At 32.6% G+C, this 144,179-nt stretch overlaps 3 protein-coding genes and 1 long non-coding RNA gene across 4 annotated transcripts; 2 read left to right on the top strand and 2 right to left on the bottom strand.

Annotated features, from left to right (window-relative positions):
- The first annotated feature begins 41,409 nt into the window (after window positions 1-41,409).
- Window positions 41,410-48,208, top strand: LOC127728723 (uncharacterized). The gene is made up of 3 exons (XM_052236374.1): window positions 41,410-41,513; window positions 46,095-46,349; window positions 46,891-48,208. Exons 1-3 carry the CDS (start codon window positions 41,481-41,483, stop codon window positions 47,098-47,100), a joined length of 498 nt encoding a protein of 165 aa, XP_052092334.1. The 5' UTR covers window positions 41,410-41,480; the 3' UTR covers window positions 47,101-48,208.
- Window positions 48,209-63,050: 14,842 nt separating this feature from the next.
- LOC127728747 (uncharacterized) lies at window positions 63,051-66,027 on the bottom strand. The gene is made up of 2 exons (XR_007994353.1): window positions 65,323-66,027; window positions 63,051-64,987 (listed from the first exon to the last, which is right to left on the bottom strand). It is a non-coding gene; the product is annotated as an uncharacterized LOC127728747 (long non-coding RNA).
- A 2,475-nt stretch (window positions 66,028-68,502) lies between these two features.
- Window positions 68,503-96,213, bottom strand: LOC127728719 (transmembrane protein 19-like). Its single transcript, XM_052236366.1, has 6 exons — window positions 96,082-96,213; window positions 84,520-84,633; window positions 82,749-82,886; window positions 80,619-80,876; window positions 80,049-80,264; window positions 68,503-69,531 (listed from the first exon to the last, which is right to left on the bottom strand). Exons 1-6 carry the CDS (start codon window positions 96,167-96,169, stop codon window positions 69,365-69,367), a joined length of 981 nt encoding a protein of 326 aa, XP_052092326.1. The 5' UTR covers window positions 96,170-96,213; the 3' UTR covers window positions 68,503-69,364.
- Window positions 96,213-104,238, top strand: LOC127728694 (uncharacterized). Its single transcript, XM_052236312.1, has 4 exons — window positions 96,213-96,302; window positions 98,899-99,508; window positions 100,662-100,874; window positions 102,703-104,238. The coding sequence occupies exons 2-4, from the start codon at window positions 98,914-98,916 to the stop codon at window positions 103,743-103,745; spliced, it is 1,851 nt and encodes a 616-aa protein (XP_052092272.1). The 5' UTR covers window positions 96,213-96,302; window positions 98,899-98,913; the 3' UTR covers window positions 103,746-104,238.
- Window positions 104,239-144,179: the final 39,941 nt, after the last annotated feature.

The following is a 144,179-nucleotide window of genomic DNA, read 5'->3' as shown; positions in this document are numbered from 1 at the left end:
CACACGGGCATAACGAACGAGTTGGGATATATAAACACCGTTTGATGGAGCCAAAGGAACATCGCCGTCTTAAAAGGGAAAATTAACAATAGGGAATGAAAAATCGTCTCTTTTGTCGTAAATTTTAGTATGGAGTTTCCCTTTAAAAATTGAAATGTCTCAATCTAGAAAAGAACAACTACTGCTGTTTATGTTAGATTTATTTAAAGTAAGTTCCTTTGGATAAATTTCGGTAGTATATTTAGAGAACTCCGGATTATTTAACGAAAAAATATCATCAAGATAACGGTAGTTATTGTTGAATGTATCAACCAAATGTAACAATGGCGTGTCTTTAATGAGTTTGGTCATAAACTGAGATTCATAGCAATAAAGGAATAAATCTACTATTAAAGGGGCGCAGTTAGTGCCCATAGGAATACCTACTACCTCTCGATACATTTTATCGCCGAGACGTACATATATGTTGTCCAGGAGAAAATTCAAAGCTTCAATCATATCTTCACATTTCAGACTAGATATTGTGAAACTACTATACATGGTAAGATGTGGTGTGTTATTTGTTTTGTTAGGTATATACGAAAATCCAAAAATTATTAAAAAGATGAAGAATTTATAAACCAAAACGGACAAAAAAGTATAGCCAAAATATTGATTTATTACTGTTTGGAAATAGATTATTTTCGTATGATACAAATACTGTTTTATTTAAATCTGTTCAGAAATACACCAGTGACACTCATAGTTTTGTTTGAAAATATCTTTTAATTTGTTTTTGTTTTCTTTTATTCCAACATTATTTCATTTATTCCACCCAGTATGCTTAGTGACTGTTCCGTCTTATCGGTTATATATATTAAAAAAGACTTAGAAATGGTGTTGATATATACTTGTCTCAAGGTACTTGGCTAAATGATAATTAATTACATACTTGAACATAATATACATTTTGTAATTAACACTGTAAATATGTTCTTGTTTGTGTGTGTAAGTAAGTGAGTACATTTTTTTTTGTAAGTAACATGCATTAATCTAATGTAATTCTACTATTTTAATTACAGTTGTTAATATATGATTTATATCTTGTACATGTAATTTGGAGAGATTTGCTCAATCTTTTTCATTTCCTAATGAATAAAATATGTTAAAAATTAATAAAAAAATATTTGTTCTTTTTAATTCATTTGCCTTTTACTACTCAAATAATGGCTACTATTTTATGTACATAAAATACAAATTAGAGCTGAATTATATGCATTTTTTTTTCTTTGTTGAAATAGTTATTTGTTTTTTATTGTAATTCAGATTATAACACAATGTTGACCGCTGTGCCCCAATTTTGACATTTTTACCTATTACATCTGTTTGTTTTGCTCACACATTGTTGTCTATATAATGAAATTCTATGCGACTGTCGTACAAGTGGGAGGTTTAGCTAGCTATAAAACCAGGTTTAATCCACCATTTTCTACATAAGGAAATGTCTGTACCAAGTCATGAATATGACAGTTGTTTTACATTCGTTTGATGTGTTTGAGCTTTTGATTTTGCCATTTGATAAAGGTCTTTCCGTTTTGAATTTTCCTTGGAGTTCAGTATTTTTGTTATTTTACTTTTTTAAGTAAAATAACCTGCTTAAGTTTTTATTACAATACAATGCAAATATAAATATTGATAGAAAATACAAGAATATATTTCTAGGCACCGATTTTTTTTAAAGTAGTAATTCTTATTACAACAGTTAACGTATTTGTATATTATTCATATAAAAATTTAAAAACCTCTAATTTCACAGAAAAAAGTGCATAATATAGAAATAGTCGGTGTCTAACAGTTACTAAATGCTTGTAGAAGTTCATTGCGGTTGTTTGAATGTAATTTGTCAATATACCTTTTTTTTTATTTATCAATATTTGTTTAAGATCTTCGATTGATAAGGCATGTGGTAGTGTAGTAAAAAAGTAAACTCGCATTCACAATAAATTTGAAAAATATTTTAATTCTTTTATTTAAGTTACCTGTCGGAACGCCTTAATAACAGGTTTGAGGTAGAAAATCGACATGCACTTTGCCATTGCTATTTATCAAACTAATGGTAGAAGTCGTTAATGAGATGCTTAAAGTAACTTCAAAGGATCAGAACGTTTGTTAACAAATATACATTCTTTCCTATGATTGTTTTGTACTGTTTATGTTTCATTTAGCGGAAATTTGCTAGTTTGTAATCCTTATGAAAATATGGCCTTATAATTTTACAAATTAGGTTTCAAAATGGAAGTCATTTATCAGTATGATAAATTTGTGGTGATTGTTCAGTGGTAATTGTTTTCTTCTTTAAACATCAAAAGTGAAAAATGAAGCACCTGAAACTCTCTGAAATGTCAATATTGAGCCAAGTCGTTTCTCTTTTGACAAATGGACCCAATGACAATTCACTCTTTCTTATACGGATGTCTGTGTACTTTCTTTTGAGAATTAAAATGCTCTTTTGTACCAGTGTCATTAAAACATAAAGTAAATTCTATAAATCAAAATAAACAAAAGCGATTTAAAATAATGCATTTACTTTGCTTTTGGGCATAGTTTTTGTCATCAATGCTGACAGTGGAGTACGGCCTGTCGAAATAACTGAAGGGTTTCAAATAAATTTGGCATGTTTTATAAATTGAAAAAAGTTTTATGGAATGTATAAAATCATTTTGGGGGAGTGTAGAATGTTTTCGTATCTGTTTCAAGGGTACCTTTTTACATGTTTGTTATTATTGTAAATTTAATGTTTAATATAAAGGATGTATAAAGGAAATCCTATTATCAAAATGCATGATTCAGACAACTATTTATAAATAAAGGCAACTATAGTATACCGCTGTTCAATAGTCACAATTCGATTAAGCAAACACAAATACGGGAAACAAACTAAAACCGAGGGAAACACATCAACTATAAGAGGAAAACAACGGAACAACAGAAACACCGAACTACAACAAAAGCAAACGCCAACATGCATAGAAACGGACTGTCTGATAACAACTGCCGAGACAATATGGTGGGTTGAACCTGGTTTTACTATGCCATACCTCCCGCTTAAATGGCAATGTTAAAAATACCGCTAAAATGACAACGCTACGTGACAGGAACAAACAAACGCAAGAACACTCAACACAGAGAAATACATAAATAAATAATATAATAGTACATTACAACATGTAAACCGCAGAATAACAACGGACACCTCCCATAAATTTACGACAGCACACCAGCACACCAGGACACCACAAACGAAATATACTGCGCGTCACATGAATGGACCAACGTCACAAAAAGCGACACATTTTCTGTGACGTCTATATCATCACAGGCAAACCTTTAGAAATAAAATAGATTTGTTTATTTATAGACACGTACAAGAATATTAAATTGGGATTGAGCCTGCAACGGTACCACTCTATGCACCTTCCAAACATGACAAAACACTCTGCCTGCAATGGTGTCACCACCTGCATCCTCCAACCATGTCGGTCTTTCTTCCAAATAAAAACTGTGTTTAAACAAAAAATCCTGTCCACACAGTTGCTTTAAACCCATAATCACACAAATGAAGCAGCCGACCTATTATCTTAACCTTTACATACATATAGAAAATAAAAATCAAATAACTGTAATATAAGGCAAGATCATGCAAGACCAAACAGTAAACACAGATAAAAAAAAAACAACATAAAACAAAAAACCTGTAGACGAACCACGAGTAACTCGACTATACTGACAAATAAGACATATGTAAAATGTACCGAAAATAAAGAATTCAAACCACAAACGAAAAAACTAGACAACAATTTAGCACAAAATGCCCCACCGGACACACACGTATGAGAAAGTAACAACAAAATGCCCGAAAGCGGGATATATAAATAGCGAATCACGCCATCTCCAACAGCAAACATAAGACATAACAAAATATCCAACCGGACTTATAAAAGAGACATCATAAGTAAATACATGAATGTTGAATATATAAATACTCAGACACGTCGTATAGCAATGCGAAATCACAATCGGCAAAATAGTCATATTCGCGAATAGGTCTAGTTTGGTACTAAGCAGACCAGAAGACGTAGATAATAAACCACAATCTAAAACGTGGTAAAAATGTCGTTAGTTCGTTTAGACACAGACACAGACACATCGTATAGATCAACTAATTCGTGATGGTGTCCATAAAATTTACGGAGTGTCTTTTTTAATCTTTCCGCCTCATAACACTGTTGGAGCAGTTTCTGCGGAAGGAGCACACTCCTGTATATGAAGTCCGTGTAGTGAGGACATGCACGAGCATAACGTGTCAATTGAGATATGTAAACACCATATGACGGGGCAGAGGGTATCAAAATGTTGATCCGTGGTCTACAGCTACTAGAAACACATTTACATAAGTGTCACCATGCAACCATCGGGGCAACGGCTGTGCGTTCACAAAATTTTGAAATAGTTCATGCAAATGGTGTGAAATATACATGATGATGAAATAATTATCCAGTGAGTTCTACACATCTACATTTTGTCAAACTTGTTATATAAACTTTCATGCATAGTATAAATACTTCCATATATTCACAATATGTCATCTATCTCGATAAGGTATACCTTTACTGACTGTGTGTTACTTTACCTATGAAATATCAATAATCGCCGATCATTTAAAGAAGTTTATCTCCTTAAAATGAATATTTATATTTTGTTTGAGATAAACCGAGTAAAGACTCATCAAAGATATCAGGATTGTAATTGGGTACACCAGACGCGAGTTTCGTCTACATAAGACTTACCAGTGGCGCTCAAATCAAAGCAGTTGCAAAGCTAAAATACGGCTACGGCAATATTATACCTTGGTGTAGAAAACCTTTAGCGTTTGAAATATTACAAATTTTATAAACTGTAGAAATACAGAAAATGAATATATATCAATGCATTTTATGTCAGCACAAAAGTGCTGGTGATACCCTCGGGGATGAATTGTACACCAACAGACGAATCGACCTAGTGGTTGTAAAAACTCATAAATGATACCAAGCTTATAATTTGGTACGTCAGACGCGCGTTTCGTTTTATTATCAGTGGCGTTCGATTCAAAATATTTTTAAAAAGTCAAACCAAGGGCATTAATATATAAAAAGTTGTGTCAAATACGGCTACGGCAATATATTATAGCTTGGTGTAGAAAACCATTAGCGTTTTACTTGTACTAGTGCTGTCTTTTTAGGGGACTGTTTGCAGTCCCGATATTTCATAGTTAAATCCTTTTTCCATTTGATTATCATTGGTCTTATTATTAGATAATGTATATAGAGACAAGGAGGGTACCGGAGAAAAGTATCCAGAATTACACACAAAGGCAATCTTTGATGATAAGTTTGGGAATTAGTTTTATATCATTTTATTATTAGTTACTACTTCATGTTTCCAAAATGCAATTTGCTGAAAAGAACTGGAACTATTTGGAACTGAATGACAAGTTGATTCTTTGGGTTCATATAAACATTTGTAAACCATTTAATGACAACTACATATATATCCTTTTTATAATGCAAACATTGTTATCATGGCATGCGCTCAACATCAGAACACTTGAGGTTTTATTACCCCATAAATTGGTAATGAGAATTCTTATATTTATTACCTCATTATTTGTTATTATTAGACTTCAAAGGGAAATATGTAATATCTCATCATATACTAATTGATCAATCACATAAATACACAAAAACTATGAAATTAATAATTTCATCTATCGTCTGCTAAGTGCAACCAATACTTTTCAAATTGTTTTCTCCTTTTGCTATCATTTAGGTAACTAAGTACGGTCAATGTTTCTTTTTGTTGACCTCTTGGTGTTTTTGTATCGTTTGCTTACTGCCTCATAGGAATATACACCAATTGTCCTTCACTTAAACAAACCCATTATATTCAAAACTGTTAAACTGTGAATGCTTTTGTTAAATAATTTTAGTAACCAGGTCAATTGTTGTTATTCACGAGAGAAATATCAGTGTTGCCAAGTGTCAAGTTGTGAATACTCTTACAAGTATTGAAAAAAATAAGAAAGCAACCTTAACTAAAGGACGTAACACCTTTCACAACAAAAAAAAGAAAAGCCCAGAAAATCCTCCAAGTAAACATACAAAACTGAAGAAGTAATACGAGTAATGTTCATGAAGAGGGAAACAGGTGCTGTCTTGTAAATAACACTCATATACTTAGTCGTCGTGAGCAAATCAAAAGTGTAAGAAAATAGTGACATCTTATTTTAGTTTATAATATTTCCCTGTAATACATTTCCCCGTGTATTTGAAATACAAAATAGAATCTAGATAAATCAAATGATTGTAAGGAGTTCAACACTTTGTAATTAGGGAGATAAGTTTTAGCTACAGGAATATTTCTGAATGTGTGAACTTTGTACTTTTTATGACGTTGCAGCAAGCATTTTTTCTTGGAAATACAGCAGCCGATATTTGGCATAGGATAGCATGATTTCGTATTAGCTGGTTTGTACTTTGAGCCGGCTTCAATTACTGCGATCATTCTTTTGCACGTTATGATTTTTTTTATATTACGGTGTATCTCATTTATAAGATTAACCAATTTAATGAAAGAGATTTGATTAATTTCTTTATTTTCCGTAAAGAGCTATTGCATCATTCGGATCCATATCTTGTTTCCGGCTAATTAACATCACGTGACTCTTCAGCCTTACATTGAACTTGCCTCTCTTGTAGATTAGTGAATTTTTTTGCTGCTGTTTTATTAATTTTTCAGGCTGACCAGAGAAAACCCGGATTTATAATTTTATTGGACTAAATAGAGAGGACAAACTAAGCTGATAGATTAGCTTGCTGAATCATACTTTCGAAGACTACATGTTATTGTTAATTTTAGTGAGTGATTTATACTTTAATCAGGATATTCAGACACCAGCAGATTGAATATGGAACTATCAATATGCGTAATATGCGCCAGGCCAGTGTGTATATTTTGCTGGTTGCGGGTTGCGGGCTGCGGGCTGCGGGCTGCGGGTTGCGGGCTGCGGGTTGCGATCTAATAAGTCAGTTGAACAATAAATAGGGAAGAAAAAAAAATCACCAAAAAACTGTATATACTTGTAAAAGGTTATATTTGTGAAATTTCAAAAAATTGTGTAAGAATGTGTATTATTATTAACAGACTTTTAATGATTTATTGCTGGTCATTTATTATACCAATATATCAGAAAATAAATAGAAAATATCAAAACCAAAAATATCACTTATTATAGAATTGATAAAAAGTAAAAATTGTTAACCAGCTAGGCCAGTGCTTTTATCACACAAAGCAATGACACTATTTAAAGTGTACGAAAAGTAACTTTTCAGGAAGAAATTACATAATTTTCTTAAAATTTCCCTGATTTAAGTGTGATAATGAAAATAATTATCATACTTGAACAGAATTTTTTTAATAATTCAAGTAATTTAAAAGTGTCCAAAGATTGCTAAGATTTTATCTTACTATGATTCTAGATCATCTCATATTTGTCATACATTTGGCATACAGACCTTAAACTATTTATGTGCAATAACACATTGCTCTGTGTTGTTATAGATTGTTATATTAAGGATATATTATCACTTTTCTTCCTATTTGTTTGTGTTTCTTCTTTTTCTCCTTTTCTTTAGATAAAACATGATTTTAATTGAAACCTATAGATAATTAGCCAGATTTACCAAATTTTTAAGGTCAGAAATTTATTGTGTGAATCGAACCATCTAATTTTAGGATGGATTTATTGGTTTTAGTGACAGATTCTTCAGACAAAATTTTATATAACTTGTTTGATATTGTTTCAATTGAGGGATTTATGTTCTTCTGTCCAAACTCATTAAATAAAAGTAAAGGAGATGTAATAGTTATGTGCAATTCAGCATCCCTTTGCATATATATAAAAAAGACCTTTCATCCTTAAAATAAAAATGAAATAATTTTATAAAGTACCAAAACTTAATGAAAGAGAAGCCATAGAACATACAGCAAGTGAATACAAAGTGTCTTTACAAGAAAGAAAAGAAAAGTTATCGCATAAGTCAATAGTTATATGTTTACAATTATATATATATATAAGTCTAAATTGAAAACTAAAGGGAGGTTATTTCAATAGATATAAACCAGTCACCAAAGTTTCATGAAAACTGCTCAAAACATTCTTGAGTTTTTGTCCAAAAACTGGTTTATATATATAATTATTATAATTTAATACCAAACAGAAAACAATAAACTTGCGGAAAAGATGGTATACCGCAAACATGAGGTGCAAAATTTGTACACCATATCCGGATTTCGGCAATTAATGTCTCTTCAGTGATGTTAGGAATCGAAACGGTATTTGGAATATACATATAATAAGTACGTCTGAAGCAGTGACGTGTTGTTCAGACGAATAATATATATATATTGTCAGATACAATTTGTTTAAGTTCAAAATTTACTATTTTAATGTTTCATTTCTATGGTCAGTCAATATGTCTTAATAAACTGGAGAAACAAATAAAGGTTTAAATCAAAATAAAATAATGTATATTTTTTTTCAAATTTGTGATACAGAAATACTTTATTTTTTTTTATTTTCATCATCTGGACTAAAGTCATCTTCTTTTAATATTCTTTCAATTATTTTTAACAAAATTTGATAGTTTTTTATTTCTTTCCCTTTTTCTTTAACCAATTTGCATGAAAGTTTGGCGAATTGTTTATATCTATAAGTTCCCTTACTATTTATATAAATTTTACATTTTACATTTCCGAGTGATGTGGTTTTATTCATTAAAAAAAGGGGGGTTCCAGTTTTCGGACAATAACTCAAGAATGTTTTGAGCAGTTTTCATGGAACTTTGGTGACTGGTTTATATCTATTGAAATAACCTCCCTTTAGTTTTTATAAATTTCTGATATGACATTGAGAAGTTATGGAACTTTATTCATCGAAAAAGCGACAGGCGTATCATGCGCTCATGCCACAGCTCTTCATTAACGTTAAACCTGTAAAGGAAAATTAGTATTTAGATTTTTATGTAACTTTGTAATTTAATGAAATAGAGCAGCCCGCAACCCACAACCCGCAGCCCGCAACCCGCAGCCCGCAAAATAGTGATACTGGCGCCAGGAATGCATTAAACTTTAATTTTTCTTTGTTCACGATCAGCATTTATGTTGAAGTTAATTTGTTCATTATATTGTAATAAAATGATTAGTCACAGTAAAAAATGTTTGGCGGGATTTGGTAAGATTAAGGGGTTATTATCCCTTCCTGTATTGTACGTCGGATCATATTAGGTCTTTACTTTCCTGCTCTGTTGAGACCATTTCATGTCTACCATGAGTGGCCGGTTCTGAATTGGTACCAGTTCGAGCTTAATTGTTTTATGATCTAGAAATTGTTAATCTTCACTCCCCTGGCAACCAGGGGGTGATGCGAATATGAGCCGACGTATTTGGGGATCATGGCCCCCGTTCTCTTTAGTATTTAACCTTGAGTAACTTGAGCATCCTTTGTCATCAATGGTGCACAGACTTGTCAATTAAATCAATTACGTCGGCATTCCGCTATCATGTCAGATATCGTAATTCGAAGTGAACTGTGGCCGCTTTTTCCACATAAATTACTTGTTTGTTATGCTTTGTCTTAAACTTGATTTTTTAATTAAATTTGTTTTGTGTTTTATTTCTTATATACCGTTGTTTTAGAGTTAATTACTATTCATCTACGGGTTTTTATTGTATTTTCTTTTACATGTTTATGTACTTTTTGTTCATCTACTGATCGAGATATAAAAAAGAGGGATGTTTGAGATCTCAAAAAACTACTTTAACCCAGCCTCATTTTAATGTGTCTGTCACAAATCGGAAACTTCGTCAATAGTTGCCGTATGTTGTCTTAATGTGTTCCGTTATTTGGAGAATTGGCTATTGATGGTTATTCTTTGATTAATTTATTACGTTTATACACAGCTATTATAAACTCGGTACAGTTAAGAGCTTAACATATTGTTTGGACATCTATCTATTGGTGAAGACTGTGTGTTGCCATTTATATGTCTTCTGTTATTGTGGTGATGTCTCATTGATGTATACCCACAGCACCTTTTATTCATATCTTGTTGATGCATATTTTTAATTATTTTGTACTTTAAAACTCTTTTCTAAACCATGCCCAATATTTTAAAGAATCCATATTTTCATGAATTTCCCACGTTCTGTACCTTTTCCACGTTTGTTAATATAGAATGCTGTTAAATAAAATAGTATAATGTTTTACTGAATAATGGAATTGAACTTCTTTTAAAAGTCTAATAGAGTTGTATTCATTGTTTTACGTGTGCATATATATATATATAAGTCTAAGAGATCCGTTTCTGCGTGTGATATTTCAAATATTTTTCAAATCATGTCTTAAAATTAGAAATTTGATCATACAAATATATACATGTAAATAAAATATTCTGCATTATACTTTTTTATCTGTTCTGTCAATCATATGAGTCATCGATTACAGATGACGTCAGAATGAAAACACGTAACGTCTAATAATCTAAATCTATAACATCGGAGTCTGTGTTGTACATCTGCATTCAGGCTACATGCTTCCATTCCCCCGAGAGAGTATCAAGACAGATGCACCAAGAAAGTTATTTTAGAAATTCGTTAATTAAGTATACTGCAAATAAACACGTAAAATAAATCAAATTAAATATGTTTTATGAAATATGATAAACGTAAAGTCAATGTTGACACCTGTTATTATTTATAACAAACTCCTTGTATATGATTCATGTTCTTATATACCCCGAATATGATATCTAGTAGAGGCGAGACAAGGTTGTCATTTTACAAAGACGATATTGACAATGCGTTTAGATTATTTCCTGTACAAGTCTAACACCTCAGTGACGATTAAAACGCGTAATTCATTAATTTTCTCAAAGTTTTATATTTCACAGTAGTATTTGGTTTACGAGGATAGAGCAATGTTATCGCTATCTTTCATTGGGGATCATGCAAGGTTAATAGACATTTATATTTTCAAATAGTGTGTGTATTCTAAAAATTGTATCTTATTCACTTTAGCTAATAAAAAATCCTCGTTTCATTAATTACATATTAGCTTTTCATTTCCATTATGGCAAGGGAATTAATAAATTCCTTTTCCACAACCATACAGATCCTCGATGTATAAGGTGCAGTTGCTATAATATTTCATACAGTCATTTCAAAATTATAAATCATAATAGTAAGATTTATCTTATTACTATTATCTACATAAAACTTCAAAGATATTTAATGTCATATAATATATCTGTAAAATTCTTTTGATCTATTAAAATGTTATGAAATTTTGTATTGTTACATGCAAACATCAAAGATAAAAACTTCCAAAATGTTATTTAGAATACCGGTATTAAAAATAATGATTTTTAACACGAAGTTTTCAAATAAATTAATATGATAACTTTACAATGTATGTTTGGTATTTTTAATAGATAATATTCATTTTAATAAAAACAGAAGTAATTTATCGATATTTTTGTTCTGTTAATTGAATTATTATGCCTTTTCTTTGAATAACATCTGACTGTAAAAAAGAAACGAATGGTTACATTTTATTTTGTTTACATTTGTGGACTGGTCTAACCAAACATATATATATAAATACGTTTATTAGAAAAATATTCCACAAGGGAAATGCAGTAATTTCAAGAATGTTTTGACAAAACTTTGCCACAAAAATCTTGAATGATTCCCGTTACTGTTTTTAAGTTAATATGAAACTATCACAAATAAGAGTGTCAACGCTCAACTATCTTGAAATCTAGTCCACCGTTCAATACACAGAATCCATCGCTCTTTTATTACTTCAAACATTGATAAATGTATAATCACATTTAGAAAGTCAATTCAAATTATTTAAAACGTCCAAAAATCTATCACCAATTAAATCCTAAGTCAACAAAATTAATACTTTAATTTATTTGTATATATGAATGTTTGTATAAAGTTTTGCAAGGGAACTTTGATGTTAATAATCTTCCAAAGACGGAAAGTCAAGTGATTTAAGATCAATGGTGTATTAGCATGTTATCAGTCTACACCACGCGGCGAGGATTGACATTGGAGTTTACAATAATATCTTTCGACCCATTACGGCTATTGGAAAACATTCCGAGACCTCCTCAAAGTCGACAAAAGAAATTATACTCAATGATCTATAATCATATTCACATTTTTGTTGCTAAGCTGTAATTTTGTTAGAATGGAATATCATTCTGGAAGCTGAAGAATTTAATAATCTGCATATTGGGCCTAAATACTGATAAACGACAAATTACAAACTACATTTCCAGCTGATTTTTCACACGATTTATGAAGGGCACGAGGATAATGGTTGACGAATGTTTTGGCTTGTTTAACCGTATGTGGTATTATTTCAAAGCAAGTAGTTGCTGTGTCGGTACTATATAACATTTAAACATTGGCTACAAAGTATACCAATGAAAAGACTTAGTTTTATTGTTGACAAAATTCGTACTGTTCTCTTTCTGTTTCAGAATGTTTTTTTTTTCATTTGGCTCTTTATTAAATGAAATCATTTTCGTATAAGAGATTTGACATTTTTTTTCTGATGCTTACCAAATCTTACTTCTGTTACCAATATCAGAAAAGTATTGGCATATTTTTTAGATATAGAAATATTCGGCGATTACCAGCATATTTTCTGTTCAGACCACTTGTCTTTATATCCGGCTTTGAAGTAGAAGGATACATTTAAATCGTGAAATATTTTTGTTATGAACATGCTGAAATTTAAAACCAATATCAAATATGATGTATCCACCTGCCAACATATTTATAATGCACAATTTTAATTATGTTTGTCCATAAACATCGGCAAAAATACCGAATTAATATTAAATAGACCATGTTTATGGACCAAATTACTATTAGGCGTATTTTAGCTTAATACTGTTAATCCTGATATCCTTCCCCTGCATTGTGCACAAAATTATTATATTTGGAAGGTGAGGCATATAAACCAAAAGCTGCTGCATAAAAAAATAAATCTGGTAAAAGAAACCCCTACAATTAATAATTGAAGGAAGAAGTGCATAGCCTGGAATGTCATTTAAACAACTTAACAATGATAGGTTGTTGCGTCATTTCTAATGGTAAAGATGAATGTTTGCAATCTGTTCTGAAAGGAATAAGATTGAAAGAGTATTTATTAGTTGCCAATAACAAATTCTAAAAACTGTGTTGGTGTTCAAAACAAATACGGACAAAACAGCTAGAAACGTAATACGTAAAAGTAATTAAAAGTGAACATCGTGTTAACATTGGTCTTGTTTTTCGATAAAGCGATGGCATTGTTTTGTGCTATCGATTGTTTATATTAGGGATGTATATATCGGTCAAGTATTGTCCTATGGGTTTCCATATAAAGATTGAGGAGTCATTGGTCATATATTGTCATATGGATTTTTTTTCATTAAATGGAAGGGGCATCGGTCATTTATTGTCCTATATTGTCCTATGAATTTTACCAAGCCCGCCAAACACAGGGATGAAACTAGGTGCTCTGGAAGGATAAGTTGTTCTTCTACTGCCCTTATGGCACTATGATGTTTATTTCATTTACAAATCCAGTGATGAGTGGCATTTGATTAGGAAAAAGGACGGGATTGTGGCTCCGACAAATGAATTTCAGTGCTCATAAGTGACGCAGATGTCAATTTTTGTATGTCAAGATGATAAGATTGCTTGTGTGTGTTTGTGGTTTCTTTATTTTAAGTTCTTCAATGGGATAGAAGAGTTCAACATAGTCACCAAAGTTTGATTTATTAAGTGAGAGGACGTCTTTAATATGGAACATTTTTAAGGATAATGCAATATAAGAATGAGAAGATGTGATATGATTGCCAATGAGACAAATATCCATCAGATACCATAACGTATCAAACTTTTGTTACCCTACGGCCTTCAACAATGATAACCTCTTTAGTAAAAAATATATTCAAGATACCCGGCTTATAATGTGGTACGCCGATGTGTATTTCGTGTACATAAACTCATTAGTGGTGCTCAAATCAAAATAGTTGGAAGACCTTTTAGCAAATCAAATACGAAGTTAAAGAACATAGAAAAAAAAATTTCAAAAGGGTGTTAGTGTTGAGGAGTATAAGTTGAGTTTACAAGAGAAGTATCAATACCTATATATTCCACATGACTCTGTTTGGGTAGTTGTTTTGTGTCAGGAGCACATCCTTATCAATACAGTCCGTAAAGTGTGAACATGCACGAGATTAACGTATTAATTGAGATATGTATTCCTCCTACTTAGGGGCAGAGGGAATTTTACTGCTGATACTTGCAGTCGTTTAAATTGCAATCCTGCAACACGTGCTCTTAAAGTTGAAAACTGTAGCCAGGAGGTATGGTATAGGTATTAAACATAATGGGAATAGGCGGATCTTTAAAGCAGGGAGCCATTTTAGATTAGACTAACTTATGATGCAGTGCCATGCTTAAATTACTGTGACTTGACTGTAAGTGTTGCTCTCCACCTTTTGCAGTTTATTAAAAATTCTGACAATTTCTATTTGTATTGTCGAAACTGTTCCACTGGTCAGAAATTTCAATAAACTGTTGTAGAAACCCACAGTCAAGTCGTGAAAGTGCAAGGTGACAAAATAAAGCATACTTAAAATCTTATTAGACTTTAAAAACAATTTTATATCAATTTTGTGTTATCATTTTTTAAAAGATATGTTTGAAACTGCTTTTAAAGGTCCCCTCTTACTTTGGCTGAGTAAATTGTTCAAATCAGTTAGGTGTATAAGTATGCCTGATTACAGAAAAAAATTATCAACAATAAACAATGAACGTAATAATTCATACAATTTCATCAACAAAAAATTGGGTTTGCTCATTGTTGAAGGACAAACACTAAACTATAGTTGCTAACTTCTACAACATTTGGTCTCTTGTGGAGAGGTGTCTCATTGGCAACTATACCAAATCTTCTTATTTTTATAAGGATAAACAAATGTTTACTCAATTTTTGTAAGAAACATGTTTATATCGGTACCCGCCTCACGTACATGTTTACATTTCATTAAGAATCTCAGTGATAGGCGTGGCTTTATACCCTATACGACCAGTCACTGTATATTACACAAATTTACACAATCAACGCATTTAGACTGCTCAAATAGAAGGATTTGTTGTATAACTTACAACCAACGTGCAAAATACATAAATAGTACAAACATTCAGATGCAGTCTGTTGAACATAACATCATAAATAAATTAACCTTTACTGTGACTTGACTGTAAGTGCTGCTCTCCACCTATTGCAGTTAATTAAAAGTTCTGACCAAATTGCAATTTGTTTTATCATATCAAACTGTTCAACTGATCAGAAAGTTTAACAAACTGCTGTAGAAATCCACTCATTTCGAGAAGATGCAAGGTGATAAAACAAAGCATACTTATAATCCTATTAGATTTTAATTCCACTTCATTTATATTATGAAAATTATTATAAGATTTTCTATACATACTTTTATAGTAATTGTCATTTGAAAGGTGATAGGTAGTACTTTTTAATTGCTATAAAAATTTCTAAACTAAGCTTCCATACAATTTTTCTTTAAAAAAAAATCTTCTAAATTCATAAGATTAAGACTTCAGTTTGATTAAAATTATGTTTTGTTTAGTAAAATATATGTGAAATTACTATACATTGTCTATAAGTTTCCATGGGAGATTAAAAAAGTTGAATAACAAAAATACCGAACTCCAAGGAAAATTCAAAACGAAAAGTCCTTTATCAAAAGGCAACATTAAAAGCTTAGACACATAAAACGAATGGAAAAACAACTGTCATATTCCTGACTTGGTACAGGCATTTCCTTATGTAGAAAATGGTGGATTAAACCTAAATTTATAGCTAGCTAAACCTCTCACTTGTATGACAGTCGCATAAAATTCCATTATATTGACAACAATGTGTGAACAAAACAAACAGACATAACAGGTAAAAATGTCAAAAATAGGGGTGCAGCAAGTCAACATTGTGTTATAATCTTAATCACTATAAAAACCAAAAAAAAATATGTCAACAAAGAAAAACAAAATGGCATATAGACAAAGCACATAAGCAAAAATGAAAGACAAGAATACAGAAAATGACCATAGCACAATAACACAATGGTGGGATGTATAAGTACGCCACGCCAAAAGGATATTACCAAAATGGACTAAACAGTAAAGGTTAATAATTACAAAGACAAATAAAAGAACACTGTAACACGTAATTAAGATGATAAACAACGTCATTACCTAGAATATACTTCAAGCCCATCATGTATTATTTGTGCAGTTGATACGGAATATTTATCAACAAGGTGTTGGTACCGATGAACTTTTTTTTAGAAAAGGACGAGACGTTCGTTGACATAACTCTGGTTCATCAACTTTCTGCTCAGACACTGGTGACGTTTTATAACGTCTGAGTAGAAGCTGCAAGCTCTTGAATACCGAATGAGTTGGGAAATGTTGATCTTATCTCCCTTTAAAACTTCAAGAGAACATATTTAAATTTGAAGTATGGTTCAAGAAGTATTTTAGAGATTTATAAAAATGATGCTTTGTAGCATGCATAGAAAACACCTTTTTACAAGAAATATTTCAAAAACTAAAATTGGACATTTGTATTTTAGCAATTCAAATATTACTCCCTATCACCTTTCAGATGACGATTACAATAAAAGTATGTATAGAAATTCTTATAAACATTTTCTTAATATCAATGAAGTGGAATTAAAATCTAATAGGATTGTAAGTATGCTTTATTTTATCACCTTGCACCGTTTTGGCTTGACTACGGGTTTCTACAGCAGTTTGTTAAAATTTCTGTCCAGTTCAACAGTTTGGTATGATAAAAGAAATTGCAATTTGGTCAGAATTTTTAATTAACTGCAATAAGTGGAGAGCAACACTTACAGTCAAGTCACAGTAAAGGTTAAAGTTATTTATGATGTTTTGTTCAACAGACTGCATCTGAATGTGTGTACTGTTTATTCATTTGCACGTTGGTTGTGTGTTATACAACAAATCCTTCTATTTGAGCAGTCAAAATACGTTGACTGTGTAGATTTATGTGACATACAGTGACTGGCCGTATAAGGCCTTAAGCCAAGTCAACCGCTGAGATTCGCAATGAAATGTAAACATGTACGTGAGGCGGGTACCGATATAAACATGTTTTTCTACAAAAATTGAGCAAAAATTTGTTTATCCTTATAAAAGGAAAAAGATTTGGTATAGTTGCCAATGAGACACCTCTCCACAAGAGACTAAATGGTGTAGAAGTTAGCAACTATAGGTTAGCGTATGACCTTCTATTTTTTGTTGATTAAAGTGTATAAATTATTAAGTTAATTGTTTATTGTTGATACTTTATTTCTGTGATCAGGCATACTCATTCACCTAACTGATTTGAACAATATACTCCACCAAAGTAAGAGGGGACCTTTAAAAACAGTTTCAAGCATATCTTTTAAAAAATGATAACACTTGATTGGTATAAAATTGTTTAAGAGCGCAATATAAAGACAACAACAGTGTACCAGATATAAAACGATATAAAGGATTCGGTACAAAGTTATTATGTCTAGTCAATACACATTTATTGTCTATGTATCTTTGATATTGTTGAAACGCTCACCAGATCTGAATCAGGCGCGGATGCAGGATTTGATGTCTTTAGGTGCTCCTAGGAATTGAGAGTTAAAGGTCAATATTTTGACAAAAAATGGCTGTAACTCTACCTTATAAATTTCATTAATTTTCTTTTTTAGGGACTTGCACCGGGTGCGCCTCGTTCGAATATGCGCTTGCAAATACATTTAGGAAATAAAATGTTCTATTCAATTCCATTTATACTGCTTGCTGACAAGAATGGATTACGTTATCCGCCAATGAACATGCGGAAATATCGTCACATCAACATGATGAATTACTTCAACATTGACTGATGATTCAAACTATCTCTTGTATAAAACTGGCAATTAAAGATAAAAATAGTATCTCATTGTTGACTGTACGCAAGGAAATCGTTGTAAAAATTCATATTTGACAGTTGTAATTTGAGTATTGTTGCTTATCATATAAAGTACTTTAAAAAATAATTTTTAAAATACCACCAAAGCATGTACTATATTTGAAACATTTTAGAGATTCCCTAAATGATACACCATACAGAAGAGCTTTTACAAACATACGTAGTTTTAACCAATCTCGTTTAAAATAAACTTTTGAATAACATTATCATTTCTTGACGCAGATGGACGACTTCAAACTAGAATCATTAACAAACGTGATGATTTCAACTTTTCAATTGTCAACTTCCCATTCTCAGTAGTAACGTGTCATCTGCCACATCGTATACCGTGTACATATCTCAATTAACAGGCTACGATTGTGCATGTGTACAGTCTTCACGTACTTCATCAAAAAGGATGTGCTCCTGACACAAAAACTGCTCCAACAGAGTTTTGAGGAGGAAAGATTAAAAATGACACTCCGTAAATTTTATGGACACCATCACGAATTGGTTGATCTATACGATGTGTCTGTATCTGTGTCTGTGTCTGTGTCTAAACTAACTAACGACATTTTTACCACGTCTTAGATTGTGGTTTATTATCTACGTCGTCTGGGCTCTCGGTCATAAAACTTTACTCAGTACTCGGAGTACAAAATTTGTGCTCGAAACACCAAATCCATGATTTTGATTGGTTGATTTCTGAGTCTGAGAACGAAAATCGTGCTCGAAAGTTTTATGACCGCAAGGCCTGGTCTGCTTAGTACCGAACGTGCCCTATTCCCGAATATGACTGTTTTGCCGAGTGTGAATTCGCATTGCTATACGACGTGTCTGGGTATTTATATATCCAACATTCATGTATTTATTTATGATGTTTCTTTGAAAGTCTGGTTTGATATTTTGTTATGTCTTATGTTTGCTGTTGGATGACGACGTGGTTCGGTATTTATATACCCCGCTTTCTGGTATTTTATTGTTACTTTCTTATACGTGTAGGTCCGGTGGGTATTTTTGTGCTGAGTTTTTGTCTAGTGTTTTCGTTTGTGGTTGAGGAAGATTGAATAAAATCAACACCACACCAGTTTTACGGTACCCATTACGAATTGGTTGACCAATACTATGTGTCCTTGTCTCAACTCACTATGGGTGTTTTAGATTTTTCAGATTTTTAGATATACCAGAATAGACGTCTGATCTGTAAATCTACCGAATTGTTCTTAGTGCTGATAGTGACATTATGACTGAGTGTGGTTCCGCATGGCGGGCGATGCGTTCACAACAGAAGACTCTCACCCTATCGACGCACCCGGTCTTGCTTCTTTTTACCTCGTGTGATTCATTTAGTTTTTTTCTTGGTTTTTTTTTTTTTACCGTAATTGGTACCTTTTTATGAATTTTGAGTTTGAACATAGGTAAACTACATCTGTCCCTCGCATAATTAAATTGTAGACTTTGCTTTTATAATATAAGCCTTCAAAGGTTAGAAAATGGTTTGCAATCTAAATATATCCCAAACAATAGCCACCGGGAAATAGCAAACTTTATTTGCTGAAAATTGCTGGTAAACATTATTTCGATAATTTTACTGCTTGATTTATTAAATCAAATCATGAAATTAAATTAATATACCACCGTGTTTAACCAATGAACGTTTAGCGCATATATTAGTTTGTATAACTATAGTTTGAGTTTAGATGTTGTTTTCTTTATTTTAGTTTTGTCATTGTTCTCGATCTAATTATGTTACTATATAATTATGTCTCAATATCATCTATGCATGACATATTTGCCACTAGGCGTTTAAGCAACTAAAAATCAGTCCGCTTCTGGTTGATAGATTAAGATTAGCAGAACAGGTTACATAACAGACACGAGCGCAGTCCTGATTTAAGGCAGTGTTCCTTTAATTGCATCGCTGAGTAGTGCTTGTTTAACAGATGCATGCATTGCATTTCTTTACAGTACCAGTATGACAAACTTGCAGTACATGTCTACAACTGACAAACAAATGTAGTTCCGTGTTAGATTAGGACAAATGACTCACTAATCTTAGGTTTGATCATATTAACACTGAATTGCCAATATGTAGGAAGAACAAAAGAAATTGTTTTGTCGGCTCCTTTGAAGTAAGATAATACTGAAGAGACGATTAATCCAATACACATTCAGGTAATGGCTTTCAATATCCGGCGGTTACTTCAAAGAGAACCAAAGAAGTGTTGGTCTGAAGTATCTGTAATTACCCAATCACTTAATCCTATTGTGATCTTATTGTTCATAACTAGGGACATAATAGAATATAGAGAAAAATGAAAGCAGATCCAATTTCCTCCTTGTTCATTTTACATTGTAATTAATTGTAAGGACAAAATTATTGAAATCCAATCAGACTACAGAAATATTATACTGACAAATGAATTATGTATTTTTAACATGTATCGGTCAACAAAGGGTTCAAATTTCGCTCCTGCAAAATTCCACAAATACTTGATTTTTCTGTCTATAAATCATTTAATGTTTGACAGTTGAACTTTGAACTGAACATAACGTGCACTCAGGTAGTTATAGGCTTTTACTGTGACGAATGAAATTATGAAACTATAATAACGATTAACATCTGTAATATAAATCTAAGTGTTGGCAATAAATTCATTATCACATTCAACAAATATTAATAAAATTTCTTAAACTTTGTAATAAGTATCTATAAATGACAGATATGTTAATATATCACACAATAAAATAAGTTTAACCCAATGACAGATTTTCTTATTCAAAGAAATCGCTGTATCTGTTTAATAACAATGTTGATTACAGTCACTAATAGTTTTACCTATGTTTTCCGTATGGATATACTAAGGTAAGTATTACCTGAGCATAGGTAATACTTGCTACTTTATTAATGATTTCGTGTTGTAGTTCTTCAATTTTCCGCACTTTGCTTTAACATATAAACATAACTGGCAGTTTACCAATAGTGATTAATGGATTGAAAACCCATCCAATTAGATCTACTAGATTTACTAGGGTCGTATTCTATTGGACAGAGATGTTGACCTTAAAGGTCACTTCTCAATTCGATTATTTTTTCTTTTGTCGAAAACTTTGATTTTTAAGCTCCGAGACACGAGATCATTATTCAAAGATTGTTACCCGCACAGATATCTGTAACGGAAAATAAATATTATCACACCTATTGGAATACGTTGTATACTCATTCATGAAAATGCTATGAAAGGAGACTTGACAATTATCTTGAATATTAACTCTCACAGGTCAATTGGAAATTAATGATAGATTTTCATATGGAAATTAAATCGGATAACTACATCTTCAGATTCACAAAGTCATATTGAAACAAATGCGCGAAAATACGAGTTACCTCTTTTTAATTTTTATTCGCTTTTTGAAATAATTAATTAATAAAATGAAAGAAGTGAAAACCCTATATTCGGTTTTTATTGGAATTTTAAATGTATATTCCGTAGTTTGTGTTGTTCCTTACATTACTGATAATAGTTCCGAAAATCTGAGACTCGATGATGGAAACTGGTCTGGACCTAGAGACGCGAGAGAAAGCGAATGGGTTAAAGGGGCTTTTAATTATGTTCAAAATTTAAAATGTGAAGATGTATTTTTTACTACAGAAAAAGAATGTCTGGCCTTATTGACAGTTACTCGGTCATCTTATGTTGTACATGTAGCACCATTTAGTGGTCATCGGACTTACGAAACAGTTTTGCCAGAAGAAGTGTTAACAAGAAAAGACAATAACCATCAGGGTGTTTTAGTACTAGACCCGTATCCCACAGCTAATTTTGGACATCTTGTGATAGTGTTTTTCATTGATTACAAAGACAAACGTACATGTGATTCTGAAAACGGAATATATCTAGGTAAGTATAGTATATAATGTATTACCGATGTCAAAATATCACAACATTAGATTAATGCATTACTATTTTTTGCTCTGTTGTGTTCTTTCATTTCTTGTATGCACCCTATACTCCAAGGACATCTGATTATCAAAATATGTTATTTGAATTGCACTAGATTTCAGAATTATAAATATAGCATCTTTTTTATAATCGTTTCCTCCCAAAGTATATGAAAGTTAGAGTGTTAGGAAAGAGGTTGTGCCTATTTTCCTTAAACTTATTTCACACCATTGCCATTTTCAAAAAGTCTTTCAATTTTCCCCCTTATTTTTTTAATTGTGTACTTTTAGGTTTTCAAACATTATGGCGTATTTTTTAACATGAACTTTACAACTGTAAATTTTAAACCTTTTGAGTTAAAATTTAATAAAAAGGAATAAGGATATTAAAAAAAAAATAGACGCTCCTTTAAAGCAATTACACACACACACACACAGTTACATTCTTAACCAAAACCAAAATTATAACTGAAGTAACGCAATGTATTATCTATCTTACTTCATGTTGGTAAACAATTTTCGATGCAAAAATTCATAGCATTGTGTATGAAATATGGAATGTTATTGTTGTGTGTCAAATTGTTGCGAATCAAGTAGTTATATGACAGCTGTTATTATTGGTCCAGTGATTGAAACAATCAAATAGGTCATACCTCTTTTGATTAAAAACAGACTAGGTTGTGTACCAATATTTCATACCTCTTTTGATTAAAAACAGACTAGGTTGTGTACCAATATTTCAAACCTCTTTTGATTAAAAACAGACTAGGTTGTGTACCATTATTTCGAGAAAGAAAAAAGTTTACCTCATATCTTCTTTGAGGTGAACTTTCTTTTCAGAGAACATTATGATTTTTAAGACTTAGATACGATATATATCAATTATATGTCTAGGAAGAACAAGTCAATATTGTTTTCATATTCACTAGAGATTTTGTAAAGATAAATACATTATTTAGTCTTATGACATTGCAAATGTACATTGATACGACATTGCCTTTCTTTTACACTAGAAGTACTCAATTCATGGTTATATCTGATAGTATTTCTGCTATTATTTACAAGGCGCTCTTTTTCATATCAGCCGACTGTCCTAATTGCGGAACCAAATGTATTGGGGCCTAATCAAAAATATAATTTTAACTCGCCGAACACAGAATTCGCACAAGAAAGGGGAAACAGTTTTTGTCATTATTCCACGCGTGAGATAATCAGTTTATTACATTTTACGTCATGTCAATACAGAGTTCATCTTTTTCAAAAATCAAATTCCTTGGAGAATGTTAACACCTCTGCATCGTAATCCAAATATATCTTTGCTTCGAACTGTGTCATTAACCTCATACAATACATGCATTTGTAGATCAAAAATAGAAAATCATATATATATATATATATATATTGAATGTTGCATATATATGATAAATAATTAAACGTTTGAACATCCCTGCTTTACAACATATATTTTTAAAAACACAGAACGACCTCTATAAAACTTTATATTAAATGTGCCCATTTGAGAAAAGAAATTAAAAAAAAAAGAAACCCATCAATGTAGCTTTCTTTGCACGTCTGCAAGGTAAACCACACATTCAGTACTATTTTAGGAAACATGGATAAATATTTAATAAACACACCATTGAAACAGTATTATTACAACATAGAAGAATGAAATGGAATGTTGTTAATTTTAGCTGCACTTCAATACAATTAGCTCTGTATAAACTTTACCACGCATCTTCTGATTTTACCATAACATGTCGATATTAAACTGATTTCGCACTATTAATAATTTAATAACAATGACTTACAAATTTTCCTTTATTTCAAAAAGATAAATAAGTGGACCAACTGTTGGAAAGCGTAACTGATGTTTCAAACCGCATTGAAACTTTTTCGCCTCCAGCAAATTCTCTCACATTTTTTTTATAAATTTCGATTTAAGCTTTTTGCAATACAAAATCTAATTTGACGCCATACTATATATTTGACTATAGAAAAGTAATGATAAACAATAGTATCAGGTGTTCCTTAAATCATAAATAGGATCCCGCTTCTAGAATACCTTAACGGGATTTATACGTAAGCCGGTATAAAATCAAAAGGTTTAACAAGCTTGTGTATGTAATGAGATTGTAACTTAGGAATTTATACAGGTGTTAAAGGTAAAACTCCTTTGACTAAACGTTTGATGTTCTTTAAACCGCCGATCATCAGTTTTACATAGCTATAAATTATACTGTAAAAATCGTTGGTTTTCTTAGACCGATATGTGCATGTATTTATATATATTGTCACTGTTGTTTTTTCTTCATTAAAATAATCATTGGTTCTTTTAAATACTTTTTCTCTCTTTTCCCGGCAAAACGGTTGAGCTTTGTAGATTTGTGCATCTGTGCGAAAACTTGCGCCTATGAAAAACAACAAAACTCTGAAAAAAACATTGCTTATGAGATATCTTAACGATTTTAAAAGTATAGAATGCGCAATTTTGTTACTGAAAAAAAAATGCTCCTAACTTAAAGAACAAACGGCCTCAACATCTATTTACTAATCTAAAGCAATGTTGTGGATAAGATCAGTAACTATATCATGTCGCTGAAGATAAAACATAGATTTTTCTGACGTTGATATCGGCGTCGTGATTTTCAGCATTATTTTCTTCTTTCTATTAAGATAGAAATTATAATATTTACAGTTATGGTGTGCTTGTTCATGTGAGAATTTCTAATATTAATACACCGTCAAAATTTCATGTTTGGTTAAATTTCTTCAAAATACTGGTCTGGTCATCTGTTTTGTATATTGCCCTTTCAAACTATTTTAAACTGCTAGGTTTTCTTGCATATATTTCGATGTGCCCCGTGCTGTTTATCATTTTTTTTTTTTTTAAGTTTTATATGTATTGTCTATCATTCGTTGTTTCGAAATTATTGGTCTTCTGTTGGGCAATGTATGACAAATATATGTTGAAAAACCTTGCCCGTAATTATAAATTATGTAATTCATTGACCGCTCCCGCGACATGTGTAACTTCAAGGCATATTTTAGCGGCGATCGATGTCTTTCAAAATTACTGCACTTTTCTTGTATCCCTGGTGCTTTCGACATCGCACAAGTTGGCACTCCGAGGCGGGTGGGGAGCAAGAAGGTGAACTGTGGTTTATTTTTATCAATAGTACCGCTTAAGTCGACGCTAGGGGCCGTTTTGACCTTGTTGTAGGGTATGAATGATTCGTTCATTGTTGAAGACCCTACATCAACTGTCAAGATGAAGAACAGGAATAAAAGCCCTGTTCATTGATAATTTTCTGTGTTTTCTATGTATTGTGTGCGATTTTGTCCCATGTACATTTACTCCATATCCTTTCATTTTCTATTGAGAACAAGTTCTATTAAATTAGATATACCATGGATATCAGTTGTATGTTATTACATCTCAATCAAGCAGAATTTAGAACCTAAACACCCAAATCAAGATTTAATCACATAATTCTTTACACAGTTCATATACATTTTTTATTTAGCTTATTCACGAATGACAATTTGATTCAGGAAACTTAATACAAATTTAGTCTGATATGAAGCATCTTTCCTTCAGCTGTCCATAGAGACTGGAATTTGCACGGTTTAAAAGCGTTTCTGATAGGTTTATTATGAATAAATACTAATGATTAGTGATATTTAAAATGTTGTTACATTAAGATCTCAATATCTCATCTGACTTGATAGTAATGCTTTATGTATTGAATTTGAAGTAATTATATTTATTTATGTTATGTTTTCAATTTTGTTGCTAAGCAGGTAATGCAAGCTACTTTATTAACAATTGATTTCAGACTAAACGTTAAATACGGTTTTCTAATAAAAAAAAATATACAGCACGTTTTGAGTATTGTTTTTAAATGATCTAGAAAGAAAGAATTAAATAATTTTTACATTTATTTTTCCCTGCATGACTAAAATTTTAGATTATAAAAAATCACACAAGAAGTTCGTAACAACTGTCTATTCAGATTGACAAAAGTCTGTATTCACGTTACGTTCACGCCGATTTTAAAAAGGTGGAGTGGCCTACTGTGACAAAAATTTGTAAGCTATTAATTGAGAAAAATGGAACATATACAACAGGCTAAAGGAATTCTAATTACTTCTAAAACATATTCAGGGTGGTCTGGAAAAGTTGTATTTTGTGTACAGATAGTTTAATCCTTTACATGGTTGTTTTGAAATATATCTGTTTAGATATTAATCTCATACATGCTTGTTGTCAAGTAATTTCTGTACAGAAATTTGAATCCTTTTTACGGTTGTTGTGGAATAAATAAGTGAAAGTAACTGATATTGCAATACAACTGACATACAGAGTCAGTATATTATATACATATATATATATATGATGGAAATACAAAATTCAGAATATGAAACTATTATTTTTAACGGTACATTATTGATTGACCAACTCAGAATTTTTTCAACAGTTGGAATGAATTCTTACTAAAATTATGAGTCTTTTAATAGCAGTTAGCTTGAAATAGATGATTTCTGCCTGTCTATTTTGAAATAAATGATTCCTGTCTGTCCATTTCGAAATTTTAAGTCGATCTTCAGTAGTCCGTTTGAAATTATTTTGTTAGTTGCGTTGCTGTGTCGTTATGTTGCCGTCTCATTGAACTATACAAAAAATCTTTTTTATTCAAATTTCAAAAATGATAATAGTACACATTTAATACTTGCTAATACTCATGTTTATTCATTTCTCGCGTGAAAAGCAGATTTCCGGTACTTCACATAATTGAATCTGAAGTGGAAACGCAATGTGAAAACAATAGTAGCTGTCTGGTGATGCTCAAAGCACCAAGTAACACAACATTGAAATATGGTTGTTCAGTACTTTCTTATGTTATATATTGCACCAAAGTATTGTTACCGAATTAACCTTCAACCTACAATTTAAACAATAAGGACGCACAATTGAAGAAACATATCATCATAAGCAGAAACATCTAAAACAGACATTTAACAACTGAAAAATGCAAAGATCGTCTAAAACAAAAATGAAATAAATAATGAAAAAAAAAACAACGAAAGAGTATGGTATCTTTATTATCAAGATAAATTTGAAATAATACAACCAGAGCACAAACAACGGAAAAACATAAAACAATTCACTACCACAAACAATAATACGATACAAAATACAAACACAATCACAATCACAACCACAAAACCAAGAATTTCTTCTAAAACACACAAACATAATGAAATGAACAACAAATACAGCTGATATAAGAAGTTAATAAAAAGTTCTGCACATAACTTAAACTTAAAACTATCACAAAAATATCGGAATGCAAATACCACTTGATATAGAATTTACCAAGAAACGATACCAAAAAAAAAAAAACAACCACACAACAATAAATAGAATCATTTAAAATATATGTTCGGAACAACTAAAACATGAACATAAAATCCGAAATAATTGAAACATACACCTGGACAGCAACAACTAAAAAATATAAATATCATGACGGTTCCTTGTGATGGTTTCGTGTTTGTTGTTACAATTAATTCTCATCACTACAATGAAATCAATGATGACTGACACTCACAAGCTCAATGGAAAAAAACTGTAGACCTCATTAAAGACCTCCCGATATTCATTCAGAAGAAGATCATTTTTTCAAGCTACTTCCAAGTACATGTTAAAACTATTGTCTTGTATACATAGATATAAGAAGATGTGGTATGAGTGCCAATGAGACAACTCTCCATCCATGTCAAAATTTATAAAAGTAAACCATTATAGGTCAAAGTACGGTCTTCAACACGGAGCCTTGGCTCACACCGAACAGCAAGCTATAAAGGGCCCCAAAAATTACTAGTGTAAAACCATTCAAACAGGAAAACCAACGGTCTAATCTATATAAAAAACGAGAAACGAGAAACACTTATGAACCACATCAACAAACGACAACTACTGAACATCAGATTCCTGACTTAGGACAGGTGCAAACAAATGCAGCGGGTTTAAACGTATTAATGGTACCAAACCTTCACCCTTTTTCCTGAAACAATAGTGTAACATCACGACATAGAAAGACACACTATAAAATATCAACTGAAATAGCTCTCCTTTTTCTTTTTACAAACCTAAACAGGAAAAGTTGAAACGTTTAGATATAACCAGACGTAACTAAAGCATATTAACCAATCACAAGTGAAAATACGTTTTGATTTATTTATCTTTTTGCACAGTTATACCCCAATGGGGTTGATGGCATACATGAAATTAACAAACTAGCACATTACATGTATAATACATCACAAAAATAATACAAAACATAATATACATGTTTTCATATCATGCAGTTGTTGAATCCACTCTCATCAGTGACCAGGACTTTTTATTAAATGGAGCAGCATACTGCATAACCGACGGACATGAAAGACATATTACCAATTATCAAAATTAAATTTGAATTGGTAGTTTTAATTTTCTGAAAAGTCTCAAGTTTTCCTTTTTTGTAAATTTAGATAAAAAATGTTCTTCATCATCTATTTTATTAAACAACAATGTTGACGTAAAAGAGAATCGAAAGATACCAAAGTGGTATAGTCAACGTTCTTCTCTTTTTATATTTTGTACACCCCCCCTTTCAATTCCCCAATGTGGTCGCTAACCCTTAATTTAGTAAAACTTTCCTGGTTTTAAAGTTCTTTCTTTAAGTAAATAAAACATAATACTACAACTATAAAGGAATGTTTGATTGAACTATAAAGGAATGTTTGATTGACATCACATTAGATATTCAGGGATGAAAAAGGAACCATTGAAGTCAAAACTTTCAACTTCACTTGACAATATTGTGTGACAAAGTGTAACTTGATCAAATGATAAACATTGTATATATATTTACTTTGTCCGTTTATTGCTAGATTGCATGTTACAGTTATTAAAAGCCTATTATTGGGAGGGGAACGTTAGTAGACAATTGATTTCTTCAACGATCAGTATAAGTAAAACATGTTTTGTTACTTCTCTTTTACTTTCTTTTGGTGTGAACTACTTGATTTGTTTTAGTTCATCGCGTACTCCTATATATTTCTGTCATGGAATGTCTGTCCTCTCAAAGCCTTGTCGACATTAAATCATTCAACACAACCTTAAAACAACAACAATAATCATAATCATTTTTATTCGGCTAGTTTTTGTATTTCACTGGGTACAGCTGTCAATCAAGTTTAAAATTTTAGGCGTGACATTGTTTTTAAATTATGTTTGATTGTTCAGAAAGTACAAAAATTAACAGTCAAGTTATACAAAAATAAACAGAATTAATGTGATAAAATCGTGTTTAACAATTTCAAGAAATCTTTCTATATAGTAATTATTTTTATATAATTATACGATTTTAGATTAATTTAACAGGGTGTGGGCATATACTTTTATTAGTATTTTTTAACATATTGAACTATGTAAAAGGGTGCGGCAATAATATGTATTTTTTTTAATCAATGACCAACATTAGTATTTGTAACTATAAGCGTAAATGTCAGTTTACAATCGGTTTACAAAACCTAACGTCAATCTATTCTCTCTCTCTCTCTCTCTCTCTCTCTCTCTCTCTCTCTCTCCAATTAAAGAATTTTTATGGTAATATGCACAAAATATTTGAATGGCAGACGCGAATAAAATACATGCATTGTATACACAACAATCACATTTAAATGTACGATGATGAAGACTGTTGACAAATTTTGTGAAATAAAATTCCTTACCTTTCAACCTTAAAGCGGAAACGTCTAGTTAATAAGCACCTATCCCTATATTTTATGCAATATAAAACAAGAAGATGTGGTATGATTGCCAATGAGACAACTCTCTACCATAGACCAAATGACGTAGAATTATAGGTCACCGTACGGCCTTCAGCAATGAGCAAAATCTATACCGCATAGCAAGCTATAAAAGGCCCCGAAATGACAAATATAAAACAATACAAAGGAGAAAACTAACGGCCCGATTTATATACAAAATAATAAACGAAAAACAATATGATATACCTCAACAAACGGCAACCACTTGGCTTAGGACAGGCACATACAGAATGTGGCGGGATTAAACATGTTTAAAACTTGTTGTTCAGTGGTTGTCGTTTGCTGGTGTGGTTCATAAGTGTTTCGTGTAGGGTGAAGGTTGGCGCCTATTAAAACGTTTAAACCCGCTGCATTTGTTTGCACCTGTCCTAAGTCAGGAACCTGATGTCCAGTGGTTGTCATTTGTTGATGTGGTTCATAAACGTTTCTCGTTTCTCGTTTTTTATATAGATTAGACCGTTGGTTTTCCTGTTTGAAAGTTTTACACTAGTCTTTTTGGGGCCCTTTATAACTTGCTGTTCGGTGTGAGCCAAGGCTCCGTGTTGAAGGCCATACTTTGACCTATAATGGTTTACTTTAACAAATTGTGACTTGGATGGATAGTTGTCTCATTGGTACTCATACCACATCTTCTTATTTATATTGTTGGAGCCAAACCCTCCCCTAAACTAGGACAGTGGTGTAACAGTACAACATAAGAAAAACTCTAAACATCAGTCGAAAAAGGGCTCAACTCATTAGATCGATACAAAACACAAACAAAACTAACAAAAAACACAAAGTACAGATCCGAGAGTTCTCGCAGTTACTAAAGCTAGTTGAAAGCAATTACCAACTAATAAAAGAAATCATGTATCTAATACTAAAATATTAATCAGTACACATCCATCATCCAGTGGATTTAATGTAAAGAGGTTATTAACAGTCAGAGTTAACTTGACCATGTGCAACGCCAAAATAAAGGAATCGATAGATTGTAGGACCGGGAATGTACATATGCATGTATATAACAATAATATTTAGTTGGGTTCTAATCTATTGATAATAAAATCAATATTTATACCGATAAAAACAATATTCAAAGACATAATAACAGTGTTCACTTAGTAAATATAAAGAAACAGAACATTAATAATAATATTACTAGTAGATGAAGACAGCTCTCTCACAAGCAAAAAAAAACAACTTAAATATGAGGACATACACCACAGACACGGGAACACATTCTACTGCACCCACACAGCACGAGCAACAAACCCTGCAGTCAATATAAATATAAGAAGACACATTTTATTTTAGAAAGATTGCAAGTTATTGTTAATAATTTAAACAATGTTCAAATAAAATAAAGCAATTATTGGACTGCAGGCCCCGGATGTTATCACTAGCCGTGTAGCCAGTTAGATAGGTGCAATTGTTACCAATTGACGGTATCACTAGACAGGTAGCCAGGAAGACAGTCAGAAAGGTTCTATTGCTGGTGGACTTCAGGTATTATATGCTATCATTAGTGATGCAACTGCAGTGCTGCAGGTCCCGAATGGTATCACTAACAAGGTAGTCAGTTAGGAAGGTTCTATTGCCGGTTGACAGCAGATCCATAATGGTATCACTATCCAGGTAGTCAGTTAGGAAGGTTCTATTGCCGGTTGACAGCAGATCCATAATGATATCACTATCCAGGAAGTCAGTTAGATATATACTACTTCTGGTGGACTGTAGGTCCCAGATGGCATAACTAGACAGGTAGCCAGTTAGATAGGTCCTACTTCTGGTGGACTGTAGGTCCTAGATGGCATTACTAGACAGGTAGCCAGTTAGATAAGTCCTACTTCTGGTGGACTGTAGGTCCCAGATGGCATTACTAGACAGGTAGCCAGTTAGATAGGTCCTACTGCTGGTGGACTGTAGGTCCCAGGTGGCATTACTAGACAGGTAGCCAATTGGATAGGTCCTACTTCAGGTGGACTGTAGGTCCTAGATGGCATTACTAGACAGGTAGCCAGTTAGATAGGTCCTACTTCTGGTGGACTGTAGGTCCCAGATGGCATTACTAGACAGGTAGCCAATTAGATAGGTCCTACTGCTGGTGGACTGTAGGTCCTAGATGGCATTACTAGACAGGTAGCCAGTTAGATAAGTCCTACTTCTGGTGGACTGTAGGTCCTAGATGGCATTACTAGACAGGTAGCCAGTTAGATAGGTCCTACTGCTGGTGGACTGTAGGTCCTAGATGGCATTACTAGACAGGTAGAGGGTTAGATAGGTCCTTTTTCTGGTGGACTGTAGGTCCCAGATGGCATTACTAGACAGGTAGAGGGTTAGATAGGTCCTACTTCTGGTGGACTGTAGGTCCTAGATGGCATTACTAGACAGGTAGCCAGTTAGATAGGTCCTACTGCTGGTGGACTGTAGGTCCAGGATAGTATCACTTACCAAGTAGTCAGATTTTGTACTCGGGACGATGCTCTTACTTTGATATTGATATAAAAAAAAATCATATGATAAACATATAACATATTTGTTAAGTTCTAAGGTTATCCTCTTGATGCGTTATAAGTTTTATCCGAGCTGGTTTTCGTGTCCTTTATTTTGTTAATTGCTCTTCAACAAACTGTTTTGATTTCTAATATTTAGTTTCGAGCACCAAGAGATGTCTAAATGGTGCAATAAATAAATAAACGCTATCTTATTACAACACCTGACTGTTAATCAGGTTTATTTTATTGGTGTTGCATCTTTATATTAAACGGTACCAATTTGTGTTTGTTTTATGTCTGTGACTGATGCAAACTAAAGATTTATTGATGTTCAAGAAAAGCATTTACTTGTAAATCGTTATCATTGTATAAATATTTAAATTTGTTCACCTGGAGCAGTTTGCAGCAAAAATCAATTATTTTAACAGTAATTTAATCACAATATCTTTTGAAAGCACGTGTAAAAATAAATACAAATACATGTTAGAAATTGTTTCAAGTGAAACTTATCTTCTTCATGGAAACAAATACTACTCTTCTTTGAAGTCTGTAAAACAGCAAACTTTTGTACGTTCACCGACTGACGTCTTTGATGTAGCGGTAGATTTGTACAAATACAATGTATTCACTCTCTCTGGGTCAACAGGGTGTAAATAAAACAAAGATAAACATAAAGACTTTTAAATGGTTTATAACTTTTTAACTTTGTGGTTTTGGAAAACGGCGAATCTTTAAAGGGGCTCTGTGTTGTTTTGTGATTATGGTTGCTTTAATTTTAATTAAGCGGCAATTGAACGAGATAAATCGATTAAATTCTTTTACAAGTAGATTTTGGTATTGATATATAACTGTTCTGGTGTAATGTTGAATGTTGCTTGTCCGCGGTTTACATGAAGGCATTGATTACGTTATCTTAAACCACACTTAATGGTTTTATAACACTTAATCGTTTCCATATGAATGTAGAGTAAGCGTCAATGAGAGAGCAATCCAAAAACACACAATAACCAAATGTCGTCTTTTTCAGAGATTTCATTTCTTCGATATTTTCCAGTTTGTAAAGTGAACTAACGACTTATTATGTCACTATGATAATATTTGAGCGGAGATCACACCGGTTTTTGGTGGGGTTCGTGTTGCTCGGTCTTTTGTTTTCTATGTTGTGTTTTGTTTACTGTTGTTTGTCTTTCGTCGTTTTTCGTTTTTGCCAAGGCATTGTCAGTTTATTTTAAACTTATAAGAATTAATATCCCTTTGGTATATTTCTCCTCTCTTCTATAACAAGCGGCCTCGGTAGCCGAGTGGTCTAAGTAGTCCAACTGTATCACTAGCATGTCAACACTGAGGTTGTACGTTCGAATCCCACATGTTGCAGATGCGCTCAACTCCAATCTTAATTGACTAGGAATGTCAGTTTTCCTACCGAAAGTCTGTGGTTCTCTCTGGACACTCCGGCTTCCTCTATCAATAAAATTCTGACTGTCACGAAATAGCACAATAGTGCTGAATTTGGCATTAAACACCAATCAATCAATCAATATTCGATACTGCTACAGTTTGTAAAGTGAACTAACGACTTATTATGCCACTTTGATAATACCGGTATTAAGCGGACATCACACCCGGTTTTTGTTTTGGTGGGGTTTGTGTTGCTCAGTCTTTAGTTTTATATGTAACTGTTGTGTTTTGTTTACTGTTGTGTTTTGTTTACTGTTGTTTGTCTTTTTGTCGTTTTTTCGTTTTTGCCATGGAATTGCCAGTTTTGTTATCGACTTATGAGTTTGAATATTCCTTTTGTATTTTTCGCCTCTCTTCTACAACAAATATACCTTTATATTGTAGATACTCATGGAGACTGTATGACATTAGCTTTAAAACGCCGATGTAAGAACGCAATAAAACGTCATGGGCGACGAAAACACCATGCAAGGCGATGTGAAATTAACTTTCTACCTTTCGTTTATCTTGCAAATCTTTCGAAAAGTTACAATCAACAGAAACATTACAATTACTTACGATGTTGGCAAGGTTTAGCCGGATATTCCCGATGTCCAGAATTAAGAGACGAAAGCGTAACAACAGAATTAATCTGTAACCCTATCAGAGATAATACGAAGAGATGTACAACAACACATGAAATGGTTCACACAAATTGTAATATGTTTGAAATATGTGACCAAGCAGTACTCATTTCCGGCGGATGGAACAGACAAACAACAGGGGTCAGATTTCAGCGAAATTTGGAGAGTATCTACTGGATGTTGAGAAAAAATGGATTCAAGAAAAGCCATATCAAGACATTCTTCGCAAATGGAGCCACTGGTATAAATGGTAAGATCGTCTGCATTTGTTTTGTTTAAATTTTTGCAATGTTTTTCTGATATTAATAATGTTTTATATGTTACCGGAAGTCAAAATATTTTTTTTTAAATATTCTACAAGTAGCGCGAATCGCTAACCTCAATATCTACTTCCAGCTGAAAATGTCTGACTGAAATCGTTTGATATTTACATTGACATCTACCTTTGGTTAATTGTTTGAAATCTATCAGTTTTACTGTGAGCAAGTTGGCCAACAAAAAATTTAAATCAAATGAACTAACGACGTATTATATCATAAAGATAATATATGAGCGGGAATTATTTCTCTTCGTATTATTTCTTTGGCATGTTTTGTCTTGTATGTTTTTGACTGACGTTGATAAGACAGAGAAGTTTGACTTACAGCCCCAGAAAGGAAAACAGTCGCTAAGGACTGTTAATTAGTTGCGTATTTCACCCCATTGTAGGAAGAAATTGTCCTAATCTGGACACGTTATGGCCCTTTAAGAAAGAAATTGTCATAATCTGGACACATTATGGCCCTTTTAAGCCATATTGGGAATTTTATCTATTTAATTTAATTTTTCTTTATCGCATCTTAAATAAATAACCAAATCAAATATTACATTCGGTTTTCACTGACGACGAATTTGAATTATTCAAATCGACATCAAAATAACAATTATTGCTAAGAATTTGAAAGGAACACATCTGTCACGTTTGGTTCCATTTTGGTTCTCTATTTCATTCGAATAAAGTCTTGATATTGGACCCGTCTAATCCCTTTGGCTCTTATATGCCATGTTGGATTTTTAGTCCCCTAACGACGAAGTCGAAGGGGACATTAGGTTTGCACTTTGTCTGTCTGTCTGTCCATCTGTCAGTCCGGTAAATCAGTTTTCCACACTTTTTTTCTTCGTGCTTGAAGATATTGATTTGATATTTGGTATATAGTTTAATCATGACAAGTTACAGATCAAGTTAGAATTTTGTTCCGGTCTGATGATTTTGTTCAGAGTTATGGTCCTTAGACTTAGAAAATTCACTCAAATAATCAGTTTTCCTCTCCTTTTTTTATCATGCTTCAAGATATTGATTTGATAATTGGTATATATTATTATTAGGACAATTGACAGATCAAGTTCGAAGTTTGTTCCAGTCTGATGATTTTGTGCAGAGTTATGGTCCTTGGATTTAGAAAAATCACACAAATAATCAGTTTTCCGCCCTTTTTTTTGTCATGCTTGAAGATATTGCTTTGATAATTGGTACATAATTTAACCATGACAAGTTACAGATCAAGTTCAAATTTTGTTCCGGTCTGACGAATTTGTGCAGAGTTATGGTCCTTGGACGTGGAAAATTCACTGAAATAATCAGTTTTCCACACTTTTTTTTCGTCATGCTTGAAGATTTTGACTTAATATTTGTTATATAATTTACACCATGATAAGTTGTAGATCAAGTTAGCATTTTGTTCCAGACTATGAATTTTTAACCGGTAGGGGACTATGTGTTGCCATGCAATACTCTCAGAATGCTTGTTCTAGCTACACTTACACTAAGTAAGTACCTTTTAAAACATATTAACGGACTGACGGGTGCCAAATGGAGGCTTTAGCTCAAATGGCCTTTGGACATGTGGGGTAAAACCAGAATAGACGACAAAGAAGTCAGGCGTGAGAATATTCCTATGGCTGATATTTTTTCTCATCTAACGTATATACACCAGCAGTTGTATTTAAATGCAGGTGCCGATTGTTATTAACCCAAACCCTTTCGTGTCTCTCCCTCTAATTAGTAACTAACCGTCAAGCCATTCTGACATGTTCATTCGTTCTTTTTTTCAGAAACTACTTGTTGTTTTCAGCAATCCCTTTAATCATTGATTTACGGCGTATAGAGTTTTCATTCAAATAAAAAGTTTCCCATTTCAATTGATAAGTTTGTACTATCATTAATCAACCAGTACATGATGATTAAATTCAATTTACACTTTTTCATCTTTTCACAGGTCATAACTCTTATACATTAAAGAATCTCCCCTCAGGCAGAGGTTGAAATAATTATTTATATGCGCACGAAAGAATGCATCTCCGGTTTTATAATTTTACCTTTGAATAATATTATACTAAAGATGCAAGTGTAACTGAAAATCAGGAAATCGATATAACAAAACAAAAACTGTGTAATATTTGAAAGGTATAGAATATATGATGTAAAGATAAACTCTTTAATGTTATTGGACACTTCAATTTCATAACTAACAACACCAAAAAGACCTTGGATAGAGTACCACATCCGTCGTGTATGGAATCAATATTGCCAAAATAACTTCCGTCGATCACCACTGTCAAATATGGTCCATTTCAATCCTAATAGACAATTATTTATGGATAAAACAGTTCTTTTACAGCCCGTCAGTTAGAAATTTTGCGGAATTTCCATTTTATCCCCCTTTCAGAAACGAATCGAATTACTGCACTTCCTCCATCCCTACCATCGAGCCAGTATGACTATCACTAATATATATTGAAACACTGGTTGACCGCCCTACCTACAACCCCAACCATAATGCCTATATGAATATTACTTGCATAATTATATAGAAACATTTGTAGACTTGCAATACCATTGGTCATTCAACGTCCAATATTCCAGAAGCACATTTTGAACGATTAGTTGAACTCATTGAACACAGGGCCAAGTGAGATATTCTCATCGCTTGACTCCGTCGTCCGTTAAATTTTACAAAAATCTTCTCCTCTGAAACTACTGGGGCAATTGAAACCAAACGGTGCCACAATCAATCTTCGGGTATCTTTTTTTTTTAAAATAGCGTCCGTCCTATCTAATAGAGAGAGAGAAACTGTGGTCAGCAAAATTGATCAACAAGGCAATATCTATACACATAAGTCAACTTGACCGAAATCGCCAGTCAACTATTGCCCTTTACTGAAGATTATTAACATTTTGTTTGCTTTTTTGTCTTTCATCTTGAAAACTGTTATAAATTGATATAAATTTTAAATAGCAAAATGATAAGCAAGACAGACATCATCTACAAATAAGTCGTTATTGCTGAAATCGTTTGTGGAGTTTTAGGAATTATGGCCCTTAAATTACGATTTTTATCTTTTTCACTGCATTTTTGCCTTTTCGTTTGAAAATTATAATAGATGGATAGAAATCTAAATAGCGCAAATTTTTAGTAAGACAAGCTGTACAAGTAAGTCAACATGGGCCAAATCTTCAGTCAAATATGCATATGAGTTATTGCCCTTAAATGATTAGTTTGTGTTTTGCCTATTATTTTGAAAACTATAATAGACAAATAGAAACTTTGAAAAGCAAAATTGATCAGCAGAAGAAGAATTACAAATATGTCAACATGGCTGAAATTGTCAGATTAGAACTCTTTATAGAGGTATTGACCTTTAATGATGATGTTTACCAAAAAGCGGCCATTGTTGAAGATGCAGCCGGTGAGCGACACATGCTCTTTCCAACCTCTAGTTTTTTAAACTACAATTACTACTTCTTCTGTAAAAATAAATTAGACGGTTTAAGAGGTTCTGTTGGTCCTTTTCGGTTCAAAGTCTCGAAAACATCCTATGTATTTCGTTCCAGAAAGTTTTCGTTTCGAGCGTACCTGACGCGATTTAAGCTAGAAACACATGTCGTGCTCTGTGAAATTAGTGAACCAAAATGTAAGGTCGGTACCGCTAGTAGATTGACAGTGTCAGAAAGAACTTCCCGGTCTGAATTTAAAAAAAAAACTCTAGATGAAATGATGATTTTACAAAAATATTCAGTATGCAATATTATTCAGTATATGCAATATACAATAGTATTACAGGAAATGAATTATCTTTCTGTATTTTCATAGAAATGTAAAAGTGTTTATCATATTCACAACACCCTCTCCAAATAAGTTGTTTAAATAATTCCCAGCATGAAATGTTAAAATGACATACTTTTTAAAGGTACGTGGACAAAGCTGGAATGAATTGATAGGAAACGCAAGTTCTCATCATACAAATAAGAACAATCATAAAATAATGTCTATGAACATTTTTTCCTATACATGTGTTCCATGGGGTAACAATCATGAACCAACAATATATCACTGGAAATATAAACATTGAAATCACAGAAGATTATTATCTTACTTATCACTAATATTAATCTAATCAAAATTGAAATATAAAACTAGCTTTCTGAATTCAGTTGATATGAAGATCAAAGATAGTGCAAGCTAAAATGCCGCTAACAGCTACAGTTCGAAAAAAATTAATGACACGCATGCGTGCAAATTTGTCGTTTGATCAACAGGAAATTTAATTTCTTTGCTGGCTCCATTTATTGAATATTATTGATGAAAAACAATACTATACACGACGATAATACTCGATTGACTTGTTCGCTAATTTAAAAAATCACAGGAAAATAAATGTTAAGCGGCAGGGAAATCTTATCAATCCAAGGTAATTGATCATTAAGACATAACATTTGAAACATCAAAGAAATGTTGATACTATTATTTTATTTAGTTTTCATTAGGCGTTTTTATGTTCTTGAAACGTTTTGATTTTCACCGATACACGACAATGTTTACCTTTATCAAAATCATCATTAACTTTCAACTTTTAACTTGACTGTTGGATCAAAGTACATATATTTGTGGTCCTCAAAGTCAAAGATTAATTGATCATTGATGTGAATTTTACACACGGATCACAAGTTTTTCATTAATCTTTGAAAGGGACTTTAGTTCTCACGGCAAATGTATCCTTAGTTAATGAAAATATAAAGAAATTCACATTTGGTTTGTAGTCTTCAAAAGTAAATATATTTTTTTGAAGTTAGCTATAATCAATAAGGATAATTTTTCATGTTAAATTATGTTTTCAAAGTTTAATGGTGTGGTAATTACATTAATTGATAAAACGGTTTGGTTTTATAATCTTTTCTGAAAAAAAATACATTATTCTTGATTTTCATTTTGAAATTAAAAGAACTTCTCTTTCATATAAGTTAGCAATAAACTTCCGTACAGTAAGGTTAACAAAAATTTAAAGGCGAAATATAATCATGGATTCATTAGAACCACCTTTCTTCGTTTTGGTTCATGTTCACTGCTTGATTAGTAATTCAAAATGCCAGATTAAGAAAACAATTTGACGGTATGACACAATATTATGGCATACTTTATTATGCTGTATAAGTATTCTGGTAAAATTTGAGAGAATTAAAAGCTTTAGTAACCGGCGAAAGCATCATGACATGGTTACATTAGTTCACCCCTTATTTCTTTAAGAGGTTCGTTTCGCAATCAGTTCAGGGTTTGCTGTAATTTATCTTGCTATTTTCACCATTACCTGTGTTTTTTTTCTCCTGATAACGATCTGGTCTCTTCCATGTATCCATTTGAAATCGTCGCATTCAGTCCAGTTTGACGGTAAGATAAAACTTACCGGTGTTTTATAAATTGGGCGATATCTTAAAGTTAAACAAGAGACATTACCGAGTCGCTTGGGCGAATATCTTAAAGTTAAACAAGAGACATTACCGAGTCGCTTGGGCGATGTCTTGTGGTTAGACAAGAGGCATTACCGAGTCGCTTGGGCGATGTCTTGAGGTTAGACAAGAGACATTACTGAGTCGCTTGGGCGATGTCTTGTGGTTAGACAAGAGACATTACCGAATAGCTTGAGCGATGTCTTGTGGTTAGACAAGAGTCATTACCGAGACGCTTGGGCGATGTCTTGTGGTTAGACAAGATACATTACCGAGTCACTTGGGCGATGTCTTGTGGTGAGACAAGATACATTACCGAGTCGCTTGGGCGATATCTTGTGGTTAGACAAGAGACATTGCAAATTCGCCTGGGCAACACAACCAAGTCGCTTTAGTATGTCTTGAGGTTAGACGAGGTACATTACCAAGTCGCAAGTTACTCAAGAATAAGCAACACGCAAATATATAAGTTTTTATTTATTTTGTGTGTGTGTGGGGGGTGGGGGGGGGGGGGGGGGGGGGGTGGGGGGGGGAGTGATACTTGGAAAGCACCGTATTTATCAAATTCAATCGAGTATAGTTTGTACTGATTTACATCTCCTCTATATATCAATACTTTGCAAATTGGATTTTATGTCGTAATGTTAAACCGAGTTGTTTTAATAGATTTTGTTTTTTATTTTGTAGTACCCGGTGAACTTGCTCACCATGTCCACCCGGCTGCTATGAAGCTTGCACTGAGGTACCACATACAGACTATGTGTAGATCACCTCATTGTGTCAATTCATTGGTTCTATACCTAAACAGTCCTGCTAAAAGTGATGGAACTATGTATCTATGGGACATAAATTCTGATGGTCTGGTGAGTTCAATAATTTAAAAAAAGCTTTAACAGGAGGGATTGTGCCTGATATTCATATGATGAAGACATAATCTTTTAATCAGTTTAGTTGAGGTCTGGAGCTGGCATGTCAGTAACTGCTAGTAGTCTGTTGTTATTTATGTATTATTGTCATTTTGTTTATTTTCTTTTGTTTCCTATTCTGACATCGGACTCGGACTTCTCTTATGCTGAGTTTTACTGTACGTACTGTTAATTCATTGGTTCTATACCTAAACAGTCCTGCTAAAAGTGATGGAACTATGTATCTATGGGACATAAATTCTGATGGTCTGGTGAGTTCAATAATTTAAAAAAAGCTTTAACAGGAGGGATTGTGCCTGATATTCATATGATGAAGACATAATCTTTTAATCAGTTTAGTTGAAGTCTGGAGCTGGCATGTCAGTAACTGCTAGTAGTCTGTTGTTATTTATGTATTATTGTCATTTTGTTTATTTTCTTTTGTTTCCTATTCTGACATCGGACTCGGACTTCTCTTATGCTGAGTTTTACTGTACGTACTGTTGTGCGTTTGTTTTTTCTACATTGGCTAGAGGTATAGGGGGAGGGTTGAGATCTCAAAAAACATGTTTAACCCCGCCGCATTTTTGCGCCTGTCCCAAGTCAGGAGCCTCTGGCCTTTGTTAGTCTTGTATCATTTTTAATTTTAGTTTCCTGTGTATAATTTGGAGTTTAGTATGACGTCCATTATCACTGAACTAGTATACATATTTGTTTAGGGGCCAGCTGAAGGACGCCTTCGGGTGCGGGAGTTTCTCGCTGCATTGAAGACCCATTGGTGGCCTTCGGCTGTTGTCTGCTCTGTGGTCGGGTTGTTGTCTCTTTGACACATTCCCCATTTCCATTCTCAATTTTATTGATTAAGTAATATTGTCGTTTAAGACAAAATACATATCGTAGCACAGTCAGATCACCCGACACGCGTATCTGAAATAACCTTCATCGAGTACGCTAGATTAAAAAGCAAATTTGGGTAAACAAATAAATGAAAAATTTGGAGAGCCAAAAAATCAATGATCAGTTTTGACTATCGGAAATGCAGCTTTACTTTCAATTAACAAAAGTTAATCATTGAATACTTTGTCTTATGATTCCACCACACATTTCCATATTTCTCGTTGGTAACCATACCACGTCTTATTTTTATATTAGTTGTATCTGTCGTAATCCTTAATTTCAAGTTCAATGAGATAAATGCCACTAAAATAGTCGTATGCTTATTAGGCCACCATCATCTTAATAATCTTTCAAACAATCTCAAGGTTCAAGATATGGTCTACATCGGCACATCAAACAATTAGCCATATTACCATTACTGCTCACTAGATTTCCCTTCGTCATGGTAAAATATGCCAAATCATAGTAGATAATTGATATAAATATAGTGTCCATAAACAGTTATCATATCCAGTTGATCTTTTTTCTTTAAAGAAATATCAAACTTATTTAAATCTCTATACTCTCTTCATTTTATATTTAGAATTGTTTTTGTTATTCATTTTAACTAACTATAAATGCGTCATCTAGCAATTTTGAGGCGACAAATTGATTTGCATAGTAATTAAAGTTGATTTGTAAAATAATTACTGTAATCCAGTAGTCTTATTAGAAGCATTATTGACAGAACTGTGTAAAGTGTTTATTATGTATCTTACACTGCCTTTATGGGTGGTCGGTCATTACTTGTTTGGAGAATTATGTCTGACAAAGATAACTTAATTTCTCATTCAAATACATCTGATAAGAAATATCCATGTATATTTGCCTTGTATTGTAACTTTAAATCAATAGAGCAACCCAAAATTATATCAAATGAATTAGACACAAATTAAAGATCAATAAATGTATTAAAAATTGTTGATTTTAGTACAAGTGCTGAGATAAACAGCATGTGTATTGTTAACAACTCACAATAAATAAATAAGGAGATGAGGTATGATTGCTAATGAGACAACTATCCACCAAAGTTCAAATGAAGTGGATGTAATAAATTATAGGCAACCATACGGCCTTCAACAACGAGAAAAACCCATACCGTATAGTCGGCTATATATATAAAAGGCCCCGACATAAAAGATATGAAACAATTCAATACAGAAAACTAACGGCCAAATTTATAATAAAACCATTAATAAATTTACGAAAAACAAATATTACCGACACGAACCAACGACATCCACTGAACTACAGGCTCCTGACTTGGGACAGACACATAAAGAATGTGGCGGGGTTAAACATGTCCCCCCCCACCCCCACCCTGGGGTGAAACAGCACAACATAAGAACAAACTATAAAAATCAGTTGAAAAAGGCTTAACTCATCAGATCGATACAAAGCAGAACAGAACAATCAAACATAAACACAGACCGGACGTGGCAGGGTATTTATACATCCCTCATCCCCAACAACAAAAAGGACACGAAGTACAGATCTGAGAGTACTCACATTTAATGACAGCTAGTTCAAACTGAAAGCCAATAACAACTAATAAAAAAAATCATGTATCTAAGACTAAAATATCAATCAGTGCATATCCAACATCCAAGGGATTTAGTGTAAAGACGTCATTAACAGTCAGAGAAAAACATGACCTTGTGCAATGCCAAAATAAAGGTATCGACAGATTGTAGTACCGTTAAAGTGCATACGTGTATAACAAAACTATTTAGTATGATTTCATAGTAATTTACTGATAACAAAATCAATATTTATACAAATAAAAACAATATTCAAAGATATAATTACAGTGTTGAATTGGTAACCTTTTACAATAAGTTTATTTAAAGGATTGATAAGTTTACCCGGATTGTGTATAACTTTCCGGGTTCGGTAAACAATATCACCGTAAAATTTAGAATGTATTGTAACTTTAAATCCATAGAGCAACCCAAAAAGATATCGCTTATCTTGTATGTTTCTAAAGTGAATTATGAACCTAGTTGTCCATAAAAATCTTCTAAATTCTTGACGGCTATTTCTAAGAAAATATATAACCCTTTCCTTAGCCGCGTCTGACTCGCATTGTAAGTTCTATCCTTTATTTCAATGTTTTGCCTATTGTCTTAAACTATAATAGCTAAGTAGAAACGATAGACAGCAAAAAAAAAACAAAAAACAAAACAATCAGAAATACAAGATCTACAAAATCATCAAATGACCACACAATTGGGTGACTCTTCAAGAGTTATAGCCTTATGAAACAATTTAATGTGAAATCAGTCGAGGTGGGAAAAAAAAGGCGTCGATCAAACACTGTTACATGTTTTATGTTCGTTAGAAATATAAATAACATGATGCTATTCAAACCTTTGGACGAAAGTTTTGGCACTAAGAAATCTAACTTTACTTTACGCTGAATAATCACAAACCTTGTTTGTCGACGGATTTTGACGAAATTATTTGGTACAAATAAGTAAAATCGGTGACAGTGACGTTAGTTGTATATATCTGGTCATATATGTCAATTACAATCAACACAGACTGTGACTTCGAGTTCATTTTAATCCAGTGTTCTTAGCGATTGTGAATTTACTGTGACTTCAAATTCAACAATCAAATGCTACATTTATAGGGGCGGGATCAAGTTATCGTTATTTATACATCAGACCATACTGCATGGTTACCGGTTCTTTTGATACACCAAACCAGGTACTTTATATCTGAGAAACAGGAAAGATATTCCATCAATTTTAGAATTCTTTCATACATTTTTGTATTATTCAATATGATCAGTCAAAATGTACTCTTTAAGGATCATTTCACTTCCTTTCATTTGATACCTTTATTACCAAATATATTCTGCATTGTTTAATATTTTAAGGATGTACTTGGGTGAGGTTTAGAAATTATTGTCAGATGTTCGGAATCCTTTTTTATCCTACGATACAGGGTAAAATAATTTGCCCCATAACACCCATTTTTTCTTTTCAAATAAGACTTCAGTAGCTCATAAAAGATCATTTACCAAAATTTAAGCAGATTCTAGATTTCTTTTCTTTCGATTTGAGACCCAAATAAAACCAATGCACAATAAGGTAAAAGTCCGAGTCAGAGTTTTCCCGCCATTTTTTAAAACTTAAATATCTCGAAAAGGAGCTCCATTACCTATCAAAATGTTTTGCTTATTTTGTTCCATAACTAATGTTCTTCTGAATTATAGTATCAATTTTAAATTCTAGATTTTTTTAATTTCACCTAAGTACATCATTAACACTTGTGCGTAGGAACTATTTTGTTTAAGTTATGTACTACATTCCCGATTTGGTGGTGTTACATCTTAAAAAAGTCTATCCGAATTATTTTGAAAAGAATTCCGTTCATTTTGTTTATGGGCCGTCTTAAACTTGCAGTGAGGTGAAAGTTTTTTTTTTGCTCCGTGTCGAAGGCCTCACTGTGACTTTGAGATGAAGAACAGCAATACAAGCGCTGTTCCTATGCTTTTGTGTGTATTTGCTGAGCATGTACTGATTTTGTGTCATGGATGGATACCCCCGATATCCTTTTTTTTCTGTTTTATTATGCAAAGCAATTTTAATTCCTTTAAAAATCGTTTTATCTTCATAGCAGAGGACTTTGAGGTGTAATTTGAGGTTGCTGACTCATTTGACATTTATAAGTTTAACGAATAATCTGTATTTTGTGCCTTTTAGCATTTAAAAGTCACAGTATACAGAGAACGCGAAGGAACATTTCAGAATCAGTTCATTACTAAACTTAAAAGAACATATAAAGTCAAAATCTTACAAAAATGTAACATATTGAAAAATAATTGTCTTATTTCTGCCTTGATGAAGACAGTTTCCGTTAAATAGGTCAGAATAAGTGATTTCTATTGATGTCATTTTATTTTACAGGCAGTAGATGCTGAGAAATATTACTTAAAAGAATTCAAAGAAGATATAAGTAACTGCCAGGCAGAATATGTCCATGTGATAGTCGATCAAAGCTTCTCGGGAAATATAGCTGACGCATTCAAAAACTCGAATGACCATCGGAATGTTGTGGTATTTGCTAGTGGAAAAGATAATGAGTATGCATTTGATGATGAGTTTACACGTCACTGGGCAATAGCTAATCATACAACGGAGTGTACTTGGCAGGTACAAAAGGTCAGTATATAAAAAAAGTGAAAAAATACGCGTCAATAATGTGATGTAGAAAATTTTCTACCTATTTTTGGTTATACAAATTAAGAATGAAAGAAATTCTACACAAAAATTTGAAAAATATCGTGTACATTAATCATTAAAAAACAAGTGTCTTGCGATGAAATGAATCGAGACAATCTCAATTGTAACCTTATCCTGGTTATTTATTAAAAAAATTGCTTTCGCGCTTTCTAATTGTTGTAATTATAAACCAATAATATAAACTTACATTTTAACTACTTGTAGTGTTCATTCCAGGCATATTTCTTTGTTGCATTTACTAATAACCTGAGTTTTATACTTTTCATTAAACGTCAAAATTGCCTTAAAAAGAAACAAGGACTTTCTTTTTAAAGATAAAAATATAATAAGTTTGGAAGTTTTGGAACAGTACATCCGATGAAAGGAAATTTACAATTGGATGTACATTGTACTGACTTATATATATATTAAGCAGATTAAAATTAATTGCGATTTTTTAATTCTTTTGTTTTGTTTTCAGCAAATCAAAAATTTAGCCAGCAAATCAAACCCAGAAAGCCATGAAGGACAAAGGGGAGAAGTTAGAACGACAATTTTTGGAGCACCTTGTCACGTTATTCCGCCATTTTCTAATCGTGAACTTCGTCATGATTACTTGGGTTGTCAGTCTCTCCCAACAGCATTGTGGATAAAAAAATTGTTTTCAGATAAGAATCCGTGGCGGTATTAATGACGTAATACTATCGTACACAGCAATGATATGATAGGGTTATATTTTTTTCTGATATCAAAACAGATGATCTGCTTCAATAGATTATGACACAAACACACACGAAGAAAATTCGACGTTACAACCACTGGGATTTTGTCGTCGAAAATTTACGTAGTCCTTATTAACGTTTTAGTATAAGTATCATGCAATGTTTGGATGTTGAATAATTTGTTTATAGTCCACAGTAAAAACAAAAGCATCTTTTAAATATACTTAAACGTACATTTAATGTTTTACACGTATTTGTTTCCATTTCTATTATTTAAAAAGCTCATTTGTGAACAATATTGATTTGAAATTTTTGTGTCATTTGCTTGTTTGTCAATTTAAAAAAACACAGTGCAGAGACGATTTAAATCGATAAAACTGAAATCGGTTACATAAAATAAAAGGTAGTGTTGAGGAATTTTTCGTGCTGGAAAACATCAAACAACCAACTAAAGTCTAGAAGACTTTTATCAATTGATAAAAACTTAAAATTTTTAATGCGGTTTGTAATCATTCCAGTTCAAGAGACACAAAACATGTAACGGGTATACGGAATAACTTTTGTTGCAAAAGAGAGTCATGCGCTAGTGGCATTTGTTTAACAGTAGAATGCATAGCGTTTCATTGCAAAGACAACTGTGTGTATAAAGATACATACAATAGATGACTGGCATAGTTACAATCGAGATGCGAGATTAAAACATTGCAGCGAGATAAGTAAAGTTAACAGACAGAATGCAGGCATACTGCAGAGGGCATGCGTAGTTACAATGGAAAATGTTAGTATTGGTTTTATTTAAACTAACAAAGGAGAAGCATGCACCTACAATGGTTACGCATATAGTAACAACAGCAGGTGACATAGATAGGACGGAGATTAACAGCGTATTGTAACGGGTACATAGTTGTGATGAATAAACGGGTTGTGATTTATGTAATTCTTGTACATATAGAACTATTTATATGGTATTGTTTATAGATATTGTTGTACATCATTGAATTGTCCATTTTTACATTGTCATCAAAATCATGTATTGTTGTACTATTGTTATCTATGAAAATAAATACTCTGTCGATATTTGATCTTCTACATTAACCAAGCATCATCAACATGTGTGTTACTCAGTCTCTCACTGTATCCGGGATGGCCATATTTTCGACAAGAAGTAAATATTGATCATCTTAATAGTAACATAAATCTTTCTGCGGTTATTTTGAAATGGGATTTTTTTAACATGCGAAATTTGTTTTATGGAAAGTAAAGGTGTCTGCACATGGGCAGCTTATTTCCCTGTACGGTGACATATTATTGCTTACATCTACGTCATTTGTTCTTTGGTGGGTAGCTGCCTCGTTGACAACCATACCACATTGTCTTAATTTATATTTCACCAAACAAATATTATGTATCTTTTTTTAAAAAGGAAATGTTTCAGCAACAATTTTTAAGCAGGATGTATGATAAGAATCATTATATGTCTTTGTTTATACTTTAGAATAGTTCATGCATATTTTATATAAAAAAAATCTTCGAGTACCTTCTTCTTCTTCTTCTTCCAATAATTTGCATAACACCTCTGGTGTATTATCGCAAATGACTATTTACACATTGCCCACAGGAAACATCTTTCCAACATACTATGTACACAAATCCGGTTAAAAGCCATCGTGGTGTTATATACAATTAAAACTGAGATATCTAACATGAAGCAGGTGTCTGGAGGCTGTCTTTGAATCCTTCCAAAGTGGAAGCTGTGACGACAGCAGATGGTAGTTCATTCCACAGACGAATTGCAGATGGAAAAAATGATTGCTGGTGGTTTTGTATTCTCGAGAAGGGTAGTAGGAATCTGGTGTCATGTCCTCTTGTTGTTAATGCTACACCCCTCGGTATTAAGTATTGCTCTGGTGGTATTGCAACAAGATGGTGTATTATGCGGTAGAGCATGATGGTCTTTACTCTCTTTCTACGTTCTTGTAATTCGATTCATTGCAGGGTTTTAAGCTTCCGGGTTACACTACTGGTGGTTCTGTAGTCACCGGTTACAAAACGTGCTGCTCTTCTCTGCACCATTTCTAACTCTCTGATGTTTTTCTGCGTTATTGGGTCCCAAATGATACAAGCATACTCCCTAATTGGTCTTACTAGTGTGGTATAACATTGGGCCTTGATCTTATTAGGACAGGAGCTGATATTTCTTCTCAAGAAAGAATTAATGTTGTTCGCTTTCTTGGTGACTGTACCTATATGGTAGTTCCACGATAAGGTGTGGCTGATATTAAGGCCTAGGTATTTAGCATTCTTCACTACTTCTAATGTCTTTCCATGTATTGTGTAGTTTATGGTAATTGGTTTTCTTTTATTGGTTACCCGTAGTACCTCGCATTTGTCAGGGTTGAATTGCATGAGCCATGTGTCCTCCCATTTCTGTAGATTGTCTAGGTCTTTCTGGAGTAAGATGGTATCCTCCTCTTTACATATCTTTCGGTAAAGTAAACAATCATCTGCAAATAATCTAGCTTTAGATGTTACTAGTTCTGGCAGGTCACTTATGTAGATAAGAAAGAGAAGAGGCCCCATTACAGTTCCTTGGGGAACTCCAGATGTTACGTCTGATGTTTCTGACTTCTTTCCATCTAAAACAACCTGCTGTGTTCGGCCCTGAAGGAAACTAGCTATCCATTGAAGTGTGTTCCCTCGTATACCATAGTAGCTGCATTTGTTCAACAGGCGTTGGTGTGGCACTTTATCAAATGCTTTTGAAAAGTCTAGCAGTACACAATCCATTTGGTCCCCGCTGTTGAGTCCATCTGCTAGATCTTGTATAGTAATAGCAAGCTGGCTCTCACATGATCTGTTTTTACGGAAACCGTGTTGATTTTCAGACAGGATGTTATTTTCCTCAAGATGACTGATGATGTTACTATGAATAATATGTTCCATGATCTTGCTACAAATCGACGTCAGGGATACAGGACGATAGTTTGATGCTTTTCCTCTGTCTCCTTTTTTAAATAATGGTGTTATTAAAGCCTCTTTTACAGCCACTAGTACACCTCCATACTATACGTATCGATGAGACACACAGAATAATATTCGAATTTCAATGGGTTTTCAACAGATAATGTGTAAACACATCAAAATCAAAGAAAAATATAGATGTGCATATGTGCTGTTTATTTCACGAATGAAATACGAGTGATACATGTATATGTGTAACAAGTAATTGTAAAACAAGGATTGCGGCAGAAAAGTACTAAGGTAAATTGGTCTTTTCTATTAGCTCACAAAAAAACAACTGACAAACTGACACCGATACCATAACAACAAAAAGCATAAGACAATATATATAAGAGTTATTATATATAATAGACAAGACGCATATATAAGAACAGAAATTTCGCCACGATATAGCCTTTTCAGTGCTTAGGCACCGTAAAGCAAACATTTAATATTTAGCTTTGTGCTATATAAATCCCCTTATAAACACCTGAATCAATTGCTGTAGAAGAGTTACTTGTTATCAAACATGTTTAACCCTGTCACATTCTTAATATGTGTGTCCCAAGCCAGTCTCGTGTAGTCCAGTGGTTGTAATGGTTGCCGTTTGTCATAATTAGGACCCTGCATCGAGGATGCGGCAACCCTATATATAGTTTTCACTTTGTCCGTCACCATGAAATTTTGCACAGTTGCTGTATATAATATAAAGTTGTGCATATTACTTTGTAAAAATTGTCAAAACTTAGTTTTTTGTTAAAACATCACAAATTTTAAGAAATATAAAAATTTAAAAATGAGGAGATATGGTATATTATCTTACCTCCTACACATTTCTAGGAATATGATTGGTTAAAAGCGTCTGCGTGGAGACCGTGTATATTCCATATTAGGTTAGTAGGGAGGCGGGGCTTATTTCATACACGGTTAGTAGTGGTGTTACGTCCCTTTATAAAAGCAAAACGGTACTGAGAAAAAAATCTTAAAGGTTTCAACAGACCAAGAAATTGATGATGAAGATTGAAATAAATTCATAAAACACATTTAAACCTAACAAGTTGTTATTGTTGGCATCTGTTTTTGTATGATCAATGGAAGTAGTTTCTTAATGCTAACGGTATTACAGACTTGCTCATTTTGATAGGTCACTAGTCTAAATTTCACACGTTAAGATAGTCGGTAAGATAAATTCGTTACATAGTGTGCTAGTGACGTAATACGGTATATATGGGGTCAGTAAATTCCATATGGGGATTCGAGCTTCGCTCTCACCCCATATGGAATTTACTGACCCCATACATATATATCGTATTAGGTCACTAGCACACTATGTAACTAATAATTACCAATGAGACAACTATCCACCAAAGTTTAAATGAAGTGGATGTAAGCAATTATAGGCAACCGTATGGCCTTAAACCATGAGAAAACCCCATTTGTATAGTTGGTATAAAAGGGCCCCACAGGAAAAATATGGAACAATACAATTGAGAAAAGTAACAGCCTAGTTTATAACAAATCAATTTACGAAAAACAAATTTAACAGACATGAACCAACCACAACCACTGAATTACAGGACATTCCTGATTTGGGACAGACACTTATATAAATGCTAAAACTCCTAAAGTATGAATAGGACGCGGATAAATTTTGCACACTTGCATGATAATATACAGTTATGCATTCTATTTTTGTGTGAAAATTCACAAATTTTGAGAAACAGTTTTCGTTAAACAAAACACTCCAAAGGTATGGGTAGGTCGATGGTATTTTGCACAGTCGTTGTAAATATTTGTAGATGTGTATATTTTTTTGGTGAAAATTTCATCGATTTGATGATTTAAACATTTTTCAACTGATCCTTATAGTTTGTTCTTATGTTGCCCTCATGTCAAATGCTAAAACAAACAAAAAATAAAGCCAATGATGAATAAATACTTCAATACTTGATGAGCTTTTGGACAAAAAAAAAAGAGTAGTCAAATCTAAATCTGAGGTGTTGGAACCTTAGTAATCTTAATAATTTGTATGTTTATCGAAAAGTAATTTACACATGATGCATCACGGATTACTGAGCTGACAGTACCCTCGGACTGGCATCCCACCAGCAGCCTCTGACACAGAAACAGAATTTCGCAATATTACCTTGCCATGTTCTGTCTTTTAGCTTTTATTGATTTATAATACATAAAAAAAGGAAAATAAGCATAACCAACAAAAATAAATATTACAAACGACCAAGATCCAACTCCTCTGAATAAAAAATAATCGGACAAACAGAAACGAACATTTAATGGTCCTGATAGCCTACACGCACAAAGTGTGGAATGGTTGAACCAGTTTTGTGTGAGCACACACCACCCCTTTGTATTTTAACTGTTGTTTGGATTTTCCATATAACTTTGAATGTGCTAGGAAACTAACAAATATATAGCAGCCCTCGTATCGTTGGACTAAATCAAATGCATCTCTCTCTTGTTGCCACTGGTGTCAAAGACTGCTCCTGTAAAGTACTTCTCTAGAACTAGAGGAATAGTTTTGGGTAAATATAGACACTGATATATAAGGGCTTAGGATAGACTCAATCGATACGGAGGTACAAGAGTTCTTTGTTACTTGAAATTTTCTTTACGTTATTAGTATTAGCAAAATGAAAATAGGAAATAAATAAAAACAGCTAACAACCAGGGAAGATTATACACCAAACCAATACGTCAAACAGTGAAGAATAAGATTAATACTAACAACACAAACAAAATTAAAGTATATTGTTCTAATAAGATGAATTTCATTCTCACCAATCTATTAACAAAAAAGGATTTTAACATAAGATATGCAACACTTTCATTTACTAGTATTTTAAATTGATGTTTTCCTAGTTGTGCATTTTATAAGCTATGTGTAAATTGAAAATACTTGCATTGCTTTTAATGTGATGCCATGCAGTTTACTTACCGGTATTGTGGTATACAGGTGGAATCACAACCCCTAGGTCAAATAAAGACAGGCAACCATATGAGTAAAAGATAAAATAAATACAACCAACAGACACAAACCTTAACACACACTCCACCACCTTGGACGAATTCAGGTACTCGAGAAAGGAAATCAGTTCCTGCTTCTCTGTAATGGCACTCTTTGTGTTACTTCTGTTAAAGTCCGTTGATGGATCATAACCATAGTAGCAAATGTCTCTTGTATAACCATAAAAAAAGTTTTTCAAGGCAAGGGATGGATATACCCATTACATTCAGAAAATACAACTCAAAAACTGTCTTCTGTAACAATTAACTATATCATGGTGGTGTTCGTAATACTTACTTTTATTTGTTATTTCTGCTTTATTTCTTTGTATATGTTTTAGTTTTGCTACTTCTGAAAGTTCCAATTTATGAAAGGAACCATGAAATATATAATACGAGTTATACCCAGGTGTTTCCTTTAAAAGTACCAGTATCAAGTCGGGCATTATCAATTAGTTTCCATTTGTGTGTATTTTGTAATGTTTCCCCAAGTACTTCTTATTAATGTGGATTTCTCCTTATTATGACGCTCTCTGGGTAATGATCTTTCTGTTTGTGGACAAAAACCTGTTCTCTCTCTCTCTCTCTCTCTCTCTCTCTCTCTCTCTCTTTCTCTCTCTCTCTCTCTCTCTCTCTCAATAGTGATATATATTCTGTAGATGAAAACCAGTTTGCTCTCTCTCGATAAGTATTTAGGTTATGTAGATGAGAACTAGTTTTGCTCTCTCTCGATAATGATTTATGCTCTGTAGATGGGAACCAGTTTTGCTCAGATTTATGTTCTGTGGACGACGTTTATCTGACAAGTCTATATCATTATTACAGTATTGAATTGGAGTCATCACATCTAACCAAAAGCGAATTATCACTGGACAAAACAATACCTACACAATCCTTTTGTATTACATATGTGAGGTATTACAGAACGTAGAATGTACTTTTGTACCAACAATACATGATAACTATCAGTAAATATTCCCTCCTTGTGCAAGTCTTCCGATTCTCCATCAGCTACTTACACATCTTGACCTATGATAGACATTAACAAACTTGATAGATAACGTCTGAGGTTTAACTTTCATCTCACAGAAACAAAAGTAAATATTCTTTGTATTTGGCCTGTTTGTTTATAGACCACCCTACATATGTATAATAGTAAAACAAAGGAACATAAGATGTTTAACAACTTGTTTGTAGATCTGGATTACATGGTACTTCTTAACCTGTCTGTATGGTAGTATTAATTTGTCTTAATCTTGTAAATTTATACATACTTTCTCACCTGCAAAATATTATACATCGTTTGAATTTCAGACAGTATAAGCTGATCGTATTATGTAAAATACGCATGATTTAGGATGAGGTTAAAAGGGTTGATTGTTGGATGGATGTATCCACCGAGCGGGAGTGGATATTATTCTTTTGTCTGTTGCCTTGTTACTTTTTTTTGAGGATTTGAAGAGTAAATATTTTAAACGTCTCAATGTCGACGCTGGTATTACTGTCCCACAGCTATAAATCATATAGATACAGCAACATGAATTAATCTGTTTAATGTATAGCTACCTCTATAAATTATCTCTCTCTCTATATATATATGTCTATAATCTCCTTTTTATAACTCTTGGTCAAGGTATAAACGTACTGCCTATAAACCCAAGATCCCTATCAAAATATCCTACGTCACTATCTCACCCTGTCCAGTAGTCCCTGTCCTCGTATGATTTCTATATATTTCTTTAGAAATATGTCTATATGTATTGTCTATATACCAACTTATAAATTATTGAACACTATAATGCTTACAAGTCTATCTTCTTTCTCTTTTCTCTCTATAACACAAACCTCATATTCATTTTTGTGTAACGCTTTATAGCGTGCCTTGCTGGTCTTAGAAGCTGAGACAAGTCTACAACATCAGACTCTGTAATCTGCAGTTCCATGCTGAACTGCTACCTATATTGTTTCAAGAGGATATCTAGTTAACAAAACTTACATAATTGATCCCTTAAATAGATCACTCAAAATAGTGTCCCTATATGTAACGTGAGTTAGTGTTCGTGAGTAATGATATTTTTCTGTAATGTAACAGTTTATAAGGTTTGAACTATTCGAAATACTTAGATGTTGTTTCTTGCACTCCGCAGTCATAAATGGACTAAACCAGATTTGGCAAAACTTTTGGGATTTTTTTTGTTTTCAAACAGGCTATTCAACTCACAGGCACTTGTCTTTGAAAAACAATTGGAATTTTTTTTCAGAGACAAGTGCCTGTGATTCAACTCTGTATTTGTTGTTGGCCTTCAAATTGTTTTGATTCGAGTGCCACTGGTTAGCCTTATGTAGACGAAACGCGCGTCTGGCGTACCAAATTATAAGGTCTGGCGTACCAAATTATAAGGTCTGGCGTACCAAATTATAAGGTCTGGCGTACCAAATTATAAGTCTGGTACAAATCTTTGAAGAGTTTTTTTTAAACTATATATGCTATGAACAAATACAAAATCTGGCTTTTAGATTAAGTTAGAGCGTTCCTTATGAAGGTAAATCCAGAAAAGAACTTCGGACACACAACATTTATAAAAGAGTTATTTTAATTCTATGACGGGTGGTTTATCTACAAAAGTACTTTCTGAAAAATCGTTTAAAGTTGTCTAATTCGGAAGATAAGTGAGAATTAATTAATGAAAAATGTATGCAATAATATAATCCTGTAAGCCACGAATTCTGTGTGAGGAAAAGATGCGAATAGACGTCAATAAGATAGCAATCTAATGAAACAATACAATCAAAAGGTTAATATATCGACGATAAGCGTATATATCAAGCTTATTGGAAGAGTTGGGAAACAATACAATCAAAAAGATAACATATGTATTCGACGATAGACGTATGTATCAAGCTTATTGGAAGAGTTGGGAAGCAATACAATCAAAAGATTAACATATGTATTCGACGATAGACGTATATATCAAGTTTGTTGGAAGAGTTGGGAAACAATACAATCAAAAGGTTAGCATATGTAATCGATGATAGACTTATATATTATCAAGCTTATTGGAAGAGATGTGAATATATTTAACTGAGACCGTCAAAGATTCAACACCAAGGTTACTCTAGGACACAAAAATATTCAGATATCTCCTACGATAATTACTGGCACGGTTCTTGACTTACTATCTCTAATCATTTTCCTTTCTGTGATCTAGAATGCATACATTCAACTCTTTGTCTAAACTATTTTGTTTAGCTTTTTTGCTTCATATGTTTAATCAAACGTGTACTTTATCTTATAAAGTGTTCGAATTTTGTATAAAAATGTAAAGCAAAAGCAAAAAAACAAAATCCCCAAACTTCTTCATCCTTAATGAAAAATGAAAGAGATAAGCTTCTATATTATTCATGTTTAGATTAATACTTTTATTGATGATATCGTATTTAAATATTGAAAATGGACATCTTGCTGGTACAATTCTTGAATACAGGAAAATTTATAAATTAAGTTCACGTTTAGGATTTTACGCCTTCATCGTACATACAATAGAAGTCGGTTCGTTCCGTCCACCCACTTTGTTCGCGGATTTGAAACGCTGTGTAGATTTTGAAAACCTGTGTAATTCTTTAAATTCTGCATGAAATGTAACATGAATTTTCATGACGATATTTGTTATACACGTTGTAAACAGTAAATACTTTAATAGAAAATACGACATTCTTGTCCATAAATCGCATTAGAACGATGACTTTGATCACTGACTTGGGCTTTTCACTTGGTTAAGAACCATATTTAAATCTTAAGATGCACTAAATTGCATGGGAAAATAAAGCCGTAATATAGCATTAAGATGCAACAGGCTTACTTTCCATAATTTACTGGGTGTAAAAATTGGCAAAATAAATGCATAATGTTCGATTTATGAATACAAAAAAGTCACATAAAATGATTTTTCTGCATTCAGTTCTACAGAAAATGTCGGCAAAAAAATAGAGAAGCACATAAATATATTGTGCATCTTCCCAAAAGTGTTCGGTATGCAACTAAGAGTTCAACGACACAGAAATCCATATAAAATAGTTTATTTTATTCCTCTGTAACTAATCAATTTGGCATTGTTTGAATATATACTATATTATCAATGGTCTGTAAATGATGAATTCTTTTATATATCATAAAACATCAAGTATAAGCAATATAACGGACCAGAGAATGCTTCCAGTTGTAGAAGGCTCAAAGTACTGAAGTTGATGCTACGAAATCATGCCGCTCTACCTTCTACGTATGCCTATTTCCACTACTATGCTTTTTCTAGAGTTTTTATAACTTTATAGAGAGTAAGTAAATATTTTAAATGATTTAGTGCGAATGGTATTGTTCATTTATTAATGTTCATACGAAAGCTTTTAGGTTATGTCGGAAGATTCTTGAGTATAATCACATAAATTAAGTAATTTGGTATGTTTCATGGAAAATGTTAACGAATTTGGTTTAAACCTATCAGATCTTCAAACAAGGAACATTCTTAAAAAGTTCTTATTTGGCTTTAATGTATTTCGCACATATAAAATCAATAGACAAAATGATCCCATCGTGCAAATACATGTGTCTTATCTAGTGTTCGTATTATTATTTGGTTGAATATAAATAAAGATGAAGAAGATACCAGTCGACAGTAAAAAATCACAAGTCGAAGAAAAAAGACAAAACCATGGCTAAAAAGAAAAACGACGAACAACAAAAAGTCTTCAAAACATTACACTGAAAATTTAAGACTGAGCAACACGAAATCCACCAGAAACTAAGTGATCTAAGCTGCTCCGGAAGGGTAATGGTATCCTGCTCCACTAGTGGCACCCGTCATCTTGCTCATCATGGGCAAGTTACATGCTGTGACACAGATGTCACAATCGAGATATAGAAGACAGTATAGTGGCTATGCCCGTGACAATTAGAACATACCCGTGGTCATCTTTAACACAGACAACCAAAATATTAAGATAGCGGTCGTTAAACTTTCGAAGGGAAATGTCTTCAAAATTAGAAATAGGAACCCTTGGTTCAATAACTTCATCGAAAGCAACAACCTAGATCTACCAAGGAAATCATTATAAGAAACGCAAGCTCTGGAATATCGTTTCAAATTGGAGATATGAATGAATGAATGATCTTAATTCTCATAAACTATATACATAGTTACAGAGAAGATAATATTACAATGATAAACAAATTTAAATACAGCATGTGTGAAATACAAATGACTTTCTTTTATATGATATTAAAATACATATTTGGACAAAAGATAAATAAACATATAGTTGTTTTTAACCAGGAGGATAGACTTTCAAAGAAATATATTTAATAAATCTACAGAGTTTCTCATGTTCAACACAATCTCGGGTTGAATATATATATAATCCATAAATACAGGCACTGCTGGAATGTTGCTACATAGTCATAGAAGTGGAAAAAACACGGGAACATAAAAATCCAGTGTCAGATATCGATTGAACTTTGTTCTGATCTTAAGTTTTATCAATTTAATTTTAATTTTGTGGACGTCATGAATTTAAAAAGTATGATGCTTATAAATTCCATTAAAAAGTGCAAAATCATTCAAAATCAGCTAAATTCTGTCCTTGATTTCTTTAAAATCTTATTTATTCTATTAGAAATTTAATCACTAAAATCAGGGACTAGATAAGATCATCTCCGGTTTATTTCTTTTTCTACTAATTTTAATTATGTGTGTGACTACTTAAATTATATCAGACAATTTACATAGGCGAAAACCACCACTAAACGTTTTACTTCCGTCATTCCAAAATTCAATTGTCCAGACATTTTTTGATAGTTCTACCCAAGGATAAAAATCCTACACGAGGACAAATCAAATATCACTCCTACACACATCCACAGGTCGAAATATTTCATTCGTTTTTCAGAGATTTTACAAAATCCCTAAAATATGATGACCTATTGAAGTAAGATTTTTTATTACTTATCGGACATACACGTATTAAAGTTACACACAATGTCAGATATCTTCATTAAAAGCTCTAAATTATATTTCAGTGATTTTGCAAAATCCTTAACGAAAATTATGGATTTCACAAATGCACTCATCAACTTAGTGAATATACAGAACTCCGGAAATTTCAGAGATTTGACAAAATCACTAATTTTACAAATTCACTGTAACATATATATTTTTATATACAATGAAAATAGAATAAAATTAAGCAGATGTGATATGAAAGCCAATGAAACAGCTATCAACCAGATTTAAAATGAAGTAGATGTAAGCAATTATAGGCAACTGTCCGGCCTTCAACAATGAGAAAAACCCATACCGTTTAGTTATTCTATGTATTTCAATGTAGAAGGTTTCTGCTTTACCGAGCGCAGTTATTTAATCACTTAAATATGAGGTCAACTCCTTACCGAAAAAAAAAGAGAAACAGTAATACGATCAAAGTAATGTTAGCATAATAGCATAATACGATGAAAGTAGTGTTATAACAATACGACGAAATAAATGTTAGCAGATTCCGATAAAAGGAATGATTGGAAAGTACGACGACTGAGTTTCAGCATAATACGATGAAAGTAGTGTTAGCATAATACGATGAAGAAAATGCAAGCGGAATACGATGAAAGGAATGATAGCAGAATACGATAAAAGGAGTTTTTGCATAATACGATGCAAGGAATGTTAACAGAATAAGATGAAAGGAGTGTTAGCAGCAGTGGCGGATCCAGAAATTTTCATAGGGGGGGCCACTGACTGCCATAAGAGGGGGCCCGCTCCAGTGATTCCCTAAATAATCAACAAAATTTTTACCACAAAAAAGGGGGGGGGGAGGTTCCCCCTAAATCCGCCTCTGAGCAGAAAAAGATGAACGGAGTGCTAGCGTAATATGATGCAAGGAATATTAGCAGAATTAGATGAAAAGAATGTTAGCAGAATAAGATGAAAGGAGTGTTAGCAGAATAAGATAAAAGGAATGTTAGCAGAATACGATCAGCGTTTCAGCACAATACGATGAAAGTAGTATGTGCATTGTAGCATTATACGATGAAAGTAGTGTTATAAAATACGATGAAAGGAATGTTAGAAGATTCCGATGAAAAAGAATAATTGCAGAATCAGACGAAAGGAATGATTGCAGAATACGACGAAAGGAGTTTCAGCATAATACGATGAAAGTAGTGTTAGCATAATACGATGAAAGAAATGTTGGCGGAATACGATGAAAGGAATGATGGAAGAATACGTGAAAGGAGTTTTTGCATAAATCGATGCAAGGAATGTTAACAGAATAAGATGGAAGTAGTGTTAGCATAATAAGATGAAAGGAGTGCTAGCATAATACGATGCAAGGAATGTTAGCAGAAAAAAACGAAAGGAGTGTTAGCAGAATAAGGTGAAAGGAGTGTTAGCAGAATACGATGAAAAGTTTCAGACCAATACGATGAAAGGAATGTTAGCAGAATACGATGAAATGAATGTAAGCAGAATACGATGAAAGGAGTTAGCAAACCAGATGAAAGGAGGGTTAGCAGAATGAGATGAAAAGAGTGTTAGCAGAATCAGATAAAAGGAGTGTTAGCGAAACCAGATGAAAGGAGTGTTAGCACAATTCGATGAAAGGAGTGTTAGCAGAATTCGATGAAAGGAGTGTTAGCAGAATAACATGAAAGAAGTGTTAGCAGAATACAAAATATATGTGGTAGCCCGACGTAAGGAACAGTTACACGTTCAACTTCTGACACTCTTGCGACTAAAGTTTGTTAAATTCAATTTTGCAGTTAAGGAATTTGTTGATATATTGATCTGGACAAGCAATCAATCAATGCAAAGAAAGCAAAAATCCGTTTGAAGTAATGGTAGGCAAACATTGTAATCCTTAAACTTCGGGATAGTAGAAAATGAGTTTGGGGCATCCATCCATGACACAAAATCACAACATGCACAGCAAAAACCACAAAAATCAAAGGAACAGTGCTTTTATTGCTGTTTTTCACCTTAAAGTTTGTTTCCTATTTGTGGATTGTGGAGGTACCAAAAATAAAAGCAATTCTAAAAGATTATTTGTGGAGTTCCTGAAATATTTTTGGATATTCTGAAATAGAATTATGCAGGAATCCTGTTCCAATTTTTCAGGAGGTCCATAATCATTAATCAACATCCTGAAATCGAATTCTGGAGCTCCTTACAGTAATTTTGACTTAACCTCAGTCTCAAAGTAGTCAACAGTATCGATTCTTCAGAAAAGACACATGTATATATCTTTTAACAATTGTACTGGTGATTCAATAGTTTTTTTTTCTCTAAACTGCTTATATATAGATATAAGAAGATGTGGTATGAGTGCCAATGATACAACTCTCCATCCAAGTCAAAATTTACAAAAGTAAACCATTATAGGTCAAAGTATGGTCTTCAACACGGAGCCTTGTACCCATTTAGGCATCAGGTAAATTTAATAAAAATCTAGGGTGACACTTATATAAAAATAAGGTGTGGTATGATTGCCAATGAGACAACTATCCACCACAGTTCAAATGAAGTGGATGTTAGCAATTATAGGCAACTTCTCATTAATACTTTTTTCTAAGCTAAAATGGGAATCATAGGGCGATTCTTTTTTACATTTCACCTAATGTAGCAAGTCCATAGCTCTCATCAAATAGCCTTAATGTGTCAGAAAAATAAGATAATACATTTAATGACTACCATTTGAGGTCCTGAATACCAAATATGGACAGAGTACCATAAAAACATGAATGGTATTTGCAAACATAATATAGAATGGGCATAATGAAACATATGAAAGGGTTATCCAAGATCATGAACTAGCACTCCTAAATAGAATTATTCTAGAGTAATACAAAATCAAAACATAAAGTCTACATTACCCACTAATTCTGATTTCTAAATACTAGGATTTCTGTTTAAGAACTACCAAAATGGTAATAAACTGTTAACACAGAGATATGTCTCGCCTTTTTGTTATTTTGATAGTAAAATGCAAATGCTGAGATTAAAATAGCAATGAACCATGACTGAAGGTTCAGCGCCAAACAATCTCCATGGAAATGAGATTTGCCAATGCTAATACAACTGTATACCAAATATCATTGACCTTCCACTTGTGCTAGTGGTTCACCATCAACTGACCTAATCACAAACTAATACACGTAAACTAAGCAAAAGTTTCAAAGTCAATAGAACATGACTGCAGGGCCAAATAATCTCCATGGAAATAAGATTTGCCAATTTTAATACAACTGCATACCAAATATCATTGACCTACCACTAGTGGTTCACCATAAACTAGACCTAATCACAAACTAATACATGTAAACTAAGCAAAAGTCAATAGACAATGACTGGGAGGGCGGGGCAATATAATCTCCATGGAAATGAGATGTGCCAATGCTAATACAACTGCATACTAAATACCATTGACCTACCGCTGGTGGTTCACCATGAACTGATCTAATCACAAACTATTACATGTAAACTAAGCAAAAGTTTCAAAGTCAATAGACCATGACTGAGGGTGCAGGGCCAAATAATCTCCATGGAAATGAGATGTGCTAATGCTGATACAACTGCAAACCAAATATCATTGACCTGCCACTAGTGGTTCCCCATAAACTGACATAATCACAAACTAATACATTCTTGACGCTGACAACACCTTTGCAGCCAGAAGCAGCATACCTATCTCTTGTATTTTGACTCTGTCAAGGCAAGACAAAAACAAATGTCATTCCCTAAACATTCAAATAAAATCTTGTAACATCCTCTCTGTTCTATAAGCAAATATAACGAGTCTGTAAATATAAGTTATTATGTAGGCATGATCAAATAATAATAATTCACTGCAATAATTTCTGCTTCATTTTAATAATCATAACAAATCAATACTTCTGTGTATAAATATAAAAAAAACATCAAATAATTATTATCTGCTTACAAAAAACATTACATTTGTAACAGCAAAAGCTTTTACTATACAAAAATCATACAACTATGCAGATTCTGCTAAAAAAACAAGCATCTTAGATAACTTATTAAACTAATATAATTATTAAACTTTGACTCTAACAAATATATTGAAGATTTTTGCATCAATATATTAATTAAAATTTTGCTATTCTTTTTACACTTGGCCTCAACTGTTAAACATGGATTATCATGCAAATACATTATTTCTATGACTTCAGCTACAGAGTCAGTACAGACAACCAGGTTAAACCTGAATATCCATATATTAGCAGATTCTGATGTCAAGGTCAGCACAATGAAGAAATATCAAAATAAGCACAGTTATTACTGTTTATGAATGATTTTTCTAAAAATTAAAGAACCTTAGTGAGCGCGCTCACATACCCCACGTCCCCACATTGTCATTGGAGAAATAAAATAAGTGTAAGAAAAAAAAATTGTATAAGAAAAAAAAATTGAATCATAATTTCCTGTCAATATGCAAATCTACATAGTATGTCCTTATTATCTACAAAGTTTCATGAAATTCTGTTGTGTGGTTTCAGAGGAGTTGTGATGACAAACTGTTGCAGTAGTACATTAAAGCAAATAAGTTCAAAGGGGCGTAAATCTTGGAAAAAAATTGAATCTTAATTTCCTGTCGATATGCACATCTACGTAGTATGTCCTTATTATCTGAAAAGGTTTAATGAAGTTCTGTTGTGTGGTTTGAGAGTAGTTGCGATGACAAAAGGTTGCAGTAGTATATTGGGCAAATAAATTCAAAGGGGCGTAACTCCTGGAAAAAAATTGAATCGTAATTTCCTGTCGATATGCACATCTACGTAGTATGTCCTTATTATCTGAAAAGGTTTCATGAAATTCTGTTGTGTGGTTTGAGAGAAGTTGCGATGACAAAAGGTTGCAGTAGTATATTTGGCAAATAAGTTCAAAGGAGCCTAACTCCTGGGAAAAAAATTGAATCTTAATTTCCTGTCGATATGCACATCTACGTTGTATGTCCTTATTATCTGAAAAGGTTTCGTGAAATTCTGTTGTGTGGTTTCAGAGGAGTTGCGATGACAAGAAATAGGACTGACGGACTGACGTACTGACGGACAGACGGACGGACGGGTCAAAAACATTATACCCTCCGCAACTCGTTGCATGGGGTATAATAAAGTTTTGTTGAAAGGTAGACTGTAAATCTGCAATGAAAGGACCAAATTTGTACCAAAAAAGACTCAAATCATTGGTTAATGACAATACTTGCTAAAAGTAAATCAGAAATACCAAGTTCAAATTGCTGCTGACTATTGATAATTTAAATGATTTATATAAATGGAAAGGTAGAGCATCTATCCTATCCAAATTCATTTCCTCAGTTCAAGTAGTGTATAAGGGTACCTGCAGAATTACTTGTTAAATCTAAAAAGTAAATAGATTTTAAGAGTAAGTTATAATAAACTGTTAACACAGAGATATGCCTTGCCTATTTGTTATTTTGTTATTTTGATAATGCAAATGTTGAAACTAAAATAGCAATACTTTAACATGTAAGTTATGCAAATATTCAAAGTCAATGAACCATGATTGAAGGTACAGGGCTATACAATCTCCATGGAAAGGAGATGTGCCAAATCTAATGCAACTGCATACCAAATACCATTGACTTTTCATAAGTCGTTCCCTTTAAACAAACATAAACACAAACATTAACTTGTAAACTATGTAAAAGTTTCAAAGTCAATGAACCATGATGAGGGGATTGGGCTATATAATCTCCATGGAAATGAAATATCATTGACTTAACATTAGAGGTTCATCTTGAACTGACCTAATCATAAACTAATACATGTAAACCAAGCAAAAGTTTCAAAGTCTATAGACCATGACTGAGGAGAAAGGACCAAATATTCTCCATGGAAATAAGATGCGCTAATGATTATACAACTTCATACCAATTATCATTGACTTACCACTAATGATTCCCGTTAAACTGATATAATTACAAACTAATACATGTAAAATAAGCAAAAGTTTCAAAGTCAATAAATCAAGACTGAGGTAGTGTGGCCAAATAATCTCCATGGAAATGAGATATGCCAATGCTTATTCAACTGCATACCAAATATCATTGACCTACCACTAGTGGTTCACCATAAACTAGACCTAATCACACACTAATACATGTAAACTAAGCAAAGTTTCAAAGTCAATAGGCCATGACTGAGAGGGCAGTGCCAAATAATTACCATGGTAATGAGATGTGCCAATGCTAATACAACTGCATATCAATTATCATTGACTTACCACTAGTGGTTCACCATAAACTAGACCTAATCACAAACTAATACATTGTTGATGCCGCTGCCGGAAACAGCAAACCTATGTCTCGCTTTTTGACTCTGTCAAGTCGAGACAAAAATCGGTGAATTTACATAGTAAAATGTGGTCTGCAAAGTTGGCATTTAAAAAAAATAGTATTAGTTTTAAAGTAACAAATAATTAAGTTCATACAATTTTTTTAAGGGATGGCAAACCAATAAAAGTAAATTAAACAAGCATTCTGATATTATTGCATGTCAATACATAGTCCCCTACCGGTTAAAAATTCATTGTACTGTAACAAAATGCTAACTTGTACTATAATTTGTCATGGTGTTAACTTTATAACAAATATCAAGTCAATATCTTCAAGCATGATGAAAAAAGTATGGAAAACTGATTATTTGAGTGAATTTTCTATTTCAAAGGACCATAACTCTGCACAAAATCATCAGACCAGAACAAAATTCGAATTTGATCTGTAACTTGTCATGATAAAGCTATATACCAATTATCAAATCAATATTTTCAAGCATGAGGAAAAATGATTATTTGAGTGAGTTTTCCAAGTCCAAGGACCATAACTCTGCACAAAATCATCAGACCGGAACAAAATTCGAACTTGATCTGTAACTGGTCATGATGAAACAATACACCAAATATATAATCAATATCATCAAGAACGAAGAAAAAAAGTGTGGAAAACTGATTTGCCAGACTGACGGATGGACAGACAGACAGACAGACAGAGTGCAAACCTAAAGTCCCCCCTTGACTTCGTCGGTAGGGGACTAAAAAAATACAATGAGCAAAATCCATACCGCATAATCAGCTACTTCATCAAGGACAGATACTTAATAAGTTTTAAATATTGTAAAGATTATCCTCTGAGGTGCAGAGGAAGTATGACAAGTTTCTTTGCACTCTTTAAACTGTATGAAAATGAGCTTTGACCAACTTTTATGAAAGGCAACCAGATGAACAGGACATGTATAATATGTCTTCCCACATATATGTAAGGGGACATAACTAAAGGTATACGTATTAAATATGAGTATTGACAATTCTTTCATCTTGTTTAAATATACAATAACAAATAAGAAGAATGAAACAATAAATTTAATGGCTTATGTAAGGACCTTAGCTAACACAAACATGGTGTGAATTAGGATATAATTTGAAAGGAACAAAATGGATCCTATCTCAATATTTTCTAGCCAATTCTTGATGAATGAACTTTGGTAGGCCAATACTACAAATTAGGAGTAAATTGACAAATATTATAATTTTTTACAAAATATCATGAAAACTTGAATTGAATCCATTTACTTCTTTCTCTTATTTTCTAATATTTCATTCTCTTAAAATTTATTGTCAGAATAATTTACATACAGAAGTTTCTTCCTTTCGTTGAAAAGTTGATATATTTAAGGAATGACTGTATTCTGTCTATGAAGAAATAACATTAAAAATGTGGTCACACTGAATGACCCACGTAGCAGGTTATGTAAAAGTGTGCACCACTTTTTTGGGAACATGGGAAATAGAAGAAGATAATGATGTATGTGCTGTTTTGCAAATAAAAAAAAACATGTTTTAAAATGTTTAAGTGTTTTATCAGAAAAAGATTTGACAGGAGCTGAAAGTGTTACGGTAAGGGTTTCACCAAATGTGTTTGTAGTGATAATGGTAGGACCAGATTTTACACCAAACAATAGCTTTGCCAAAAAATCAGGACATACTTGTAAGAGATACTGCCACAAACATAACATGAAATAACAAAATATTGTTAGTGCATGTGGTAATTGCACATAATTCAGTAGAACTAAAACTTGAACAGGCATCTTAATAAATTCAGTATCAATCATAGAATAAAATGCACTGTTCTTCAAAATACTTTGAGAGGCTCAGTTTTTATGAACATTTCATTCACAGATTCTATGTTAAAATTTCAGGCATTTTCTAAAATGCCTTTCAATTTTTCCAGGCATTTTGTTAAATACTGAACAAAAATAGTCAATTTATCCTTAACCTTCACAGGCATTCTATAAAATGCCTTAATTTAGTAAATGCCTGTAACATATACAAAATGGCATTAATGTGACAAATGATTCCAACTGTTAATATTATAGTGTAACAAGAAATGATTCTAACAGGATGCTGTTACCAAGTCTTCCAAACAAATCCCCATAAGCATAAACCACTAATCTATACTTCTAAAATAACGAGGTCCAAATTGTTGGCCGGCATGACGTAAAAACGATGAATCAAAGAATTCAACTTTTTATATAACTAATATAGGACAATGGTGTTGATTAAAAATTACACCGTTCCAGGCTCTTTTGTTTTCCACATAATTAATAATACCAATAATTAACAAGTTCCTGATCGAATCCGATACCCATACCAATAGTATATGTCGTCTTCTTCTCTTAGTAAATTCCACCGTTATCAAAGCACCCTTGTCACACGGTATTAAAAGCCTTTAATTTTAATACTACTTATTTAAAAATAAAAAATTAAGAATTTAAATGTAGCAAAAAGGGTATATACATTCCTTCATAAAATATTATTGTCATTAAAATATATAGAAATGCAAAATCTGTCACTGCAATTGAATACTGTTTACACCTATTTAGTGCAAGTGAATTATTTACATAATGCACATATATATATGGAATTTCAGTTTAATCCCTGACATATATCACATGTAGTTTCCGGTTGTACATGTAGTAAGATAAACTGCTTCGCTGAGCGCAGCTAGATACGCCTGCAGAGGGCAAAAATGGACACAATATTCAAGCTTGATTCAGGTTGGAATTTGGATTGTAATTAAATATTTGACATATTATAGGTTTCTGAATAAATGTAGTCAAAGATCTTGAAATTGGTTATATGAATTGAATTTATATTCAATTAAAGATTTCTTGCTGTTGTGCAATACTTAGTAAATCTGTTGTCAGACTATAAACAAATAAAGTTCAATTAATTCTCAATGTCATATCAGAAATTTATGAAAATAGATATAAACAATTCACCAAAGTTTCATGAGAATTGGTGACAGCATTTTTGAGTTATTGTCTGAAAACTGGAAAATCACCCCTTTTTTTAATGAATAAAACCCCATAACTCAGAAATGTAGAATGTAAAATTGATAATATTCTAAAGGGAGCTTACATCAATATATACAAACAATTCACCAAAGATTCTTGCAAGTTAGTGAAAACATTCTTGACTTATTGTCCGAAAACTGGAAAATCTCCCTTTTTTTAATGAATAAAACCCCATAACTTGGAAACATAAAATCTGAATTTTATAAAAAACGAAAGGAAGCTCACGTCAATAGATATAAACAATTCACCAAAGTTTTATGCAAATTGGTTAAAGCATTTTTGAGTTAATGTCCGACATGTTGACGACGGACGGACGGACAGACGGACAACGGTATACCATAATACGTCCCGTAAAAGGGCGTATAAAAACCAGGACGGTTTCAAACAGAAAGATTTTGAAAGAAGAGAAAACTGTGCACATTATAATCAGCATGACTTTATCAGATGACAATATGAAAACTAAAAATCGTGGCTAAAATAAGGCGTAGGTACTTTAATTAAGCCACGAACCGCGATGTTGCGGGTGTGTTCTTGTATGAAATAAAATGAAATAGTTAGTAAAACTTTTTTTAAGCATACAAAGCATTGTGATATTGTTTGGTGGTTTGATACCTGATGCCATTGCCTAATATTTTTCGAGTAATAGGTCCTGTCCATGATCTGCAAAAATATTAGGCAGTAAGATCAAAAGGAAAATAAACTAATTGCCGATATTACTAATAAGTGATTATGCTTAGTTTGAGTCGCTGAAGTTCACATAAAATAATGGTTAATCACAATAACAACCACCACAAATAAAACGCAACTTTAGGTGTCAACAATCCACAAAACAATGATGATAATAGGTTAACACTATGGTTATCTAACAATGAACATCCACAGATATGTTCCACATCTTTACCTTCTGTTTCTACAATCTTATGTGTTACCCTGTTGTATCCTGGAAATATAAAAATATACATCTAGTCAACCTAAAACCTTGTTAATGTTATTAATCAGGCAACACTGTTGCTTTAGGATGAGAAAAACCATGTTAATGTTATTAATCAGGCAAGACTGTTGCTTTAGGATGAGAAAACCATGTTAATGTTATTAATCAGGCAAGACTGTTGCTTTAGGATGAGAAAACCTTGTTAATGTTATTAATCAGGCAAGACTGTTGCTTTAGGATGAGAAAACCATGTTAATGTTATTAATCAGGCAAGACTGTTGCTTTAGGATGAGAAAACCTTGTTAATGTTATTAATCAGGCAAGACTGTTGCTTTAGGATGAGAAAACCTTGTTAATGTTATTAATCAGGCAAGACTGTTGCTTTAGGATGAGAAAACCTTGTTAATGTTATTAATCAGGCAAGACTGTTGCTTTAGGATGAGAAAACCATGTTAATGTTATTAATCAGGCAAGACTGTTGCTTTAGGATGAGAAAACCTTGTTAATGTTATTAATCAGGCAAGACTGTTGCTTTAGGATGAGAAAACCATGTTAATGTTATTAATCAGGCAAGACTGTTGCTTTAGGATGAGAAAACCTTGTTAATGTTATTAATCAGGCAAGACTGTTGCTTTAGGATGAGAAAACCATGTTAATGTTATTAATCAGGCAAGACTGTTGCTTTAGGATGAGAAATTGACATTACAAAACTCTTAAGTTCAAAATAATGAATTGTGAATTGAAAAACAGCTGTAATTGGTAGAAGTGTTGGGTTATATTCAGAACAATCAAAAACTATACAAAAATGTCAGTATTTTCAAAAAAGTTTCAAAAGTGTTCCTATGTAGTGAGTCAATTTTGACAATCAAATTCATAATGCTCGGAAATAATTCACCTTGTGCAATACTTCAATGTTTAAACCTTAACCTTTACCAATCATAGATCCCCAATATAAAGCCTATATCAACCTGTATAAACTCAGAAGAAGACAAACCATACTGACACAAATAGAATATGAGTCTATTCAATTCACAAATACTTACAAAAATCAAGCTATATATATCTTATTAAACAGAGCAGGAAACTTACATATAATTCAATACATTTATTCATTATGAGCATTATTAACATCCACAACAAATGCTTAAAATAAAGTACACAACAGTGAAAATGATACCGATGTTTTATGGCTGTATTTAGATCAAAAGTAGGTCAAATCAGAACGAGCAGTTCTCTTGGCCTGACTATTCAAAGTGGTAGTAATTCCAAACCAAACACGACTTGAATATCAATAAGTTTGAGTATAGTTTACAGATAACTCAAATGTATTTGAGCACTTGAAGGGTAACATTGTTGATTTTACTTATATTTATCATTCAATTTTCCTGTGTCATGTTGAAATTGCAAATTCTTAGATATTATAGCATGAACATATTAAAATAAATTGCTTTGCCGAGCACAGCTGAATACGACCGCAGAGGTCCAACCCTGAACAGTTGGGGCAAAAATGGACCCAATATTCGCGCTTGATACAGGTCTGAATTTGGATTGTAATTAAATACTTGACACATAAAAGTTTCTGACACAGAATAACTGTAGTCAAAGAACTTAGAATTGATTATATGATATATGTTTTGAATTCATATTCAATTTTTTGCTTTTGTGCAATACACTTTGCTGTTGTGAATTGACCCCCCTTCCCCCACAAAAAAAATAAAAAATTTACCCCCCTTTTTTTTTGCTTTTGTGCAATACGCTATGCTGTTGCGTATTAACCCCCCCCACACACACACACTTTTTTTTTGCAAAAAAAATAATATTTGAAGAATTTTTCTTTTTAATTTCTGAAATCTGAAATGAGAAAAAATTGACCCCCCACAATTTCTTTTTCCCCCAAAAAAATTCTTTCCCTCAAGGTATGGTCATAATCTCAATTCAAATTTCCAATGGAGTTTGCAACCATAATTACCCATTTAAATTTACCATAGTATGGTGTCAAATCTTTCATATGGATTTTTTTGTAAAAAAAAAAAGATGCAACATTTGCAGATATTTTTACTGGTCTTCCTTTAAAAATATGCATTTCTTTAAACATAATTTAAAAGCAGTTTAAGGGAGGTAATCAAAACGTATTTGGGTTACCTCCCTTACACTGCTTTTTAATTGTCTTAATTGTTCATTAACCATTGCTTTATACATAATTTAAAAGCAGTGTAAGGGAGGTAATTCAAATGATGTATTTGAATTACCTCCCTTACACTGCTTTAAATTATGTTTTGTACTAAAGTATTTGTCCATTAACCAGGACACCCTTGTTTTTCCCCCTTTTTTGCCCCTAATTCCTAAACAGTTTTTTACCCCCTAAGGCAAATCTTTACCATCCTTTTGTGGTATGGAAACTTGTGGTATAATTTCAGAGAGATCCATACACCGTTCCACAAGTTATTGTCTGGAAACTAGAAAAATGCTTATTTTTGGCCCCTTTTTCCTTAACTGTTGGTACCATAACCCCCAAAATCAATCCCAACCTTCCTTTTGTGGTACAAAAAATGTATTGAACCTTATGGTAAAATTTCATAGAGATCCATTCACTTAAACTAAAGTTATTGTGCGAAAACCAATGTGTCTTCGGACGACAACAACGACAACGACGACGACGACGCCAACGTCATACAAATATACGACACAGTTTTCTATAATCTAATGTAAAGCAATTGTTTAATTCTTTAATTACTGGTCTGATGTGTTTATCTGTATCATGACATTGTCATTGATTCCTACACAATGATTGTAATCCTTCAAAGTATCAATGGTATTAAAGATGACTTTAAAGTATAATTAACATAGCATTAAACTTGTACATCTAATTCAAAATGTTTTTTTTTTACAGATATTCAAACCTTAAATTTAAAATTTCTTTTTAAAAATTTACAACTCAGGTTATGGGCTCAGAGATCTGCAAACAATAAATCAGTTACAGGAGGAAATAATATTCAATAACTATGACCACAAGATATGCTTTTCCTATACATTAGAGTACAAAATGTTAAACAATATATTTAATTTCCCATAAATTTAGAATTTAATGAACTTTATTCAGCTTTTAAAATTATTGCATGTTAAAAACCAATACACCAATTCAACTTCAATTAAAATTCCACATTAAACATGATATATACTACTCTTAAACTGAAACATTTCTTTTTCGTGGCTTTCTGCCCAGTTAAAACAAAGCATAAGAACACTTATTTATAAATAAACAGAATATTTTGAGGACATAAAGCCATTCCAAATTAATTTCCCTTGCATCTATTGTAAGAAAATTAAAATAATCCATCATTCCTATAATTTTTTACATAGTTAAACAGTTTTGCTCATTGAAAATTATACAAATATGTCCTCCCTGGGATAAAGAAGAGAGCACCTGCTCAAATGCCTTGCCTGATTTATGATTATGATTGATTTTTTTTTATAAAATTCTTTAAGACCAAGGTCTTACTATAGATATACAAAAACTTTCCATTATCAATGGTCCAGGAAAATAAGGTCAAAGTCAGACTGTCCCTGTCTAATGGACATTTGCACCTTAAACTCATTATATACACAAAATACAATTGGCATATAACTAAGTTATTTAGCATTTGTTACAAAAATTTTAAACCAGAAGTGCATTTGGTCTACAAAAGACTCATCAGTGATGCTCTAAGGCATGTATACCTTGCAACAGCTCTATATACCAAATATGGTTGCCCTATTACTCAAATAACTCAAAAACAAGTATGCTGTCATGAACCATGAAAACTATATCAAGGACAAAAGACATATGCCATACAGAAACTTCAGAATACTTATAGGCCTCTGTTTGCAGGGTAAGGATTACCCAGCAAATGTACCTTCTGAAATATAAAGCTTTATACAGTGTTTATGCCATCAGCCAATGCCATCGTCCTGAATATGCATGAAATATTTGCTGCTGAACATTAAGTTAGCAACATTCAATCATTCTCACATTCTGCTACATTTCATGTATATGAGATAAAGAACAGATTTCCAATGTATGTCCCCTGTGTTGCACATATCTTATTTTTCTTTTTTATACTTTTTAATAAATATCTTACATGTACAAGAAATGTAGGCATGAGATCACTTACAATGTTATTTTTATATATTTCTTTTTCCAAGGGCATAACTCATGTAAAAATAATTTGTAGGCACTCTTCAAAGACCTTGCTGATATCAGTATTTGATACGAACTTCACAAAAATTTGACAAGATTGTAGGTGTGAGGGTGCTAACAATGCAATATTCAATATAAATTACATTTCAAAGTTTCATAATTCCTGTAAAAATAATAGATCAACACTGATTTACAATGCAAATTCTATACAATTAATATTAACTCTTTTCAAAATTTGGTTGGCACTGATTACCAAAATTGTCCGAAATGATTCTGATATAAACCTTTGATATGAATTTCATAAAAATCTGGCAAGAATTGTACATATGAGAGCACTCACATAACCAGACAGACGGACAGAGGGACACCCAGTATTTCTATATACCCCACAAGTGTACAATCAAAGAGCTGAAAGCTCTAAGGAAAAATGACGCCATTGTCTCTCATATTGGGGTATTTTTGATGCAAGTCTTGATTTTTACATAATTTACCTACTGAATCTTAGGAGACATTTCAGTTCATGGTAGGTAGGGTGACTGACAATAGAATAGATATGAATTGTATTCATTGTCTATAGCTTTTTTATTTGTTCGTCAAGATATATATATATGTGTGTGAAGTGAAGATAACTACTAGTGGTTCTGCTGTACAAAGAAATAGCTCAAAGACTACCTGAACAATCTACAATATTCAAAGTAATATGTGAATTTGTTTCCCTTCTTTGTAGAATTATTTAACAAAATGATTATGAAGAGCCTGTAGTAAGCAAGCTCGTATACCCCACATAGTCCTTATTCAAGAGATAAGTTACAGGTGACCTAGTAACATTGTTATTTCTGTTACCTAAAACATGATCAATTTTGGTAGATTTAGACAATAGTATTGTTATACTAGTTTGACAATTACAAACATAGTGACACCATTTATACAACTTACTTTTATTGTTGATATATACATATATAAACTGAAATCTTAAAATGACAACATAAATTATTGCAAAATTATTTTTTTTCAAATGATTTAATGTTTGGTAGTCATTTATTTCAAATAGTTAACCCGTACTGAAATTAGGGTATGTGGTATGATTGCCAATGAGATAACAGTCTGATTACTATCGACCAGAGTCCAAATAATGAGAATTTTGAGACTTAAGAACAACAGAGTAGATGTGGGGACACCACATATATAGGCCCATCTGCCCTATTTGCTGCCACCTATTAAAATTAATGCATAGGGTGGTAATTAAACCCATGTGCATTTAATCTGTTGTTCTCTATGTACATGTACATATATGATATATATCAAATGCAAAAAATGCAGCTGTAATGTAAATATGGTAATTTTACATCATTATAGCCTCACTTTTTATAAGGACCTAGCTAGACCTATTTCTTAGGCAAGGTGTATTACATAACTCTGAAAGCAATACAATCCAGTGTTCTCCCCAGGATTTTTTTTATAGCACTGTGGTAAGCGCGCAATACTTGATTGATTCAATATCACCTTAAGTGTTGTGTTTGCGATTTGATATTACATTTATTTACAACTACCAAGTTTGTTATATTATATTAAATAGACAACGACCAGCATTTTTTATACATGTGCCATGTGCATTAACAGAAATGCAAATAAGTGACATTTTTATTATTAAACTTTAAAAATTTAAATGCTTAGATAACTTAAATAATTTGATTTCATTACCACCCGTCCCCAAATGTAGCACACTTTTAGTTGTTTGACTTATAAACTAGTTATATATCCTTCACAGCTTCATAATTTACTGACACATATTTAAAGAAGGTTTCCAATGACAAAATTGGAATTTTATTTATTAACTTGTATTTACATCTATCAAATTACAATTTTGCAATTAAAATTGGTATATCCTTTAAGGTGGATCGGGACTATTCGACTGCGCATAATTTCACGCATGAATTACCATGCACACGAAAAGTTTGTGTCGTAAATTCACTATTATTTTTTTTAATATTTTGATTGATTAAAAATGTTAAATCATTGTACTTTTGTCACTAAAAAATTATTATCGTTATTATGTGTCATATCTGTGAAAGACTCAAAATGACATTTCACCCAATTTCACCATTTTCCCTCCAAATTTTGGGTTTTAAGGCAAAATATTTTTTTTTCCTTATCGGTGACCTATGTTTTTTATTTGCTCATTCTTTAAAGCTATATTTCAGCTTTTTATATTACAGTTTTGAACCAAGTGTCACAGAACGTTTTTTTGATATTCCGATAAAAATATGTCAACACCTCTATTTTCCCTATCATTTCATTGAAAACTGTCCCTTTTACATACCTCTTTAAAAGTAATATTTTGAGCTTAAATGGTCTGGGACCCCCTATTTTTTTTCTCGAAAAATTTGATTCACTCTCTGTAAAGATTAAAATAACAAAAAATACGGCACTTCTGACAGAAACTTCGAATAGGCCCGAGCCACCTTAATATCAAAGGAAGAAATGGAACAACTCTTTCCATAAGTACTGAAATGTTATTAAAAATATGTTTAAAAAAGGCTAACATATTTGATCATATTCCAAGATGAATATGATAGAAATCTTTTTTTTATTATTAAAGGTGGATTATCAATATAGAAATGTTTGTGTTTGGTAATTTTATGAATATTTGAAATATTGCCACCAGAAATATTTTACAAGATTTGACAATACTGTTTTTAGCACTTTTGTTACCCATAATTGTCTCCCTTACGCATTTCCTGTTTACACCAATGACATGTCTTTAAGTATCATTAAAATGCCATTCCTAATCCAAGCCATCCACTGTTAACATAGATTTTAAAATAATGTTTAATTAATAGTTATTGAAAAATTGATGGCAAATCTCGATATTTTATATTTATTTTTCGTTTAGTTATCCAATATTTGATTTTGAAAATAGCGATGCAAGGACAAGTAATCGTAAAATATGGGCTTGTAATGGACAACGGGAATGCTTTTCTCAAAACAATACAGGTTCAACAGTTTAGTTGTAAACTTGAAAAAGTAATGAAATAATCGTAGATGTTTCAAAAAATGGGCGAGACCACGTTGTCTATGTTGTCAGAGAAAGGGTAAAACTTTCCTTAAATTCTTTTGGCATGATTTATTGAGCACTGTCTACTCCTTTCATAAAGTTTCTGCATCTTTTAATTCTTTTAAAAGTGAAAACAAACTTTTTAAATCTTATTAAAGAGCATTGTCTTTCATATGGATATCAAGATAATTCCGAGTATTATTTTTTTTAATGATTTAAAAGTTCAGCTGACAAGAAAGGGTTACATTATTTCAAGAACTAATTTTGTCTAGCGATTGGTTATCATTAGTATGTAAAAATCCAAAACCATAACAAAATGGATCTATTTATATTCTGATTTTTTTACGGATTGTAAAGACATACACATAAAAGCGAAAACTCGTATAAATATGAAAAATATACCAAAGAATAGCTCAAAATACCATTTAATACCAATAAATATATGGACAGGACAAGAATGAAATTCTGTATAGTACTTAAGTATGTAAAATACGGAACCGGGTTCGGAAAGCGGCTTGGAAGTCTGGTCAATGGTAAAAGAAAATTGACTGCGTCATTTTCCAAAAATGAGAAGCAGAAAATGTAAGTCAGAGTGGCCTTTTTTTTTGCTGGATGCTGCTATTATCAACTACAAATATTATTACAACATGCTATCATAAGATCAATTTTGGATGCTGCTATACTCCTTTTGATGCATTATGTACACACATTTATAGGACTGAGGCTCTCTTTATATCTGAGGAATAAAGTTTGACATTAAACTTCATTAGAGTGTAAAATGTAGGTCAATTTTACATACTATTTCAGGTTTCTGCTGTACTCTCAAAGGTGCATCCCTTAACAATGTTCTGAGGAGTATAAAATGAAGACCACAATGACCTAATGTTTGTGGAGTGCTGCTTTACCTCCAAAAGATGCATTGTTCCTCTAAGTTATATACGTGTAGGGCCCTAAGGAATGAAGATCTGAACTGCACATTAAACTTATTATTAGTTAAGAAATTTAACTAGAGTCTCCCAGGGACCTGAATTGCTAAATAGCAAATTTTTCACTCAATTGATCAAGAGAAGATAACTTCTTCCAAAATTAGCTTCTGGTGTATTACTTTCTATTAAGCAGGATTCATAAAGAGACTATTTCAAACATTATTCCTGCTAAATATAGTACTTTCAGAAACAAGAGTGCAGACGCTGAAATGTCTCGCCTGATTTCTGACCATTGATTTTATGTTGAAAGTCTTAAAGATAAAGGTTTTACTAAAAGCATTACAGAAACTCAACATTTTTAAAAATCTATGACAATGAGGTCAAAGTCAGATAAATTGTGTCAGACAGACATATACACTTTACAATTTTTTTATACAACAAACATAATTGACCTATTGCATATGCTAATTGAAAAACAGACCAAAACACAAAAACTTAACATTGACCAATGAACCATAAATGTGAGGTCAAGGTCAAATGATACCTGCCAGACAGACATGTGCACCTTACAATTATTCCATACACCAAATATAGCTGACCTATTGCTATTAGTATTTGAAAAACAGACCAAGACACAAAAACTTAACATTGACCATTGAACCATAAAAATTAGGTCAAGGTCAGATGATACCTTCCAGACAGACATGTACACCTTACAATCATTCCATATACCAAATATTGTTGACCTATTAATTATAGTACAATGTACTTGAAAAACAGATAAAAACACAAAAATTTAACATTGACCTATGAACCATAAAAATTAGGTCAAGGTCAGATGATACCTTCCAGACAGACATGTACACCTTACAATCATTTCATACACCAAATATAGTTGACCTATTGGTTATAGTACTTGAAAAACAGACCAAAACACAAAAACTTAACATTGACCAATGAACCATGAAAATGAGGTCAAGGTCGGATGAAATCTGCCAGACTGACATGTACCCATTACAATCATTCCATACACCAAATATAGTTGACTTACTGCTTATAGTATTTGAGAAACAGACCTAATCACGTAACTTTAACCTTGATCACTGATCCATTAAATGAAGTCGATGTCAAGTGAACTCTGTCTGACAGACATGTAGACATTGCAAGGAACCCATATACCAAATATACTTATCCTATTACTCATAATAAGTGAGAAATTCACATGATAAAAAAACTCAAATTATTTTTCAAGCAGTCACTGAACCATGAAAATGAAGTCAAGGACAATGAATATATGATTGACGGAAACTTCGTAACATACAAGATATGAAGCATCCAAATCTTCTACCTTCTGAAATGTAAAGCTTTATACAAATAGTTTACGTTGACGCCGGATAGTAATACCTATGTCTTGCATACTGCAACTTTTGTTGCAGGCGAGACAAAAACTATCTTGTCAGTTCCGAACAGTAACTATATGTTACCACTATAACAATGCTTGCTACATGTTTAATATTAAACATGATGACTGCTTGTAGAGAGTCTTTCAATTGTGCATAAATTAATCTTTTCAAAACATCTGAAAGTTTCAGCATGTTCAGAGTAAATATTTTTGAAAACTGGACATGTAATCATAATGAAAGAATTACTCTTTTGCCATGTTTTTCATTAAAAAAAAAATCAAATGAACAAGTCTGTAGTAAAGAGAAATTAAATTTTCCTGAGCAGCTCATTCATGTTTTATGGGTTTTGCTCATTGTTGAAGAGTGTATGGTAACATATAGTTGCTTTCTTTCAATTCATTTGGTTTCTTGAGGAAAGTCATCACATTGGCAATCATACCACATCTCCTTAGTTTTTTATTTACATTTGACTCTTATTTAAGTGAGAAAAATTGTAAAAACAAATAAATGTAAGGTTAAAAATAATTCAGGCATAATAATGACAAAAACTCACACAACCTTCTGGACCAAATAAGTTAAAAGAAACACAGGTTCCTTTACTAAGTTGCACTGGGATAACCATTGGAAGGGAAATAACTTTTAAATGTCATCTTTGTAAAACATGATGCCATATTTACACATAATTTTCCTTTTGTTTAAAGATCTCTATTTAAGGGGAAATTAATCTGCCATCTGTAAATGCTCAGGTTTCTGTTGGAAAAACAAGAGGACCATTTACAAGTATAAAGACATCTAAAGTCTCCAAGATGTAATCCTAAGAACTTAAGAAGTAATACAAAGTGGTTGTAAATTTTAAAATAGCCAATAATATATAGGTAACTCCTTTCAAACTTGAGGATATATATATGTGAATAACAAGGTTACTATACTTTGAGAGAACATGATTAAGTGCACCATATACTTACCAGAATACTGAAATACAGCACCAAGGTAGGAATCTATAGTGGATCCTAGAACTCCTGCTATAGTACCTAACAGTATGATAGGCCATTGTGGTGGACATTTCTGTAGGTATACATCTGACAGAGAAAATATCAATGTCAAATAATAGGCCACACCCACCACTAATCCTCCAATCAAACTGCAAAAAGTTCCAACTAATGATACTCCACCATTTGTTCCTGGAGGAATAGTTATAAAATTTAAACGGAAAAAAAGGACATGGATAAAAAGGCATATTGCAGTTTTTCTATCATATTAACCCACTGGTGAATGTGGTGCTCAATAATGTCTAGAGGTCAAGAGAAAAAATTTGAAAATCAATAGATTGATCCATTAAATCCAGTGTAGTAATTCCTATATTTGTACTGTAATTACTTTTTGAAAAATGTTCACAAAACAAATAACTCAACACTGCTCAAACTCAATTTCTTTGAAAGAAATCTACAATACTTAATAATCGGCAAATATTCAAGTATCTTTAATCTTTAATTTTACCTCCTTTCACAGGAGAAACCAGTACAAGTCTTACCCACCTGTTGGTACTTTTCTAAATGTTGTTATAAGTCTAGGTTGTGTATTATACTTAAAAACAGTCCCAAGCTCTGATGCAAAAGTATCACCACAGCTACAAGCTAGTGCTCCCAGGACAGCCATTGAGAAGAAAGAGGGTGTATATTCCTTAGAAAAGTCTACTGGCATTTCTCCTGCTCCATTATCTAACATGTATATCATTGCAAACATTGACGCTATACCACCATTACATATAACCTGTACCCAGTTTCTTTGTCCACCTGTCAATAAAAACCATATCATATGTATCCTGTTAATTCATGGTACTACAAATTGGCAGATTTATATAAATAAATAAATGACTATTTTACTTACTGTACCATGTTTTTTGCAAATATGTTTAAATTACATCCATAACTAATACCATATATATGCAAAATATTTGATTCCTAACATACCAGTGTAATGAAAGACTAAAATTATAGCTATAAAACCAGGTTTAAGTATTCTACTCATCTGAATTCAAGCATCTTTTTTTTTTAAATTCCTAGTCAGGAAAGAGTTTAACATTTACATTGCATACCATAGATTTATTGCAAATTGATTGTGTTTTATTCTGCTTTTGACATGAATAATGTGAGGTCATAGCCTTAAGAAGTAATACCACCAACATATTTCTCCTATTACTCTTTGTAAAATAAAGCATTTTCAAAAATTATTATCAGTTAATCCTTATTTAAATAAAGTTACACTCTGTATGCATAAATTCAAACCGCATGTGGTACCACTTTGAAAATGTCAACTTGTATATCATTGAATATATGTATATATATCTATATTAAGAACATCAGTTATTCGACCTGTTAGTCAAATGCGATTTGTTAAAATATACTTTTTTCACTTTTTTGGTCTTTTGGAAAATGTTGTTTGTGCTGTATTTAGACCCCTCTACCAAGAAATTTGTTTTAAATGCACACGTATAAAAATTGCAGTTTTTATCCAACGCAATCATAGGTTTGAACGTTGTTTTCAATTTAGACTTATATTTTTTCGTTTGGGCTTGTATTATATTTTCCTTCGGGTTTATATGATCCGTTCATCCTATTTCGACTCTTTAAAATTCAAGAGTCTATCCTAAATTGAGGTAAATTATATGGTCTTCCAAATACCGTTTTGATCCCTAACATCACTGAAGAGACATTAATTGTTGAAATCCGGATATGGTGTACAAATTTTTGCACCTCATGTTTGCGGTATACCATCTTCTCCCCATGTTTATTGTTTTCTGTTTGGTATTAAATTAATAATTAAAATCCAAGTTACATCTCGTGATCAATTTATTTGGTAATTGTCAATGGCAGTTAGCAGGGTTTAAGAACATCAGTTGTTTGACCTGTTAGTCAAATGCGATTTGTTAAAATATACTTTTCACTTTTTTGGTCTTTTGGAAAATGCTGTTTGTGCTGTATTTAGACCCCTCTACCAAGAAATTTGTTTTACATGCACACGTATAAAAATTGCGGTTTTTATCCAACGCAATCATAGGTTTGAATGTTGTTTTCAATTTAGACTTGTATAATATATATGTAAATGGAATTGCATTTATACTCAGAAGTAATTTGAACAAAATTTTCAACTTTCTGTTTGATTTCTTAAGCTAAAGTAGTAATTGTTTTGGTGGTATTGCACCTAAAATATCATTTCTCTTTTGTTTGTTATACTTCACTAGTAAACTAATTTTGATCTGAAACGGTCATTTTGATCTAAACAGCTCTTAAAAGACTGAACAATAAAATATTACATCATTTTCAGTTTTTCAGACTTATCAACTGCAGTAACTTCAGTACTATTCAGACATTTCTCTTGCAGTTAATTAAGATCTGTTCATTCTTTTTTCAGACCGTTCTGTGCTGCTATTTACCGGTACACATGAACATTACACTGCAAGCGAACTGTCTGAACAGAGCTGATTTTACAGCACTAATAAGTCTGAAATTCGACTGAAAAGCTGAACATGAATAACTTATTGTTCAGACTTCTCAGATCCTGTTAAGATCAATTTAAAATGACAATTTTAGACTAAAATTCATTTACTTATGCTTTTTTTAAGGAATGTCCTTTTTTTCACTATTAGAATATTCTAGACTGTAAACCTTCTTTAAAATCTTCTTCATACTTCTTCTTCATCAATGACTTATATTTAGTTGCTTTTGATGCTAACAGGAAGAACGTCAACAGCGAAGTGAAGAAACACAAGTTACTAATGGTCAACAGAAAACCAACTATGATACCTGAAATCACAAGATACATGTTAGTAATGGTCAAGGAAACCAACTACAATATATGAAATCACAAGAGACATGTAACTAATGGACAACAAGAAACCAACTACAATGCCTGAAATCTCAAGAGACAAGTTACTAATGGTCAACCGGAAACCAACTACAATATCTGAAATCACTAGACACAAGTTACTAATGGTCAACCGGAAACCAACTACAATACCTGAAATCACAAGACACAAGTTACTAATGGTCAACCGGAAACCAACTACAATACCTGAAATCACAAGACACAAGTTTCTTATGGTCAACAGGAAAACAACTACTATACCTGAAATCACAAGACACAAGTTACTAATGGTCAACAGGAAACCAACTGCAATACCTGAAATTACATAACACGTGTTACTGATGGTCAACAGGAAACCAACTGCAATACTTGAAATTACATAAAACGTGTTACTGATGGTCAACAGGAAACCAACTGCAATTTTTGAAATAACAAGACACATGTTAATTATCATTGCTAATGGTCAGCAGGAAATCCAACTACAATACCTTAAATCACAAGACATATGGTATTAATGGTCAACAAGAAACTATGAATTGCCAGTATAACTTTTAAAAGGAAGCATTGTATCATTTACCCAAAGAGCAAACTGATCCTCATATGATATTTCAGGATTTTTTAATTGAATTTTTTTATCTTCTTTTAATAAAAAAATTACCCCATAAAGATCTATTTTCAGTAGCACCTTCTGTGATTAGCTGGATCAATTGATAATACCCCTTTCATGCTTTTGGCTAATTTGTGGCATCTGCTTTGTATTGGTGGAAGAATCAGCAGAGAACCACTGTTATTTAGCAGGAAAACTAGCTACCATAGTCGATTAAGTAAAGATTGGAGTTAAAAACACTTGCCATAGGGTTGGAAACCCACAACGTCAGTGTTCATCAGGTTGATGATAACTGTAGATGAACTTCTAAGACTGCTCAGCCACCAAGGCCCTAATTAGTTTAAGAGGAAAGTATTTAAAAGAGGTGAATCAGTGATTACAAAAGATGGAAACCATCACTAAGAAAAAGGTGAGGATAAAAAAAATGAAAATTTATCATGATATTTTGTTGTTGCTGCAAAGTGCCTTCTATCATGTCTATATTATATCCTGAATACTATAACTTGCAAAACTGATTAGGCAATGATAAATTTGTACACAACAACATCATAAACTTTCCTGCCTTTGTTCAATTGACATCCATTTCAATTTGCCATACTAATCCAGATGTTTTTGTACATTTTCTTATATTTGAATCTGCCACAGAAATCATGCATTGCATCCTGATGTTGACTTGAAATTACCATGAATTAGATTTATATTTCCGTATTTTCACACCTAGTTCCTCACATTCCAATTAGAGGAAAAGTTGTCTAAAACATGGCCTGCCTAGGGTCAAATCTTTATAAAACCACAGATGCAATAAATAACTTTTAAAACATCAAACACAGAATAGTGGATCCACAATAAATTATCCTGCTAGCATAACCAGATAATTCTTAACTCATCTTTTTTATACTACAAAAACATATTGTCATTAATTTCTTACATATCAAACATGAAATAGTGAATCGGAATAAACTTACCTGCTACTGCACCAGATTTATCCAAACTTTTCTTTCTTAGGCCATACCATGCTAATAGTAAAGAAGCAAATATAGCTACCAACCATCTCCATGCTGCTATGTATGTACTGTAATCTAAATATAAATGTTTATAGTTTCAATCAGACCTCATTGAACTTATATTTAAAAAAAAAAAATTAAAAAGAGATAAATTAATTCAATAATACAATATATAGCATTGTTCAGTTTATTTATAAGGCAACCTCTGCACACCCAGTATGTGCCTTTTGAGGCATGTTTAAGACTGACTCATTTGTGATGAAACTACTAAAGACAGCCATCACAAGCAATGGATGCAACAATATGCACATCCCTTTTGCACAACAAACAATTGCAATCTGCAATGTCCCTTTTGGATGTAATACAATCTTTCAGTGACTGCCTTGCTTCAGGTGATAAATGCTTCCACCAAAAATTTTGTCGGAAACATGATTTTGACATTTGCCTACAATTTATAAAAAGAGTGAAATTAGGACAGAACACTTAAGATAAGTGCTCAGTTTTTATTTCATTCTTTCAAAATATTGGTGCCCATATAAACATTTTTTTTAGTCACAATAAACATGGGGTCTGTATCTCAATCCTTCTTTAATATATATGTGTTGACTGGAAGATGACTTCATGGCATAAGCATTAACACACCAATCTATCATAATAACTTGCTTCAACTGTTAGGAAGGACAGGGTCCTTCTCTTGATATTGAATGAACAAATTATTTTGCTTCCTAATATTACAAAAAATTACTAGTCATGATAGTAATAACTATTTTTTAAATATATGTTGATGTGGAACTAATAGAGTGTCAGACTAATATGCTTTTGGACTATTGGGGTGTCAGACCAATGGGGTGCAAACTATTAGTTTAAACATATTTATTCGTCATCATTACAAATATATCATCACAATTATGTGTCTGGCTGCCCCATTTGTATAGACAGATTAAGGAAATTAAGGTATGACCATGATAGTCCAAATCATTATGACTTCTAGTAAGGCTATCTTGAAGGAAGGCGCTCAGCCAAAAAATATGAATAAGCTGTACAAGATGCCATAATTATTTGGACTATATGATTTGTAAAACAAAAAATGTATTAATAAACTAATTTTGAAGATCATCAGGAATTATAGTGCCGGTAGCTAGCCACTTCGTTCCTTAGCAATTTCTTAGCTTTTTCCATTCTGTACTCAACATTTACTATTTCTTACCCATGATCAAAACCATTTCATACCCATTGGGCCAACTGCATATACTATTTGTACCTCATAGACTAAATACATGTTTACTATTTAGTACCAACATCGGTATCAGAGATTTTGTAAAACACAAATTTATAATTCAACTAGAGAGCCTATGTCGCTCACCTAGGTCTATGTGCATCATCAACAATGGACTCTCTCCAACATTGTAGACAAGAATAGAATTCATGACAAAAATTTCTTTTTTGTTGATCTTGTATTGCTGATCATTTTGTCTGTTTAGTTTCTCTCTATCTTCTTTAATTTTTACTCAAAACACAAAAGAGGGTAAAAAAAATCCTCATTTAGGGGCAATCACTCCTATGAAGAGTGACAGTCTACTAACTTTATCGTCAAATTTGACTTGTTTGTGGATCTTGCCTTGTTGATCTTATTTTGTTTTTAAAGTTTCTATAGATCTATCTATTATAATTTTTATCATATACGGCAAAACGCAAAAAAAATGGTAAAAATCATCATTAAAGGGCAATAACTCCAATAAGGAGTCGTCCAAAAATGTCCTTCATATTGTCTTAAATGTAGATCTTGTCTTGCTGATCATTTTTGCTTCTTTAAGTTTCTATCTACCGGTATCTATTATAATTTTTAAGATATAAGGCAATAAAATGCTCCGCTGGTTGCTGCTTGATACGACCTCAGAGGTCGAAACCCAGAACAGTTTGGGCAAGTATGGACACTACATTCAAGTTTGATACAGCTCTGGTTTTGGATTGTGATTAAATATTTGACATAACATAGGGTTCTGACACAGAATGAATGTGGTCAAAGAACTGGAAAAATTGAAATTGGACTTTTACCTATCATGGCCCAATTTCCAAAATCTAAATACATGGTTAGATTCAGGTTATCATAGAACCCTAAGAATTTGATTCTTGATGAAATCAAACAAACTTTAATTTTCGACATCACTGTGGTCCAATTTGATAACAGGCCTGTGCAAATCCAAAATCTAAATACAAGGTTAGATTTAGCACATTAAAGAATGTCACATAGTTAATTTTTGGACTTATATTTGGACAGATTCAGCATATTCAAGTATACCAAGAAATCAATATAGGAGTAAGATCAAAAATGGTTCAAACTGGCCCTAAGAATTTGATGTTTTTTTAAATCAGGCCAAAATACTACAAATTTCAAATAGAAATAGTTGTGATATAACTTATTTATACAAGGTAACTTCTTTTTGACACATCACATTGAAAATGACGAATAAATTATCCCTCAAGTATGCCTTATTTGTGTGGAAACGTCAGTTTTTGGTGAAATTTTCAATATTTCCAACAGTTTTTTACATAATTTACTTTGGACACCACCGCTGATCCAGAATGTTTTGTGTCTAGGGATTGAATATCATGATTGGCAACTTTTGGCTACTGAACATTTCTGATCCTAGGAGGGACCGTTTACTTTTTTTGCTATCTTTCTTAACCTGAGGCCACTTTTTGTTTTTATGTTTTTTTTATCATGCAGTGAATATAAAATTCAAAAAAATTCTTTTTCACCTGTATGTAAAATTATTTACGTGATTCATTCCTCAGTTTGGGAAAGTCTGTTTAGTAGAAACTATGTTTTGTCCAATCACACTGTTCAGATACATTGACTTAAGTAGGGTACACAAATGAGCAACCTAAATACTGGAATGTAAATACTATTGTGCCACCTAGAAATGTTTGGAAATTTGTATTCAAAGGGAGATAATGTTATGTGTTTAATAGTGAATTGTGATTTTATTGCATTTTGAGTTATTTCCCTTTGAACAGAAATGGTGTAATTAATAAGTATATGGATAGACAGTGTATCAATGATTGTATCTGTTTCATTGATTTAAGTCAGTTGTCAAAAGTTTCTTTATAATATTTTTTTTAAAGTCATGTGTGTTTTGAAGGTAAAAGTCATAGTTGTTATGTGGTATTTTATTTTTGTTGTACGTGTTAATGTTTAAGCATGAATTATAATTTCAGGTTTGGTTACTGATAAGTTTTATAAACAGGGTTTGCTGTTGTTAGAAAAAGTGTTTAATAGCAGTTGATTTGCATGGGAATTGTGGTTATAAATGTTTGGAAATTAGTATTCAAAGGGAGATAATGTTATTTGTTAAGTGTGACTTATGATTTCATTGTATTTTGTGTTATTTCCCTTTGAAAAGAAATGGTGTAATCAATAATTGTATCTGTTTTATTAGATTTAGTCAGGAGCTGTCAAAAGTTTCTTTTAAACTCTTTTTTTTAAAGTCATGTGTGTTTTGAAATGAAAGTAGATATCATAGTTGTTGTTAATCTATTTTTGTTGTATGTGTTAATGTGTAATCATGACTTATTATTTCATGTTTGGTTACTGATAAGTTTTATAAATATACTTTTACCGATTAAAGTTGTTTTTTAATTGATGAAAATAATTTGGGGGGGGGGGGGGGGGGTAACTATCAAGCAAGAGTATAATGAATTTTTGTAATTATAGGGTTTTGTGTTATTTGGAAAGAAGTAAAATGTTTTCCATTTGTCACAAACTAATATCTGCAACATATCTATCTATCTATAAAAATAGTTTATTATCTAAAAATAACTTTTTTTTTAATTACGATGTAACATAACATACCGGTAATGTATGGCACAATTGTATTTACAAACTTCACTTACCTACACTTCCACTTCAACAGATAGACAAAGGTCTATTTTAATTTCCAAGGAAATTTTCAACCATAAGAAAATATTCAAATATGTTCACATTCTTTGAATAGAACACAATGCATTATACACAATTATCACCACAATTAATATATCTGAATCAGCAAATCTATTTTAAACTATGACTCAATTTAAAATTTCCATTAGTTGTACAATAAATCTATAAATGTAGAGCTTGATTAACTATTTAATATCCCAACCCTAGTAGTATGGAACCTTGTGCTAAAATTTCTTACACATCCATACACTTATACTAAAGTTATTGTCTGTGAACCAATTCATTTTCCATGAACCTATTTATTTTCTATGAACAAGTGATGTAAAACCACAAAAATAGTTCTCTAAAATTAGATATGATGTTATATCTATTTTCATCTATGACCCAACTTAAAATTTCTGTTAATTGTACAATAACATCTCTGAATTTTGATTCTGAGCAAATATGTAATAATAGCATAGTTTTGACACAGAATGAATGTGATATAAGTTCTTAGATAATTTTAAAATTGGACATTTACCAATTATGGTCCAATATTCAAATTCTAAATACATGGTTGGATTCAGCATATCATATAACCACATTGTTTCATTTTTTGTTAAAATCAAACTAAGTTTTATTTTTGGATACTTTGAACCTTTATGGGGTCCAACTTTGAAAACCAAGCACAAAATCAAAAAATCTAAAACACTGTTGGATTGACCATATCAAATAACACAAACAATTTAGTTTTTGATGAAATCAAACAATGTTTGTCAATTTTGGACCCCAATATGGACCATCTTGAATACTGTGCCCAAAATCAAAAATCTAGATACATGCTTACATTCTTTATTTTTTTAAATCAAACAACGTTTAATTTTGAACCCTATGGACCTTAATGTGGACCAACCATGCCCCAAATCAAAAATCTAAATACACGCTTAGATTCAGCATATCAAAGAACCCCAAGAATTCAATATTTTTTTAAATAAAAAAAAGTTGTATTTCGGACCCTTTTGTGGATCAATTTGAAGACAGGCATCAAAATAAGAAACCTAAATACACAATTAGATTCAGCATATCAAGGAACACCAATTTAATTTTTAAAGAAATCAAACAAAGTTTCATTTTGGACCCTTTGCACCTTAACATGGATCATTTCAAAAACAGACCCTAAAATCCAAATTCTAAATACCCAATTAGATTCAGCATATTAAAGTCTCCCAAGAATTCAATACTTTTGAATTAAACCCCATTGAAATTGCTAAAGAAATAAGCAATTTATACAAAGTATTGGTTTTGGCCCCTTTTAACTAAACCAATAAGGTCATAACCCCTAAAATCAATCCCAAACTTTATTTTATGGTATAACACCTTGTGGCACAATTAAATAGCAATAAATAGACTTATACTCAAATTATTGTCCAGAAATAAGAAAATCCTAGCTTTTTGGCCCCTTTTTAGCCCATTTTTATTATTATTAAACGGTTTGGACCATGACCCATAAAATTAATCCGAACTTTCCTTTTGAAGTATGGAACCTTGTAGTAAAATTTCATAGAAATCCATACTCTATTACACAAATAAGAGTCCTGAAACATGAAAAATGCTTGTTTTTGACCCCTTTCTGGCCCTTAATTACTAAACAGCTACAACAATAACCACCAAAATAAATCCCAACCTTCCTATTGTGGTATGGAACCTTGTGCTAAAATTTAATAGAGATCCATACACTTATACTCAAGTTAATGTCTGTGAACCTGACAAAAAATTGTTTTTGTTAGACCCTTTTTGGCCCCTAATTCTTAAACAGCTATGACAATAACCCCCAAAATTAATCCCAACCTTCCTATTGTGGCTCGCCACGATATAGCCTTTTTGTGCTGATGCAGCGTAAAGCAATCACCAATCAATCAATCCTATAGTGGTGTGGAACCTTGTGCTAAAATTTTGACCAGAGAAATATCTCTTATACTCAAGTTACTGTCTTAAAACCAGACAAATAATTGTTTTTGGCCCCTTTCTGGCCCTTAATTACAAAACAGCTAAGACAATAACCCCAAAAATCAATCCCAACTCTCCTATTGTGGTATAGAACCTTGTGCTAAAATTTCTTACACATCCATACACTGATACTAAAGTTATTGTCTGCGAACCAATTTATTTTCCATGAACTAGTAAAACTGACCTTTTTTGGCCCCTAATTACAAAACCGCTAAGACAATAGCCCCCAAAAACAATCCCAACCATCCTTTAGTGGTATGGAACCTTGTGGTAAAATTTCATAGAGATCCATGAACTTATACTTAAGTTATTGTCTTCAGACGCAGACAACACCATAACATAATACGAAACGGAAATAAATTTGAGGTCGTATATAAACACAAAACATTGGTAAAAATCGTCATCACAGGGCATTAACTCTAATTAGGAGTTGAATGATCATTTAGACAATGAATACTTATTCGTAGATCTCGTCTTGCTGATCATTTTTGCAACCTAAAGTTTCTCTCTATCTATTATAGTTTTCAAGATAAAAGGAAAAATGAAAAAATATGGTAAAATTTGTCATTTAAGGGCAATATCTCCTATAAGAGGTCGCCTGACAGTTTTGTTGTCAATGAACAATTGGTAGAGCTCAACATTCTGAACATTTCTGCCCTGTCAGAATTTCTCTTTTTATAAGGGTTTTCAAAATAAAAGATAAAACTTGCATTTTACCCTATGTTCTACTTTTAGCCATTTCGGCCATCTTGGTTGGCGGGCAGGGTCATCAGACACATTTTTTAAACTAGATACCCCAATGATGATTTTGGCTAAGTTTGGTAAAATTTGGTTCTGTAGTTTCAGGGGAGAAGATTTTTGTAAAAGTAAACGGCGACGGACAATGGACGCCAAGTGACGAGAAAAGCTCATTTGGCCCTTCATGCCCTTTGGGCCAGGTGAGCTAAAAAAGGAAAGATCCTTCATACTGCCTCAGTATTGCAAGCTGATATTCACGCAAGAAGGAAACACAAAGAAAAATGTTTGCATAAGAATTTGTACCTTAAGTGACCAATCAAAGAACTTGCTATGGCTTTTTCAATTAGAGAAATTACAGACAACCAATAGATAATTTTTTCTGAAGATGGTCTTTCATAAAAGTGAAGGCCGAAATGGCAAGTATGCACAAACAAAAATGACAGATGACACGTCTTAAGTTGTAGTAGTACCATTCATCAAAGACAAGCAGCAAACTAGAGGCTCCCAAGAGCCTGTGTCGCTCACCTGACTCTACTTTGGTTTTAGAAATCATGTAAATATAGATAAAAATCATAACAGATACCCAAATAATGATTGAGGCCAAATTTGGATTAATATTGGTCCCGTTATTTAATAAAATATCCAGGTGGCCATCTTGAACAGTAAATCGGCAACAAAGTAGCAACACTTGGTCAGCACCTGATAAGGAACATTCATGCTATGTTTGGTTTCATTCCATTCAGTGGTACTCTAAAAGAAGACATTTGTATGTATTTCCCATAGGGTCCTATGTTAAACTAAGCCCCCCTCCCACTAGCGGCCATCTTGGATGATGGATCGGCTGCAAAGTAACAACAACATTCATGCCATGTTTGGTTTCATTCCATTCAGTGGTTCTCTAAAAGAAGACATTTGTATGTATTTCCCATAGGGTCCTATGTTAAACTAAGTCCCCCGCTGTCGGACATCTTGGATGATGGACCGACTGCAAAGTAACAACACTTAGTCAGCACCTCATAAGGAACATTCATGCCATGTTTGGTTTCATTCCATTCAGTGGTTCTCTAAAAGAAGACATTTTGTATGTATTTCCCGTAGGGTCCTATGTTAAACTAAGTCACCCACTGGCGGCCATCTTGCATGATGGATCGGCTTCAAAGTAACAACACTTGGTCAGCACCTTATAAGGAACATTCATGCCATGTTTGGTTACATTCCATTCACTTGTTCTCTAAGAGAAGACATTTGTATGTATTTCCCATAGGGTCCTATGTTAAAATAAGTCCCCTGCTGTCGGCCATCTTGGATGATGGACCGACTGCAAAGTTACAACACTTGGTCAGCACCTTATAAGGAACATTCATGCCATGTTTTGTTTCATTCCATTAAGTGGTTCTCTAAAAGAAGACATTTGTATGTATTTCCTATAGGGTCCTATGTTAAACTAAGTCCCCCGCTGGCGGCCATCTTGGATGATGGACCGACTGCAAAGTAACAACACTTGGTCAACATCTCATAAGGAACATTCATGCTAAGTTTGGTTCCATTCGATTTATTGGTTCTCTAAAAGAAGACATTTTATGTATTTCCCATAGGGTCCTATGTTAAACTAAGTCCCCCGCTGGCGGCCATCTTGGATGATGGATCAGCTATAAAGTAACAACACTTGGTCAGCACCTCATAAGGAACTTTCATGCCATGTTTGGTTTCATTCCATTCAGTGGTTCTCTAAAAGAAGACATTTGTATGTATTTCCCATAGGGTCCTATGTTAAACTAAGTCCCCCGCTGTCGGACATCTTGGATGATGGACCCACTGCAAAGTAACAACACTTGGTCAGCACCTCATAAGGAACATTCATGCCATGTTTGGTTTCATTCCATTCAGTGGTTCTCTAAAAGAAGACATTTGTATGTATTTCCCATAGGGTCCTATGTTAAACTAAGTCCCCCGCTGGCGGCCATCTTGGATGATGGATCGGCTATAAAGTAACAACACTTGGTCAGCACCTCATAAGGAGCATTCATGCCATGTTTGGTTTCATTCCATTCAGTGGTTCTCTAAAAGAAGACATTTGTATGTATTTCCCATAGGGTCCTATGTTAAACTAAGTCCCGCGCTGTCGGACATCTTGGATGATGGACCGACAGCAAAGTAACAACACTTGGTCAGCACCTCATAAGGAACATTCATGCCATGTTTGGTTTCATTCCATTCAGTGGTTCTCTAAAAGAAGACATTTGTATGTATTTCCCATAGGGTCCTATGTTAAACTAAGTCCCCCGCTGTCGGACATCTTGGATGATTGACCGACTGCAAAGTAACAACACTTGGTCAGCACCTCATTAGGAACATTCATGCCATGTTTGGTTTCATTCCATTCAGTGGTTCTCTAAAAGAAGACATTTGTATGTATTTCCCATAGGGTCCTATGTTAAACTAAGTCCCCCGCTGTCGGACATCTTGGATGATGGACCGACAGCAAAGTAACAACACTTGGTCAGCATCTCATAAGGAACATTCATGCCATTTTTGGTTCCATTCCATTTATTGGTTCTCTAAAAGAAGACATTTGTATGTATTTCCCATAGGGTCCTATGTTAAACTAAGTCCCCCGCTGGCGGCCATCTTGGATGATGTATCGGCTACAAAGTAACAACACTTGGTCAGCACCTCATAAGGAACATTCATGCCATGTTTGGTTTCATTCCATTCAGTGGTTCTCTAGAAGAAGTTCAAAATAACGGTTAAAGACGACGACGGACGACGAACGCCAAGTGATGAGAAAAGCTCACTTGGCCCTTCGGGCCAGGTGAGCTAAAAAATGTAAAATCTGTTTGTTTTTTATATATACATGATTCAGTAATAAGGACAAGTGGAGTATACATCAATGAGACAGTTTTACCAAGAAATAACATATAGATTTTTCATATGGTATAAAAATGCATACATATAGGACGGTAGGAATGCCCTTTACAGTCAGGCATCAAACGGTCATTTTCGGCTACTGTAAGCATCAAATTGGTTGAATTTTATAGTGATTCGTCAAAATATCCTATCCTGATTGGTCGGAGGTCTCAAACATAATTATCTGTTACCGTTATTTTTGGAAAATCATTCGATTTTGTTATCATCATGAGGAAAATGTACATTTTATCGTTACGCACCAAAAATTAGCGTTAACGTCATTTGGCAAGATATTTTACCGTTATTTGTCATGAAGGTACCCCCATTACAACCCTCATATAGATAATATTACATGAGCATGATGAGGTATGAAATGGCATACATATAAGTCTTCCATAAGGTACAAAATGGTATACATATAAATATTCCTTGAGGTATGAAATTACATACATATAAACATGATGAATATTCCATAACGTACAAAATGGCATACATATAAATATTCCATGAGGTATGAATTGACATACATATAAATATTCCATAAGGTACAAAATGGCATACATATAAATATTCCATGAGGTATGAAATGGCATACATAGAAATATTCCATAAGGTACAAAATGGCATACATATAAATATTCCATGAGGTATGAAATGGCATACATAGAAATATTCCATGAGGTATAAAATGACATACATATAAATATTCCATGAGGTATAAAATGGCATACATAGAAATATTCCAAGAGGTACAAAATGGCATACATAGAAATATTCCATGAGGTATGAAATGGCATACATATAAATATTCCATGAGGTATGAAATGGCATACATATAAATATTCCATGAGGTATAAAATGGCATACATAGAAATATTCCAAGAGGTACAAAATGGCATACATAGAAATATTCCATGAGGTACCAAATAGTATGGGGCCCTTCGCTCCCATAACACGTTCGCACCCTACACATTCGCACCCGGGTTCCTGGGTTCGTTTGGACCAATTTTTTATTCAAATACAGGTTAAATTATTAGATGTTTTTTAGATGTATATATCACAATATCTATATTTCAGTCATAAATGAAAATTTGTGATTTTCTTAAATGAAATATTGTTTTGTGATTATTTGATTAAATAATAAATGTTTAAATGGTATTTACAAAGATCATTTTGATACATTTATTATTGTTATATGTTTGAAAATCATGATTGTTGTTATTGATTTGGACCAAATAAAAATGTGCTTAGTGGCCCGGTCTTTGTGTTATTTGTTGTTGTCGCGGCAATGTCAAAGTGACAATTTTCATGATTTTATAGCCATTTGGTATCTTCTCCAATTCTTTTACAAATTAGTCTTAGATGAATGAAGTCTTGGCCTTTGATCATCATGACAATATTCTTATTCATTTCGTCAAAATAATTCACAAAACACAAAAGGAAACCCGTTTATGTTTTTGTAATGTTCCTTTATTTTAAAACAATTGTTAAAAAGCTTATTATCTTTACTTATATGACCTCTTATATAGCAATACACTATTAACTAAAAAATGATTAAGAAATTGTTCAATACAAAACCTATATAGTGGGAAAGTGTGGGGTGCGAACGTGAAAGGGGCGAACGTGAATAAGAGTGAACATGATTTGGGGTGAACAGACCCGGATTTGTACCAAATGGTCAAGGTACAAAATGGTTAGGACCACCTACGAAATGACTATAACTGTATAATTCATAGTAAATGCCTCAATTAAGTTATAGCTGGTAAGTTCAGAAGTATAATTAGCAGACAAGAAGTGAAATGTAGAATAGTCACAAAAATTTTACTGGAAGAATTCCAGGTTCTCCTGATAGAAGAGGGATCTAGTATCATCTACATGTATTTGTATTACGTTTACAGTGTATGGTAACTTCATATTCAATACATTTATAACTCAAGTGACAACTAATTTACCTCCGCTAATGAAAGAGTAAACAACATTAGTTAACCATAAAATCAAACTGATTGGAATACCAATTGCTAATATTACTACTAAAATCATTTCTAATTTCTTGACTCTACCACTTTCATGGAAGGGGCGATAATTCTTGTCGACTTCCGATGCGGGAAACAGCAGATTTCAGTCGGACAACTTCCAACATATATAAACTATATACGGTCGAAACGTATTCCAGGTAAATAAGACAGTCGAGATGAACTGTATCCTCCTTATTTCAACAAACGCATCGTTTGAATACTTTTTCATATCCTATACCATTCACAGAATTCTTAAACGGATTTCGGAAAAAAGGGGGAGGGTAAAAAAATATGTCCCTAAGTACCTGTGGAAAAAAGTTTTATATCAATCTTTTCAATGAGAATTGAAATCTAATTCAGCAACCAAATTGTTTAAAGATTTGAACCAAGAAAAATGGGCTTCAATTCAATACAATATTAAAATATTATTATATTGGCACTGGCTAATTTTTAAGATTCAGTTGAAAACGTAACGTTACGTTGGACACTAATTGCCAGAATGCTAGGTTGGATTAGGAACAAACTAATTACGAACGTAACAATAATATTTGTGTCTACGATAACATTATGTTATTGTTACGTTAATATATTTCAATGTATGCTGGGAATAAGTTGTATAAAGACGTATTTTCCCGAATGTAGGACAGAAAGTCACAGGACAAAAAGTCACAATTCAGTTTTGAGATTATTTTTCTTTGAATAAGAAAACACTTATTTTAAAAAAAATATTTTTGTATTTTCTTGAACTATTATATATAAAGCGACTTTGAAATTAAAATTTATTTAATAAATATCAATAATGATTAAATAATTGTTATAAAAACAAAATGTCAAAGTGGCTTGGTACTTAAAAAATATTTTTGTATTTTCTTGAACTATTATATATACATGTAAATCAACTTTGTAATGAAAATTTATTTAATAAATATCAATAATGATTAAATATTGTTATAAAAACAAAATGTCAAAGTGGCTTGGTACTTATTTTTATCTTCATTTATCAAGGCTTAAATGAACAATTTCATAAACTTTAAAATGAATTTATGTAATAGAAAGAAAATATTTCAAGATCTTTCTCTTATATATGCAAACAATTGTCAACAAATTATTTGTGACTTTTTGTCCTATCAAATTTGTGACTTTCTGTCCTGTGACTTTTTGTCCTATGACTTTCTGTATGTTTACCATTTACACTTGTATTCAAATTTGTCCGCCATTACTTAGAATCACACAAGTTCCTGTAAAATTTGACATCACATTGGGACAATTTAAAAAATTTGATGTCACAATTAAAAAGTAATTCTTGCTTGACGTCAAAAGGTTATTCGGAGCAGATCTAAGGTCATTCGGAGACAAAATTCAGCTATGAAGATGTGGTATGAGTGCCAATGAGACAACTCTCCATCCAAGTCACATGCATTGTTATGTGTGGAAATAACAGGAAAGTGCACGAATTCAAAAGTCATCTATTGCATACAGATCATTATTTATATATTTGGCATTCAGTATGTACTTTTGGGTGCATGTTTAAGTCTGACACATTTATGGTGAACCACTTAAGGCAGCCATCACAAATGAATGATGCCACAATGTGCGCATCGGTTATACATACAGTTCCAGCTTTTAATGCACCGTCACTGTCATTGCCGATCGCCCACAAGACGAGAACTCAAAAAAAGGGCAGAAGCGAAAAAATAGTGATATGTCTATATGTCATGAAATATTAGTTCCTTCATGATAGAAGTTCTGAATGGACAAAATATAAAGTAATATAATTTCCACTGGAAACATAAACACACAGCAATACTCACAGTAAAACTCATTTAAGAAGAAGTCTGAGTCCAATGTTAGAATAGTTAACAGAAGAAACTAAGCAAGATTACAATAGACACCTCTCAATAGTTGAAGACTGCATGATGCCATCTATATGTCTTCTTTTATTTTGTTGTTGGGTTGCTGCCAGACAGACTCATTTACATGTACTCCATATCTACCAGTACTTTTATTCATATAAAAACAATATTTTTTTAAAGGAATTTTTTTCTGGAAATGTTAAGTCATTAGAATTTATAAAATCTGATATATTCAGTTTAAAATGTTAACCCTTCAAATGCCAAGTTTCATGAGCTTGTGGGGCAGCCCCCTGGTCCCAGAACCTTCACCTTGAGGAGCCAGTATCTTTTGAAATTCAGGAGGTACTGCCTACCTTGAATATTAATGAAACTGCTGGATGTATAAAGATGTGATTCATACTTTATGGTGATACACATGATACATGACAGAAAAAGACCTGAAAAGAATGAAAAAGCTTCTTTCCTAAGGACAATTATGTCAATCAGCAGCAGTACCAACTATGTGCTAGAAAATAGAATAAAAACAAATTTACAAATTTTGTGCATGTGAAGCTCTTTTCTGGATTTATCTTCATCAGGAATGCTCAAACCTAAAAATTTAACTAAGTACACTATCATGACTACAGTGTATTGCATAAAGGAGTTGGAACCTTAGTTTCTTTACCAATTTATAAAATATCTACACAGAATTTAGGTATATGTTATGAATCATATCAGTACTCATATTAAATGTCTTAGTGTGAATGCTGATGAAATAGATGTAAGTAGTTTAGAAAAGAGGTTTCATGGAGCATTTGATAAGACATAGCAATACATAGATTTTTGTAAAGAATTTAAATTAAAAGTAACCATTATTTGTGTTCTTTGCCCTGTTATTAAACCTATTTATTTTTACTTTCAGATAGTTATAAGAAGCATGGGTAAAAGGGAACAAAGCAAATTAGAACTACAGTTCTCTGATATATCTCACAGAATATTATTTTTTATATTCCTTAGGCATTGGAAGTTAAAAAATCAATTAGAGTTGATTCAGAAAGCATTGTATTATTTTAAGTACAGTAGTGAAAAATTGTTTAATTCTATCGACTCAGGCCTCTGGGAATGTCACTTTAGGATTCTTGGAGTCAACATAGGTGTTGGTACTGGTCAGGGTCACAAAGAGGCTGAAAATTTAGCTTGTGATGACGCATATCATAAACTAGTTAAACCCTACTGCAGAATTGTACAGGCAGAAGGGAATGTACTCAACTTGGAAACCTCCAATACACCGTTCCTTGAAATATTGAATCCTATTAATGCTATGGAAGAGTTTTTATGTGAGAAAGATAGTCATGAAGACAACCTTAAAGGTTTAGGTAACAAACGAAGAACAGAAAGGGACTTGTCAAAGTTTATCATTGTCAGGTATATTGGTGCTAGTCACTCAGAGGCAGCACCAATGTCCATACTTCATGCTAGTTCAACATACAGTGGTATGGTGTTTCAAATGGACTTTGCTTTTGAAAATGGTGGTAAGTGAATACTTCAGTTTGAAAATTAAAAGATATTGGGACTGCATGAATTTAGATCAATAGTTTCTATGTAAAATGTTTGAAATTATTTAAATAAATCAAGGTCTCACAGAATTTCATATGAAATAAGGAAATGTGGTATGTTACCAAATGACACAACTATCCATGGCCACCAGAGAACAATTGATAATGATGTTAGCAATTATAGTTTACCATCAGGCCTTCAACAATCAGCAAAATCCATACCACATAGCAAGCCATAAAAGGCCCAGACATAACAAAATGTAAAAACTATTCAAATAATAAAGCCGGATTTATGTATAAAACAACAAATGAAAAACAAATATGATATACAAACGACAGCCACTGAATTACAGGCTCCTGACGAGGGAGATGGGATAGACACATACGGTACAGGATGTGGCTGGGTTAAACATTCTTGTGGGCGCTAAACCTGGGACTGGTATAACACCACAATAGAAGTGAACAAACTATAAAAATCAGAAGCAACACAAACAACTAGTAAAACACTAAAGACACAAGATACCAATCTGAGAGTACTCACAGTTACCAAGCCAAAAAAAAAATAAAAAATATGTATCCATGACAAAATATCAATCAGTACACATCCAATGGATTTAGTGTAAAGATGTTGTTCACAGTCTTGGAAAACATGACCTTATGCAATGCCAAAATTAAATTATAGAGTGGATGTAGAACTGTAAGCACTGATAACTATAGCCATATGTTTTTACGTAGGTTTTAATTTATTTATAAGAAAATCAATGTTAGTACCAACAAAAAAAAAATTTAAATATCTAATTACAATGTATGTTAAATTGATAACCTTTCAGAATAAGTTATTCAAAGGACTGATAAGCTTACATGGGTTGTCTCTAAATTTACAAGCTCTAAAACAACATCACTTTAGAAATTAGATTGTGATATCCAGGTAGCTATAAGTTTTCTACAGGTACAACCAAACTTTTGAATCATGCACATAAACCTTAGGTATAGGTATTATTGTATACTACACATTGTCCCTTTATTTTCATTTTCATTGATGGTCCAGATCCTTTTTGGATAAGTTTTACTCATTGCACCATACCTATCTAAAAAAAACATTAATATTATATGTCTTCTTTGATAATAGAGTTCACATGTACTGTAGCTGTGGAAGGTCATAAAACAGCAACAGTATCATCTGACCAGAAAGGAAAGGTAAAGACATTGGCTGCAGAGAAATCACTTGACTATCTTTCAAAGATATGTTGGACTTTAATAGTAAACAGACACAAAGGAAAAAATTCAGAAAATATGACTAGAGAAATAGTGGAATTAGAGATAGAAAAACTTGAAAAGCTAAGTAAGTCTGAGAATATAAAACTATATTGAATATGAATATGATTTTTTTTAGAAGAGAGTAAAAAAATAAATGAATTACAATCCCCTAAAAAAAAGAAAAAAGAGGATTTTTTTTTAAGAGAGATTGGAAATTGAGGTATAAACACAAAAGATTAAAGTTCAAAAGTAAAGAAAACAAAGTTATATACAACATTTTTGTCCCACCTGTAGCAACAGTCACATTCTCATAGGGATTACAATTTAACTGCAGCGGTAAACTATTTGAAGCTTTACATTTCAGAAGGTAAAAGACCTGGATGCTTCATATGTACCTTGTATGCAGATGCCTTATGTAATGAAGTCTCTGTCTGTCATATGACCATTGTCCTTCATTGTTCAGCAACTGCTTTGAAAAAAATGTATTGTTTTTTGTGTCATGTGAAATATTCACTTATTATATGTATCAGTGATCAAGGTTACTCAATGTTAAGTTTTTATACAACTGCAAAAAAATTTTGGCATCGTGTAATGCTATGATGTCGTCGTCGTCAGTATCAGACAAAGACAAATTTGGAATCCGGACAATAAGTTTAGTTTAAATGAATGGATCTCTATGAAATTTTACCAGAAGGTCCAATACCACAAAAGGAAGGTTGGGATTGATTTTGGGGGTTATGGTACCAACAGTTTAGGAATCAGGGGCCAAAAAGGGGCCAAAAACAAGAATTTTTGTAGTTTCCAGACAATAACTTTTACAAATGTATGTAAGTGTATGGATCTCTATGAAATTGTACCACAAGGTTCTATATCATAAAGGGAAGGCTGGGATTGAGTTTTGGGGTATACGTAATTGCCCCAAACATTCAGGAATAAGGGGCAAAAAACAAGCATTTTTCTAGTTTCCAAACAATAACTTGTGTTTAAGTGTATGAATCTCTCTAAAATTGTAACAAGGTTCCATACAACAAAGCTAAGGCTGGGATTGAGTTTGAGGGTAATTACTCCAAGACATTATTGCCCAATTACAAGAAATCTTCAATTGCAGAGTATTGCACAATTACAATAAATATTCAATTTGCACAGTATTGTGCAATAGCAAGAAATCTTCAATTGAAAATAAATACAAATATTTTAACCAATTTCAATGGGATTAACTTAAAGTCTTTAATTTTTGGGGGTTATAACCTTGTATTACTTTTTTGGGCCCCATTTTTAAATTGGTCTACATGGAGGTCAAAAGGGTCCAAAATTAAACTTTGTTTGATTTCATCAAAAACTGAATTATTGCGGCTGTATGATATGCTGAATCTTATTATGCATTTAGATTTTTTATTTTGGGCCCTGTTTTAAAATTAGTCCAAATTAAGGTTTGAAGGGTCCAAAATTAAACTTTGTTTGATTTCAACTAATATTAAATTTTTTCTTATATGCTGAATCTAACCATATTGTTAGATTTTGGATATCAAACCATTCTAGGTAAATTAAATGTCCCATTTCAAAATTTTAAGGTCTTTGTCCACATTTATTTTGTGTCAGAAAAAAATTTGATCACAATCCAAATTCAGATAGTATCAATCTTGAATATTGTGTTCAAACTTGCCCCAACTGTTCAGGGTTTGACCTCTGCGGTCGTATCAGGCTGCGCTCGGCGAAGCATTTTATTGTGGTTTGGTGTGTTTCTCAAATACTATATGCAATATATCAGCTGTATATGGTTTAAGGAATTTCTTACTTATTTATACCCTCCAAACATAAAAACATGTGTAAGAAATAGAAATTCTTTTTTAGTCCTATTTTTGTGGAGAACTATGACTATATGCTATGCAGAATTGGTTTTATTTCATTTTCAGAAAGAGAAAATTTTGATCAGTCAGGGCAAATACAACAGAAGAAAATGACATTCATGAACAGAAAGAATTTAGCAATTCAACCTCCAGGATTCAAAATCCATTTTGAGGAGGCTGTTCAAAAGGCTTTAAATGAACATATGATAAGCAAAAGCGATATAGCATTCTATGATTTTGAGCGTTATGAGATGAAGAGGATTAGAAAGATTACAAAAGTATATTATAATGTTTTAGTTAATGAGATAATAATAGACAACAAGAATTGTTTGGTTGTAAGTCAAGTAGTCCTTGGAGAGGACAGCAGGATGAAAGGTATTGGAATTTCTGGAAATTATTTTCTAGAGTATCCAAAAATAGGTCCTGTACACCAATTGCAAGGAAAAAGTATGCAAAATAATGGCCAAGTAGGTTTGAAGACAGAGTCCAATCATATTAAAAAGGAAGATACAAAGGAAATTAGGACTAGTGCTTGTTCTGTTAACCAAGGTACAATTAAACAAGAGAATTCATTGTATGATAAATCAGCTTGTCAAAGTACAATCAGTTTAGGACAGGTTAATCAGGCTACTGTCAAAGAAGAGCAACACACAAAGACAGAGAAACAATCTAATTATGATGAGGATGAAGATTTAAGTAACTTGTCTACTGATTTTCAAGAAAACAATGGATTGAAGAGACCATCAACAACTAACTATCAAGATGATTATGATATATCTTTTCCCAAAAAGCTACGAACTTCAGACAATGAATCTGATAAAGTCAAGACTCAAGAAGATATTTATTCTGACTCAAACTACAATACCATTCCTAAAAACATACAAAAGTCACAAGGTAAAGGCCCCTATGATTCTATAGGCTACCAGCAGAGACTGTATCACAACTTGCAACCGCCACTTCCACCATATTTCAATAGACCACCATTACAAGGTCACCATGGACCGTCACCACAGGGTTATAATACACCGTACCCACCACACCAGTTAAGACCTCAGTTTAAAGATTATTCTGTTGATGATTTTCATACTTCTCAAGGAAACTGGTTCTGATGTTGTTTATTCCATAATCGTCAGTTAAAGGAACAGTTGATGTGTTGAATACCTTGATATTTACCAAGGAAGCTTTACAATAAAAAGTAAAACTATGACCATTATCACATTAACATGCCATGATGGGCCATTACTATTAGCTGTTACTTTGACCACCCTATGCATTTCTGCTCATCAGTGTAGTGACAGTCTTTATATGGACCTTACTGCTTCTGTTTTGTAGGACATCTATAGAACAAATCAATGACTTCTTTATGTATGCAACAAGTTAAATATACAATACTAAAAATAGAGTCAAGCAATTGTGAAGAACACTATTAGAGACTTAAAAAACTTAACACAAAATCTGTAAGATGTAAATAAAAACAACCCCTGGTATGTGTCTTGACTTTGTTAAACCACATGATCATGTTGCAGAGATGAACTTTATTTTAGGCAGAAAAATGCCTTTGTTAGAACTAGATGAGCTTAAACTTGACTTGTTCATATATAACTGATTGATACATTCAATTACTTTAGGAAAAACCTGTACTGAAATAGTGCATTGGTCCTTTACTTTCTTACAAATTACTTATAAAATTCTGGATCTGATAAAATAGTCCGTCATAAATACCTCATATGATTTATATATAATTGTCTGTTGGTAATAAAATTTCAGATGGTATGGCAATAAGGCCGTGAATAACTTTAAAAAATATTATAAGACGTGTTTTAAGGCGCCATTCAGCTAATGTAGGTAGTTTTAATTTGTTCATCATATTTGTAACATTACTGGTGTTGTGGTAGTTATTACAAATGTACCTAGTTGCTAGTCTTTGAACCATTTCTATTTTTGGAGTAGCATCTTTTGACTGTGAGGGTCCCATAAACTGCAGCTGTATTCTAATTTAGGTCTGACTATTGCTTGATATGTTCTGGATTTAATGTCTCTGTTTGATATTTTTAAATTTCTTTTAAGGAATCCTAAAGATTTATTTCCGTTTGAGATAATGTTGTAATAATGTAGGTTCCATTTCAGATTTGATTGTAGAGTAATGCCCAGATATTTAGCAGATGTAAGGGATTCAAAAATGTGGTTATGTAGGATGTAATCATATATATATATATGGTTTCTTTTTATGTGAAATTGAGAGTTTGGTGCATTTGTCTGGGTGGAAAGCCAATCTGCTTCCCACTTTGCTGCAATGTCTAGATCTTCTTGTAATTTGTTGCAGTCTGATTGAGATTTGATTTCTCTATATATGATGCTGTCATCAGCAAAGAGTCTTAATTTGCTACGTGTTAAATAAGTCAGGGTTGTCAGATTTTTCTGAAAATTTTGCAGGAGATTGACATTCTGGTCAATTCTACACCATGTCAGATTTGCTCTTACTGCTTTAGTTTTGGGACATAAGCCCAAAACTGCATTTTACCCCTATGTTTCATTTTTAGCAACATCAGCCATTAAAAAAATAAGTAGATGTGGTATGATTGCCAGTGAGACAACTATCCACCAAAGTTCAAATGAAGTGGGTGTAAGCAATTATATGCTACCGTAAGGCCTTCAACAATGAGAAAAACCCATACTGTATAGACGACTATAAAAGAATATGAAACAATTCAATTGAGAAAACTAATGGCCTAATTTATAACAAAACAATTTACGAAAAACAAATATGACAGATATGAACCAATGACAACCACTGAACAACAGGCTCCTGACATAAGAATGTGGCGGGGTTAAACCTGTTTACTGGCGCGCCAAACACTCCCCCTAATCTGGGACAGTGTTGTAACAGTACAACATGTTTGTTGATAAACCAAATTAGGGTTTTACAATTCCTAAACTAGATACTCTAAGGAACATTTAGACAAAAGTTCACATGGCCTTTTAGGCCTGTTGCATTTAAAAGTAATTAAACATTATAACTCATCAACATCAAGCTGCTGACCCAATGTAAAGCCATTCTGTTCAGTTGAACCTCAGAAAAGTAGGATAAAAATATTTGCTGATCTAATAGGATGAATAGACAAGGTGAATACAATAATAGAGAGGGTTATAACATATTAGAAGAATTAAATGTCAACTGGTTTACATACGTAACATGCTGCAAATATGATCCTCCTAAAAACAGTAATTGTCTTTTGTTCTAAGAACTCAAAAGATATATGCTAATGTTGATAACAAAACATTGTTTGATGAAAGTTTAATGAGTAAAATTCTCAAAAATGCATTCTTATCATAACACTTAGAAGAGTTTGCATTTTTTTCATACAGTTTTTTATGCAATTATTAGAAAGTGCCTTTGCAATTAAAAGATTTTTTTACATAAAAGAAATAGGAAATGGTTTGTATTTTGAATTTGTAAGATGTCTTATGCAGATGCAACTAATAGGCATGCAATAAAGTCAGTTCATAGTAGAACAAGACAAAACCACACAAATACTTATAGACATATACGAACCACAAAGGAAACATATAAATGGTCTTTTTTTCCACACACCATCTTTCAAGGAACATGCAACCAATAGCCACAGTACAGTCAACCACAGCTGACAGCTTCAGAGCACACTCTTTTTTTTTACGACCGCAAAATAATTTTGCGGTCGTATATTGGTATGACACATTGGTTTTCGCACAATAACTTTAGTTTAAGTGAATTGATCTCTATGAAATTGTACCATAAGGTTCAATACCACAAAAGGAAGGTCGGGATTGATTTTGGGGGTTATGGTACCAACAGTTAAGGAATTAAGGGCCAAAAATAAGCATTTTTGTAACTTCCAGACCATAACTTGTGTGTTAGTGTATGGATCTCTCTGACATTGTACTACAAGGTTCCATATCACAAAGGGAGATGCTGGGATTGATTTTGGGGGTTATTGCCTCAAAATTTTATGAATTAGGGGCCAAAAAAGGGGCAAAAACGCATTTTTCTAGTTTCATGACAATAACTTGTGTGTAAGTGTATGGATCTTTATGAAATTGTACTACAAGGTTCCATATCACAAAGGGAAAACTGAGTTTGAGTGTGGGGGTAATTGCCCTAAACGTTTAGGAATTTGGGGCCAAAAAGGGGCCATAAAAAACAAGCATTTTCCTAGTTTCCAGACAATATTTGTGTTCAAGTGTATGAATCTCTCTGAAATTGTACTGCAAGGTACCATACCACAAAGGGAAGGCTGAGATTGAGTTTGGGGGTGATGAATCATAAGGGGGTCTAAAAAATTTGGGGGGGGGAGATTTTTATTTCTATTTTGAGTCAATACACAACAGCATAGTGTATTTCACAAAAGCAAAAAAAAAGGAAGGTAAATTTTTTTTTGGGGGGGGGTTCAATTTTGTAACAGTATATATAGTGTATTGCACAAAAGCAAAAAATTGAATATAAATTCAAATCATATAACCAATTCTAAATTCTTTGACTACAGTTATTCAGTGTCAAAAACCTATTATGTGTCAAATATTTATTTACAATCCAAATTCAGACATGTATCAAGCACGAATATTGTGTCCATTTTTGCCCCAACTGTTCAGGGTTGGACCTCTGCGGTCGTATCCAGCTGCGCTCAGCGAAGCATTTTATTTGAAATGCTATTATTCAAATTCTTTCCTTAGGCAAGTAGGAGTACTAACACAATACAGTATGATAGACAATTATCTTTATTTACAAACAATTTCACTCAAAGGTGGGAGTATTAATTGGAATCAACTTATCTTTAATACAATCTTGATTGACCACAGTTAATATCTCTTGTGTTACATAATTAAATACACACTGTATTACACAACTAACTTGATTCACTTGACCTGAATAGTATACACTACATAAATACTCTCAAAGATGAGTTATTAAGGATTGATAAGATGCATTTTGTTGCAAAGAAAAGACAAAAAACAAAATAATGTATAAAAATGCAAGCATGATCTATTTACTTGTAAAATCAGTGTTATAATCATCTGATATTATTCTATAATTTAGGTTAATTTTTTAAGTTACAATTATAATCAATTTGCTGGAAACAATAAACAAATATACATCACTCTAAACTGCATGGTCATTTATTTGTTTATTCCCCATTGTATTGCTATTTAACAGTGTAAGGTATTTGTAATTGTATTTGAATATGGCAGGATTTTTTATTTCACAATGAAGAATGAACACCAATTTAGATAAAAGTAAAGTTATTTATATTTTGTTGTTGAAAAAGTGCATTTTCAATGCCTCTTTCTGGAAATTCTTCAGTCAAACTTCCATAAAAAATATACTACACCTTCCTTTGAAGATTTCTATTTCCAATCTCATCAAAAAGAAGATGTTAAAAATCAGTACCCCTTCTAAAATTGAAATATCAAATGAATTTGTATCAATATTGAGAAATTCTCCATCTTTGGGCTATTGAATACAATTCTTATAGCAGTATCATGAAAATGATATAAAACTGCTCCTCTTCAATGTCGTATAATTTTTTTTCATCAAATATTAATAAGTGATCCTAAGATGAGTTAGAAAAATTGCATACCAATGTTTTGATATAGAAATACTCCTAAAAGCAACCATTTACAAGTAAATTTAGGGAGACAAGCTTTTTTTATCAACTGAAAAAAAAACAATTATCTTTCTGAATTTAATGCAAGCGTGATATATCAAGTTTTTTAGATCACCTGGCCTAAAAGGGCTAAGTTAGCTTTTCTCATCACTTGGCATCCGTCGTCCTTGTCGGTCGTCGTCCATTAACTTTTACAAAAATCTTCTCCTCTGAAACTACTGGGCCAAATAAAACAAAATTTGGCCTAAATCATTCTTAGGGTATCTTGTTTAAAAATGTATCCGATGACCCTGCCCATCAACCAAGATGGCCACCATGGCTAAAAATAGAACATGGGGGTAAAATGCAGTTTTTGGCTTATATCTCTGAAACTAAAGCATTTAGAGCAAATCTGACAGGGTGAAAATGTTGTCTATCTGCCCTGAAATTTTCAGACGCATCAGAAAACCTGTTTTTGGGTTGCTGCCCCTGAATTGGTAATTTTAAGGAAATGTTGCAGTTTTTGGCTATGATCTTGAATATTATAATAGATAGAGATAAACTGTAAACAGCAAAAATGTTCAGCAAAGTAAGCTCTACAAGTAAGTCAAACAATGATCAAAATTGTCAATTGACCCCTTCAGGAGTTATTGCCCTTTAAAGTCAATTTTTCACAATTTTTCGTAAATTTTTGTAATCTTTTACAAAAGTCTTCTCCACTTAATCTACTTGGCCAAAAAAAATTAAACTAAGCCACAATTTTCAATAGGTATCTTGATTGAAAAATGTATCCGATGTCCCTGTCATCCAGCCAATATGGCCGCCATGGCTAAAAATAGAACATAGGGGTTTACTATAGAAGTCTATGGGAAAATTGTAAAAAAACAATTTCAAATGGTCACAACTTGAAAACTAATTTAAATAATGATAAGGGGTCTTTAGTAACTATTGTAAAACTACAATGGGATGACCTGCGTTAAATTTAACTACTCGAATAAAACCAAACTTGGCCTCAATCATTATTTGGGTATCTAATACTATTTATTATGATTTTAACCTTATTTTACATGATTTCCAAAACCACAGTATATACAGGTGAGCGACACAGGCTCTTAAGAGCCTCAAGTTTTTGTTCACCATGATACTATGCACACAACTCTTCCAGTCTTTCCATTACTGATTTCGAAAATACTTTGATTGTCAGAAGTACCTTAGAAGAAGTACATTTTTTCTGACAATTTCATAAGCAGGAAGGGGTGATTTAATTTTTTTTTTTTTGGTGAAATAATAATGTGAAAATAATGACACGTTCTACATTTCAATCCTTGTGTTGTTGTTTTTTTTTTCAGTCCCTTGGTTTCTTCTTTGTTAAAAGTGTTTAAACACAAGCTAAAACATTTTGGGCTAAAATCACTTATTCAAAGTTGTGATGTTTGTCTCTATATAAATGTCTTACACTGAGAAGCTTGTATAAAGAAAATAAATGGAGAATGTATCTATTGGCCCCATATGCCCCCCCTTGTAAATATGCATGAGTCAACTTCCACATACAGATGTAGGATTCACGTAGTTAAGACCGTTTTGTAATTATAAGCATTGTGTAAACGTTTCATAACATTTGGTTGAGGCAAACTAAAGTTAGAGAACGGAAACGAAAAATTCAGCAATTTTTATGTTTATAAAGGGGCATAACTCATGAACAGTATAAAACAACTTAAAAGGTTTGTTGGCCAAAGGCCCGAAATTAAATACTAAATTCCCCAGCCCACCAACTTAAAGAAGAACGTGAGGTTACTGCGAATGAGGACTGTACCAGAAAATGTGTAAAGCGCAAGCAAGATAAACTAAAACTGGACACTTTATTGACTGTATAATTATAGCTGTTCGGTCATGCATTCAAAGGAGCATTCAAAATCTCCGAGGTTGTGGATGCTTTATTTTTCTCTGCACGACAAATATGTTGTTATTTTAGCAGACAAAGCCTCTAACAATGTTGTTTTTTATGCTGGATACCTGAAAAAAATCTAAAAGTTCTAACCACCAATTTTTCTGCAGTAAAAAATGGCCTTCAGAAATATTGTCACAGTGATGAGGTGTTTTCAACTACCGATGTCAATCAGATGTGGATTCTTAAAAATTCTAAGGATCTGCTTCAAAATTACAGAATTGCAGTAAATAAATATCAAACTTTTGATTTTTCTACTATTCCCCCATCACCAATTTATAGATCGACTACATCGTCTCATTAAACAGAGCTTTTCTACAAAAAAATCGGAAACGTAGATGCAAATTCCTTATTCCGGTCAAGAATCGTGAAGAATCACACTACTTTCCACAACTAATACACTTATCCAAATACTGGACTTTTTTGTCAACACGTATAAACATATTTGTTGAGTTTGATTGATTGATATTTCAGCAGACAGTCGGTATTCCAGTGGAAACCAATTGTGCACCTCTACTGGCCGTTTTGTTTTTGTACTCATATAAGACAAAACGAAAAAGCATCTTGCAAAGTTCCTTAACTTAACTTTCAGATATATTGATAAAGTCATGTCTTCGAATAACGGCCAACATTTCAATGAGTGCTTATATCTGTATTTATATACATATACATTATGCCTGCTTCATATTTTGGCCGATTTATTGCTGAATGTTAAGGTGTTCGATCGTGAATAGATTTATTTATCAAGTACTTTTTAAAGTAATAGATCAACTACATCGGGTGTATAGCGGATGATTGTTGGGCGTCCGTCATATAGGGCTCATATTACCCTGACCTGGTCTCATTTCCATTGTTCATAATTGGTCAAAAATTACCTTTATGCTTAATATATAACACATTATAATATAAAGGTATTTTTTTTCAGAGACAAGTGCATGTGCAAGGACTCGGTTAGCGAATAAAACTAATACAAATCATGCAAATAGACAGGAAATACAAGAAATAAATAAAGTACAATGATTAAACATACATTTTCCCGCTAAACCGGTAAACACCTAATGACCGACACGCAAAGAAGCTAAAAGCACAAATCGCACCAATCTTAACCATCATTTTTACCAAATTTCTTGAAACAGGCAAAACACCAAAAGACTGGAAACATGCAATTGTTGCACCAGCATTTAAAAAAGGGCGAACGATACAAGGCTGAAAATTATAGATAAATTTCACTAACTTGTATTTGTTGTAAATTGATGGAGCACATCGTGACAAGTGTCACAAGTAATATAACATCATGGACTATTTGGAGGCAAATAACATCCTTTACGATCGTCAATATGGTTTCCGTAAATCGACATCATGCGAATCACAACTCATTCAATTTATACAAGAACTTCATAACAACAACAGCAAAAATACAAAAAACAGACCTCATTATTATTGATTTTGCCGGCAAAGCCTTCGATAAAGTACCCCACAAACGTTTACTCTACAAACTTAAATATACTATGGTATTCATGACAACACTCTAAATGGATTCAGGCTTTCTTATAAGACCGTACACAGTGACAAACAGTGGTTATAGATAGAATAAAATCAAACACAGTACCAGTTACATCAGGTGTGCCCAAGGAACTGTCCTTGGGCCTATACTCTTTTTGATATATATAAACGATTTTCCAGAATACCTCGATTACAGCAAATTACGACTCTTCGCTGATGAAAGCATTATATACCGTGAAATAACATGCCAACAAGATTGCACTAAACTACAAGCGGATGTAAATGCGACTGCTAAATGGGAGGCTGATTTGCTCGTGGCCTTCCATCCTCAGGCTGGAAAATGCACTATTTTAACTATCACACAGAAAAAGAAACCATTCAAACACGATTACATCCTGCATAACCATACTTGTAAACCAGTAACGTCAGCAAAATATCTTGGCGTAACCTTACAGTCAAATTTAAAATGGAACAATCACTATGACAACATCATATCAAATGCAAACAAATCTCTTGGCTTCCTGAAGAGAAACCTAAAAGTATCTAATACCAATATCAAATCCCGTGCATACTAATCCATAGTGAAACCAAAACTTGAATAATCCTGTAGTTTATGGGATCCACACAACAGAATACAAAAATAAATTAGAAATGGTACAGAGGCGTGCTGTCCATTATAAATGTATGTAACAACTCAGTACAACACCAGTAGTGTTACATCCATGATAAACAATCTCCAATGGCCCTCACTTGCTGAGCGCCGCCTCAAAATCAGACTGATTAGGTTCTACAAAGTCACCCATGGACTAATTGCAATTCCTTCGCTAGTCCTTCTACCAACACTGAGGTACTACAGAACAAGAAAATCACATAACCAATCATTTCGGCAAATATCCACCTCAAAAGAGTTACAAATTGTCATTTTTTTCCACAAATAATAATCCAATGGAACATGTTACCACAAGTTGTGGTAGCATGTCAAACAATTGAAACCTTTAGAGAACAGTTGACAGCAACTGTTCTCAACAACATAAATTAACTTAATAAATATCAATGTACACATTTTTAATCACTGCATGTTGTCTTTTTTTGTTTTCATGTAAATATCACCATTCAATAAATCTGCAAATTTAAAAAAATAATTTTGTTGTGTAACTATAATTTGAATATTTTTAATCACATACTCCGCGCATGAAACAGTTCGTAATCTTCAATATTATATGAAGCTGACATTGTATAATGTGTAAGTTTTCCTCTATTTGCTTTCGGTTTCAGGGGAGACCGAAGGGGAGAGAACTTTATCAATGTAAAGCGGGAAATCCAAAAGCACAAAGGTCTGACTGTAAGGTAATTATATAATAGAATAAGAGAATAAGAAGTATCAACACTTGGTGATATAAAAAGAAATCAATTTGTATACTTTGTATTGTCCGTCATTATAGTGTCACAAAATAGGACATGATTGTAATTTTTTACATAAAGTAATGTTTGGGCCAAAAGCACAGGCATTTGTCGTTTTTTTTAAAATCCAGAACTTCCTATATAATTAATGTTTATAGGTAAAAAAAATTCAGAGACAAGTGCCTGTGGGCAAAAGTCCTAATATTCGTATTTTAGACTAAAAAAAATAACACAATTAAGAGATTATAGTTAATAACAAGTATCCTAGAGTTAGTAGTATATTAAAATTTAGAATGTTATTTATATGGTCTTTCCACGTGTACTTGGCATAAAGTCCATCTTTTATTTTGTGTGTATGATTTGTTATTAAAATTCTTTTATATTGCAACATATTTTACCATATTAAGGGACTTATAATTTTTTACCTGTAGGGGGGGTCATTTTTTTTTTTTTATCTCTAATGAAACTTTTGTGAACTTTTGAATCATCAAGTATATCTTACATATCATGTGCATCTAAGGTAAGTGTTTTGCATGTTAAAATTTTGGAATGTTTAATAGAGGGGGGGGATCACATTTAAAAAAAAAATTTTTTTAAGGGGGTGGGAGATAAAATAAAGATAGTGAAATCCTGTGGGGGATCAAGAAAATTTATATGTTTGATCATGTCCTTTATGTGTTCTTGTTCATATCTATGAATCTTTAATATAATAATTGTATATGAACATGTAAATTGTACCAAGGATAAGGATTTACTATACTGATCCTTGATTGTACTATTATTTTCCATTGATCCTTACAGATCAAGTTCTAAATGTTAGTATAGTACATAGAAATAAATATATTATCCTTTGGATTGTTCAGGGACCCATTTGTACAGAATATTACACTGGTGTAAATCTGTCAATTTAAGGTTTCAATATAATAAAAGTAATATTGGGACCTGATATACTTTATCAGTTTCTCAATGAGGATGTCAGTTTCCCAGTAATAGTGTAAGGCAAAAATGTCCAACTTTCAAGTGAAAATGTTAAGCAAAATTTTGTCCTATGAAATATTGTCCACCAAGACAATATTTCATAATAATGAATCATGATATTTTGTCTCCATCTGTGAAAAATGTCCAGAGAAAGACAAAATGTAATACAAATTTCTTCTATATTGGACAACATTTGATAGCTAAATAGATGGATAGTAATGGAATTTTGTATCAAAAAGGGAAGTTATCCAAAATTATATTTTGTGTATATTGAAACTATTTCATGGTCATGAAATTGTGTCTGTTTGCAAACAATATTTCATGCGGGACATTATTTTATGTTACAAAAGTGTGGTTTCAATATCACTTCATGAAGGTGTTGACTAAAAAATATGTAATTTTAATTCCTAATGAAATAAGGTTTCATCATGTGATGTGTTCAGTGTCCCAGTATAAACAGCATCAAAAATGAAAAATGTTCAATTAACCATTTAGAGAGTGTTGCTTAAAATGTTTGATTTCCAAAGGGGTTTGTTTATTGTATTACCAGTAAGTGAAGCAGTCATTGAAAAAATTGGGACAGTTATATTATTTTAAAATGCTTATAATTTCATTTAAAAATGTTTGATTTCACAGTGAAGATGTCACTTCAAAATTCTAAGTGAAAGTGTCTCTTAAAAATGTAAAATTTTCCCAGTGAATAATCAGTTTCACAGTAATGGTGTCATGTTAAAATTTTCAGCTTTCCAGTAATAATGTACATCATCTAATATAAATGTGCAGGTGTCAATTACATTTATTGTTTATTTTGTTATAAATGAAGATGTCTCTATAAAAAGTTCAGTTTCAAAATGAATGTTTCACAATGAGAAATGTGAACATTTTGTATGTGTCAGGTATAAAGGTGTCAAAATGATTCATGCTCACTTTTCAGGTGTTAAAAGATATTTTTTTTTCACTTTGACCACATTTATTTTCATTAGAACATACAATATCAGCCACCTGTATATAAGGCCGTTTAAATTGCTTTAATTTATTTACAAGTTTCATTTTCATTTTATTTTCAATTAAGTCAGGAAATTTGTAATATTAATCGTAATGTACAATGTCTAAAAATTTCTTTTTAGAATCCCCATCAAGATTGCAAGAGCCCTATAGTTTTCACTTTGTCCTTCCGTCTGTCAACAATTTTGTAAACGCAAAAACTCCAAAAGATTTGGTAGAAAATTTAAATTATGCACATTTGTGCTACATAAAACGTATATATCTGTGCATATTAATTTTTTGTGAAAATTAGAAACAAAATTGAGAAACACTTTTTTGTCTTAGGATTTCAATGAAATTTGATATTTGAGATTCTGATATAATAGTTATTCCAAACTGATTCTAGGGGACAAAACTTTTTGATTATTGTGAAATTTAAAAAAAAATGGATTTTTGTTAAAAAAATCAAAATTTGCCAAACTTGCACAAAATCAATTGATATATATGTATACACTATTCCAAATGGATACCTGTATTCAAATTTGTTTTATAAACTCAATTTTTGTTAATAAAAACCCCACAAATTAAAAAAAAAAATTGGATGTTAGGATTTCAATGAAAATGAAAAGGGTATAATTTTCTGTTTCAAATTGATTTCCTGTGTCAAAAATTATCTTTCTGTCACCTTTTATGAAATACCTGCCAAAATATATTCAGAATTTATAGTACTCAGATTTTAACATATATCTTAATTGTCCAAAATTAATACACTATGAATATGTTATTACTTCCTTTGTATCAGTATTAATTACTGTATTTGCTTTTCTGCCTCAAACAAAATGTGCAAGCAGAGCCCTTCCTTGCTGAGGTTTTAGTTTTCTAGTTGTATAATTGTTCATAATGAAAGGTCTTAATATAATTTCAGGATCAATTAGACTAGTGATAAAATGTATGCAATGTGAGCTTTTACAAATTGAGCCAACCATAAGGGAATTTAGTTTACATGGCTTCTTCTTTTAATTTAAGGTCTTAAAGCATGGAGAAAAGAGAGCAAAGCGAACTTGAGAAACAGCTTTCTGATGTCTGCCGAAGAATCTTGTGCTGGCAGTTCAGAAAAAAGTTGCGTTCCAAATTGAACTATGAGATAATTCCACAGGCATTACATCAGTACAAATACCATTGTGAATGCTTGTATAAATTTCTGAGCTCAAGGATTTGGGAATGCACATACAGAATACAAGATGTAGACATAGGCTCTGGCACAGGTCATACCCAGTCACAGTCCAGAAAAGGGGCTCTAGAGGATGCCTATCAGAAACTAGTTAGACCTTACTGTAAAGTTGTATTGTCTCACCTTGATATACTGTGTTTGGAAACATCAGATACCCCTTTTCCTGACATTTTAAATCCTCTCAATGCAATGGCAGAATTTATGACTGCAGAAGATTGTCATGAAGACAACAGAGATAACATAAGGAAAACCAGAAAATATCCACCACAAATTGACCTTTCAAACTTTATCATAGTCAAGTTCATTGGAGCCAATCTTGAAGAAATAATACCTATGTATGTCCTGAAATATAGTGCTTACTTCAGTGGCATGCTGTATGATATGGATTTTCACTTTGACAATGGAGGTATATTTTGTTTAGCAAGCACCACCCTATGATATATGATATATATATATATATATATTTATATAATAAGCAAGTTTAAAAGGGTACAACATTACCAAACCCCTTATCTATGTCCCATTTGAAAAAAATTACCAGTGTATTGATTTGTGATAATTTGTATAATGATCAAGATTACTATTACAGTGCGACTACCACATGTCAAGATAAGAACCATTTGACATCTTACTGATGAAGGATATTAGTTATCCGAAATATTTCACAAGTGTTCATGATTTTATTTTTTTTGGTGATGTTTTACCCTTTTAGACTTGCTTATTATATATTATATTTTGTAATGTACTGTATCAAAATTATATAATCAATTGCCCCGTAAGATTTATCGTTGGCTATTATTCAGACATTTTATATATATTTATATATATTGTCATTTCAGTGCCTTATATAGCTGACTATGTGATATGGGTTTTGCTCATGTTGAAGGTCATATGGTGATCTATAGTTGTAAACTTCTATGTCATTTGGGGTCTGGTGGAGAGTTGTATCATTTGCAATCATACCACATCTTCTTATTTTTATATATAGCTTAATATTCATTTTTATGCCACAGCCACTAGTGTAAATCCTTCCTTCAGTTCTTCTGAAAATAACTTGAAAATGCTTTTACGAAATCTCTTCAAATTTAGATATGTTGTTTACTGTGACTAAATGAAGGTCAAGTTCGATTTTCACAATTTTAGCTTTGTCCATGCGATAACTTGAAAAGGCTTCGATGGAAATCTTGTGATACTTTGAAGAAACAAGACAACAATTAACCTTTTGAATGTGGGTTTCTGGAAAGTTATTGGAGTGACCACATGCCACAAGATTCTATGGTTACATATTAGATAAGTTTATAATCTCATAAACATATTTCTTTCATTATTGACTTCATGATTTCTGCCTACCCACCCCTGCTGAACAAATGTGTGTGGACTTATATACTCTCTTAAATTCCAATATTATGCCACTTATGATTAATAGGTCAAGATTGATTTCTGCCTTTGCATTTCTGAACTCTACAAAAATTCATTTATTTTTATGCCCTGTCATCACTGGAGGGGGCATTAAGTGTTACCCTTGTATGTCTGTCTGTCCGCCCATACGTTCCCAAATTGGTTTCCGTTTTCTAAGTTTAGTCTGCCTCAACCAAATGTTATGAAATTTGTGCACAATGCTTATTACCACAAAACACAGATCAAGTTCAAATTTGGGTGGTGTCACTTTTACTGTTCTAGAGTTATGCCCATTTACATATGGAAAAATTGCTTGATTTTTCGTTTCCGTTCTCTAACTTAAGTTTGCCTCAACCAAATGTTATGAAACTTATACAGAATGCTTATTACCACAAAACTCCAGATCAAGTTTGAATTTGGGTGCCGTCACTTTTACCATTCTTGATTTATGTCCCTTTATAAAGTTATATACTGTCAATCTGACAACCCCTTGTTGTTAAACCATTGTGGTGACGTCAGCCTATTCATTTACCGTGGATTCTTTTTCTAGAATCAACGCTTCCTAAATCTGCCACTGAAATTGACTCACCAAATTATATTCAATTGTTTCCTTTGTGTGCCTAATTTCATTAAGTTTGAATTGGCTAATTTACTGATTTCTGTTCACTAATGGAATTAATTTAAAAACTTACCTTTAATTTTTGTAATTTTTATATGCCTTCAGTGGGAATCGAACCCTTCCTTGAAATCTGTTATGTGTGACTGACATCAACACATCGGCGAAACCTCTCGGCTACCAATGGGTTACACTATAGATGTCTATTTTATATATTTAAATGGACATCTGATATACATCGGTTCATCGGACACACAGGGCTTGTACCTTTATATAGACACAATAGGCAATCGTATAGTATGAGTTGGTAGCCGTGAGGTTAGCATGGTTAAAATCAATGAGTTAAAGATAGGGATGTGTCGGTTTAGGTTCGAATCCCTGTATTCTCTCTGTTGTTCCAATTCTTAAGTTATCCTGGTTTTATTCTAATTTTGCATGTTATAGTGGATATTTTTGTAATAATAGCGAGTTTTAGCGGGGTTTTTTTTATTATTATTGGCTATTTCACATGTTTGAAACAAAAATGATTACATTCTATTTGTCAATTTTTGTTTTATAAATATAGTATGATTTCATCTGTTTTACTACATAATTTTACAAAGGTTTGTTCGCAAATTCCTATGCGAGAAAATCGTGATGTGGCTAGAGTGCTAGAAAAATTCGATAACATACTAATTATATATACTTTATATATGATTTTTGGTCGGGTTGTTGTCTCTTTGACACGTTCCCCATTTCCATTTTCAATTTTATTAGAAATAATTTCGAATATGTCTTATTTTGTATAAACAGATAATATTCATATGCCTGGTAATATAAAGATCTTTAAAGGTAAAAGTGTTATATTGGTATTTCATTCTCAATTTTATTTTGTTAACCAATTAATTGTGATCTGAGATTAATCAATGCATCGTTGGACACGATAACATGGTTATTTAAACTCACTTACAATACCTTCTAATTAAGAAAAGGCTTTAATTTTGAAAAGAAATTAACACAATAGTTTAAGTTATAGATACAATGGATAAGCGTAGATTCATGAAAAACAAACCATTCGCCCTCCGGTCTCATGGTTTCTTTTTCAAGAATCCATGCTTATCCATTGTATCTATATAACTTAATTGACTTCAGATTTGGAGACGACTTACAAAGTTAGCTTTATTCCAACTGCACATGTTACCATGATGTGTTTGTTGCAAGTTTAGGAATCTTGTCCGTGGTTATCATTGTTTGGTATCTCAGTGTTTTTATACATGATAAGGTGATTTAATTTTGATGGTAAATTCCTTGTAGCCTCTGTTGAATTCATTCACCATTTGTTGAGAATCTTGATACTTAAAAAGCTTGACATAAATATATTGGATCTGATCTTTGAGACCATATGTTGACCTCTAAATGTCTGTTTGGTTTTAGTGTTTAACATACCTTCAATCCCTGTTGATTTTCAAATATTTGAAGCTGAATTCTGGAAAGGATCGTTTTGCAAAAAATTTAATATTACCAAAAACATATATTCTATTTTACAGAGTTCACTTGCACTGTAGCTATAGAAGGTAAAAAAATAGCCATTGCAACAACTAACAAGAAAATAACTGTTAGAAATCTGGCTGCAGAGATGACATTAGAGTATCTAGCAGACAAGTGTTGGACTTTGTACATAAACAGAGAAGTCAAAGATCAAGGAATTGTGAAAATGACAAAAGATATGGTACTTTGGGAAATTAGAAAATTAAGTATGTTATACTAAAAAACTAGGCTTTTAATTTAGGATGTCAGATGCTCATAACATTCATAAGACTCATCAGTTGTGCTTCCATCAAAACATAGTTCCAAATCCTATACCAAATTGAGGGGCATTGAAAAAAAACAATTAAAAAAAGTTGTGTCATAGTGGCTAAAGATATCTAGACCAGGAGTTCAAAACAGGAAAAAAAACCCCGGTAAATGAGGGTTGATTGTTCTGACTATACAGAATCACCCAAATGTTGTTTTAGTTAGATTTTCATCCAGTAATTGTTATAATCCTTAAATGATTTAGTATTATCATCCTTAAATGATTTGGTGCAACCATCCTTAAATGATTTGGTATTATCATACTTAAATGATTTGGTATTATCATCCTTAAATGATTTGGTATTATCATCCTTAAATGATTTGGTATACCATCCTTAAATGATTTGGTATTATCATACTTAAATGATTTGGTATTATCATCCTTAAAGGATTTGGTATTACCATACTAAAATGATTTGGTATTATCATCCTTAAATGATTTGGTGCAACCATCCTTAAATGATTTGTTATTAGCATAATTAAATGATTTGGTATTATCATCCTTAAATGATTTGGTGCAACCATCCTTAAATGATTTGGTATTATCATACTTAAATGATTTGATATTATCATACTTAAATGATTTGGTGCAACCATCCTTAAATGATTTGTTATTAGCATAATTAAATGATTTGGTATTATCATCCTTAAATGATTTGGTGCAACCATCCTTAAATGATTTGGTATTATCATACTTAAATGATTTGATATTATCATACTTAAATGATTTGGTGCAACCATCCTTAAATGACTTGGTATTATCATACTTAAATGATTTGATATTATCATACTTAAATGATTTGGTGCAACCATCCTTAAATGATTTGGTATTATCATCCTTAAATGATTGGGTATTATCATCCTTAAATGATTTGGTATTATCATCCTTAAATGATTTGGTATTACCATCCTTAAATGATTTGTTATTATCATCCTTCAATGATTTAATAATATCACCCTTCAATGATTTGGTACAATCATCCTTCAATGATTTGGTACTATCACCCTTTAATGGTTTGGTACTATCATCCTTCAATCCTTTGGTACTAATATCCTTCAATGATTTGGTACTACCATCCTTCAATGATTTGGTACAATCACCCTTCAATGATTTGGTACTATCATCCTTCAATGATTTGGTATTATCATACTTAAATGATTTGGTATTATCATCTTTAAATGATTTGGTATTATCATCCTTAAATGATTTGGTATTACCATCCTTAAATGATTTGGTATTATCATACTTAAATGATTTGGTATTATCATCCTTAAATGATTTGGTGCAACCATCCTTAAATGATTTGGTATTACCATCCTTAAATGATTTGGTGCAACCATCCTTAAATGATTTGGTATTATCATAATTAAATGATTTGGTATTATCATCCTTAAATGATTTGGTGCAACCATCCTTAAATGGTTTGATATTATCATACTTAAATGATTTGGTGCAACTATCCTTAAATGATTTGGTATTATCATCCTTAAATGATTTGGTATTATCATACTAAAATGATTTGATATTATCATACTTAAATGATTTGGTGCAACTATCCTTAAATGATTTGGTATTATCATCCTTAAATGATTTGGTATTATCATCCTTAAATGATTTGGTATTACCATCCTTAAATGATTTGGTATTATCATCCTTAAATGATATGGTATTATCATCCTTCAATGATTTGGTACTATCACTCTTCAATGATTTGGTACAATCATACTTCAATGATTTGGTACTATCACCCTTCAATAGTTTGGTTCTATCATCTTTCAATTAATTGGTACTATCATCCTTCACTTATTTTGTACTATCATTCTTCAGTAATTTGGTACTGTTATCCTTCAATGATTTGGTATTTTATTTACCTTGAGTGATTTGGTATTATCATCCTTCAATGATTTAATACTATCACCCTTCAATGATTTGGTAGTATTACCCTTCAATGATTTTGTACTATCATCCTTCAATGATTTGGTACAATCATCCTTCAATGATTTGGTACAATCATCCTTCAATGATTTGGTACAATCATCCTTCAATGATTTGGTACTATCACCCTTTAATTGTTTGGTACTATCATCCTTCAATCCTTTGGTACTAATATCCTTCAATGATTTGGTACTACCATCCTTCAATGATTTGGTATTACCATCCTTAAATGATTTGTTATTATCATAATTAAATAATTTGGTATTATCATACTTAAATGATTTGGTATTATCATACTTAAATGATTTGGTATTATCATACTTAAATGATTTGGTATTATCATACTTAAATGATTTGGTATTATCATACTTAAATGATTTGGTATTATCATCCTTAAATGATTTGGTGCAACCATCCTTAAATGATTTGGTATTATCATACTTAAATGATTTGATATTATCATACTTAAATGATTTGGTGCAACCATCCTTAAATGATTTGGTATTATCATCCTTAAATGATTTGGTATTACCATCCTTATATGATTTGGTATTATCATCCTTCAATGATTTAATACTATCACCCTTCAATGATTTGGTACAATCATCCTTCAATGATTTGGTACTATCACCCTTTAATGGTTTGGTACTATCATCCTTCAATCCTTTGGTACTAATATCCTTCAATGATTTGGTACTACCATCCTTCAATGATTTGGTACAATCACCCTTCAATGATTTGGTACTACCATCCTTCAATGATTTGGTACAATCACCCTTCAATGATTTGGTACTATCATCCTTCAATGATTTGGTATTATCATACTTAAATGATTTGGTATTATCATCTTTAAATGATTTGGTATTATCATCCTTAAATGATTTGGTATTACCATCCTTAAATGATTTGGTATTACCATACTAAAATGATTTGGTATTATCATCCTTAAATGATTTGGTGCAACCATCCTTAAATGATTTGGTATTATCATACTTAAATGATTTGATATTATCATACTTAAATGATTTGGTGCAACTATCCTTAAATGATTTGGTATTATCATCCTTAAATGATTTGGTATTATCATCCTTAAATGATTTGGTATTATCATCCTTAAATGATTTGGTATTACCATCCTTAAATGATTTGGTATTATCATCCTTAAATGATATGGTATTATCATCCTTCAATGATTTGGTACTATCACTCTTCAATGATTTGGTACAATCATACTTCAATGATTTGGTACTATCACCCTTCAATGGTTTGGTACTATCATCTTTCAATTAATTGGTACTATCATCCTTCTCTTATTTTGTACTATCATTCTTCAGTAATTTGGTACTGTTATCCTTCAATGATTTGGTATTTTATTTACCTTGAGTGATTTGGTATTATCATCCTTCAATGATTTAATATTATCACCCTTCAATGATTTGGTAGTATTACCCTTCAATGATTTTGTACTATCATCCTTCAATGATTTGGTACAATCATCCTTCAATCCTTTGGTACTTATATCTTTCAATGATTTGGTACTACCATCCTTCAATGATTTGGTACAATCACCCTTCAATGATTTGGTACTATCATCCTTTTATGATTTGGTAGTATCATCCTTCAATGATTTGGTAGTATCACCATTCAATGATTTGGTTCTATCACCCTTCAATGATTTGGTACAATCATCTTTCAATGATTTGGTAGTATTACTCTTCAATGATTTGGTAGTATTGCCCTTCAATGATTTGGTACTCTCATCCTTCAATGATTCGCACTATCATTTTTTAATATTTTGGTACTATGTCTTCAATGATTTGGTACTATCAACCTTCAATGGTAAGGTACTATCATCCTTCAATGATATGGTACTATCACCCTTCAATGATTTGGTACAATCATCTTTCAATGATTTTGTAGGATTACCCTACAATGATTTGGTACTATCATCCTTCAGTGATTTGCACTATCATTTTTCAATAATTTGGTACTGTTTATTTCAATGATTTGATACTATCATCCTGCAATGATTTGGCACTATCACCCTTCAATGATTTGGTACTATCATCCTTCAATGATTTGGTGCTTTCATCCTTCAATGGTTTGGTACTATCATCCTTCAATGATTTGATACTATCATCCTTCAATGGTTTGGTACTATCATCTTTCAATTAATTGGTACTATCATCCTTCACTTATTTTGTACTATCACCCTTCAATGATTTGGTACTATCATCCTTCAATGATTTGGTTCTGTGACCCTTCAATGGTTTGATACTATCATCCTTCAATGATTTGGTACTATCACCCTTCAATGATTTGGTACTGTGACCCTTCAATGGTTTGATACTATCAACCTTCAATGGTTTGGTACTATCACCCTTCAATGATTTGGTGCTTTCATCCTTCAATGATTTGGTTCTATCACCCTTCAATGATTTGGTACTATCATCCTTCAATGATTTGGTACAATCATCCTTCAATGATTTGGTACTGTGACCCTTCAATGGTTTGGTACTATCATCCTTCAATGATTTTGTACTATCATCCTTCCATGATTTGGTACTATCACCCTTCAATGGTTTGGTTCTATTATCTTTCAATGATATGGTTCTATCATCTTTCAATGATTTGGTACTGTGACCCTTCAATAATATGATACTTTCATCCTTCAATGATTTTGTACTATCACCCTTCAATGATTTGGTGCTTATATCCTTCAATGGTTTGGTACTATCATCCTTCAACTATTTGGTACTATCACCCTTCAATGATTTTGTACTATCATCCTTCCATGATTTGGTACTATCACCCTTCAATGGTTTGGTTCTATTATCTTTCAATGATATGGTTCTATCATCTTTCAATGATTTGGTACTGTGACCCTTCAATAATATGATACTTTCATCCTTCAATGATTTTGTACTATCACCCTTCAATGATTTGGTGCTTATATCCTTCAATGGTTTGGTACTATCATCCTTCAACAATTGGGTACTATCACCCTTCAATGATTTTGTACTATCATCCTTCCATGATTTGGTACTATCACCCTTCAATGGTTTGGTTCTATTATCTTTCAATGATATGGTTCTATCATCTTTCAATGATTTGGTACTGTGACCCTTCAATAATATGATACTTTCATCCTTCAATGATTTTGTACTATCACCCTTCAATGATTTGGTGCTTATATCCTTCAATGGTTTGGTACTATCATCCTTCAACTATTTGGTACTATCACCCTTCAATGATTTGGTACTATCATCCTTCAATGATTTGGTACCATCATATTTATAACAAATAAAAGGGGGTATTGTGTTGCTTGAATGACTGCCAAAACGTTAGTCATCTTTCAATTAAAATCAATAAAAGTTGTATTTTTATTAAATCTTTTATAATATATATATTATAATTAAACAAGGGAAATTAATTGACCCCTCCATGCACTTCCATCACCTGGATTATTGCTGTAACATATAGATGAGATAGTTATTGAAAACTTTATATTATGGTCCACAATAAATCATTTTGAATTTATCTTTTATTTCTATATTTGCCAAAATTAGAAATGTTTAAAATTCTCTTAATTTTAAGTTCATCTATCCCTTTTGCTATCACTTTGCATCAGTCTGTCGTCAGAAAACTTTTCTTTTATAAAAATCTTTTATGAAACTGCTCAATGGAAAATTTGTCTGCGTCATCCTGAGGGTGTCACCTACAAAGTTTTTTAAAAATTTTGGCCAGGTTGATCAACCAACATGCCTGCCTTGTATAGAAATAGAACATAGGGATCAAACTACAATTTGGATTATATTTCTTAAACTATAGAGATCAGAGAAAAAACTGACAGGGTAAAAATGGTCAGCACAACAAGTTCTATCTACCATGAAAATTTTGGGAAAATTGTCCACCTAAATGGAGTTATTGCCCCTGAAATGTAGATTTTAAAGTTTATTGGACAATTCCTTGTCATTGTTTCAAAAACTATAAGAGCTAATTTAAAGTGTAAATTGCAAAAAGGATCAGATGTATCTACCCTGAAAATTGTAAAAAAAAATCTGTCCACCTTTTTTGGAGTTATTACCCCTGAAAAATCATATTTTTGCTGTTTTTGGCTGTTAATCAAGCTTGACAAGATTTATCTACTCTGAAATTTTCACGACCTATTGGAGTTAATGTTGATTTTTCTGTTTTTTCTGTTTTTATTGTTATCTAAAAAACTATAGGAGCTAGATTAAATGTGATTCGGTTTCAAATTTAGATCTTCACGATTTGATTACATTTACTTGCATTAATATTCAAAGTATAAAATCAAAACTTGATATTTTGGAGGCAGAACTTGGGGATAGAGATATAATTATGTTAACAGAATCTTGGTTAAAGCCGAACATATCAGACAAATCAGTTGTATTATCAAACTTTAAGGCTCCTTATTGTAACGACAGAGAAGGTGATAAGCTTGGAGGGGGAGTCATGATGTATGTAAAACAAAATATCCCAAGTAAGCGACGAAATGATTTAGAAATCAATACTCTCGAATGCTTATGGGTTGAAGTAGTAGTTAAGGATCGTAAAGTATTGTTTGGCCTATTTTACAGACCTCCGGATTCACCATATCATATTTGGAATCATATAAATCAATCAATCGAAAACGCAATAAGTAGCAGTATAGAAAGTATAGTGGTCATGGGTGACTTCAACGAAAACTTACTACTGACGAACCGCAATAATTTAAAAAACATAATATTAGATAATGGTATGCACCAAGCAATTACTGAGCCAACATTTTATTGTGAAAATTCCTCATCACTCCTCGACCCCCTTATAGTTAATGATATCCATATTCTTGCATATCACGAAGTGAGTGAAAATATTTTGGAAGCAAATACTAGGTTCCATTGTCCAGTAAGTGGAATACTTAATTTACACAAACCCAAATACACCAAATTTAAACGTAAGGTTTGGGATTTTGAAAAAGGGGACTACGATCGCTACTGTGAGGAGTTAAGACAAGTTGACTGGGATACATTACTTGATACGAATTTAAATAATGCAGTCTCCATTGTTACACAAAAAATTCTAGATGCTGCTAACAAGCATATACCAAGTAAATTAATTGTTGTTCGCACGAAAGATCCTCCTTGGATGACATCATTTATCAGGAGACAAATTCGTAAACGGAAACGTTCGCACAAAAAAGCCAAAAAATACAATACTCCTGAGTCTTGGGAAAACTTTAAGAAAATTAGGAATGAATGTTTAAATTTGATTAAACTAGCAAAAACCCATTATTTTGAAAAACAATGTGAATCATTAGATTCACACGTAGATTCCATTAAGAATTGGTGGAAAAAATTGCGTAACTTGGCTGGGCTTCCTTCCAAATCCTCAGACTACCCCCTATCCTATTAAATGATACCTACTTAGACGATAATAAGGATAAAGCAAATGCCTTTAATCGTTATTTTTGTCGAGCCTTCGACTTTAGTCGAAAAAGCGAGACATAGCGATCCTAAATTCCGTCGGCGGCGGCGTCCACAAATATTCACTCTGTGGTTAAAGTTTTTGAAATTTTAATAACTTTCTTAAACTATCCTGGATTTCTACCAAACTTGGACAGAAGCTTGTTTATGATCATAAAATAGTATCCAGAAGTAAATTTTGTAAAAATAAAATTCCATTTTTTCCATATTTTACTTATAAATGGACTTAGTTTTTCTGCCAGGAAATATTACATTCACTCTGTGGTTAAAGTTTTTAAAATTTTAATAACTTTCTTAAACTGTCCTGGGTTTGTACCAAACTTGGACAGAAGCTTGTTTATGATCATAAGATAGTATCTACAAGTAAATTTTGTAAAAAAATAAATCCATTTTTTCCTTATTTTACTTTTAAATGGACTTAGATTTTCTGCCAGGAAACAACACATTCACTCTGTGGTTAAAGTTTTTAAAATTTTAATAACTTTCTTATACTATTTTGGATTTGTACCAAACTTGGACAGAAGCTTGTTTATGATCAAAAGCTAGTATCTAGAAGGAAATTTTGTAAAAAAATAAATCCATTATTTCTGTATTTTACTTTCAAATGGACTTAGATTTTCTGCCGGGAAACAACATATTCACTCTGTGGTTAAAAGTTCTTAAAATTTTAATAACTTTCTTATACTATTTTGGATTTGTACCAAACTTGGACAGAAACTTGTTTATGATCAAATGCTAGTATCTAGAAGGAAATTTTGTTTTCTTCCAGTTAACATTACATTCAGTCTGCAGTTAAAGTTTTTAAACATTTATTAGATTCATAAACTATCCTGGATTTTTACCAAACTTGGACAGAAGCTTCTTACAATCAAAAGAAAGTATCAAGAGGAATATTTTTATTGATTTACTTCCTCATTTTTGTTGAGCCTGCGATAAACAGAAAAAGAAGGCGAGACACTGGGTTCCGCGGAACCCTTACAAATTTTTGTGAACAATCAAGTGTTGATGATTTATCTACAAATATCCCAGAATTAAATTTAGATGACATCATTCATACTTTAGATAATATAATTATAATGCAAGAAGAAGTTCATGACCAACTCCTCTTGTTAGATGTGTCTAAGGCAACAGGTCCAGATAGCATTAGTCCAAGATTTCTTAAATATGCGGCTCGCGAATTAAGCTATCCCCTGGCTCTGTTGTTCAATAAGTCACTTCAATTGTGCATTTATCCGTATGAATGGAAAATAGCAAATGTAATACCAGTTTTCAAGAGTGGTTCTCAAGAAATTTTATCAAACTATAGACCAATCTCTCTGTTATCTATTATTGGTAAAACGATGGAAAAATGTGTTTTTAAATATTTATTTAATTTTCTTTCTCGCTATAAAATAATTACACACTTGCAATCAGGTTTTATGCCTGGAGATAGTACTGTTAATCAACTTATTTATATTACCAACGATATTGCTAAAGCCCTTGATTCTGGAATGGAAATCAGAGTTGTGTTTTGTGATATCAGTAAAGCCTTCGACCGAGTCTGGCATGAAGGCCTCCTTCATAAACTAGAAAAATATGGAATAAGAGGGGACTTACTAAAATGGTTTAAAAGTTATTTATTTGAGAGAAGACAACTAGTTGTTATAGGAGGACGGACCTCTGATGTTTATAGCATTAAAGCAGGTGTCCCCCAGGGCTCAATTTTAGGCCCTGTATTATTTTTATTATTTATAAATGATATTGTATGTGACATATCATGCAACATCAGACTTTTTGCTGACGATACATCATTATATATAGTTGTTGAGGACGAGTATGCTACGGCTGAATTAATGAATTCTGATATAGAAAAAATTCACTTATGGTCTCAACAATGGCTTGTTAATTTTAATCCAAGAAAAACTGAAACCATGACTATATCTAGAAAAAGAGCAAAACCCCATCATCCACCAATATATATGAATGATATACTGATACAAGAGGTTGAAGAACATAAACATTTAGGGTTAATTTTTCAAGAAAACGGCTGTTGGGAAAGTCATGTTAACTATATTATTGATAAAGCTACGCCGCGCTTAAATCTTATGAGGAGTTTAAAGTTTAAGTTATCGCGTAATAATCTACAAGTTGTTTATATCAGTTTTATCAGGCCTATTCTCGAATATGCGGATACTGTGTGGGATAACATACCAATTTATTTAAAGGACAGACTAGAGAATATTCAAATAGAAGCGGCTCGATTGGTCACAGGTGCCACCAAACTTTGCTCTTAATCTAAACTTTATAATGATACTGGTTGGGTATCTCTGAGTGAAAGAAGATCCAGACATAAAATTATTAAATTTCACGAAATGTTTCATGATCAAGCTCCTAATTATCTTTATAGTCTCGTACCTCAACAACTTTATCAAGTCTATACCTATAATACTAGAAGGGCATTTAATGTTCAAAATATGAACTGTAGAACTACTTTTTATCAAAATTCCTTCCTACCATCTGTTATTCGTGAATGGAACAGCCTTCCACAAGATGTTAGATGTAATCCATCTAAATTTACACTTAAAAATTATATAAATCGAGATATTAAGAAAGCCCCTTCATATTATAATACTGGTTGTAGAAAAGGCCAAATACTTCACGCCAGACTCCGGTTGAACTGCAGTGGCTTAAATAAACACCTTTTCCAGAAAAATATTGTTCTTTCCAGCCTCTGTATATGTGGACAGATGAGAGCACCAAACACTATCTGCTAGAATGTCATAATTATAGTCTCATCAGGACACAAACCATTTCTACACTACCAAGATATAAAATACAAACATTATTATCAGGTAGTGAACTCATCAGTGATGAGGAAAACGAAAATATTTTTAAAGTTGTACAAAGTTTTATTTTAGAAACAGGGAGATTTGGTTCATAAACGATTATTTTTATGTCGACTTAGATGTTGAAAACTTTAATTTAATTTACCTTATTTTCAAACATTTACATATTTCACAGCTACATGTGAGACCACAATCATAAAAAAAGATGAGTTGATAACATTTTTCGATCAAACTGACTTCTGAGTAACGGGCAAACCACTGAATAAACATGTAATGTGAAATTTACATTATACGAGTTTCTTACACTATGTTCCTAATTTTGTCATTTTTTTTAAAGGGAGACGGATTTATATAAGTTATTCTTGTTTCCGAATCCCAGAATTTATATTGTATAATTGTATTTTGTGCACTTTTAAAAATAAAATATTGTTTAAACTAAACATGTAAATTGCAAAAATGATCAGCAACACAAGAGTAACTATAGATTGTGCTTATAAAAGTCCTAATTAAAAAGATTGGTGATATTTTTCACAAGGTGAGTGATACAGGCACAGGTGTGCCTCTTGTTCTCTTTTATTACAAAACCATGAAAATTTAAACTTTTAGTAACAAGATCCACAAACACTAAAATAGATTAAAGAAGGACAAAGATCATCTTTTTATATTTCTGTCAGAGATGCCAGATACTGAATGCTTGAGCCATAAAATATACTTACTTTTTCAGGGCAAAAAGAATCACAGCCTGAGACAGAAAAGGAAATTTTGAAATATATAAAGAGAGATGGCTTTACACTTCAGCCAAATGGTGAAAACAAGAAACTTGAGAAAGCTATTAATCATGCATTGAATGAACACATGTTTGGAGATGAAATTTACTTGGTATTTGAATCAAAATTTTCTGACCTTGAGAAAGAAAAAATCAGACAAATAGCACAAAATCACCATGTCACTGTCGATGATCAAGTCATAAATAATCAACTGTTTGTAGTCATTGAGAAGGTGACAGAAAACTATGTTTCAGGCAAAAGGCAAAATCTTGGGATTTCTGGAAAATATTTTCTTAAACCCCCAAGAACAAAAAAGTTGTCCACATCAACCCTTCCTCAAGGTCAAACATCAATGGTTTTCCAACATCAACCAGCTGTTCCTAAAACTAGTACATCTTTCTTTTTGAATGACCATTGTGACAAAGATGGTAAAAATGAACATGACCTTAGTGAGAAATTTTTAAAAAGACCAATTCCTATTACTGATGACATAAACCAAAGAGTTGGTCCATGTACTAAAACAATGAGACCACCAAAAACTACAATTGTCTCAGGGGGTACTTTTGTGCCTTTCAATAGCAATCAGATATCACAAAATACTCTAAGTCAATCAGTAGCTGCTTGCACCACCAAAACAGAATTTTTACCATTCTGTTCCACCAACTCAGAATTTTCACCAATGGCTGCTTGTCCCACCAAGTTAGAATTTTCACCACTGGCTGCTTATCCTACTAAGTTACAAATTTCACCAATGGCTGCTTGTCCTACCAAGTCAGAATTTCCTCCCTATGTTTATGTTCCGGTTCCATTCCCATATCTACAGTTTCCAGAACAGTTCCAAATCCAGCAACAGGCAACTCACTTCAATCAACATGAGGAAAGCATAAGAAAACAGTGTTCACAATACCAACAGAGAACACTTTGTACATATCACCAACATGGAACACAATCTTTGGATAAAAAAGAAGAAACTCAGTGTTTGAATCATCTAAAGGAAACAGAGTATTTGAATAACCAGGTGGGAACACAATATTTGAATCAGCAAGAAGGAACTCCATATATAAATTTCGAGGAGAGAATTCTACATTTGAATGATCAACTTGAAACAAAATGTTCAAATTATCAGAGTGAAGCACATGTAAATCAAGACAAACCAAATGTTACACATTCATTAGATGACCAGCATGGAGCACCTTATCATTCCCAGCACAGATCAGATCAAGATCAGTATTCAGTACCATTATACAGTTATCTTAAGTTAATGTCCTGACAGTGTATACAGTTCAAGATCACTATTCCACACCATTATACAGTTATCTTAAGTTAATGTCCTGACAGTGTATACAGTTCAAGATCACTATTCCACACCATTATACAGTTATCTTAAGTTAATGTCCTGACAGTGTATACAGTTCAAGATCACTATTCAACACCATTATACAGTTATCTTAAGTTAATGTCCTGACAGTGTATACAGTTCAAGATCACTATTCAACACCATTATACACTTAGCTTGGATTAATGTCTTGACAGTATATACAGTTCAAGATCACTATTCCACACCATTATATACTTAGCTTGGATTGATGACTTGACAGTGTATACAGTTCAAGATCACTATTCCACACCATTATATACTTAGCTTGGACTGATGTCTTGACAGTGTATACAGTTCAAGATCACTATTCCACACCATTATACACTTAGCTTGGATTGATATCTTGACAATATATACAGTTCAAGATCACTATTCCACACCATTATTTACTTAGCTTGGATTGGTATCTTGACAGTATGTACAGTTAAGATCACTATTCAACACCATTATATACTTAGCTTGGATTGATATCTTGACAGTATATACAGTTCAAGATCACTATACCACACCATTTTATACTTAGATTTGGTTGATATCTTGACAGTGTATACAGTTCAAGATCACTATTCCACATCATTGTATACTTAGCTTGGATTGATATCTTGACAGTATGTACAGTTCAATATCACTATTCCACACCATTATATACTTAGCTTGGATTGATATCTTGACAGTATGTACAGTTCAAGATCACTATTCCACACCATTACTTAGCTTTGGTTGATATCTTGACAGTGTATACAGTTCAAGATCACTATTCCACACCATTATATACTTAGCTTGGATTGATATCTTGACAGTATATACAGTTCAAGATCACTATTCCACACCATTATATACTTAGCTTGGATTGATATCTTGACAGTATGTACAGTTCAAAATCACTATTCAACACCATTATACACCTAGCTTGGATTGATGTTTTGACAGTGTATACATTTCAAGATCACTATTCAACACTATTATAAACATAGCTTGGATTGATGGCTTCACAGTGTATACAGTTCAAGATCACTATTCAACACCACTCTACAATTTTCTTAATGTCTTCACAAATTTTACTGTTCTATTCAGTACCATTCTACAATTGTACTTGAATGGCATACAATGCAGTTCAAGATCACTATTCAATACTATTCTAAAATTTACTTCAATGTCAGACAATAAAGTTCAAGATTACTATTCAATACTATTCTTAAATGTCCTTGGATGTCAGACAGTAAAGTTCAAAATAACTATTCAATACTATTCTAAAATTTCCTTGGATGTCAGACAATAAAGTTCAAGATAACTATTCAATATTATTCTAAAATTTCCTTGGATGTCAAACAATAAAGTTCAAGATTACTGTTCGATACTATTCTAAAACTTCCTCGAATGACAGACAATGCAGTTCAAGATTACTATTATATACCACTATACAATTTTCTTGGATTAAAGTCTTGATAAATCAAGATCACTATTTAACAACATTATACCAATTTTATTTGATATTATTTTCTATAAATTACATATCAAGATCACAGTTCAAAACCATCTACAATTAGTATTAGCTTATACATATACCTTAATTTATCTTTATTAGTCCCCTACCGACTTCAATGTACCAATTATTCAATCAATATCTTCAAGAATGACGAAAAAAAGTGCGGAAAACTGAATATTTGAGTGAATTTTTTAAGTCCAAGGACTATAACTCTGCAAAAATTATCAGGCCGGAACAAAATTCGAACTTGATCTGTAACTTGTTATGATAAAACAATATACCAAATATCAAATCAATATCTTCAAGCATGAAGAAAAAAAGTGTGGAAAACTGATTTGCTGGACTGACAGAAGGACAGACAGACGGACAGACAGAAAGACAAAAGACAGACGGACAGACAGACAGACAGACAGACGGAGTGCAAACCTAGTCGAAGGGGACTTTAGGTTTGCACTCTGTCTGTCTGTCTTTTGTCTTTCTGTCTGTCTGTCTTTTGTCTTTCTGTCTGTACGTCTGTCTGTCCTTCTGTCAGTCCAGCAAATCAGTTTTCCACACTTTTTTTCTTCATGCTTGATGATATTGATTTGATATTTGGTATATTGTTTTATCATAACAAGTTACAGATCAAGTTCAATTTTGTTCCTGGTCTGATAATTTTTGCAGAGTTATAGTCCTTGGACTTAGAAAATTCACTCAAAAAATCAGTTTTCCACCATTCTTGAAGATATTGATTTGATAATTGGTAGATAGTTTTATCATGACAAGTTACAGACCAAGTTTGAATTTCGTTTCGGTTTGATGATTTTTTGCAGAGTTATGGTCCTTGGACTTAGTAAATTCACTCAAATAATCAGTTTTCCGCACTTTTTTTCGTCATGCTTGAAGATATTGATTTGATAATTGGTATATAGTTTTATCATGACAAGTTACAGACCAAGTTTGAATTTCGTTTTGGTTTGATGATTTTTTGCAGAGTTATGGTCCTTGGACTTAGAAAATTCACTTAAATTATCAGTTTTCCGCACTTTTTTTCATCATGCTTGAAGATATTGACTTAATATTTGTTGTAGTTTACACCATGACAAGTTATATATCAAGTTAGCATTTTGTTCCAGTACAATTAATTTTTAACCGGTAGGGGACTATGTATTGCCATGCAATACTCTCATAATGCTTGTTAAACATATACTGCTTTATTCTATTCATAATATTATTTATTTCAACTTTGTTTATTACTATTAAATTATTTCAAATCATGCAGGTGAAAACGAATTTTGATGCATTTGTTGATAATTTAATATAATAATTTGTGTTGATTATACTGTTGAAATTGATAGTAAATATATTCAACACTAATGTATGATTATCTAGGATTAATGTATCAACACATTATTTTATTGAACATATCTATATATTATCATACAAAATGACAGCTTTAACAGTTTGTTCCCCTTTATGTTTGAATTGATCTATACATAGAGTATTTAAACCATAGCTATATAGATTTTTTTGTATATACTGTATATACCTAAATATTATATGTTATTCAGGTATCAGACAGGGTATATAATGTGACATTCCCGGCTTAGAGTTTATATTCCCTGAGCCGAAGCCGAAGGGGATATAAGCCCTAAGCCAGAAATGTCACATTATATACCCTGTCTGAAACCTGAATAACACATATATTACGGATTACCCCTGCCTTAATTTTTTTCCAGTACCAGATATTTGTTAAACATTCACCATGCAGTATATATATGTTCCCCATACTCAAAGGATTTTTTTATTTTGCTGTGAAAATAATTTTATTGTGTATGCAATAATTTGTAATAATACTTTAAGACAACAATTTAGTATTTGATTTGTAAATCGCGTGATTTTAAATTAAAAATGTATTGTTGATGGATACACGTCTTTATTTCCCTCTTGTGATCCTCTGACATTCTTTAAGTGTTCTGTATAGCTTAATACTACGTCACGTTCGTTATGATGACGGTTCCAATTGGGGTGAAAAACGTCTTATATACCCCGTCAGTTTCCTGAATATATATTGACATCTCCGTGTTGTTATCCAATCACAAAACTCGACACATTTGTAATCCGTAATATATATGTATATGTTAGTAGAATCCAAATTTATGTTGATTTATTCATCTTTATTTTATACATCTCCTTGTATTAAGCTACCCAACTTATCTTTATTCATCCTGACTATACAACATCTGAAATAACACATTTGTAGCTTTATTTATGATTATATTGTTGTTAAGTTTCATTCCTGTTAGTTATAAACAGTACTTTTATTTATTGTACACATAAAGTTTATGTATTCATATTTTAACAGTTATATTACTTTATTTAAATGTTTCCTTAAATGAGCTAAGAATACTCATGTTTAGTTTTATTATTATACCCCACTATTAATTGCAATCACCTTGTCCATCTGTTTGTCCATCTATTTGTCTGATAAATGTTTTTATCCAACCTTTCTCAGAAACTACTGTACAGAATGATTTCATATTACGTCAGCAGCTTGACAATAATGAATTGTAAAGTGTGATCACTTTTATTACCTATCACAGAGTCAAAAGGCGAGACATAGGTACTTTGTTACCAACAGTGGTGTTGGAGGTGTCAACAATGTAATAGTTTGTGATTAGGTCAGTTTATAGGGAACCACTAGTGGTAGGTTAATGATGTTTGGTATGCAGTTGTATCAGCTTGACTTATCTCATTTTCATGGAAATTATTTGGCCCCACCCCTCAGTCATGATCTATTAAATTGACTTTGAAACTTTTGCTTATAAAAAAGAAGATGTGGTATGATTGCTAATGAGACAACTCTCCACAAGAGACCAAATTAACAACTATAGGTCACCGTATGGCCTTCAACAATGAGCAAAGCCCATTCCGCACAGTCAGCTATAAAAGGCCCAGAAATGACAATGTAAAACAATTCAAACAAGAAAACTAACGGCCTAATTTATGTACAAAAAATGAATGAAAAACAAATATGTAACACATAAACAAACGACAACCACTGAATTACAGGCTCCTGACTTGGGACAGGCACATACATACAGAATTTACATGTATTAGTTTGTGATTAGGTAAGTTTATGGGTAAACCACTAGTGGAAGGTCAATGATATTTGGTGTGCAGTTGTATTAGCATTAGGTAGTACATCTCATTTCCATGGAGGTTATTTAGCCCAGCCCCCTCAGTCATGGTCTATTGACTTTGAAAATTTTGCTAATTACATGTTTGTGATTAGGTCAGTTTAAGGGGAACCACTTATGATAAGTCAATGATATTTGGTATGCAGTTGTATCAGCATTGACTTATCTCATTTTCATGGAAATTATTTGGCCCCGCCCCTCAGTCATGATCTATTGACTTTGAAACTTTTGCTTATAAAAAAGAAGATGTGGTATGATTGCCAATGAGACAACTCTCCACAAGAGACCAAATGACACAGAAATTAACAACTATAGGTCACTGTACGGCCTTCAACAATGAGCAAAGCCCTTACCGCACAGTCAGCTTTAAAAGGCTCAGAAATGACAATGTAAAACAATTCAAACAAGAAAACTAATGGCCTAATTTATGTACAAAAAATGAACGAAAAAACAAATATGTAACACATAAACAAACGACAACCACTGAATTACAGGCTCCTGACTTAGGACAGGCACATACATACAGAATTTACATGTATTAGTTTGTGATTAGGTAAGTTTATGGGGAAACCACTAGTGGAAGGTCAATGATATTTGGTGTGCAGTTGTATTAGCATTAGTACATCTCATTTCCATGGAGGTTATTTGGCCCAGCCCCCTTAGTCATGGTCTATTGACTTTGAAACTTTTGCTTAGTTACATGTTTGTGATTAGGTCAGTTTAAGGGGAACCACTTATGATAAGTCAATGATATTTGGTATGCAGCTGTATAAGCATAGGCACATCTCATTTCCATGGACATTATTTGTCCCTGTACCTTCAGTCATGGTTCATTAACTTTGAATATTTAAAATAACTTTCATGCTAAAGTATTGCTATTTTAATTGCAACATTTGCATTTTACTATCAAAATAACAAAAAGGTGAGACATATCTCTGTGTTAAGTTTATTTGAATATGTTGAATGAACTTAAAGATATCTTTAGCTCAACTGTGATAAATTCTAAGGTAAATCCACTTCTCATGCATAGTTTTATTTACCTTTAATACACTTTTCAATTATGTAAGCTGATGCATACATGTATAACCTTGACACATCTAGTTTAAACATGTATAGCTTTGTTTTATTCATTATGATTTTCAATAACAAAATTTGTTTATTTTATTAAGCTCACCTTACCTTACATAGGAGTAATTGCCCTTAATTGATGATTTTCTCACCTTTTTGCTAATTTTTATACGACCGCAAAAAAAAATTTTGATCGTATAATGGTATGATGTCGTCGTCGTCTTCATCTGTGTCGTTGTCCGAAGACACATTGGTTTCCGGACAATAACTTTAGTTAAAGTGAATGGATCTCTATGAAATTTTTTAAGAAGGTTCAATACCACAAAAGGAAGGTTGGGATTGATTTTGGGGATGATAGTCCCGACCATTTTGGAATTGGGGGCCCAAAAGAAGCATTTTTCTAGTTTCAGGATAATAACTTGTGTATAAGTATGTCGATTGCTCTGAAATTGTACCACAATGTTTAATACCACAAGTAGAAGGTTGGGATTTATATTAGGGGTTATAGGGCCAACAGTTTAGGAATTAAGGGTCAAAAAGGGGCCAAAAACAAGCATTTTTCTAGTTTCCAGACAATAACTTGTGTTTACGTGTATGGATCTCTCTGAAATTGTACTACAATGTTCCATACTACAAAGGAAAGGCTGGGATTGAGTTTTGGGGTTATTGCTCCAAGGGGGGTTTCAAAAAGTTGGGGGGGGGGGGGGATTTTTTTTTCCAATTTTTTTAAGGGATTCATATTTTGTTTTCAAAATTTTTCAAATTTCGAATTTTTGAAAAGTTTCAAGTAGAAATCTTCAATTGCACAGTATTGCCCAATAGATTTGTAAGATCTTTGACCACATTTATTTTGTGTCAGAAACCTATATTATGTCAAAAATTTGATCACAATCTAAATTCAGACAGTATCAAGCTTGAATATTGTGTCCAAATTTGCCCAAACTGTTCAGTGTTCGACCTCTGCGGTCGTATCAGGCTGCGCTCAGCGAAGCATTTTATTGCTATTGTCTTGAAAGCTATAATAGATAATTAGAGAACCTGTAAATGGCAAAAATGATCAACTGGACAAGATTTACTAATAAGTAAACAGGGCTGAAATCATCAGTTGATGTTTTTGTAGGAGTTATTGCCCTAAATGATATTGTTTAACGATTTTTGTGGGGTATTTTTTCAGAAATTATAGTAGATAAAAAAACTAAAATAGCAAAAAAGATCATCAGAACAAGATTTACAAATAATTTACATGGCGTCTGAAATAGTCAATAAACAATAAAAACACAACGTAACAGGTCTGGTTGCTATAGTCTTCTCAACTAGAAAAAAAACCACAACCAAACATGTCTGGTCGCTGTAGTCTTCAACTAGAAACCGAAATAAAAACACATCAAACAATGTCTGGTCGCTGTAGTTTTCACCTCGAAACGGAAGAAAACAAAAATTTTTAAATGTCTGGTCGCTGTAGTGTACAACAAAAATACATCCAAACATGTCTAGTCGCTGTAGTCGTCATTTAGAAACAGAAATAAAAACACACCAAAACATATCTGGTCACTATAGTCTCCAATAAAAACAAACAAACATGTCTGGTTTCTGTAGATATCAACTAGACGCAGAAACAAAATCGCAACCAAACATGTCTGGTGTATGTGGTGTTCAATAACACAACCAAACATGTCCTGTCGCTGCTGTTATCAATAAGACGCAGAAACAAAAACACAACCAAACATGTATAGTTGCTGTAGTCTTCAACTGGAAACAGAAACAAAAACAACCAAACATGTCTAGTTGCTGAAGTCTTCAACTAGTCTTAAGAAACAAAAAACATAACATGTCTGGTCGCTATAGTTATAGACAAGACGCTTAAACACAAACATAACCAAACACGTCTGGTCGATTTAGTCTTCAATTCGAAACAGAGAAGAAAATACAACCAAACATGTTTGGTCGATGTCGTCTTAAACAAGAAACAAAAACAACTAATTTGAAATCTATCTTGTGTCTGTAGTCTTCAACAAGAAACAACCAATAATGTCTGGTCGCTGTAGTTATCAACAAGACGCAGAAACAAAAAAAACATCAACCAAACATGTCTGGTTGCTGTAGTCTTCAACTAGAAACAGAAACAAAAATACAACCAAACATGTCTGGTCGCTGTAGTCTTTAACTCGAAATAGAAACAAAAATACAACCAAACATGTCTGGTCGCTGTAGTCTTCAACTAGAAACCAGAAACAAAAATACAACCAAACATGTCTGGTCGCTGTAGTCTTCAACTAGAAACCAGAAACAAAAATACAACCAAACATGTCTGGTCGCCGTTGTCTTCAACTAGAAACAGTTACAAAAACACATCCAAACATGTCTGGTCGCGTTAGTCTGTAACTAAAACAAAAACACAACGAAATGTGTTTGGTCGCTGTAGTCTACAGCAACAACACAGTAAAACGTGCCTGGTCGCTGTAGTCTTTAACTCGAAATAGAAACAAAAATACAACCAAACATGTCTGGTCGCTGTTGTCTTCAACTAGAAACAGAAACAAAAACAACCAAACATGTCTGGTTGCTGTAGTCTTCAACTAGAAACCAGAAACAAAAATACAACCAAACATGTCTGGTCGCTGTAGTTATCGACAAGACGCATACACAAAAACACAACCAAACATGTCTGGTCGCTGTAGTCTTCAACTAGAAACAGTTACAAAAACACATCCAAACATGTCTGGTCGCATTAATCTCTAACAAAAAACGAAAACAAAAACACAACGAAACGTGTTTGATCGCTGTAGTCTACAGCAACAACACAGCAAAACATGCCTGGTTGCTGTAGTCTTTAACTCGAAATAGAAACAAAAATACAACCAAACATGTCTGGTCGCTGTAGTCTTCAACTAGAAACCAGAAACAAAAATACAACCACACATGTCTGGTCGCTGTTGTCTCCAATTAGAAACAGAAATAAAAACAACCAAACATGTCTGGTCGCTGTAGTTATCGACAATACGCAGAAACACAAACATAACCAAACACGTCTGGTCGATTTAGTCTTCAATTCGAAACAGAGAAGAAAATACAACCAAACATGTTTGGTCGATGTCGTCTTAAACAAGAAACAAAAACAACTAATTTGAAATCTATCTTGTGTCTGTAGTCTTCAACAAGAAACAACCAATAATGTCTGGTCGCTGTAGTTATCAACAAGACGCAGAAACAAAAAAAACATCAACCAAACATGTCTGGTTGCTGTAGTCTTCAACTAGAAACAGAAACAAAAATACAACCAAACATGTCTGGTCGCTGTAGTCTTTAACTCGAAATAGAAACAAAAATACAACCAAACATGTCTGGTCGCTGTAGTCTTCAACTAGAAACCAGAAACAAAAATACAACCAAACATGTCTGGTCGCTGTAGTCTTCAACTAGAAACCAGAAACAAAAATACAACCAAACATGTCTGGTCGCCGTTGTCTTCAACTTGAAACAGTTACAAAAACACATCCAAACATGTCTGGTCGCGTTAGTCTGTAACTAAAACAAAAACACAACGAAATGTGTTTGGTCGCTGTAGTCTACAGCAACAACACAGTAAAACGTGCCTGGTCGCTGTAGTCTTTAACTCGAAATAGAAACAAAAATACAACCAAACATGTCTGGTCGCTGTTGTCTTCAACTAGAAACAGAAACAAAAACAACCAAACATGTCTGGTTGCTGTAGTCTTCAACTAGAAACCAGAAACAAAAATACAACCAAACATGTCTGGTCGCTGTAGTTATCGACAAGACGCATACACAAAAACACAACCAAACATGTCTGGTCGCTGTAGTCTTCAACTAGAAACAGTTACAAAAACACATCCAAACATGTCTGGTCGCATTAATCTCTAACAAAAAACGAAAACAAAAACACAACGAAACGTGTTTGATCGCTGTAGTCTACAGCAACAACACAGCAAAACATGCCTGGTTGCTGTAGTCTTTAACTCGAAATAGAAACAAAAATACAACCAAACATGTCTGGTCGCTGTAGTCTTCAACTAGAAACCAGAAACAAAAAAACAACCACACATGTCTGGTCGCTGTTGTCTCCAATTAGAAACAGAAATAAAAACAACCAAACATGTCTGGTCGCTGTAGTTATCGACAATACGCAGAAACAAAAACACAACCAAACATGTCTGGTCGCTGTTGTCTTCAACTAGAAACAGAAACAAAAACACATCCAATTATGTCTGGTCGTTGTAGCCTTCAACTAGAAACAGTTTCAAAAACACATCCAAACATGTCTGGTCGCGTTAGTCTCTAACTAAAAACGAAAACAAAAACACAACGAAATGTGTTTGGTCGCTTTAGTCTACAGCAACAACACAACAAAACGTGTCTGGTCGCTGTAGTCTTTTTACTAGAAATAGAAACAAAAATACAACCAAACATGTCTGGTCGCTGTAGTCTTCAACTAGAAGCAGAAACAAAAACAACCAAACATGTCTGGTTGCTGTAGTTTTACTTATCATATCAATGCAAAGAACAAAAAAAACTATCAAAAACACAAAAGACACAAATTACAGATCTAAGAATGCTCGCAGTTACTGACGGCTAGTTCATAGCCAATACAATAACAACTAATAAAACAATCATGTATCGAAGACTAAAATATCAATCAGTACACATCCAACTTCCTATGGATTTAGGATAAAGACTTCATTAACAGTCAGAGAAAAAACTTGACTTTGTCCAATGCCAAAATATAGATCTTGACAGATTGTAGGACCGTAAATGTACATATGTGTATAACAATAATATTTAGTTGGATTTTAATTTATTGATAACAAAGTCAATAATTATACCGATAAAACAATATTCAAAGATCTAATACTGTAGTAACGAGTGTTGAATCGGTAACCTTTCAGAATAAGTTTATGTAACCGTTTGTAATAAGTTTTCTACGGTTACAGCCAAACTTCCAAAATAAATCTGTGTATCTATGAAAGAATTTAGTACAGGTTTTAAGTAATTTGTAGTAACGAGATCCCCGATTCAATAATTTACCAGTAATACATAGATTACGTTCATTGAAATCCAAAACGTCACTACAGACACGGACACAGCGAATGAGTTGGGATATATAAACACTGTAAGATGGTGCCAAAGGAACATCATCGTCCAGAAAAGGAAAATTGACAATAGGGAACGAAAAATCGTCCCTTTTATGGGAATTTATGAGTCTTATTATCTATAAAATAGAGGCGAAAGATACCAAATGAATATTCAAATCATAAGTCGAAAACAAACTGACAACACCATGGGAAAAAACGAAAAACGGCGGCAAGACAAACAACAGTACACAAAACACAACACAGAAAGCTAAAGACTGAACAACACGAACCCCACCAAAAACCGAAATGATCTCAGGTGCTCTGGAAGGGTAAGCAGATCCTGCTCCACATGTGGCACCCGTCATGTTGCTCCTATAAGTACAAACCCGGTGGTAAGTCTAATTCGGTAAGTCACATTCGAGGAAAAGATTGCATGGTTGTGATACGACAATTGGAACATTTTCGTCGTCATCTGTGAAACAGATGTGGTGTCGTCCGTAAAATTTTCGAAGGGATGATTTCAGCTTCACCACTTGGAACTCTTGGTTAAATAGCTTGCAGTAACCCTATATCAAGGAAATCATGATAGGAAATGCAATCTCTGGAATATCGTAGCAACTGGGAGATATATAATAGCATTTTATAAATGTTGTTTAAGAAGTATTGTATGTTTTGGTTTGTTTATAAAGTAGATGGTTACATGTATTCAATTTCATTCAAATTCAAAATTCGACATTTTCTTCTAAATCACCCACATTGAGGAGTTAAAATTATCCACCCTCCCACCTCTATTTTCTTATTTCTTATAATTGTTTTAATAT

The sequence above is a fragment of the Mytilus californianus genome, unplaced genomic scaffold, assembly GCF_021869535.1.
Source record: "Mytilus californianus isolate M0D057914Y unplaced genomic scaffold, xbMytCali1.0.p SCAF_2, whole genome shotgun sequence".
Taxonomy (NCBI): domain Eukaryota; kingdom Metazoa; phylum Mollusca; class Bivalvia; order Mytilida; family Mytilidae; genus Mytilus; species Mytilus californianus.
This window is presented reverse-complemented; position numbering and strand designations above follow the sequence as displayed.

Bases quoted from the DNA above. Each gene is read 5' to 3' on its own strand.
- LOC127728723 (XM_052236374.1), top strand. From the start codon at position 41,481: ATGTATCTATGGGACATAAATTCTGATGGTCTG. The intron at 41,514-46,094 runs GTGAGTTCAATA...TTTATTTTACAG, and splicing joins ACATAAATTCTGATGGTCTG to GCAGTAGATGCTGAGAAATA. The intron at 46,350-46,890 runs GTCAGTATATAA...TTTTGTTTTCAG, and splicing joins GTACTTGGCAGGTACAAAAG to CAAATCAAAAATTTAGCCAG.
- LOC127728719 (XM_052236366.1), bottom strand. From the start codon at position 96,169: ATGATTTTAGTAGTAATATTAGCAATTGGTATTCCAATCAGTTTGATT. The intron at 84,634-96,081 runs GTAAATTAGTTG...ATTTATATTTAG, and splicing joins TTACTCTTTCATTAGCGGAG to ATTACAGTACATACATAGCA. The intron at 69,532-80,048 runs GTAAGTATATGG...TTATATTTCCAG, and splicing joins TGCTGTATTTCAGTATTCTG to GATACAACAGGGTAACACAT.
- LOC127728694 (XM_052236312.1), top strand. From the start codon at position 98,914: ATGGGTAAAAGGGAACAAAGCAAATTAGAACTACAGTTCTCTGATATA. The intron at 99,509-100,661 runs GTAAGTGAATAC...CTTTGATAATAG, and splicing joins CTTTGCTTTTGAAAATGGTG to AGTTCACATGTACTGTAGCT. The intron at 100,875-102,702 runs GTAAGTCTGAGA...TTTCATTTTCAG, and splicing joins AGAAAAACTTGAAAAGCTAA to AAAGAGAAAATTTTGATCAG.